The sequence below is a fragment of the Helianthus annuus genome, chromosome 10 (genome assembly GCF_002127325.2).
Source record: "Helianthus annuus cultivar XRQ/B chromosome 10, HanXRQr2.0-SUNRISE, whole genome shotgun sequence".
NCBI classification, from domain to species: Eukaryota; Viridiplantae; Streptophyta; class Magnoliopsida; order Asterales; family Asteraceae; genus Helianthus; species Helianthus annuus.
In genome coordinates this window covers 147,462,771-147,606,949 of record NC_035442.2, presented here as the reverse complement: position 1 = coordinate 147,606,949, position 144,179 = coordinate 147,462,771, and the positions used below count along the sequence as shown (strand labels likewise).

The following is a 144,179-nucleotide window of genomic DNA, read 5'->3' as shown; positions in this document are numbered from 1 at the left end:
GTGCTAGAAATGCGTCAGAAAGGAGAGTGTCAGAAATCCGTCAAAAAGGAGAGTGTTGGAAATGCGTCGGAAAATTGTGTGGGAATTGTGTAACAAAACTAAAAATAGTAATTATATTATCATTAGTGATATTAGTAATAGTGTGTAGAAAATGCGTAGGAATTTCCAACACTAAATTTTGGTCGGAAATGCGTCGTAAGTTGCGTAGGAAATGCGTAACAAACCAGTTTCCTACGAGGGGTTTTCCTACATATACGTTTTGTCAGAAATTCGTAAGAAATTGCAATTTGTGACGCATTTCCTATGAAAAACGGTGTAGAAAATTTTAGATTTTCTAGTAGTGTCATATACGTATGTATCTTGTTTGTGTGTGCGCATGTATTTGAATGCATATACATATTAGATAACCCTTTAGATATACACGTCCAAATTCATCTAATAGAAATAAATTTTGGATTGTCCCCGTTTTGGGACTGTTTTTTTAATATTTTATCTCAATAGGACGTGTATACATTTTAACGTGTTGACTATCTAAGAAAAAATCGACAGCTATTTCTCTTACTCTTTGGGGTTTGCGTTTTTATACGCATACTTGGGGAGTTAAGGGGAAATGCTGCTGATTTTTTTTTCTTAGATAGTCAACCGGTTAAGATGTATATATATGAGATAGAATATTCAAAAGTGGGTTAGGATCCACCATCTTAAAGCGTTGGTTTACATAAGTTTAAATCATTTGTTTGTTTATTTTAATTTTCAGATGGCACGTTCTTATTGGATGTACGAAATTTCGCATGCTTCATCAATATATACGGAGGGTGTTCAAAGTTTTCTTAAGGCTGCCAAAGCTAATCGGGTGAATAAAAGAAGCAGGATGATTTGTTGTCCTTGTCAAGTTTGTAATAATTTTATGAGCTTTAATGATATCACAATCATAGAGTTTCTTTTGGTGAAAAATGGTTTTATGCCTAAATACACTTGTTGGTCAATGCATGGAGAGTCACTACTTGATCATAGCACTTCTTCGATCAACTCACACATTAATGATAACAAAGAGAATAAAGACACATACCTTGATGCTGATAATGACCATTGAAATTCAAATGAACCCAACGACAATTTAAATGGAATGTTACATGATATGGAGACTAATATTAGTGATGATGAGCAAGAAAATTTACAACACCTATTTGAAGAAGCAGAAAAACTATTATATACCAGTTGTAAAAAATTTAAAAAGTTTGATGCTGTGTTAAAGTTGTTTCACATAAAGTCGAAAAATGGATGGAGTGATAAAATTTCACAAATCTATTAGTGCTTTTGCATGACATGCTTCCGAAAGGCAATGAGTTACCAATTTCGACATACCAAGCGAAAAAATTAATGCGTCCAATGGGATTGGAAGTTGAAAGAATACATACTTGTCCAAATGATTGTATGTTGTATAGAAAGGAATTTGAGGATCTACATGAATGTGTAATCTGCCATGCATCAAGTTGTAAACGTAAAAAAGAATCAAATGAAGATGAATATGACAATGATGTGAATATGACAATGATGTGGCAAAAAATGGACCACCGCCTTAAATGTTGTGGTATCTCCTCATTATACCAAGACTCAAGATTATTTTCAAACAAAAAAGAAGCAAAATTATTACGTTGGCATTGAGATGAGCGTGTAACTGATGGAAAACAAAGACATGTGGCAGATTCCCCACAGTGGACAAACATTTATGACATGTATCCAGAATTTGGAAAAAAGATTAGTAATATATGGTTTGGGCTTAGTTCAGATCTGATGGAGTTCTTTGTTGACAGGATAATTCTTTTAACTGTTTATCCGTTTTCTAAAAAAAAATGAAGAATTAAACATAAGTTTTCTTCTTATTACACAAGAAACATAGAAAAAAAACAATAATTCTCTTTTATACCAGGATATAGTTAGGGTGGAGGGAGTGGTTGTGTCACACCCCGAATTCCACGTGTATCACCGGTGGGCCCGGTGGGGGATTTCCGTGACGATGTTAGCAACAATATAGTCAAACCACACAATTATATAAATGCACAGCGGAAGCTTTAAAGATAAATATATACTTCAACCTCTGGTTGTAATATCAAATGTATTACAGAAGTCGAATGTATCCACAGCGGATCAAAATAATAAAATATTGTTCATTCAGATTCGGCATCGAGTTTGCGAGACTATTCGTGATGCTTAGGAAGCTACTACCAGCCAATTTCGTATAGTACCTGCACTTAATCTTTTGGGGAAAAATACGTCAGTTTACACTGGTAAATACGTTCAACTGACACATTTGAAAATGTTTATTAAAATTGATTTGAATGCACAAGGCACAAACTCTTTTATAACTTGGGAAAATTATTAAAATCTTGTGAACGTTTTACATGTTCTTTTATGCGTTCAGTAGCCCGGGTCGTGCCGGGTTAAAGATTTATAGACACACCACATTGCGTAAAACCGTAGTATAAAAACCAACGGCTACGTCTTTTAATTTAATGTCGACAATATATACCGGGTGTACGCCTACACCGGGATGCCGATGGTCGTGGCCATTTCGTAAAATGATGCCAAGGATATCCGGGACAACGGTCATTAAACCCCCCAAAGGCTTTTAAGAGACAAAACTTTTTAAATGAGCCGATCATATTATTTAATTAACCACCTAAGTGATGGAAAAATATAATGCTCAATCAAGCGGTATTAACATACCGTAACCCAAGCCCATATAGGGGAAATAAGTTAAAGTATTTACCTTTGCAAGTATTATTCCTTAATTTGATTAAATCGCCGATAGCTTTTACTGGGCTCCTAATCTAGAAAGAAGGTTTTAATTAACCTCTTAGAATCCTAACGGGTCTTTATATTGGCTGTAGCCTAGACCGGTTGGTTCCGGAATATAAGTATGGTTTAATCGCGCGAAAAGGCGAAAACCGAGAATGGAAATGTGATTCTGCCCCAAACAAGTTCAGAGACTTGTTTTTTTTTATGGGTTCAAGGTTCACACTCTGGATTTTGGGGTTCAAATAATATAATTTGACCCGTATCGGCTAATTTATGAAAACTAGTTCCATAAGCCGAACCGTGCGCGCAATAGGCGAAACGGTTAACCATGAGAGTCTTACGCTTATTTCCTGAGTCAATATGCCTTAAAGAGGTTGTGGTATCAGTAGGATACCTTCCGTGATGCCCGTAACGAGTTTAAGTTAATATTACGCCCCGTAGGGGCTTTTCGGTCATTTTAAAGACTTTAAAAGGGCTTTTCGAGTTCTACAGGAAATCTGAGTTTCCCGAACAGTTTATAAAGTCTAAAATACTTTATTTATTATTTAAAATCAGTAGCAACTGGAATCGGGTCAAAAGACCTTGTAGAACTCATGTTTTGGCCAAAAAGGGCATATTCGGTATTTACCGAACCGTAGCCATAACCGCAGGTTATGAGCAAGGTAAAAATTATTAAAAATCTTTAAAATTCCCAAAATATTATTTTAATACAGTGGGTAAAAGTTTTGGTGACGAAATCTTGGTTTAGATAGGTGTTATGCTAATTGCGCTGTTTATTACAAAAGTTTACTTTAATTGCGCTATTTAGCATAACTCTCATTCTAGACCTCGGATTGACGTGAAATTTAAGGACATGCTTATAATTTAATAAGCAAGGTTCTGGTCCGTTCATGTGTCCGAAATACTCGTTTTATTTTCAAAATGGCGTTACGGTCAACTTTTAGGCGATTAACGGAAATGCGCAAAAGACTCGGATAACTCATGAACCGATCACAGAGGTTTATACCATCATGTAACCTGGTCCTAAGAGAGTCCTAAGGTATATCTATACCTCACTAAAACGGGTCAGAACTGAAGTCAAAGCAAAAGTCAAACTTTTGCGACATTCGGCTCCGAACCGAGTCAATATAGCAAACGGTCGATTCAAACGAGCGCAAACAAGTTTATATACTTATTATCATGTTTTATGATTGTCAAAACAGGTTTCATAGCATATACATTACAGATTATGTACAAAATGGCAAAACGACTTTCTGTTTACTTTTTAAGTGCGCGTTTGACTCGATATTTGACATAGTTAGAGTGATGATCAGAGGGAACCCTTTTAGGGGTTTATTACCCACATAAATACCAACTCATAACTATCTTTGATTCATCATAAGACTGAACCATCTGTGAGTTATCGCAAAGTCAACCGATAGTTACGACGGATTGACTTTCAAGCTATAACTATGGAAATATGAAACCACAAAGGGTTAGACCCCTTACAGAAGTTTAAGGCAAGACTTAAGAACACAGAGGAACACTTTAGAGCTCTTGGAATGATCAGATAGAAGTGTTTGAGGTGTGGTGAACATATGCTCACAATGTGGCTATTTATAGTGTTCAAGAGGCCTTTAGATCATCACAACTCATTCTACAACTGAGTATGGTTGATGGGCAGGTGTCCCTAAGTGTTATGGGTCGAGTAGGGGGCGCCCATGCTTCATTAATTGAAGATTTGATCGTTCACAAGCTCAAAAGGCAAGTCTGTCCAAACATTCTGCATCTGGGCGTCCCACGCGGCCCGCATGGGAGTTCCATGCATGTTTAATGCGGGTCGCCTGAGATTCAAATTTCAGGCGCGTATCTTAGGTGGCTCGCGGCCCGCCTCAACTTAGGCCAAAACATCACTCGGGCCGTGAGAGGTTAAAATTTCAGAATTTTTGAATCTTTTGTAATGATGACAAAATCTGGTAATTAATAACGAAATCTTTCGTAATGATTTACCTGACCTTTCGGGTTTGAAGGGGTAACTTTGCGGTTTGGCCCTCGGTTAATTACAACTAAGGACCTCGTGTTATTTACCCGCGTTGTTAAGTCCCTATTTAGTTTATTAATTATTCAGAAAGCCTTAACTTTCATTATTGACGCTTTTAACCCTTCTCCTACGAATTCGATCGTAACTTTCTCGTTTCATAACGAAACTTCGCGAAATTTATATATTATATTTTAGTGAGTGTACAATACCGTTACAAAGCCTTGGGAACGTCAAAGGGTCACTCAGAGGTATAATTAAACATGTTGACACGGTTAACCCCTGTAGCTTGTAATCTCTCACTTTCTTTCGCGTTTCGCTTCTGTACGATCTATGATTTATTCGTTTGAAGGTTCAAGCATTATTTAGGGTTACTATACAGTATATTTACCCTTGTTGACATTTATAACCCTCGAATTTATATACTTTCAAGGTTTGTCAAAATTTGTCCTTTATTTAATATAAATGCCACGTGTAATCAAATGACACGTGTTAACACATTATTGGACGCAAAAATTCGAGGTGTTACAGGTTGCGGGGAAAGCTTTGGGGAGTGGCAGTCACCGCGTGATGCGTGTCAGTGTGTATATGTTTTTAATATATAATTAAGCCCTTTTTACACTTTTAGCCAAGTTTTAAATTTATAAAACACGATATTTGCTAACACTAAACACACATATGGGCAAGTGCACCCATCGTGGACGTAGTATAGTGTTGGTAAGATACCGAGGTCGTCCAAGGACACAAGAGCTTTTAATACCGGTTTATCCTCAACGTCTAATCAAATCAAAAAGTTAGAAAAATGTTTTAAACTAAGAAAAGTAAAAACTAACTAAATGCTGAAAATAAAAAAATAAAATAAAAACAGATAGACAAGATGAATCACTTGGATCCGACACGTGTATTAGTATAACCTTTGATTATTTTCGCACTTTTGCACTTGTTTAAGAGATTATCTTAGTTATTGTAGTAGGCCCCTCTTTTGAAGGCGACGTTACCCTCAACCCAGTAGTTTGAGTCAGCAAGGATACAATCCTAAAGGGTCGGATTATTGAAAGATAATGAATTAAGTTATTAATGCAAATTGTGGTAGGCCCCGCTTTTGGCGGTGACGTTACCCTCGGCTAAGTAGTCTGAGTCAGCAGGGATACAGTCCTAAATAGCCGGGTTATAGTATTAATAGTAGTTATCTTATGAGGGGGTCAAAGAGTTTGGATCCCCGCCATCCAATACCTATGGGCATTGAAGGAGATCCTACTAAATTTGACCCAGGTCCCAAGCAGGACCTCTAAACGCTGAACAAGGGCAAGACCTTTACCAAACCGTTCCCTTAACCCCCGACCAGGTAGCCAACATACCTCCATATAGACCGTGGAGATATGAATGGTGAAAATCTTTTATTTTATATAGACAGTAAAATAATGCCAAGACACCACGGACAAACGATAAGGAAAGATCACCTTCAACATAAGTAACTAGTTATTAAAGTCATTAATACAAAACCAAATAAAAAGTGCAAAAGATTAAAAATAAAAAGTATTATACTAAACACTTGTCTTCACCAAGTGATGTAAGAGACTTAGGCAAACATGGCCTTGATTGTCAAGAACTCTTACGATCAATCTTGGATCCCGAGACGACTCACACACTCTACGATGGACAATGGATGATGGTGGTGGATGATGGTGTTATGGTGGTGGTGGGTGGTGGATGAGGTGTGAGAGAGGTGGTGTGCCAAGGGATGAGAGAGAATGAAACCAAGCTCCTCTATTTATAGGCTGGACAGAACGCTGGACACGGCCCCGTGTCCGCTGGACACGGCCCCGTGCCCGTCTGACACTCTCTCTCTTCATTAATTGTAATTGCGAATTACAATTAATGCGCCTGCTGTACTTTCAACACGCCCCCGTGCCCGCTGGGCACGGCCCCGTGGTGAGCAATGGAAGCTTCTACTGGTTTGTCTTTTCTGCTGCTTCCTGGGCACGCCCCCGTGTTCGCTGGACACGGGGCGTGTTCAGACTCTGTTTTCTTCTCTTTGTTTTGGGAGGTGCCGTTGAGGGTCCGGGCAGTCCACTTTTGTTCCTTTTCTTGTATTTATGGTAGAATTAGTGGTCTTTTTGCTTCTTTTGTGATTTTGAGCTCATTTCATCCTGAAAATACAAAAGGAAGACAAAAATACTCTTTTTCCAACATTAGTACTTAAAAAGGGTTAGTTTTATGCCTTAATTGATGTGTTTTATATGTTGCATTTTACACACATCAAATACCCCCACACTTGAACTTTTGCTTGTCCTCAAGCAAAACTCTTTTAATGTGGCTTACACTCCCAAATGGAATAGGTAGAAGAGAAGTTTTTAGCTTGTCCTAGAGTGTCGGGAATCCAAGGTTTTTATAGGTTTTATTTTTATTTTATTTACAATCCTATTCGTTATGATTTATTTTGAACTTTTCATAAGATAAACTACTTATTTTGGTATAACATGCCTTATTAAAATTCCATTTATATACAAGTTCACATACCTCACGGGAGATCACTCAACACTCGGCCGAAGGTGTATATTTAAGTGAATCGCTCGAGAGCGGCACGGACTTACGTTTTCCATAGGCTTGCCAAGCGATCAATCCTCCTCCTTTTTAACTTTTTACCTTTGTAAATATCAAGAGGACTTTTGGGGTGAAGGCTTGGGTTTAAAGGTGGGTGGTTGGTTAGTGGTTAGTAAAAAGGGCGAAAATCGTAACAAGTGTCGGTTTTCATAAAATACCTTATTTTTAGTGACATTTATTTTTGAAGTATTTCTCCAAACAAGCTTTTGTAGCTTTTGTTTGTTTTTGGCTTCATTATTCATATATATATATATATATATATATATATATATATATATTTTTTTTTTTCGTCACATAGAGGGTATGTTTATGAAAAACCGAGCTTGTTACTAAAATAAAGGTGAAAAAATGAAAAAGGTTTTTTGGTGGGTAAAAAAAATTAGTTTTGGGGGTAATGAAATGAAAGGTTTAGGCTCAAAGGGGTTTTTCTAGGGGGATTTTGGGTAGGTAAAAAAAATGAAAAATAATGGTTTTGAAAGAAAAATAGTTAGTCCTAATGCCTCCATCATTTACTTACTTGGGTTTAAGTTGGTAAGGACCGGGAATGTATCGTCGTGGCAAGTTCTAGATTTGTAAAGACCGAGCGGCTATTCACACAAGAAACGAAAAATGAGCATTTAATCTAAATATGTGTATTTTTATGCTCAATAAAGGCTCAAAACTCACTTTTGTGGGAATGGGTTTTTAATGTGACCAAGCATATATAATCGAATTTTTAACTAGACTTGTTATACCGTTTCATAATTTTCTTATGTTAGTTCTTTTTATCACGACGCTATCGGTTGTAAATTTGTAAAAATATAACCTTTTTAGAACTTGTTATTCCCAACTTAAACTAAGACAAGTAAATAAAAAAAAATGAAAAAGTTTTTGAAAAAAATTTGGGGTGTTTAGCGGTTCCAATAGAGTTTTGTGTAAGGCTTGTTTTAGGATTTTGCAAAATTTCAAGGTTTTAGCATCCCCCCCCACACTTAAATTACACATTGTCCTCAATGTGTCCAAAAATAAAGTTTTTGGTTAATTAGAATATGTAAAAGTGTGTTTAAAAACAAAGATTTGTGTTACTGGCGCTCTGGACACGGCCCCGTGTTGACCGGGCACGGCCCCGTGGTCAAGTGCCAGTAACAAAAATTATAGAAGTGAAACAGAAGCCTGGACACGGGGGCGTGTCCGCTGAACACGGCCCGTGTCCAGTTACCTGAACTGGGTGATTTCCTGCAGAGGGCTCAGCACGGGGCCGTGTTGGTTGAGCACGGCCCGTGTGGAGCCTTCTGTTATGGAGATTTTTGTCGGTTTGTTCTGTTCTTCTGCATGGTTCCATTTTTTTCTTGTTCCCTTTTTCATCCATTACCACCATGAGTCCATAAATCATAAAAACCATCATAACATTGCTAATAGAGAGACATTACATAAAGATAAAAAAAAAAAAAATTACATAGATATTAAGCTTATGGAGTTCTAGCCCTATGTTTTATTTTAATTTAGCAAAATTTCCAAGAATCTACTGATCTTGGTTAGATAAGGCTTTGTAGAGCTCCGCCTTTCGGGTGCGGTTCTCCTCATATGTCGGCAAGCCACTCCTCCACCTCCCTTGGAAGGAGGAAGGAGGGCTCGTTTGCATCTGTTTGAGGAGTTTCAACTTCCGCCGGAACTTCTTGTGGGATTTCCATAGGAGGTTCTGCGGGGAGGTCTCCCCACCCGGTAGGGTTGTTAATACCGAGCGCCAAGTTCCAGTCTTGTTGTGGAAGAACTGGTTCCATGGGGGGTGCTACCAAAATGTTTAACCTTTGGTGCAAAAGGTTAATCTCTTGGAAACTGCTTTCCAATCCCATTGTAAGATCGTTAATACGGTCAATGAGGACCTCCTCCACGGACGTCATTTCGTCGAGAGCTTCCCTTAGTGCTATCACGTAGTGCACAAGTGTGGCTTCAACGGAGGGCCTCCTTCCCCTTCGGCTGTTTGAGGAATGAACGGATGATGTTTCGCTGTTTTCACTCGCCATTCTACGAAAAATAAACCAAAAATAGTTTATAAGACGAAACAGCTTCTGGACACGGCCCCGTGCTTACTGAGCACGGCCCCGTGTTCATCTTTCTGCAGAATTTTGGAGCAAGGAACTTTGGTTTTTTAAGTTATTTTCTGAGTTTATGCAAGCTTTTTGACAGTAAATAACTCTAAACAGTGTTATATAACATGTTTTTACCAAGATTCCATGACCAAAACTCCTTGTTTCCTACCATAAAGATTGAAAATTCAAATTTTTCATGGTGGCTCTTGAAGAAAGATGAAGAAGAAGGAAATGTCTAGAAGAGGAAAGGACAAGATGAGTTGTTGGAAACTTCTTTTAGACTTACCTAGGATTGTTTGAGAGAAGATTCCTTCAAATCTCTGTCCCCAAGTTGGTCCAAATGTGCAGGAATTTTGGCTGCATTTATAGAAAATGACAGCCTGCTGAACACGGCCCCGTGTCCGCTGGACACGGCCCCGTGTGCAGAGAAAATTCTGACACAGTTTGTCCGTATTCTGACGTCATGATCAGAGGGGAATCTTTTGATGGACACGGGGGCGTGTTGGCCGAGCACGGCCCCGTGTCGGAAAGCTGACTTATGAAGTTTTGTCTTTTCTAAGGAGCTAACTTTTATCGGGTGGCTCCTGACTTGTTGGAACAACCCCAAAGTGCCTAAGATACCTTAATTGTCCTATACTAAGGCGGGAACGCAAGAGGTTGTCGGTGAGGGTAATTCCTATTTTTATTCTAGGTGGACAAGTCCAACCCTTTCCCGGGCTCTCGTTAAAGAAGGTGTATGCCGAATCGCTCAGGTCTATGTATGCACCGAACGAGGTCGATGGGGAGTCCTTCACGGCACAATCGGCACAGGGACGACTATCGTCCATGTCTTGTTTAGGAAGAAAGGTATTTTCGGGAGCAACGGGGTTGTCGGAATGCGGTTCCAACATTTCCTCATGGTCATCATCTTGGGATGGATCTAAGAAATCCTTCCTAAGTTCTTTTGACCAATTTAGAAGTAGTTCTTCTAGTTGAAATAGCTCGTCAAGGAGCATTTCTCCTAGAATGTCTGGCTGGGCGCATTCAAGGGAGAAATAATGTTTATTTTTACTTTCGCCCCTCTTAAGGTTACAAGGAATTGGTGGGTCTATATAGTGTGGACTATAAGTGAGGAAGAAACATTTTAATTCCTCATGTTCGCCTCCACATATTCGACACCACAAACCATAAGAGTGCCGAAAGTAAAAAGAATCATTATCACTCATGTTTGTATCAGAAATTACCAACCGCCTGGATCAAACGGTTCTGTTTTCAGCAACTGAATCTTGGGCACGGGGGCGTGTTGAGTGGACACGGCCCCGTGTTCAGCCTACTGTCTGATATAAAACAGGATTGCCAGTTCCAATGATTGGGCACGGGGCGTGTTCAGCGGGCACGGCCCCGTGCTGAGCTCTGCAGAAGCTGAAAAATCTAAAAAAAAAAATCCTAAAAATTAAAGAAAAATAAAAAGATGATTAGGCCGTTGATTCCTAACTTTCTTAAAATCCTTGTGTCCCCGGCAACGGCGCCAAAAACTTGATGCGTGTCAGTGTGTATATGTTTTTAATATATAATTAAGCCCTTTTTACACTTTTAGCCAAGTTTTAAATTTATAAAACACGATATTTGCTAACACTAAACACACATATGGGCAAGTGCACCCATCGTGGACGTAGTATAGTGTTGGTAAGATACCGAGGTCGTCCAAGGACACAAGAGCTTTTAATACCGGTTTATCCTCAACGTCTAATCAAATCAAAAAGTTAGAAAAATGTTTTAAACTAAGAAAAGTAAAAACTAACTAAATGCTGAAAATAAAAAAATAAAATAAAAACAGATAGACAAGATGAATCACTTGGATCCGACACGTGTATTAGTATAACCTTTGATTATTTTCGCACTTTTGCACTTGTTTAAGAGATTATCTTAGTTATTGTAGTAGGCCCCTCTTTTGAAGGCGACGTTACCCTCAACCCAGTAGTTTGAGTCAGCAAGGATACAATCCTAAAGGGTCGGATTATTGAAAGATAATGAATTAAGTTATTAATGCAAATTGTGGTAGGCCCCGCTTTTGGCGGTGACGTTACCCTCGGCTAAGTAGTCTGAGTCAGCAGGGATACAGTCCTAAATAGCCGGGTTATAGTATTAATAGTAGTTATCTTATGAGGGGGTCAAAGAGTTTGGATCCCCGCCATCCAATACCTATGGGCATTGAAGGAGATCCTACTAAATTTGACCCAGATCCCAAGCAGGACCTCTAAACGCTGAACAAGGGCAAGACCTTTACCAAACCGTTCCCTTAACCCCCGACCAGGTAGCCAACATACCTCCATATAGACCGTGGAGATATGAATGGTGAAAATCTTTTATTTTATATAGACAGTAAAATAATGCCAAGACACCACGGACAAACGATAAGGAAAGATCACCTTCAACATAAGTAACTAGTTATTAAAGTCATTAATACAAAACCAAATAAAAAGTGCAAAAGATTAAAAATAAAAAGTATTATACTAAACACTTGTCTTCACCAAGTGATGTAAGAGACTTAGGCAAACATGGCCTTGATTGTCAAGAACTCTTACGATCAATCTTGGATCCCGAGACGACTCACACACTCTACGATGGACAATGGATGATGGTGGTGGATGATGGTGTTATGGTGGTGGTGGGTGGTGGATGAGGTGTGAGAGAGGTGGTGTGCCAAGGGATGAGAGAGAATGAAACCAAGCTCCTCTATTTATAGGCTGGACAGAACGCTGGACACGGCCCCGTGTCCGCTGGACACGGCCCCGTGCCCGTCTGACACTCTCTCTCTTCATTAATTGTAATTGCGAATTACAATTAATGCGCCTGCTGTACTTTCAACACGCCCCCGTGCCCGCTGGGCACGGCCCCGTGGTGAGCAATGGAAGCTTCTACTGGTTTGTCTTTTCTGCTGCTTCCTGGGCACGCCCCCGTGTTCGCTGGACACGGGGCGTGTTCAGACTCTGTTTTCTTCTCTTTGTTTTGGGAGGTGCCGTTGAGGGTCCGGGCAGTCCACTTTTGTTCCTTTTCTTGTATTTATGGTAGAATTAGTGGTCTTTTTGCTTCTTTTGTGATTTTGAGCTCATTTCATCCTGAAAATACAAAAGGAAGACAAAAATACTCTTTTTCCAACATTAGTACTTAAAAAGGGTTAGTTTTATGCCTTAATTGATGTGTTTTATATGTTGCATTTTACACACATCACCGCGCGACAAGGTGATGCCACCCCATCTTCGGTGAGTGGTGATTGTCCAAGTCGGTGAATACTCACCGAGTGAGAAACTGAAAGAGAAGAAAATATAAAGAGGAGAGAGAGGGTTACTGGTGGGCCCTAACCCCTTTCAACTAATCACATTTCTTTAAAATTGTTTACCACTCTCCATGTGTTTGCTCATTGCTAGTGATTGAGTACAAAATGAGGAGTGAAGTGTGGACTTGACATGGCATGACATTATTGGTTAGAAAATAAGTTAAACACTCACCATTTGGTGACCACTCCCTCCAACCTTAGAATTACAAACTCCACTTTTTTACAGTCCCAAATTCAAAAAGCATGTTTACTTCAAGAGAAGCGCTGATCAACTGAATGAGCAAAATACATATATTGGTCTGTTGTGACAGCAACTATGATCATTAGACGTTTCGATATTACATAACAATCTCATGTGTTTTCATTATTCGACATTACATAACAATCTCATGTGTTTTCATTATGATGGTTTTACTTTGTTAATAGCTTAAAATTTAATATATTTGATTCCATTGTATTTTTTTTCTGAAAATATATCTCAGGGCGACTCAATCCGATTTGAAACTCGAGCAAATGTCGTTTTTCTTATCAAGCTTTGTCTTGTTGGATAAGAAATAATCAAATTCGCCCCATCGTTCTTGGGTGCGGTTATGGTCTACACTGCAAAGTACAACCTTTATAGGTTCAAACAATGGTCCAAGACTTGTAAATGACATACAATCTACTCTGAATATCAGCTTCTATGGACCATTTTGTTGACCCTTAAGATATTTTTTTTTGTCTTTCTTAAAAATAATGTTCAAGGATGATTGTGAGATACCACCAAAAGGCAGGAATATGGAGATTAACCGGTATTTATAGGAAGTACAACACTTCAAAGTTTGGGTATACAACAAAGTATGAGCCAACCAAATTTTTTGTGGATAAGGTCCAACAATGATGAATGTATTTTCTACTAACATAAATTTTGGGGGTTGGAATTAAAAACTAAGGCATTTGGTAGGGAATGGTCTAGAAAAAAAGGAAAAGTGGTGGTTCAATTTGTTTGAACAACCGATGGACAAAACTGATGGAGGGTAATAGTTCTTAGCTATAATTGGTGAATATGGTCGGTTGACAAATCAGCTTCTATCTTTTTGTTTTGTCTTTTCGACGCACTTTTATTTTAAAAAGCCCATGGCTTTATACCTTAGTGGTATCTTGGGGGTGGGATAAGGCTTTGGGATCAATAGGTCCTGGGTTCGATTCCCACAAGAGGGGTTTTTCCCATATTTATTGGGTTTCCTCTTGAATTGGTGTGTGTATATATATATATATATATATATATATATATATATATATATATATATATATATAGGCCAGTTAACATACAATACCACTTATCCTACATTACGTACGCGATATTCTCAGCCGTAGGATCTTCAATCCATCAAACTAATTTAAAACATTAAATTAATCATATTAATGTATTCAAATCTTATAAAAAAGGTTAAAATCGTCATTACGATATCTTAATCTCTGTAACTGACGGAGATTGGAATCTTATATTCAAAAATCGTATTCAAATAAATCCAACCATGAATCAAAAATCGAACCCTAAATCAAATACAACAACGTAAGATTCTTATTCTCAAACCTCCTTCTCCCTTCTGCGATTTCATATCTGCTGATTTTGGAAGTTCTAAACTGTAACAACATTGATCGACCGTCTATCAAAGAAGATGATCTAGGATGAATATTATAATATGCGAAATACATATTGAACATGCGAAAACAATTAAAAAACAAAAAGAAAGGTTGTGTTTTGTTATAGTGTGCGAATTCTTGTTTTAGACACATGCGATCTTTAAAAAAGGTGATATTGTTTGAGGTTTGTTATAGTGTGCGATTTCTTGTTTTAGACACATGCGATTTTAAAAAATGATCTTGTTTTTGGTTTCTTAAAGTGTGCGAATTCTTTTTCGAATCGCATGCGATTTAAAAAAAATGATGCTGATGATTTCTTGTAACTTTGTCCACGTTGATTGAAATGCACAAATAAGAAATTATGAATTAATAATTAAAATAAATATAAATTTACTATTTTATATAAAAAATGAACTTAATACCGATGTGACTGTAATGTGACTTGTAATGATCAATTTTAACATAAATAGTACTGAACTTACCACCCTACCTACATAATAAATTTACTATTTTAATATAAAATACCCAGGGATAACAACCTTCCATATTAAGACACCGAACACAAACACAAACACACATACACACACACAAAAATGTCATCTGAAGATTCAGAACAAATAAAGAACATTGCAATAAAAGAACTATTGTCAACTCGCACGTTGACAGAAATAAGCACCGATGTCACCTCTTCTCATTTGATTCTTGATGTGCAGGGGAAGATTCTTGCAGAAATCAAGAAAAATCAAGGGATGTGGGAGAGACTACTTGAAGAACCACCATCAAGCTTCAGAGACGCAGCATTGGATCATATAAAGGAATAGTCTCGAGCTGATGACTTAGCCTTCTCTTTCCTGAAAGATGCTCTAAACACAGTGAAAGAGAAGATGGAGTTCAGCTCGGCTGAACGTGATAAAATCTTTGCTTCAAGTAACTAGATTTCTATTTATCATTTGATGGATTTAGTTGTGTTAAACAATAACAAATACTTTATACTTACGTTTTGTGTACATGTTTTGAAAACATCTTATGCTTAATTGTTATATAAATCGCATGAATGAATCACACATGTTTGTAACAAAATACAAGATAACTCAAAATCGGCATGTCATAAAATGAAAAACACAATAAAATCGCATGTTAAACTACTTATAAACTGATGCATATGAAATCGCATGTTTACATACTAAATCGCATGTTTTGTATAATAAAAATTCATGTGTATTAAATCGCATGTTTCTCGTGTAAAATCGCATGTACAATTAAAAAATTTAATCTTCCTCAACTGAAACCTCTTCCCAATCATCTTCTTCACTGCCATCATCACTCCCTCCACTGTAATCTTCAAACTCATCTTCCTCTTCATCGTCTTCGACCTCTTTGACTCTGTGCCTGGGATCTTTTTTAATCTAGACTCTCTTCATCTTCTTTTGTTGTTTGCCTTTCAATATCTCGCAAGTCCGAATATCATGACCTTTTTCATTGCATACACTACATGTCCTTGACCTTTTTCCTTTGCGGTTGATCATTTATTCCTTCTTAGATTTTATCCTTTTATGCGAGCCATGACCTTTGTTTCTTATACCAGCTGGCACATGGACAGTAGGAGGTGCATTAGTTACTAGTTGTTGATAACCAATCAATTTTGAAAACCGGTCAAACTTTGGATCAAGCTGCTTGGTTATACGACTCTGATAAACTTTTTCTTTAATCTGCTTCATTTGATCCCTGACTAAAACAAGTTGATCAAGGTCGGAAATCAAATGGCTAACCAAATACTCCCATGTGTACATGATTTCGCGAGCAATCTGTTTTGCCTTGTATTGCTCATCCTTAGCATCCACCTTTACATCAAACGTGGCATTTAATTCATTCGGAACCACATCCTTTGTCCATATCTTTATAACATATTTGTTTGGTATTTCTTTAACACCAAACATCTTGAAAAAGAAAATAGATGTGTTTACATAGCAGCCCATACTGTTTAAAACGCAAACAGCTACATTGTGCAGTTACATCATCTTTAAGATTCTTGAAACACACCTACAGAAAACAAAATAAAAAATTAAAATCGCATGTGTATATGAACAAAATCACATGTCTAAAAAAGTCATTTTTTTAAAGTAATTTAAAATCGCATGTGTTCCTCCAAATCGCATATTGTAAATCATGTTCTGTATTAAATTCGCATGTAGGGTTTCAAAAATCGCATGTTCTAAAATATATTCTGTATTACCTCTAAAAACCCATCTCTATGAGCTTTAAAGTCTTTCAACGATATCCTTATCTAGGGACCTTCGATTTTGGTGTCCATTGGCAAACATTTGGTAATAGTTCCATATATCTCTGTTTGCTGATCGAAGAATATAGACCTGGTGTATATCTTAGCAGCATCTTTTTCCAAAGTAATTTTGCTCCAATCATCAGGTTCAGTATATCTTGAAATATGATCATTCTTTCTGTGATTGAACCTTTGGACATTCATTGAGCCGTCAAAATGATTCATAAACTCTACAAGAGTGAGTTGTGAATTAGCCACCTGGCAAAAAAAATGGTTCTCACTCTCTGATCTCGAAGTTGTTCTCATAAGACCAGACATTGGCTCGTGCCGGTAAAAAGCCGGAATCCACATGGATCTCATCACAAACATATCATCAATCCATTTATTTTGTGTAAGACCGTACTCAATCATTACCAACTTCCACTGTCTCTCAAATTCTTCTGGCTCAATGGAATCAGTCCATACAATATCGCACATCTTCCTTTTAAAGTCATCATTGTTGCACAACTCGTGTCCAACCTATACCGATAAATGGTTTTCATATCAGCCTGTAACGAATCTATAGTATAAAAAATGCTAACGAAAGACAATATAGCATAGTATACCTTATCTGCTACTTTTTTCATTATGTGTCACATGCACAATCTGTGTCTGCTGGTAGTAAAAACACCCTCGATAGCCTGTTTCATCGCAGGGTCTTGGTCCATCACTACAACCTTTGGCTGTCGTTCAAATGACTTTATGAATGAATTGAGAAGCCATTTATAAGAGTCAATGCTCTCCGACCCAGCTCCAAGGGTTACATTTCGACAGTGGTTGTCAATCACAGTGAACGGAACAAACATCATCTTGTACCTGAAATTCAATAAAATTAACAATTTAGTAAAACGTGCAAAATAGACAGTCTAACATGCGAAATAGACAAAATATGACATGCGAAATAGACATTAAAACATGCGATATACTCAACACCTAAAATTCAATGTATATTAGCATGCGATATTACAAGTTTACAAAATCATATAACATGTGAAAAATATTAAAAACCATTTATGTAACACTTGTTTGTTTTGAAAGTTGCATCAAACGATATCACATCCCCGAACTCTATAAAGTTACACTTGCATAACCCATCGGCCCAGAACAAACCAGTTAATCGTTTGTCCTCATTAAAAGAATATTCAAACGAAAAATCAACTAAATATTGCTTTTTGTCGGTCAACCTATTGATCACCATGTCAGCGTCATATTCTCCTATATAGCTGTTAATTCGAGTCTTAAAGTTTTTGCAATCATCGACCATGGCGCCAACATTCTCGAACCCACCGTAACGTTTCCTCATTATATGAAAAGCTTTGACAGGGCAAAGGTTTAGAGTGCCTAGTTCCCATACCATCTCCTCCTGGACATCTGACAATTGCCTATACGCTGGCAGCATATGAATATCGCGTGGACATACAAACTTATGATTATGGCCATCAACGAATTTCTTGACTGTATATGATTTACCATCCACCGAGCAAATCATAGTTGAGCTTTGCACCCAGTCCTAATGCCCCCCCTGTTCCTTGATTTGAATGGCTTTTTTAACTTCGAATAAACATTGTCAATAAACAATGGCTTATGCCCTTCTTTAGAACAAACAAAATACTTAGTTTTGGTTATACCACCACTGTGTACTTCACTACCTTTCCGAGTAGAAAAACCAGCTAACTTAGCATATGTTTGGTAAAACACGTATGCTTGTTCGATAGAGGTAAATTGCATTCCAACCACAGGTGTAGCTGATGGTTCAACCTCCGGAATATAAAGCCTTTCATCTACATAAATCAAAATAAAAAAAAGAAACACATGCGATTTATAGGACTCGTAACATGCGATATATTAAAAACACCATAATTTCATCATAAGAACAACAAAACATGCGAATTGTTGGACTCATAACATGCGAAAATGACCATTTTGATAAATATGTTTTACACATGCGATTTATGATATCATAACATGCGAAATCAGCATTTAGAAATAAACATCACATGTGAATTGCCAGACCCAAAACATGCGAACTTATACAATTTGCTTTCATATCAATTATCCTCTAATGAACATTCAAAACCTTTAAATCAGTTATAATAATGCAAAATCATTACTACGATTAAACAAAACACATCTACGAATAATTTAAAGATCTGAATTAACATAAATTACCATTTGAACACTCATTTACACCACTTGTATTTGCATTTGGATTTGGATTTGCAGATTCAGGATTTACAACATCGTCAATCGTAACTCTCTGATACGCAGATAATTGAACCTGATCACCTACCGATCGAGCGTCTTCAAACTCAACATCTGTGTTTCGTCCGGTGCTGCTCTGTGGATCCATTGAACAAAACAATTGAATCAAACCCTAACGCAGAACATCGAAAACAGCAATGTATTGTTTGAGAATTATGAAAAGTTTGAAACTGATACGAATCATAATTACCGGGATAGTAGTGTAACGAACTTCTCGCTGATTGAATAAATAGATTAATTTGCCCTCAGATGATTGAATGATTTGTATGATTTAACATTATGAAAGAAAAACGAATCAGGACACGTGTACGACCAATGAAGTCGCGTATGTAATGTAGGATAAGGGCATTTGTATCCTACACTTCCTCTATACACACACACACAAGATGATAAACACATGTAAAGTCCACCCGAAAAGTAGAAAATATTAACCCCTAACCCAAAAATCTCAGACACCTCACTACTCTCTCTTAAAAATCCTTAACCTTAATCCTACGTCTCTACGAACTCCTATATCCTGGACCATGTCCTCAGAAAGGTGCAACTCTAGCAAATCTTGCCTAACCCGCTCCTCCGAAGTCAGTTTGGGCCTTCCTCTACCCCTCCTACCCTCTACACAAAGGCCGTCCACTACTCTAACCGTTGCCGTCAACGGCCTCCTCTTCACGTGCTCAAACCATCTCAATCTACCCTCCTTGGTCTTACCCGATATACTAGCCACCCCTAGCATTTCCCTAAAAACCTCATTTCTCATATGCACCAGCCTTGTGTGCCCACATATCCACCGTAACATCCTCATTTCTGCCACCTCCATCTTGCGTGTCTGCGTCTTTTTGATAGCCCAACAATCTGTTCCATATAACATAGCATGTCTAACTACAACTTTATAAAATTTTCCCTTTAATTTAGTTGGGAACCTCCTGTCACATAATACCCTAGCGGCTGCTCTCCACCTACACCAGCCAGCTTGGATACGATAGGCAACGTCACTATCTATCTCCCCATCCTTTTGTACAAATAATCCTAGTGCATGCTTTTTGCAGATGATATTGTGTTAGTCGCGGAGACTAAACAACGATGTAAGGAGTATCTTCACATCTTACATAGTATTATTACTTATATAATACTCATAGATAAACGATATTATACAAATATGAAAATCAGCAAACACACTATACAATATATCACGAGAGATTTATAAATTAACCGAAAATGAACAGAGTTGTAAATTGTCGTCGCTGCGAATCACACGGGTTCTAATAATAAATTTAAATAAAAAATAAATAAAAGGTTCTAATAATAAATTTAATAAGAATTAAATAAATAAAAAAAATTTAGATACGTCATATGATTAAGGGGCTGTTTGACAACTTCTGAATGGTTAAGTACTGAACAAATAAGAGGTCTGAACCATTAAGTGCTGAACCAGTAAGAGGTTTGAACCATTAAGAGCAAATATAATGCTTAACCGTTCAGAGGCAAATGTCTGACCAATTCAGATTAGAGGTCTTAACCATTCAGACTCAGTATAATGCTTAACCATTTAGAGACAAATGTTTAAATCATTCAGACATCAGCTTGCGAAACAAACAAACAAACAGTTTAAACCATTAAATGATGAAATACTAAGAAGTTTGAATTATTAATAGACTCAAGGTAAAAAAAACCCTGGAGTTTACAAGTAAAATTATATACTAATAAAATTAGAAGTGAATGAACAGTACCATTTATTTACGATATTGCCATTTGATATATGAATTAAATAAATAGTGATTTCAACATATATTAATTAAAACAAACTAAATCAATAGTGATCTAGGAAATATAAGAATATGGGGTATGGGGCGGGGGTTGTGACGTGGGTTGGGTATAAACGCCCAAGTCACCACCTCGGGTGGGCTTGGGTTTCGGCGTGGCCCCTTAGGCGGGGGTTTCAGCCCGTGCGTTGGGCGGGGCTATCAAGATGACATGGCGTGATCTCATTGGCCAAGACAAGTAGCCGTTTGGGCTAGCCGTTTGCCAACGGCTATGTGTTTAAAAAAATCTAGGAAATATTAGAATATGTGGTATGGGGCGGGGGTTGTGTCGTGGGTTGGGTACAAACGCCCAAGTCACCACCCCGGGTGAGCTTGGGTTTCGGCGTGGCCCCTTGGGCGGGGGTTTCAGCCCGGGCGTTGGGCGGGGCTATCAAAATGACATGGTTGGATCTCATTGGTCAAGACAAGTAGCCGTTTGGGCTAGCCGTTTGCCAACAGCTATGTGTTTAAAAAAAAGATTTAGGAAATATTAGAATATGGGGTATGGGGTATGGGGCGGGGGTTGTGGCGTGGGTTGGGTACAAATGCCCAATTCACCACCCCGGGTGGGTTGGGTTTCGGCGTTGCCCCTTGGGCGGGGGTTTCAGCCCGGGCGTTGAGCGGGGCTATCAAGATGACATTGCGGGATCTCATTGGCCAAGACAAGTAGCCGTTTAGGCTAGCTGTTGGCCAACGGCTATGTGTTTAAAAAAAAGATCTAGGAAATATTAGAATATGGGGTATGGGGCGGGGGTTGTGGCGTGGGTTGGGTACAAACGCCCAAGTCACCACCCCAGGTGGGCTTGGGTTTCGGCGTGGCCCCTTAGGCGGGGGGTTTCAGCCCGAGCGTTGGGCGGGGCTATCAAGATGACATGGCGGGATCTCATTGGCCAAGACAAGTAGCCGTTTGTGCTAGCCGTTTGCCAACGGCTATGTGTTTAAAAAAAATCTAGGAAATATTAGGATATGGGGTATGGGGCTGGGGTTGTGTCGTGGGTTGGGTACAAACGCCCAAGTCACCACCCCGGGTGGGCTTGAGTTTCGGCGTGGCCCCTTGGGCAGGGGTTGTATTTGAGGGTAAAAATCGGTGAATACCGGTGCCGAACCGGTACCGAAAATACGTGACATTTTAGTTTGAGTTACTTTTTGTTATTTGACATGTTTTGTCATTCTTATAGAACGATTTAGTTTAGCGCGCCGCAACGCGCGCGCATGGTAAACAACCAGTTACAATAGTCGAATACCCATTGACCTGAAGACCCTTTCTCACGAAGATTCCAGAAAAAAAAAAAAAAAGAAAAATAAAAAACAGCTCACAGACACAAACCAATGAGGATACAACACTCACGTGGCCATCACGTGCTAGAAAATTCGGTCACGGCAACCCTCATCTCTTTCTTTCTCTTTCTCATCCACTCTTCACCGGCACCTTTCAAATAACGCCGATCGGAACTCATTTCGCCGTCGTACCACACACCTAAATGGAGAACGAATCGGCCGGTGATTTAGTTCCGGCAGTAAAACCGGAACTGCAAATAGCCTCTTCCGATCTCTTCCCACACGACTCCGGCGCCGAGAAAACGGTTGAAGCACCACAATCGGAGACGACTGATAAGGATATGTTGTGTCCGATATGTATGCAGATTATTAAGGATGCGTTCCTGACGTCATGTGGACATAGCTTCTGTTACATGTGTATCATCACTCACCTTGATAACAGGAGTGATTGCCCTTGTTGTGCTTCTTCTCTCACAACGAACCAGATTTACCCTAATTTTCTACTGGATAAGGTATTTGCTAAGGTTTGTTGTTCGTTGAATTGCTAGGTTTATATGAAGTACATGAATTAGGTATCATAACATGTTAATAGCTTGTTTGTTAGAAATTGTTATTGCTAATTGAGACTTTTGAGTGGATTTGATGATGAGTTAAATATAGGTTAATTGCAGTAATTCAATGATTACCTAATGGAAGCCTGGAACATGTTTTTGCATGGTTTGTGTTCAATCTGTCATGTGGATAGAGTAGAGGACCCTGCAGCTTGTCAAATGCCTAACATTGTTGTGACTTATACTTTTAAACTTTTATGATTTTGGATACAAGGTTGCTGGAGTATGTTATGTTCTCATGAGTCATGACTCTGTATATGTGGTTTGTGATCATAATAAGCAGCTATGTCAATGAAGTGAAACGATGAAACATAATAAGTTTGGTTAGGTGGTGAACCTCTTAGGCATTAATCAATGATGTTGCACAATATGGATACATATGATATGGCAAAATGACACGTCATAGCTTCATAAATGATGTAATTGGTGTATAACTGTTTTGGTTATGTTTAAATCAATCTTACATACTTGGTGTCTTTGTGGTTGGCTGCTTGCTAAAATTTGGTAATGTGAGTCTTTCCAAACGTACATGTTACTTTCTAGCATTTTAACTTAATTGCATTATCTTTTATCATGTGATAATATAAGACAATGCAACTAGTTTAAAATGCTAGAAAGTAGCAAGTATGTTTGAAAAAACGCACGTTTCCAGATATGTAAGATTGATTCAAACATAACCAAAAGAGCTATACACCAATTAAGGGTTGGACATTACTGGGTATGTTTGTATGTTCATCTTTTATTGTGTGATACTTTATTCTGTTTCAACATTGTTTGTTTGTACCTTGAAAAATATTTGATTCGCAATGCAGCTTATTGTTAAAGGTTTATCTGTACCAAATGTAGCTATTAAAGAAGACTTCCGCTTCCCAAGTATCAAAAAGTGCCTCCCCGTTAGAGCAATTTCGTCTGGCATTACTCCAGGTTAGTGCTTATTAAGGAATACTATCACCGTCTCATATGTTTCCCCTTGTTTGTAGTATATTTATTTTATAGATTTCTCTTATAGTAAAAGTGTTTGGAAAAACCCAAAAAGTAGTTGTAGCTGTAGCTGAATAGTGTAAAATGACATAAAAGGAAAAACAAGATAAAAAACCCAAAACATAAACACCCTTAATTAGAGGTAAAAATTTAAATTTGCATCATTAGAAATACCAACTTGTGTATCCTAAAATGTCAACACAATAGTACTTATCTTTTGGGTTATTTTTATTTTCTTTTATGGCATTTTACACTTTTCAGCCACAACTACTTTTTGATTCACTAGTTTGTTAAGTTATTGCGAACTTTTGTGCAAGTGTTATTGTGACACCTGTTGTGATCCTTAGACAGGGTTACCAAGTCTCAGTGAAGGAAGTGGATACATTATTATCACTGCTTTCTGAGAAGAAACGGAAGTTGGAGCAGGAAGAAGCTGAGAGAAATATGCAAAATCTTATTGATTTTTTGCATTTCTTAAGGAAAAAGAAAATCGATGAACTCAATGAGGTTTGTTTTATGAAATTCAGCGTTTTTCATTTTTAATATTTTTTAAAACTTTTTACTTTTGCAGGTGCAAACTGATATCCAGTATATCAAAGAGGATGCTAGCTTGGTAGAGAGACGTAGGATGGAGCTGTATAGAGCAAGGGATAAATATTTAACGAAAATGCAAAAGCAAGCTGGTGATTTACAGGAACCGAAATCTTGGTTTTCTTCATCAATAAACAAAGACAATAATGACCTTAAGTATGCATCCGCGAAAACACATGGTGGAGTTCCTACTGGTAACTTCCACCACAAGGATGTAGATGGAAAATCTCAAGCTTCCTCAATTGTAGCACAAGCGAGAGAAGCTTCCAGTGTATTGACTTCACAACATACAAGCCAATCAAGTCTTGCTGTTATACGTAAAAAACGTGTTCAATCTCAGGTCAATTCATATTTAATAAGTGTTTCTTTTTTTTTTTCTTAACCATGATTAGTACTGTATATTTATTTGTAGTCATCCGTTTTATGCAGTTTAATGACCTGCAACAATGTTACTTACAAAAACGCCGTCAACTAGTGAATCCATCACAGAACAATGATAAAAAGGATGCTGATGACATGCAACGGGAAGGCTATAGTTCAGCGTTGTCTGATTTTCAATCTGTGCTGTCTACATTTACACAATACAGGTACCTATGAGGCTATGATCGTTTCTATGTTTGTGTGGCAAAATTGTAATAATTGCTAATGTTTATAATTTTTGTATTTTTATTTCTCAATTAGTCGACTAAGGGTGATTGCGGAACTTAGGCATGGGGAGCTCTATCATTCAGCCAACATTGTATCTAGGTATGAAATATGATTGCACGTGTATGGCATTTGTTTATATTTTAAGTTTATCAAAAAAAATTGAAGTTTATACCAAAAATTGCATCATGTGTTTTACTACCAGCATTGAGTTTGATCGTGATGATGAACTTTTTGCTACTGCTGACGTTTCGAGGCGTATAAAGGTTTTTAACTTCTCAACGGTGAGCCTTTTTCTTTCTTCAAAATTTTTGGAAAAATTGTAGTACTGAAAAGACCATGATTGTTGCTAATCATGTATTTGAAGGGTTTTTTTTTTTCCAGATTGTTAATGAACCCCCTGAAGCACACTGTCCTGTAGTTGAGATTCCGACACGATCTAAGCTTAGTTGCTTGAGCTGGAACAAACATACAAAAAACCATATAGCTAGTAGTGATTATGAAGGGACAGTATTTGTCTGGGATGTGAATACTCAACAGGTAATTGGATTTTGGTTGCAAGTGATTTCCAGTTTTTAATATTAGTTTTAAGGTTTAGAAAACAATCTATATCGACTATTTTGTTAATTCGATCGCGTTTAGAGTGTGATGGAGTATGAAGAGCATGAAAAACGGGTATGGAGTGTTGATTTTTCACGTATAGAACCGTCAATGCTTGTATCTGGTAGTGACGATTGTAAGGTACTATTACTACTTATCTTTTCTTTTTGTAAGCTTTCATTTGTTAGTTATTAGAACATAGTGGATTATTTATTTTGATTCGTCAATAGTTGTAGTTTAGTTGTCTTTATATAACATGCCATTCTAGGAGTATTTGGTTTACCGTTTTGTTGCTTCGTATCGCGTCTTATTCTTTATCTTTTAGCTGTTATGTTTCTTATGTTATCATCTTTTTACTAATAACATATATTTTATCTTCATTTGTGTTCAACAGGTGAAAATTTGGTGCACAAGGCAAGAATCAAGTGCTATCAACATCGATATGAAGGCAAACATATGTTGTGTTAAGTACAATCCTGGATCCAGCAATCACATTGCGGTAATTTTGCTTTTATATTATAGAAGCGGAAAAATTTAAGCAATATTTAAAACAATCATCGGAATTTGCAGGTTGGCTCAGTGGACCATCATATACATTATTATGATTTAAGGAACACCAGCCATCCTCTTCATGTCTTTAGTGGCCACCAAAAAACTGTTTCATATGTTAAGTTTCTGTCCAATGATGAGCTGGCATCTGCATCTACAGACAGCACTTTACGCTTATGGGACGTGAAACATCATCTTCCTGTGAGCTACTAGTTCTCACTTGATTGCTTATCGTATTTTTTTGACTTAACTACAATTTTTTTATGACATCCATGCCAATTTTTCAGGTTCGTACCTTCAGAGGTCACACAAATGAGAAGAACTTTGTTGGTCTCTCAGTAAACAATGATTTTCTTGCTTGTGGCAGTGAAACAAATGAAGTATACAGTTATCATAAGGTAAGTAACACACCAAGTTTGTTAAATTTTTAGGGCTATTTGGCAATTGCATAAAAGGTCTCCGGCAAATGAAGTATACAGTTATCATAAGGTAAGTAACACACCAAGTTTGTTAAATTTTTAGGGCTATTTGGCAATTGCATAAAAGGTCTCCGGCTTACTTAAGACAAAAAAGAACCATTAAAATTTGTAATATTTAGATTTCTGGTAATTACTTAAAGAGTAAAATGCCATTTTTGTCCCTGAGGTTTGGCCAGTTTTGCGACTTTCATCCAAAGGTTTGTTTTTCCTCATCTGGATCCAAAAGGTTTCATATCTTGCCATTTTCATCTGGCTCGTTAACTCCTTCCATTTCGCCTTTAAGTCGGGGGTATTTCTGTCTTTTTTGTTAACTTAAAGGGCAATTCGGTCATTTTCACATTATGTACAAGCATTTTGCATAATGTATAAGTATTCAAAATACCCTTAACGGAGAAAAAAGACGAAAATACCCCTGACTTAACGGAGAAAAATGGATGGAGTTAAGGAGCCGGATGAAAATGGCAAGATTTCAAACTTTTTGGATCCAGATACGGAAGAACAAACCTTTGGACGAAAGTCGCAAAACTGGTCAAAACTCAGGGACGAAAATGGCATTTTACTCTTACTTAAAATAACTTATGTCAGAAATAAAAAAAGTCAACTTGGCCAAAAGTTTTTCACCATGTAAGCTGTCATGTCATCATTTTGACTTTTTATCATCTACATGCCTTAAAATCTTATTCAAGTTATTGGTATGTTTGATCATGACTCTATAGAATGAAAAATGGTAATGAAAGTTTTATGAATTTTCAGGCAATATCAAAGCCTCTGACATGGCATAGATTTGGTACACCTAACGTGGACGATAGTGATGAGGAACCAGGATCTTACTTCATTAGTGCTGTATGCTGGAAGAACGACAGTCCCACATTGTTAGCTGCTAACAGTCTGGGCACCATCAAAGTTTTAGTTCTTGCAACATAGATCTTGACCCTATCAGCCCGAGGCTGTGACCTGATCATTATATAGGATACGGGACATTGAAAAGCAGTTAGAAATACTTCTGGGCTGGTGCTTTTTGTTTGTACATACTCAGTTTATCGATAGGAAGAGAAACATGGTGTTTTGTCAGCTTTAGTTTGTTGGAACTCGAGAAAAAAAAACGTTTTGATTGTAATTTAATAAATATGAAAGTATTATTGAAACCGAAACAAGTAAAATAATGCTCCAACACACTTCCACACACCACTTATTTGAGATGAGAAAAGGGAAAACATATGGTTATTCTGTGTGATTCAACACTTGACATTTAAGCTTTTGCTGCCTTCATGGCTTCAAACCTTGGTTCTTTCCCCTGGAACTTCAAGCCGGCATATAATTTCATATAATCATCAAATACAAATTTTGGGTAAATTCGTTCATCCTTTGATTCTTCTTTCACTAATTTCTCAGCCGGATAGATCACCGCATCATTCCCTGGGTTATAAAAGGATGCAATCGACATTCTCGTTCCATTTGTTTGAGCAATTACTCTATGCATCACACTTTTGTACCTTCCGTTCGTGATCACCTGTGATTCAACCATAAGACATCAAAACCACTAATAGTTTTCATTATTAATGTTATTTCACAATCTTGTTTTATTCTTTTTCTTACCTCAATCTGGTCACCAAGGTTGATGACAATGGAATGGCGCATAGGTGGCACATCGATCCATTCACCATCCTTAAGAAGCTGGAGTCCACTGACTTTGTCATCTTGAAAGAGCAAAATGATGCCACCAGCATCGGTATGTGCTCTTAGCCCCTTGATCAAATCCGGGGTGGGGCATGGTGGGTAGTTGCTAACCTTGGTCCCGAAATTTGGACCCTTTGACCCATATAATGCTTTCTTCAAGTAACCTTTCTCCAATCCAAGATTCTCACATAGCAAATCCAAAAGTTCCTCTGCTAATTTCTCTAGTTTACTAGCAAAATCCCTCATTACTTCCCTGCATAATCATAATCGTAATCATAATCATCCTGCAAAATACATTGATTAAATCTACAAAATATTGTTTACCTGTATTCATCATCAAGATCAGGGATTTCAGAGATGTTTGAACTAGGGAGATGGCGCAAGAAGAAAGTGCTCTCCCAGTCGACGTTGTTAACTTCTGTCTTAACATCATCCAATGCTTTGGCTGTCACCATTTCTTTGAATCTTTGCTCCATACACTTCTTGTAATGTTCTTTTGTCATTCTTTCCACAGTATCCAGCAGCTCATGTGAAATTCCATGGTTCACCAACTACACGTACGATACATAATTAAACATTTAAAGCCGTACTTAAAATAACTGTCTGTGATAGTGTGCGATAATAGTTTTCAGGTAAATGTGCATGCTTGATGGTGACCGTGTTTTTATTCTAGTAACCATGAGAACCCCTTACAAGAAAACTCACGGAACCTCATCAATAACCAATGGGGTTGGATAAAACACAACTTGCGTTGCGTAAGTGCCTTTCAAGAGGGTTAACGGCAGAAAAACAGTGGAAGCTGGATTCAAAACCGAAACCTCTGCCAGAGGTCTCAACGCTTACCCTCTTGAAGGTTGTTTGATGATAAATATACCTCAAAGAATCCCCAGCTTTCACAAGCATCCTTAATCTTGTCCATGGTGGCTCTTCTCTCATCACCATTCAGCTTCTCCATGTTGATCAAAGGGAAGTTCTCCATCTCTATGCTTTTGAATAAAGTATTTCTTATATCTTGTGTGATCTGTGAAGAATGTGGTATGTTTGGCTTCCCATTTATAGGGTAAATTAATTAGTCATGATTGTTTAAGGTGGTAATGGTTGACCTATTCATGGCAGGATTAAGCTTGTTTATCTTTATTTTAAACTATGTTTAACATTATTTTATATATTAAAAATTATTATTTTATCATGTGATGCATGAATAGAGTATGCATTGCACATAGACATACATTGATTATTAAAACTTATTTCTCTGCCTTGTTAATCACATTGTTAACGTTAAGATTTGGATATAAATAGTTAGGATTGAGGACCCACTTATGGCTGCTCAAACATTTAGTTATATATACATATATATTCTCCTTCCATCTTTGTGTTAAATGGGTCATTTTTAACTCAAATTTGGGTTTTTTTTATTCTTCAAACAAATACAACTATTACAATACATAACTAAATGTTTAAGCAGCCATAACTTGCTATTTGGATGTGGATAAAGAATCTTTCACTGGAAATCAAGATGATGATGAATTGTATTTCCTTTGGAAGTTTGGTTTAGACCTCAAATTTGAATTTTTTTTGAGACCAAGTGAAGCACATTCGGAAGTTTGAACAACCAATAATTTAGTGGTATAATTATTTTCCATGACGAGGTACGACCAAATATGGTAAACATTATTTTCCATGACGAGGAGTCGAGGAATACTATTATCATAAGACACATGGGGTGGATTAGACCATGAGTACGACGTTTAACACTACCATTTTGTCCATGAGTGCGCGGAAGGTGGCATGATGAATGATGCCAACTTTTCAAGATAGAGGAGAGATGCCTTGCTCTTTATATTTATGAAATAACATACTAGTGTACATTAATACTTCTTACAGCCAAAATAAACAAAATACATGACCTCAAATAATTCATTACATACTATAGTGGAAGAATAATTCACACCAAAATGAATTCAACACAATAAACACAAAGGCCATATGACCTTTTATGCATATAAATACATACCTGTTTACTAAGGGTTTATTATAGAACCATAAATAATGTGAAATGAATCTGAAACATTCAGTTATTTCTTTATTTATCTAAGATTCTAACATGATTATTAAAATATAGGCAAAAGATCAAATACAAAGAGCCTTATCATACAAAACGTACAGAAGACATCAAAGGTAAAAAAAAACGTGGCGGCGTTTTCGTAACTATTTACTCGTAGAGTAATTATCAAAATTACCCTAAAATTATCTTGTAGTTAATTTTGATCTTGTAGAGTATTATAATTACTCTACAAATGATCTTGTATGGTAATTTTATCTTGTAGGGTAGTTTTGACCTTGTAGGGTAATTTTGTAGAGACCCATAATTAGTCTACGAATGATCTTGTAGGGTAATTTTGATCCTGTAGGGTACATACGAGTAAAATAATTACGAAAATACTACCACGTTTATTTTTTCCTTTTCATGCCGTAAGATAAGACTATTTGTACAAGATCTTTACCCTTAAAATCTATTATTGTTATCCTAATCTACTTGAATTAATGTATGCATAATTTATATCTAATCTAAACATTAATAAAAGACTACAATTAATGCCAGGTGACAATTTCTCCTTCAACTTCACAATTATATTTTTATTTTTATTTAAAAATATTTTGTTATCCTTATTATTATTATTATTATTATTATTATTATTATTATTATTATCTATAAATCTCTTAATTTCAATTTTAATATTATATATTAAAAATAGTTTGTTATCTTTATTCTTATTCTTATTATTATTATTATTATTATTATTATTATTATTATTATTATTATTATTATTATTATTAAATCTCTCAATTTTAATTTTAATAATATATGAAGGAATATTATATTTTTTTGTTTTCTTGTCTTCTTTTTTTGTCTTTGTTTTTTTTTTTTGAGGGGAGGGGGGATTATGATTTTTCATTTTGTAACAAAACTTTAGTTTTTATAATTTGTGTCACAAAGGTTAAATAATTTTAGTTTTTTTATTAGTTTTTGTTTTACCTTTTTCTCAGATTTGTTCGTCGTTCGTTGCTATTTAGCACAATGTTTGATAGTCACATCTGGCCCCTCAGGGTTTTTTTCATTCGTATTTGGTGGTCACATTTGGTCTTTTAAGTTTGTTTTACCCCCTCCACTTTCTAATACGCATCGTTATAAATTCGACTCCTTCTATGTTTTACGTCACGTAAGTCACTTTGTGTTGGAAATTCGTGTTTTTTTACGCTTTACCCGGTTTTGGTCTTCGTTCGATGCTACTTAGCATGGTTTTACGTCCCCATTTCCTCAACGTTGGTAGTACGTTTTTATGCCCACTGGCCCGCAACGCGGGTGTATTCATATATTATACACATGACATCTATACGTGCAAATTGATTAATTAGAAATAAATCATTTATTTGTTTTTATTTACAATTATAGTCATTTATTTTTTATTTTTCATAATAAATTCGAGTTAGTTCTCCCATTTTGTGGTTCTACATTGGAACTTTTTCTATTAAAAGGTTCAAAACAAACACATATATAAACCATCTTGAGAGATGGTTTAACATTTTTATCAACTCTTACCACACAATGTGCATGGTGGTGATATTTCAAGATTCATATAAAAAAAGTAAACTTCCATTTTGCTCCTTGTGGTTTGGTTGTTTTAACGGTTTTGGCCCAATAATTTAAAAAACGGTCATTTTCATCCAAAAGTTTACTATGTTTTTCCTATTTTGCTCCCCGCCTCTAACTCCATCCAAATTAATTGTTAACTAAAAGAGTATTTTGGTAACTTCAAGTATAAAACTAAGGGTATTAAAATAAAAATATATTTATTTATGTATATAAAATAAACAACTCATCTCTCCCTCGTTCACCCTTCCCCTCCCTCTCTATACTTTCTCTGCAACCAGTCACCACCACCACCACCCAACCAACCAACCACCACCACCTGCCGACCACTCCATCAGCACCTCCTCCCATTCGCCGGTATGAAATTTGAGTTCTCCCAAAACAACCAGATCTGAAAAGGGGATTTCTCCCCAAACAACTAGATCTGAAAATCGATTTCTTCTACAGATCAGGGTGGTCTGATATTGTCGCTGGTTCACCTTCTTTGTCGCCACTGCAACAAGATCTGAAAATCGTGCTAATGGAGGCAAATCACAAATATCGGAATCCAGTGGTACTGCCGGAACAAAGGCGGTAATGTCGCACATGAGAAGAAACGATGACAGACAACCATATCCCATAGACTGAAACACAAATTTCAAAGTTGAAAATTGTTAATGGGTTTTGGTTTGATTTGATTATGGTTTGGAAGTAGATTGAAATTGATTGAAATTTTGATGAATTTGAGGGAGAAACATTATAGGGGACTAATAAAAGGAAGTGGGAGTTATGTGCAAATTTTATGGTTTTAATGTCTAAAGCATGGGGTTTGAATGGTGGCTGATAGTGATGATGTCGATTGGTGGTGGTGACGGCTGATGATGGTGATGGAAATCCATTGGTGGTTTAAATGTTTGATAATGACAAGGATGATGCAAGTATTCTTAGACCAGCTAAGGTTTGTTGTGGGTTTTATAGGGTATTCCAGTGGTGGTACGTGGTGGTTGATGGTGGTAGCTGCTGGTGGAGAGAGGGGTGGTGGCTCCCGGGTGGTGGGTGACAGCGGTGTGAGGTGGTGGGTGGTGATGTAGGAGAGAGAGTGGTCTCTCTCTCTCTCTCTCTCTCTCTCTATATATATATATATATATATATATATATATGGGAGGGTTTAAATGAGAACGCTAAATATCGCGAGAACCGTGAGAACAAATGAAAAAACCACAAGAACTTGGTAAAAAACAATTCAAATTTAAAATTTCTTTTTACAATTATCATTATTGTTCAAATACAATGTTAGAAATTAAATTTACACATTTAAATTTACGTGAATTCGTAAATAAAGAAAATTTACACATGTGTAAGTTTGTCATTTACACATGTGTAAATTTGTTATATTTACACATGCGTAAAAAATCTAGTAACAATGATTTTGAGGGGAGAAATGAATTATTTGATGTTGTAAATTCTTTTTTGATGTTGTATTTTAATTACAATGAGGGTTGTATTAAAAAAATTCGGTTTTGATTGGTTTTTTCATTCGTTCTCATGGTTCTCGCCATATTTAGCGTTCTCAAGATAACCCTCCCATATATATATATATATATATATATATATATATATATATATATATATATATACTATATTATAAAGCATATCCGAAGGACTACTTAATGTAATTTGCCACTTCCCTTAAAACACCTTTAAAGCATGATGTATAAGTGTTTAAAGCACATTAAAATCAAAATTGAATTCACTTTCCCATTATACCCTCACTCACATAAAAAACACGGGTACAACAAATTAGGGTTTCTAGGTCAATCTCATCTCACATTTCAAAATTTTTATCTCGCCCCTTCTGCCTTTTCTCGCTCTCTATATGGCGATTCAGATCTATGAAGGTTTCCCTAGATCTTTCTCCAGATCGATGAAGATTCTAACAACCTAAAACACAATCACATCTCCACCGTCGTACGTCTCCAGATCGATGAAGATTCCAACAAACACACATGTTCTTACGGAAATCTGAAGCATGAAGCTTCGTGTGGTTGCAATCAGTTGGAAAAGGATCCAGGTATTTTTACTTTTTTATTTTCTATTGAATATTTTCTCCTATTTAGGGTCGATTTTTTATGTTTTTTGTTGTTTTGTTGTAGATGAAGATGGAGTGGTGGTGGTACACGAACCAGGGAGAAAAACAAAACTTTGCAGATCTGAGTTTTTAGCTACATTCAGAAGTTTTACATTCATATCTGAGTTTTTTTTTTCTTTTTTTTAAGACTTTGATATGCAAGGGCTATTTAAAAGTTTTGTTAGAGAAGATGACAGGCTAAGGAAACAAGCAAAACATGGTTAAGGCATGCGATGATTTAAAAGTGTTCCCAGGTTGAATATTGTCATTGTTGTTTATTTGTTAGTTAGGGTTTATGACAATATTACAGCAACGTGATCTATGTTTTAAGTGTTTGATGACGTCATGTTAGTTTGTAGAACTTGGAAAAGTTTTTTTTTAAATCATTATTCTTATTTTTTAAATGTTTTATTTTATGTGAAATTCAGATTGAGGAAAGTAACAAGTTGCAGTTCTTAACAAAGGATGAGTGTGGTCGGGTTTGATCTCGGGAACGGAAGTTGTGTTGTGGCGGTTGCGAGACAAAGGGGGATTGACGTTGTTCTTAATGACGAGTCGAAGCATGAGACGCCTGCTATTGTGTGTTTCGGTGAGAAACAATGGTTTCTTGGAATAGTCGGTGCTGCATCGAGCATGATGAACTCGAAGAATACTATTTCTCAGATTAAGCGGTTGATAGGCGTCCCTTTTCTGATCTTGAGTTGCAACAAGATCTTAAGGCATTTCCATTTGCTGTTACTGAGTGACCTAATGGGTTCCCGTTGATTCATGCTCAGTATCTTGGGGAAACAAAGACGTTTACTCCGACTCAGGTTATGGGTATGGTTTTTTCAAACATGAAGAAGATAGCTAAAAATAATTTAAATGCAGCAGTTGTGGATTGTTGCATTAGGATTCCTATTTATTTCCCTGATCTTCAAAGACGGGCTGTTATGGATGCGGCTTAAAGAGTTGGGTTGCATCCTTTACGGTTGATGCATGAGACAAGTGCAACTGCTTTAGCGTATGGAATATACAAGACCGACTTGCCTGAGAATGAGCAGCTATATGTAGGTAACGCCCTACTTCTTCGTACTTTCCATAATTAGAAAGCGTTGTTTGTATTTCTATTTTTAGAAGTCTTGTATTCTTGTAATCATCCTTTCGTTGTAATCGTTGTAAAATCCGAGATTTGGATCATAAATAAAATTCGTATTTCTTTAAATTTGTGTTATACATACTTCATACATGTTCATACATTTGGATTAATTAGGCAATTGATACATTATTCGTAAATTCTTGAAAATATGTGTTATACTTGCAAATTTGTGATATACGTGAATCATACGTCATTTGGATGCACATGATACCTATTTACGACATACATATACTAAATCATGCTTCCTCATACTTGTTTTTATGTCACTAACACTTAACCACCCTTATACTATGTTTATATTTCATAATATACCCTTAAAATACCTTAAACCTTCAATAATAAACATCAAGGACCAAACTTGCCAACATTTAAACTTGGTTTCCCCAGCCATACTCGCTCGTCGGCTGTGACCCCCCTCCCCTACCTGAGTCGCGCCCCGTGAGGACACCAGATCCGCAGAACCCATTTTTAGCTCAACTATTGGGCGATTTTGGTTTTGTTTATGTGTGTTTCTTCATTTATTAGCCAACTAACCAACCCTAATCATTCCCTATAAAACCCAACCCTTCTCCACACATTTTCCACTTTGCAAACTCATCTCTTTCACTCTCAAACACTCAAAAATCAGTTGGAAATTAGTAGCAAATCAGATTGGTTACAAGTTGCAAAAGTGAGCATAACTTCACTTATACTTCATCTTTTTCATTTATTCCTTCTTCTTAGCACTTGGAACAACCTTAGGTATGTTTTCACAGGTTTTCCATGGAAAACCAAGGCTGGAACATCAACCAAATAGGGTTAAAAGTGCAAGAAAGTTTCTATTTTGTATAAACACTTTGTTAAAATTACTTAAGCTTGTGATTTCTTCCAACATTCCTATGTCCTTATGCCACTAATCAAGACCATGATTATGTGTGCTTAAAAACAAGGTTGTAACATGTAAATCCAGAGGTTTAATCCTCAAAAACTTTCTGTTTTAAAAGGGTTTTAGTCCACAAGTGATGAACAAGTCCTAAACATGAATATGTGTGATTATTTGGATAGCTTGGGCTATTCTACCTACAAATCCACACATCACTTGATGTTTTCCTTGTTAGCTAGTGTTTATTTCATTTCTTCATTATACATTCATGACCATCCTTGTTGTCTATGACAACTTGTGCATTGGTGAATACAAAAGAGGTTCCAAAATGGAAGATTTATCTTCCTACCTCATGCATGACTTCTATGATAATACTTGTGACATTATTGGACTAATCTTATGATATATATATATATATACTATATGAAATAGATAATACTTATAGTAACCGAACCTTTGATGATAATCTTATGGTTATTTGTCAAAATATTAAGTTACATCATCTAAGAACTTGGTACTCGTTACGATTCTAATGGGTACTTTAACCCATGAAAACATTCAAACCCCTATGGGTTTCATAGTGTCAAAAATGAGTATTATGTGATTAGATGGTTATTTTCTCATACGTTTACTTTCCATGTACTTTTAATTCCGAATCCCTAATCTTCCGTTACCATCCAATACTCATACACCTACGTTTCTTCGTGCAGAAGGACTTGGTGTTCCATCCTCCAACAACCAACAACACCTCACGGATTAACAAGTGGAAGCTTGCAAAACCGTGAGTATACTTGAAACCCCCTTTTCGTTTACCACCTTTTGGGGTGTAACATGTTAAACTGTGAATACTACACTTATACTTATTTCGAAAATGCACAAACATTCCTTATACATGCACGCATACTTGTTACTTGATACTTTAAACTTGGGGTTATACGTTTTGTGTTAGACTTATCATTAACTTCGTACGAGCCTATCCTTGACATATGTAGTGCTATAGGATTAACGCACCGCCTGTGAACGTTGGGTTATGTTAAGATCTTATTGCGTTTCATCTTGGTTTGATTAGTTAGACACATGCCAGTTTATTGTTTATCTTGTTTCGATTAGCTTGCCATGTGGAATTGTTTAAACTTATTTTTATGCTATGTATGAAAACCTGTATATTCGCCTTTGCTTTTGCATTGAACTTTATTTTAAACATGTTATAGGTTGATGGTGACAATCGTATGGAATCTAGTAGGGATGACTAGAAACACGCTCGAGAAATTACTAGATTTGAATAATTAAGTTATGTTGAACTCTTGTATTTGTCTTTTATTTGTCGTAATTTGAATTCCATGTATTGTAATGACAATTTAAGCTATGAAATGAAAACGGTATTAATTTAATTATTGTCACAAATAGCGTTATGTGTGATGAGCAATCTTCCTTCGTCCCACTCCGATGATTCCGCCATTGGTTGGGGTGTGATAGTTGACATTGGGCATGATAGCATGCAGGTCTGCATAGCAGGCTTTAAGAAAGACCAATCGAAGATATTGGCTCATTCGTTTGATCGTTGTCTTGGTGGGAGGGATTTCGACGAGGTTTCGTTCCAACAATTTGCCAAAAAATTCAAAACAGAGTATAAAATTGACGTGTTTACGAACACAAGAGCTTGCCTTGGGCTTCGTGCTGCATGTGAAAAGTTGAAGAAGGTACTTAGTGCAAATCCAGAGGCACAGATGAACATAGAATGCTTATTCGATGACAAATATGTCAGAGGTTTTATTAAACGAGACGAGTTTGAACAGATTAGCACCTCGATATTGGAACGTGTAAAGAAGCCTCTAGAGAAGGCACTTACAGAGGCTCAACTCACGGTCGATAATATATATGTTGTGGAGGTTGTTGGTTTGGTTCTAGGGTTCCCGCTGTAATAAAGATTCTGACAAAATTCTTCGGGAAAGAGCCAAGGTGTACCATGAATGCAAGCGAGTGTGTCTCTATAGGCTGTGCTCTGGAATGCGCTTTTCTTAGTCCCACCTTTAAAGTTAGAGAGTTTCAGGTATAATCCTCTTTTCTTTCTATGTATATCAGTTCTATGTGTATATATAAAGGACCTAATATGGATCGTATTTTGTTTTGAAGGTCCAAGAAAGCTTTCCGTTCTCAATTGCTTTAACATGGAAAGGATCTGCACAAGAATCCCAGAACAGAAATGCGGAGAATCAACAAAGCAGTATTATATTCCCAAAGGGAAATCAAATTCCCAGTGTGAAAGCTTTGACTTTCTACAGAACTGGCACGTTTACAGTTGACTTACAATATGCAGATGTCAGTGAATTGCAGGCACCGCCGAAAACAGTACTTACACGGTATACGCCGTTCAAAGACTCAGAATTCAGGAAATTTTCTAATAATTTTCATCTTCTAAGTTTATATGTGCGTGATGATTTCCAAAGATTGGTCCATTCCAAGCAACACAAGGTGACCGTGCGAAGGTCAAAGTAAAAGCCCGTTTAAATCTGCATGGAGTTGTCTCTGTGGAATCCGCGCAGGTGGGTTTTTAACTTTTTATGTAGTTTTGGTGTTTAGTTTGTAGTAAGACGTTTTTATTGTTTTTTTTTCATTTTTTTATTTTAGCTTATTGAAGAAGAGGAAGTTGAAGTTCCAGTGTCGAAAGAACCATCAAAGAGGGATATTGATAAGGCTTCCGCTGATGTGGCATCTACCAATGAAACTGATGTAAATATGCAGGATGCTCCTGAGAAAGAGAACGATGCTCAAGAGGCAGGAGACAATCCTATTCAGATGGAGGCCGAAACCAAGGTTAGTAGCAACATATATGCTATATTATTACTATTGCTTTTTTTTCTAATTTGTTTTGTTGTGTAGGTGGAAGCTCCAAAGAAAAAGGTCAAAAAAGTCAACATACCCATTTCTGATTTGGTCTACGGGGCAATGTTAGCTGCTGATGTGGAGAAAGCAACAGAAAAGGAGTTTGAAATGGCGTTGTAGGACCGAGTTATGGAAGAAACAAAGGACAAAAGAATGTTGTGGAAGCCTATGTCTATGATATGAGGAACAAGGTAAGTTATTAGCTTCACAATATTATTTAAAGTATATACTTGGAAATACCGACTTACACAACCTCCATTGTTTTTTCAAGTTGCATGATAAATTGCACGAGTTTGTTACGGAACCATAGAGAGAAGCATTTATAGCTAAACTTCAAGAAACCGATTGTATAAAGACGGTGAAGATGAAACTAAAGGTGTATACATTGCCAAACTTGATGAGCTCAAAAAGGTTTGTCTTTTACACTTAATTTTTTTACTTATATTAGTTATATACATTTGACATTGTTCAAACAATTGCAGCAAGGCAATCCTGTCACACCCCCAAAATCCACAAGTTGAGTAATACCGCGAGGCGTGTGACTGACCAGGATCATACCACCAATCATACTGAACAATTAGTAAAATAAAGTAAAACGAAGTAAAACAACCAATCAAACATTTAGTGTTTACGAAAACAAAATCCCAAACCAAGTTTAAATGTTAGCGGAAGCATAAAGTTTAAAACCCATTAAGTAAAGTAAAAGTCATAATGTTTAATAGTAGAAATCTAACAGTTGATTCCTAGCCACAACGTCCACTCCTCGTGCAAGCTCCAGCCATGTACCTAATGTCACAACCCCCGCCCCCTATCTGTCCCGGGAACGGGCGGCCGTGAACATTCGTTTGTGGTGGTATCAGTTATTAATTTGGCAACGGAAATTTCATCAGGACCATAGTTAGGAAATATTTATCAGAGTAAAACCACCATATTTTATTTTAATAATCACATGGGTAAAACACAAGTTTCTTATTACAACATGTTTGTTGGTGCAGTTGTCTGTCGACTTCATCTTCGTTCGAGTCTTAGATTAGAACTGATTGTATAGTGCACGGAAAACGAGAAAATGGAAATTAGAGGTGATTCCGCTTGAAATGACACTAGGTCATGTTCAAGCGAAATCACATAAGCTTCTGATTCCGCTCCAAATGTTCATGTCTGATTCCGCTTGAAGTGTTGATGGTGATTCCGCTTGAACTGTGTTCAAGCGAAATCAGCCTGCCTATATATAGGCTATTCAAGCAAAATCTCAAGTTAGTCAGTTCAGTTGTGATTTCCGACGGCGAAGCTCCGTCGAAGTGTCTCTATGTCTGTAATTGCATTCTGATAAATACAAGAGATAATTAAAAGTGATTCCAGTGTTATACAAGCTAAACAAGACCGATTCAATGAATTCCGCCTCTGATTTAGTCTGAGTACTCTTCTGATCGACTCGTTAGGTCGTTTCACGATCCTACAAGTGGTATCAGAGCTCAGGAGGAAGAGTTCTTACCGTTTAGATCGTTTTCGCTGAAAAACTCTGATTTCTACACTTTCTTTTAACAATTAATCAAGTTTTCACGTTTAAAATCGGCCAAATTTTTCACAGATTATGTAAAATTGCATTTTAACAAATCCTTGAAAGTTTGAGATCAAAATTCGGCCTTAAACTAATAGAAATCAACAGAAAAACTGATTCCGCTTGAGCGAGTATTATCTGATTCTGCTTCAAAATACGTTATTCCGCTTGAGATTTTCAAGCGAAATCAGAGATTTCGCTCCAAATTACATATTCCGCTTGAAAAGTTGATCTGATTCCGCTTGAAAAAGTGATCTCGCTTGAAATTACAACTGGTTCTGCTCCAAGTTGTGATTTCGCTTGAGTTGTCTTGTTTGAAACCTTATTTCACTTGAAACATTTCAAGCGAAATCAGGTGTTCTGCTTTTTGTGTGATTCCGCTTCAATACGTTATCTCGCTTGAAAACTAATCTCACTTGAAACATTTCAAGCAAAATCAGTTTATTCAGTTTCAAGTTGTTATTTCGCTTGAAGTGTGTTTGTGATCTTTTGTGTAAAAAATTTGTTGAGATTGGTGTGAAAAATGGCAATCATGTTTGATGAGAAAGAAAATGATTATCTTGAAAATTTCAATGGTTGGTATATGAGAACTGTGGATAGTAGTTATAGAAATGTAGATGTAGATATCTGGATCAAAAGTTATGAAAATTTCATGTGCCAAAAGGATGAAACATTGGATGAGTTGGAAAAACGGTTTGAAATATTAATAGACAATTTGAAGAAAAATAATATTAGATTATCAAGTAATGAACAGATATCGAAATTGGCAGGTGCATTACCTGCTAAATGGGATGAATTCTTGATAGAACTAAAAAAGAGAGATTTTTTTCAAGAACTTTATCCAAAACAGTTCTTTAATGAGGTTAATGCAGAAGTTCGTAAGGAATATAAGAAAAGGAAGGAATTGATGAATGAAATGGAGAAGAATTTACAAAAATTGGAATTGAATGTACTTGCTGAAATAGATAGAAGAATTCATGTGTGTTTTGCTACAAAGAGTATTTTGAAATATGATATTAAAAGGAAATGTTATATTGATGAAAGCATGAATCCTTTTGATTTCCTTAAACTCTTTTGTGCAGGAACATACAAGGTGGAAACAAAGGAAATCACAAAGAAAGAAGAATCTGTGAAGATTGGATCTTCAAATTCTGAATCAGTATGCTATAAACATGATAAACTTGAAGCTGACAATATCAAACTCTTGAAGGATGCGGAAAGTTTGACATTGGAAGTCAAGAAGTTGAAAGATGAAAAAGCAAACTGATGATAAACAGATTCTTATTTTGCAGGGAAATTGTGAGAAACTGAAATATGAAAATGTTAAACTGTTAAGTGACTTGAACAGTTTAACATTAGAAAACAAGGTTTTGAAAGAGAAAGAAAAAGAGTTTGAAAGCAAAAAGAAATGTTCAGAAAATGAAGATTTCTGGATAAAGCTGGAAAACAAAAATTTGAAAGCAAATGAAACAAAATTTCAAGAACAGACAAAAGTTTTGGACAATGAAAAGTCTGTTCTTGAAAACATTAATATTGAAAATGAAAAGTCAATCAAGTCTCATTTTGAAAGAATATCTCAGCTTGAAAATGAAGCTGAGAATTCAAGAGCTAAAATTGATGAGCTTGAAAAGAAATTGAAAGGTTTTGTGACTTCATCCGAGTTTTTGAGTCATCCTTGTCCAAAACCGATCAATTCTGTTCCAATAAGTGACAATGTTACAAATTTTGACAAAGTCAAAATTGAAGATTGCGATGAGAAATCTGATGATGAAAATGAAAAAATTGAGAAAAAGAAATTGTTTTTGAAATTAAAAGAAAAGTTTCAGAAAACTAATTTGCATTCTACAGAAAAAGGTGAATGTTCAAAGCAGAAACCTTTGGAAAAGAATGCAAATTCAAAAAAAAAAAATGAAAAATAAGAAATTTGTTCAAAAAGAAAATAAAAGTTCATCAGATCAATCATCCAATTGCAATCAAAAATCAAAAAAATTGAAAAATGAAAACTCAAAAATAGTTGGTAATGAGTGGTGCAGGTTTGACCACAGTGCTTCAAAGCCAAATCCAGCTTTCAGGAGGAGTGATGATTACCACAGAGCCAAACAATGCTATGATCTGAGTATCTGGTGTGAAAGTGGTAACTGGTATGATAACAGAGTGTGTTACACTTGTTGAGTGAAAGGACACATTGCTATTAACTGCCAGAGTTGGAGTTATAAGATGAGAAGATGCTATAACTGCCAAATTAAAGACCACATTGCCAGAGATTCCCGATGAGATCAAAGAGAAGATCGAGGGCTGAATCTCAGAAAATGGCAAAGAAATCAGTCAGTGTCAAGCCCAAAGAACATAAAGTTCAAGAACCAAAAGTTCAAGAACAGAAAGTTCAAGAAAAAAAAGTTAAGCTTTCTCAAGGGCAAAAAGACAGACTGAGGAAGAAGAGAAAGAAAGCGAAAGAGTATCTCGAAAGAATTTTGTCCTCGGATACATCAGGAAAACCAAATAGCAGTTCTGATAAATCGTCTTGCTTTTCAAAGAATGACAAGTTTTGCAAAACGAATTCATCAGATACAAATCTGAGGACAGAAGAGAAAGGGATTCTGAAGAAAGATAAAGTTGTTAATCAAAAGATTAACAAAACAAAGAAAGTGAAGTTTTCACTTCCTGGTGATGAATTTGTTTCCCCAGAAACAAAGGAGCCAGTTGTTGGCAATGATCTTGACTCATCAAAGTCAAAGGAGCCATGTTCAGGCGATGAATCTGGTATGGTAAAACCAGAAGAGCCATGTGTTGAGGTAAAAAATGAGAATTCTGGTTTAACAATAGATGATGCAAATTTTCCACCATTGATGAACAAGAGTTCAAAAACACCCAAGAACCGTCAGGCTTGGGTGAATTTGTTCAAATGAAAAACCTGACATGCCGGAGTTCCCAGGTTGGTAAGCGTGGAACATGAATCGGCACATTTCTTGAGAAATTCATTTCGATGATATTTCGATCGACAAAGTGGTTAATCAAGGACATCAATTTCTACTTGATTTTCTAGAAGTGGTGATGAGGTTTAAAAAACCAGAAATGATAAATCTTTCATGTGTTTGAAGAGAACAAAGTAATGAAGTGACCCCGAACCTACAAGTGGTGGTTGGTAAACAAACTAATTTTTCAGAAAAACCATTTTGATTAAAACAAACTTAAGTGTTTTGAAATCACAATGGGAGAATAGTTTGTTGTGAGGGGGTGTTCTGATTGTTTACGCCAAGTGAATGGAGAATTAAAGCGATTCTCATCATGTTGTCAAGTTTGTACAGTTTGTTTCAAATTTTCCCAGAAAATCGAAATTGAAATATATTTTGATTTTAGGGGGAGTAAAAAAAATTGAAAATTTGAAAATTTCAAAAACATTGAAAAATGAAAAAATGAGTTTTGTTGATACAAGAGGAAATGATAGTGAATCAGTGGACTATCACAGCATGCTAGAGAAATGTAATGACAAAAGTGATAAACGATCTCACTAAGGATGTGACGATAGGCTCAGCTAGACTAGTAGATTTGCGATAACGACAAAAACATAAATGAAAAAGCCTAGTTCTAGTGGGAAACATGATTGAAAGCATAGTACTTAGTTTTGTCCTTCTTGATTGTGTGTCTGCTCAGTAATCGCTGAATGCCAAAAACATAAAAACTGGTTAAGTTTGTGAGCTTTCACAACTTTGCTGAAAATGACACTGTGATTGTGTATTTCTTTTGCAAAGACTTCAACTTGTTTTATTTTCTTATTTTGTTTAAACATTGGACTTTCTCTGCGTATATGGAAGTATCGACCTGATTGTTAATGTTTAAACATTCTGCTTTGTTTTCGCACAAATCACAGTTGATCAAAGTTTAAAGGCATTACTTGAGTTAGTGTATTGCATGATGAGGGGATATGCTGAGATCGTGGGGTCCATAAGAATGTAGTGCAAAATTAATATATCTTAACATATCGGTAAGCATTTCGAAAGTTTTTAGATTGAGTTTAAGTGGACAACAATATCGTCAATCTATGTGAATCGTTTAAAACTTAAAATGATCAAAAGATTAACGGTGCTAGTGATATGTCTCAAAACTGATATGATCCTCTTTCACAAATTCACAAAAATAATGTTTGTACATATTTCATTTCAGCATTTAAATTTCTGTTCAGTTTACATATTTTGGAAAATTTCAAAAAGATTTTCGACAACTGATGATGAAGAGCTGATTTTCAAAATTCAAAGGTTAAACATGACGAACTAATCGTTTGGATAAGAGTGTTTGAGTTAAAAATTTTGAAATGTTTAAAATGATTCTTTAATTTGAATCAGAATTTTGAAGGTTTCAAATTTTTGATAAGCTTTTAAATGAGAAAATTTGTTTATGAGTGTTTTGAGATTTGTGTAGGTGAAAGAAAGGTTTCTGATCCTGTTGCTACGGAAAGCCAGGATGAAATTCAGAACATGTGGAGAGCTTAATCAGAGACAAAGCCTGGAATTGATCTCAAGGTGATAGCTAATTCCAGACAGCGATCCCAGCTTGATGAGAGGGGGAGTCTGACGAGGTTAGAGCCAAATAGATAAAACCAAGAACATCATTCAAGCAAGACCGATCAATATTGAAGAGTTGTCATGTTGAAGACTCTCACTGAAGATTCCGTCAACATTCAAGGGGGAGTCTGTTGGTGCAGTTGTCTGTCGACTTCATCTTCGTTCGAGTCTTAGATTAGAACTGATTGTATAGTGCACAGAAAACGAGAAAATGGAAATTAGAGGTGATTCCGCTTGAAATGACACTAGGTCATGTTCAAGCGAAATCACATAAGCTTCTGATTCCGCTCCAAATGTTCATGTCTGATTCCGCTTGAAGTGTTGATGGTGATTCCGCTTGAACTGTGTTCAAGCGAAATCAGCCTGCCTATATATAGGCTATTGAAGCGAAATCTCAAGTTAGTCAGTTCAGTTGTGATTTCCGACGGCGAAGCTCCGTTGAAGTGTCTCCGTGTCTGTAATTGCATTCTGATCAATACAAGAGACAATTAAAAGTGATTCCAGTGTTATACAAGCTAAACAAAGACTGAATCAATGAATTCCGCATCTGATTCAGTCTGAGTACTCTTCTGATCGACTCGTTAGGTCGTTTCATGATCCTACAATGTTTATAGGGATAAACCCTACTTTATTGAATTTAAAACATCGTATTTTAGATAACTTTTATAGCCACTGTTTTCCAAGCCGTCAGTGCTCTCGAGCTGGCTTTTTACTACTTGGCTTTCACATTGTGTTACCTGAAACACGTGTTTAAAAACATTTGTCAGTGGGAAATACTGGTGAGTAAATCCCAGTTTAAACAAAAACATTTTATTAATTAAAACAGTATTGAGAGCGATTACATTTTTTATTTCTACACAATTACTCATTCAGTACTGTCAATCCTGACTGGTGGGTCATATTATATATTGGCTAACTCGTTATCCAATGGTAACGTACTGTCATCCCCGACTTACTACACGCAGTAGTAAATTTTGTATACAAAACCCCAACATACCGGCAGTAATTGAAGAACTACAAAGACTCAATCACCGCTTAATCACATTGTAAAACAATTAAGGTTTTGTAAAATATTACAAAAAGGTTAACAAAAAGAAGATAAACTCACATTGCTATCTTAGATTTCACGTAAGGGTTTCCTGGGAATAATTTATAATTTATACAAATGTACGTAGGTTAGTATTATAACCCTTTGAAAATATTAATGATACCCTCCCCGAGACAGTATTCCAACAACTACGTCGGGCTGAACTGTCACACCCCGATTTCCACGTGTCACCGGTGGGCCCGGTGTGGGGTACAGTGACGTAGTTGGCATCGTCATAGACAATCAACACAATATAATAATGCACAGCGGAAACAGAATAGATTCATTTCAACTTTTAAATAAAGTGCAATAATAATATCACAGTAGTTGAAACGGATCCACAGGCGGATCAAATAAAAATAAGAATAAATAGTTCAACAGATATTTGTCGTCCGAGCTTGCGAGACTATAGTGGACGCTCTTAGGAAACAGCCAGCCTATTTTCGTATAGTACCTGCACTTAACCTTTTGGGAAAAATACGTCAGTTTACACTGGTAAATACAAATCAACCGACTCATTTTGAAAATGATTGAAAATTGATTTAAATGCACAAGGCATAAATATTTTTATTAACTTGGGATAATTATACAATATAAACTTGTGAACGATTTACATGCACTCGTATCTTTGGTGGCCCGGGATCTGCTGTCCGGGCTAAGAATTAAATGACACACCACATTAAAGAGTTATACACGCCGAGTGTACGCCTACACCCCGTGCTCTGGTCGTGGCCATCTCGTAAGATAATGCCAAGGATATCCGGGACACGGTCAATAACCCCCCAAAGCCTAAAGTAAGACAAGACTGTTTAAACGAGTCGCACAAGCTATTCAAGACTGTACACCCATAAGGTGCAGGACTTGTGCGCCCGATCAAGCGGTATTTTAAATACCGTACCCCAAGCCCGTATAGGGAAAATAAGTCAAAATGTATTTACCTGAGCAAGTATGTAACACAAACGGTAAGTGTGATAGCTTTTACTGGGCCTCCTAATCTGGAACAAAGGTTTATAATAACCTATTAGATTTCTAACGGGTCTTTTATTTAAGCCTAAGCTTTGACCGGTTAGTTTTAAGAATGATACGGTTTACGCACGATTAAGCGAAAGACCGGATAGAATGTGATTTAGACCCGACAAGTTTGAATACTTGTATAATATGGGTATACTAAATACATTCTGGATTTTGAGTTAAAAATGATATCGTTTGACCCGTTTCGGTCAATTTACGCAAACTAGTTACGTAAACCGAACCGAACGTAAAAAGGGCGTTACGGGTAGCCAAAAGAGTCAAATGCAAGTTCCCTGATATAATATGTTTTAAATATGATATGACATCAGTAAGTTATGTTCTATATTGCCCGGAATCATTTTAAACTCAATTTATGCCTTAGAAGGGCATTTTGGTCATTTAAAAGGTTATAAAAGAGTAAAGTTAGAAATCTGAGGTTCGGGTCTGGTTCATAGAGAAAATATACTTAATTTAACATGTTATAACAGTAGGGTATGACCCATATATCAAATTTATTATTTAAAACCAAACTATGCACCGTAGGGGTATTTTAGTAATTTTACAAGGGCTAAAACTGTCAAAACTGGAAACCTGAGTTCAAAATATTATACTTACTGTTATTATATGAAAATATGCAATTTACATCAGTAGGTATAAGTCTTATATGTTAAAAACGGGTATAACGCTTACTATGCGCTTAAAACGCTAAAAATGCGATTTAGAGCCGTTTCCGGGTTTATATATGAAAGCTGAGATTTTTATATTTCCAGAAGGCTCAAAATAATTTATTTAACATATAAAATCAGTAGGAAAAGGTTTCGGGTCAAAAGAATGTGTAAAACTCATTTTATGGCTAAAACGGTCAAAACCGACATAAGCCGAAATAATTAAGCGATCTAAGATACGATCAGCCAAAAATTAAATAAAAATCATCTAAAATCCCAAAATATTATATTACATCTGTTGGTAAAAAGTTTCGTATCAAAACGTGGCCAGAAACGGGTTCTACGCGAAAAGGGCCGTTTATGTAAATTTATAATATAGTTTTACGCTAATGGCCATAACTCACAATCTGGACCACCAACTGATCCGAAATTTTCGGTGCAAGTTTATATATTAGAAATAAAGATTTCTATCCTTTCACTTTTCCAAAAATCACGTTTTATATCAAAAAGGGCAAAATAGTCAACTTTTAAGCATAATCGGAAACATGCATTTGAATCGGCTAAGTATAGACTTAATCAACAACAATTCCAGAAAGTTTTACCAAAATAAAAATAGTCAAGAATACTTTCCAATACAGATCTCAAACATGCATGTACGAATCCGAATCGATAGTCTACGAAATAGTCGTTTTACAAGACTTTCGGTTCCGATTCGTGTCTATACTAAAGATTGTCGAGTTGATCGTGGTAAAACACATTCTTATATTCATTATAAAGCTATTTATGATAATCAAACAGGTTGCATGTAATTTATATTACCATCTAAGCTATTTTTCTCAAAAATCACTTCTGTTGACTTTTTAGAATCACGTTTGACTCGACAATTAGCATGCATATAGTGGGATTCAGATAATACCCTTTAGAGGGTTTGTTTCCCACATAATTACCAAGATATAACTGGTTTCAATTCGAGAAATGACTGAGTAATTCTCGTTTAATCAGAAAGTCAAAGTTTATGAACAAACAGTTTGACTTTTAGCAAATATCAAGGCAAGAACGGATTAGAGATCGAATTAGAAGCTTACCAAGGTCCTATTGATGTTAATCTAACACAAGAAATCGGCCTTGATGTCCAGAGATGCTCCAGAAGTCCTTGAGAGCTTTTGCAAATTTGGAAGTTCTTGTTCACAACACAAGTGTTTAGTAAAATGAGCTTTGGATCAGATTTAAAGCTGAATTTGGATGTTTGCAAGGAGGTTACTGTGGCCTAGGCATGCATGGACGTCTATTGGAGCTCAAGGGAGGTGAAAACAGCTGGAATGCACACAAAATCGGACCCAAATCAGCCCAGTTCGCGAATTCTGTCGCTGGGTGCTGGGTCGCGGCCCGCGTAGGACCTCAGGCGGGCGCCTGGGGTCAGCAGATCCAAACTTCGCCCAATTGTTGCATGTTTGGTCCCTGTACTTTGGTTGCGATGATTTGGCTACTTATCTTGACCCGTAGACCCCCAAACTTGGATTTTAGGAACCTTAGGACTTTTACCAACATGGTAATGTCCTCAGATAATTTTGCGCTCAACCGAAAAGCCATGAAATTCGACGTTGACGCTTTTAGTCCTTCAAGTACGGTTTTGGCCATAACTTTCTCATACGTTGACGAAACTTCACGAAATTTTTACCACATATTCTAGTGAGTATAATTTAGCTTCTCAAAGCTTCGGGTCTGCCAAAAGTTCACTCAGAGGTATAAATTCAACATGTTGACACTTTTGGCCCCTATAGCTTGTAATTCCTCACTTTTGTGCAATTTCCGCGTCGTATGATCCATGAACCACCCGTTTAAGGTTATGAACATTATGTAGGGTTATCATAGAGTCTATTTATCCATTGTTGACACTTTGGACCCTTACGTTCCATAGTTTTCACTGTTTGTCACTTTTAGTCCCTCTAAAGTTCATTTTCACATACCGGAACCTTATGACACGTGTCAAGACATTATTGGACGAAATTTTTTGAGGTGTTACATCCTCACCCCCTTAAAAGAAATCTCGACCTCGAGATTTACTGAAACAAATGGGGATATTTCTCTTGCATCGTGGATTCCACTTCCCACGTGTATTCGGGACCTCTACGGGCATCCCATTTGACCTTTACAATAGGTACGTGCTTCCTTCGAAGCTTCTTTACCTGTCGATCCTCAATCGACAAAGGTTTTTCTACAAACTTCAAACTTTCGTCTATGTGTATATCTGTATGCGGTATAACCAGTGAATCGTCAGCGAAACACTTCTTCAAATTACAGATGTGAAACACATTATGAATGGCGCTAAGCTCTTCAGGCAAGTTTAACTTGTAAGCGACTGATCCGATACGTTCGATAATCTCGAAAGGTCCTATGTATCTCGGGCTCAGCTTGCCTTTCTTTCCAAACCGCATCACACCCTTCCAGGGTGATACTTTAAGCAATACTTTTTCACCTACCTCGAAGTGAAAGTCTTTGCGTTTAGGATCCGCATAACTTTTCTGCCTATCCCTGGCAGCTTTCAAACGATCGCGAATCTGAACGATCTTGTCTGTCGTCTCAAAAACGATATCTGGTCCAGACAACTGGACATCTCCAACTTCTGCCCAACAAATGGGCGATCTACACTTTCTACCGTATAGGGCCTCAAAAGGCGCAGCCTTGATGCTGGAATGGTAGCTATTATTGTAGGAAAATTCAATTAGTGGTAGGTTCTTATCCCAACTACCACCCAAGTCGATCGCACATGCACGAAGCATGTCTTCCAAAGTTTGAATAGTACGCTCACTCTGACCATCAGTCTGAGGATGATAAGCCGTACTAAAATTCAAACGAGTGCCCAACGATTGTTGGAAACTCTTCCAAAAATGCGACGTATATCTAGTATCTCTATCAGAGATAATAGATATAGGTATACCATGTAGCGCTACGATCTTATCGACGTATAATTGGGCTAACATATCTAAGCTATACGTCTCCTTGATGGGTAGAAAATGAGCTGACTTAGTCAGTCTATCTACAATGACCCATATGGTATCATTTCCCTTTTTCGTCTTCGGCAACTTGGTGATAAAATCCATTGTCACCATTTCCCATTTCCATTTGGGAATTTCAGGTTGTTGCAGCAAACCTGACGGCTTCTGATGCTCAGCCTTGACTTGCGCACAAGTCAAGCATTTTGCTACATGTTCAGCTACCGACTTTTTCAAACCAATCCACCAGTAGTTTGCTTTCAAATCCTGGTACATCTTATCAGCTCCAGGATGAACGGAATATTTAGAGCTGTGGGCTCCCTGGAGGATAACATCCCGAAGTCCTCCATAAACTGGAACCCATATTCATCCGTTTAGTCGTAGCATCCCATCTTTGTCGTAGGATAACTGCTCCTCAGTTACTCCTAACTTTTCCGCAGGATAGTTAGCTTCCAGCACAGCTTCCTTCTGTGCAGCTAACACCCTTTCATTCAAATTATTTCTTATTTTAATGCGCTTGGCATTGATTCTGATCGGTTTCACCCTTTCCTTTCTGCTTAAGGCGTCGGCAACTACATTTGCCTTGCCTGGATGGTATCTTATCTCGCAGTCATAATCATTGAGAGTTTCCATCCATCGCCTTTGGCGCATGTTCAATTCCTTCTGATTGAACAAGTGCTGAAGACTCTTGTGATCCGAATAAATAATACACTTGGTTCCATACAAGTAATGTCTCCATAGCTTTAAAGCAAATACAACTGCACCCAATTCCAAATCGTGGGTGGTGTAGTTCTTCTCGTGCACCTTTAGCTGGCGAGAAGCGTAGGCAATGACTTTGCCTTTCTGCATGAGTACGCAACCCATGCCCGTATGTGATGCGTCACAATACACCACGAATTCCTCTATTCCATCGGGCAATGTCAACACTGGAGCATTGCTCAACTTCTTCTTCAGAATATCGAAGGATTCCTGCTGCTTAGGGCCCCAATCAAATTTAATCTTCTTACGAGTCAGCGATGTTAGGGGCGCGGCAATCCTAGAAAAGTTCTCGATAAATCGCCTATAGTATCCTGCCAATCCGAGGAAACTGCGAATCTCAGTAGGAGTCTTCGGCTCCTGCCAGTTCATGACTGCTTCTACTTTAGCGGGATCTACTTGGATACCACGCTCGCTTACTACATGTCCAAGAAACTGGACTTCTCGAAGCCAAAATTCACACTTCGAAAATTTGGCATAAAGCTTCTCCTGATGCAGAAGTTTGAGAATACGACGAAGGTGTTTCTCATGGTCAGCTTGGCTCTTCGAGTAGATGAGGATGTCATCAATAAAGTCTATGACGAATTTATCTAGATAAGGCTTGCAGACGCGATTCATGAGATCCATGAACGCGGCTGGTGCGTTAGTGAGCCCAAAAGGCATCACTAGGAACTCGTAATGTCCATAACGAGTCCTAAACGCTGTCTTGTGTACATCTTCGTCTTTGACCTTCAACTGATGATAACCTGACCTCAGGTCGATCTTGGAGAAATAGCTTGCTCCCTGCAACTGATCGAACAGATCGTCGATCCTGGGTAATGGATATCTATTCTTAATAGTGACTTTATTAAGCTCACGGTAATCGATGCACAGACGCATCGATCCATCCTTCTTTTTAACGAACAAGATTGGCGCTCCCCAAGGAGACGAGCTAGGTCTAATAAAACCTTTGGCTAAAAGCTCATCCAACTGCGTCCTCAACTCCTTCATCTCCGTTGGTGCCAATCTGTATGGTGCTCTTGCTACAGGTGCAGCGCCTGGAATGATGTCTATCCGAAACTCTACTTGCCGATCCGGTGGCAAACCAGGTAGCTCTTCAGGGAAAACCTCAGGATATTCCGAAATAACAGGAATATCTTCAATCTTCGGCTTCGGCTCATCAATGGTAACTTGTGCCATATAAATGACACATCCTTTCTGCATGCATCTGGATGCCTTGAGCATGGATACTTGCTCAGGCAATCCATGCTGGGTATCTCCTTGAATAGTAAGTGACTCACCAGATGGAGTTTTCACTACTACTTGCTTTCTGTTGCACAGAATCTGGGCTTGGTTGCTCGACAACCAATCCATGCCTATCACTATGTCGAATCCAGCTAGCTTAAAGGGAAGCAAGGATAACGGGAAGGAATGATTCCTAATGGATATAACACATCCATCTAGAACAGTCGAGGCGGTTTCTATGGTTCCATCGGCTAATTCCACCTCATATTTCACACTTAGGGTTTTAACAGGGAGGTTCAACAATTTACAAAACTTATCATCTACAAACGACTTATCAGCTCCTGAATCAAACAAGACTCTAGCAAAAACATCATTTACAAGAAACGTACCTATAATGACGTTGTCGTCAAGAACTGCTTCCTTAGCGTCCATTCTGAAGACTCTCGCATTAGTCTTCTTCCCATCATCAACCTTCTTTGCATTCTTTGGGCAGTTGGGCCGAATGTGCCCTTTCTCGTTGCAACCAAAACAGGTTGCATCCTTCATTTTCTTGCAATCCACAGCTTTATGATCTGTGGACTTGCAGATCCCACAACGTTTCTCGAAAGACTGGGACTTAGACTCCTGCCTGCATCTCCCAAAATGATGCCTCTTACAAACCTTGCATTTGGGTTTCTCACCCGACTGATCCCCTTTCTTGAACCCCGACCCTTTCCTATGGTCGTTGTTTCCCCTGTGTCGTTTCTCAGATCTTCGTGAGGTGTCATCCTCACGTTTCCTTTTGTTCTCCTCCGAGCTCTTCATAGCTCTAAGTCTGACGACATCTTGAGTGAGGGAGAGGGATAGATCAGCTACTGATCTAAATGTAGTAGGCCTTGAAGCCTTGACGCTTGCCTTTATCTCCGGTGCCAGACCCCCAATAAATCGAGCAATCCTACGAGGCTCCGGGGTCACCAGATAAGGCACTAACCGGGATAAGGTGTTGAACGTAGTAAGATACGCTTGACAATCGAGATTCTTCATAACTAGAGACACAAAATCCGATTCAATTCTTTCAACCTCATGCTGCGGACAGAAGTTCTCCTTGATCAGTGCTACAAACTGATCCCATGTCATGCCATACAGAGCGGTCTTTCCAGTAGCTTGTAGAAGCGACTTCCACCATGCTAACGCGTCTCCCTTGAACGACTGGGACGCGTACTTCACAACATCTCTATCAGCACACCCGCTGATATCAACCACAGTATCCATTTCATCAATCCACGTCATACAATCGATGGCTCCCTTTTCCCCAGTGAAATCTCTGGGCTTGCAAGATACGAAATACTTGTACGTACAGGAGTTGCTGTACGTATCATGCTTCGGCTTAATCTCTTGCTTTGGGACGCTGCTGTGGTTGGAGGAGTGATTATCATCCTCAGCTTTCTTCGGCTCACTCTTTTTAGAAGGTGGCTTACTATGAGCCTCAGAATGAGTCTTGGGCTTTGCGTGCGTTTCTGTTCGGGTCCTACTCCGAGTACCACTAGATTCCCTGAATTGCCTATCCATAGCTTTGGCAACAGCGTTATCTATCAGTGCTTGCAACTCTGCACCGATGACGTGAATCTTTGCATTATCTGAGTGTTCCCCAGAATGACTGTTGGTCTCCTCCGATTTGGCCATTGTAGCTTTAAGCTACAATAAAGGACAAGGTCTATTTAGAAACCTAACAGTATCATCGTTCTAGACGACTTATTAACCATGGTATCAAGAACCTTAGCAGTTAATTTAATAAATTTCATTCAGGCTCTTAGTAGCAATCAAGGAATGAAAATACATATATTGGCACCATAGGCCTAGTCACATGGACAATTACTAAATTATAAATTTAGATTTTTACAGGATTATAAATTGTATAATTAAACAAATAATCCTTTACTAGACAGAGAGTCATAAACCACAACTGTCACTATATGACATAGTCATAACCCGTAGGTATCAAGTCATAAATAGACTTGTGTACAGATACAATCTGTAATTTATTTATTAAAAAGGGTGGCTTGTGTGATTTTTCAGATCACGCTTAGCCAGGAATGTTAACATGTTTTCAGATGTTAACAGGGAGTTGAATCCTTTCAACCAGGTTTTACCATCATGGCCAGGCCTGTTAATAAGGCATTCAAGCTAGGTTATACCTTACTAAGATTCTTATTAGATGGCAAATCAAATAAAGTTGATATTTTCCATTATTTAAATATTATATTCATGCATATAAATAAAATGAGAAACTCAAATTAACCATTTCAAATTTCTAATAAAGTACTAGTACATCTCTGCCCTAAACGGGACTTTAATTCAATAACACGAATAACATGCCCGCGCAGGGGCTAAACAACTAATAACAACAACAAATAAAATAAAACAAACCCACGCAGGGGTTAACAGAACAACATACCCTCGCAGCGGTAGAATAGGGGAAATAGATGTCCACGCAGGGACATGAGTAATGAGATAACAATCAAAGGATTCAATGATCCTTCTTACTCTTACCCTTGAGTAAGTCAAACACCTTCTTGAACATGCCACTGTTGCGTCGGCGATCAGCTCGCATCTCGTGTTGCAACTCACGTTGCATGCTGTTAATCCCATGCAGGATTTCTTGAACCTGCGGCGGCGACATCATAGGCGCCGGTGGCGGTGGCTGGTACTGCTGCGGCTGCGGTGGCTGTGGCTGCTGGTAACCCGGAGGGTAACCAAAAGTAGACTGCCCAGCAGTCCAAGTGTCTCCAAATGGACCACTAGGTGGGAGCGAGCTGTAGTTTACAGCTTGCCAATAAGGGTCTCCTGTGTAATCGTAACCCTGGGGGAAGATCTGCTCGAATGGGTTAAACTGAGCTGCGCTGGCATAAGCCGGAATCGGCTCTCTGTAGTTCTGCGGCGGCAGAGGCGGGATCGGTACTGAAGTGACCTCCGATACGGGATGCGGAGACTCTCCCGTCTCGGACTCCTCGTGAAGAGGCGTGTAGCGGCTGCTACCAACATGGGGAGGGGTGCCTATGCGAATCCCTCCGCGCGTAGACATGCGCGCGTTCCTCCTTGGCCTCTGAGGCGGAGGAGGTAAAACTGGTGGCGGCGGTGGCGACGGAGTGATCACGTCGCGCCATAGGGCCTCAGATAGGTCCTGCTGCAGAGGCGGCTGCTGCTGAAGCTGCTGCTGCTGAGAGTGGTGCTGCGAGTGCACCGGCGAACCATGGCGAGACTGGAGCATCGGAGAGTTGTGGCGGCTGGGGGTGTAATACCAATCGTACTGCTTAAATCTCTCCTGAAAGCTGTCCACACCATTGTAGGGTGATCCCCTAAATGGCGACCCATCCGATATCTCGATGGGATGGTTGGGCGTACCTGACGGTGGCAGTGAAGGGTCCGTGTCCTCGTCAACTTCCATCTCGTGTCCACCAGGAAAGTGGTCCTCCGGTCCTAGTGGGTTATGACCCACTGGCTCATCCACAAAAGCATCAGGGTTATACAGACCCTGGTAAACTGGGGCTGGGTATTGGTGAGGCGACTGATGGAGCGGTATATAGGATCCATGAGAACCATGGGGCCCATTCTCCGAGTGGGGCCCAAATGATTGGGGTAGTGATGGCGAAGTGCTCATAGACACCGAGTGTCTAGTCGGCTCGGCGAATGATCCCCAAAGATCATTGGCTGCAGTGTGGTGCGTAGCTGACGGAGCTCGTCTGTGTGAGGGTCCTGCCTCATGGTCGTGAGATGTAGCGAATCCTCCTCGACCTCTCATCCGTGGCGGCATAATGATCCTGTCAAAATTCAAACAAGTTGCACAACAGAATATATAAGACAAGGATAATGATAAAAATAAAATAAAATAAACGAAATGTTGAACATTTCCTAAGTTCTTTGTCTAGACTCGAAAATCGAGGAATGTGCATTTGTGTAACTGAGATTAAACACATTAGGATAGTGTTTAATTCACTCAGCGTTGGCTCTGATACCAACCTGTCACACCCCGATTTCCACGTGTCACCGGTGGGCCCGGTGTGGGGTACAGTGACGTAGTTGGCATCGTCATAGACAATCAACACAATATAATAATGCACAGCGGAAGCAGAATAGATTCATTTCAACTTTTAAATAAAGTGCAATAATAATATCACAGTAGTTGAAACGGATCCACAGGCGGATCAAATAAAAATAAGAATAAATAGTTCAACAGATATTTGTCGTCCGAGCTTGTGAGACTATAGTGGACGCTCTTAGGAAACAGCCAGCCTATTTTCGTATAGTACCTGCACTTAACCTTTTGGGAAAAATACGTCAGTTTACACTGGTAAATACAAATCAACCGACTCATTTTGAAAATGATTGAAAATTGATTTAAATGCACAAGGCATAAATATTTTTATTAACTTGGGATAATTATACAATATAAACTTGTGAACGATTTACATGCACTCGTATCTTTGGTGGCCCGGGATCTGCTGTCCGGGCTAAGAATTAAATGACACACCACATTAAAGAGTTATACACGCCGAGTGTACGCCTACACCCCGTGCTCTGGTCGTGGCCATCTCGTAAGATAATGCCAAGGATATCCGGGACACGGTCAATAACCCCCCAAAGCCTAAAGTAAGACAAGACTGTTTAAACGAGTCGCACAAGCTATTCAAGACTGTACACCCATAAGGTGCAGGACTTGTGCGCCCGATCAAGCGGTATTTTAAATACCGTACCCCAAGCCCGTATAGGGAAAATAAGTCAAAATGTATTTACCTGAGCAAGTATGTAACACAAACGGTAAGTGTGATAGCTTTTACTGGGCCTCCTAATCTGGAACAAAGGTTTATAATAACCTATTAGATTTCTAACGAGTCTTTTATTTAAGCCTAAGCTTTGACCGGTTAGTTTTAAGAATGATACGGTTTACGCACGATTAAGCGAAAGACCGGATAGAATGTGATTTAGACCCGACAAGTTTGAATACTTGTATAATATGGGTATACTAAATACATTCTGGATTTTGAGTTAAAAATGATATCGTTTGACCCGTTTCGGTCAATTTACGCAAACTAGTTACGTAAACCGAACCGAACGCAAAAAGGGCGTTACGGGTAGCCAAAAGAGTCAAATGCAAGTTCCCTGATATAATATGTTTTAAATATGATATGACATCAGTAAGTTATGTTCTATATTGCCCGGAATCATTTTAAACTCAATTTATGCCTTAGAAGGGCATTTTGGTCATTTAAAAGGTTATAAAAGAGTAAAGTTAGAAATCTGAGGTTCGGGTCTGGTTCATACAGAAAATATACTTAATTTAACATGTTATAACAGTAGGGTATGACCCATATATCAAATTTATCATTTAAAACCAAACTATGCACCGTAGGGGTATTTTAGTAATTTTACAAGGGCTAAAACTGTCAAAACTGGAAACCTGAGTTCAAAATATTATACTTACTGTTATTATATGAAAATATGCAATTTACATCAGTAGGTATAAGTCTTATATGTTAAAAACGGGTATAACGCTTACTATGCGCTTAAAACGCTAAAAATGCGATTTAGAGCCGTTTCCGGGTTTATATATGAAAGCTGAGATTTTTATATTTCCAGAAGGCTCAAAATAATTTATTTAACATATAAAATCAGTAGGAAAAGGTTTCGGGTCAAAAGAATGTGTAAAACTCATTTTATGGCTAAAACGGTCAAAACCGACATAAGCCGAAATAATTAAGCGATCTAAGATACGATCAGCCAAAAATTAAATAAAAATCATCTAAAATCCCAAAATATTATATTACATCTGTTGGTAAAAAGTTTCGTATCAAAACGTGGCCAGAAACGGGTTCTACGCGAAAAGGGCCGTTTATGTAAATTTATAATATAGTTTTACGCTAATGGCCATAACTCACAATCTGGACCACCAACTGATCCGAAATTTTCGGTGCAAGTTTATATATTAGAAATAAAGATTTCTATCCTTTCACTTTTCCAAAAATCACGTTTTATATCAAAAAGGGCAAAATAGTCAACTTTTAAGCATAATCGGAAACATGCATTTGAATCGGCTAAGTATAGACTTAATCAACAACAATTCCAGAAAGTTTTACCAAAATAAAAATAGTCAAGAATACTTTCCAATACAGATCTCAAACATGCATGTACGAATCCGAATCGATAGTCTACGAAATAGTCGTTTTACAAGACTTTCGGTTCCGATTCGTGTCTATACTAAAGATTGTCGAGTTGATCGTGGTAAAACACATTCTTATATTCATTATAAAGCTATTTATGATAATCAAACAGGTTGCATGTAATTTATATTACCATCTAAGCTATTTTTCTCAAAAATCACTTCTGTTGACTTTTTAGAATCACGTTTGACTCGACAATTAGCATGCATATAGTGGGATTCAGATAATACCCTTTAGAGGGTTTGTTTCCCACATAATTACCAAGATATAACTGGTTTCAATTCGAGAAATGACTGAGTAATTCTCGTTTAATCAGAAAGTCAAAGTTTATGAACAAACAGTTTGACTTTTAGCAAATATCAAGGCAAGAACGGATTAGAGATCGAATTAGAAGCTTACCAAGGTCCTATTGATGTTAATCTAACACAAGAAATCGGCCTTGATGTCCAGAGATGCTCCAGAAGTCCTTGAGAGCTTTTGCAAATTTGGAAGTTCTTGTTCACAACACAAGTGTTTAGTAAAATGAGCTTTGGATCAGATTTAAAGCTGAATTTGGATGTTTGCAAGGAGGTTACTGTGGCCTAGGCATGCATGGACGTCTATTGGAGCTCAAGGGAGGTGAAAACAGCTGGAATGCACACAAAATCGGACCCAAATCAGCCCAGTTCGCGAATTCTGTCGCTGGGTGCTGGGTCGCGGCCCGCGTAGGACCTCAGGCGGGCGCCTGGGGTCAGCAGATCCAAACTTCGCCCAATTGTTGCATGTTTGGTCCCTGTACTTTGGTTGCGATGATTTGGCTACTTATCTTGACCCGTAGACCCCCAAACTTGGTTTTTAGGAACCTTAGGACTTTTACCAACATGGTAATGTCCTCGGATAATTTTGCGCTCAACCGAAAAGCCATGAAATTCGACGTTGACGCTTTTAGTCCTTCAAGTACGATTTTGGCCATAACTTTCTCATACGTTGACGAAACTTCACGAAATTTTTACCACATATTCTAGTGAGTATAATTTAGCTTCTCAAAGCTTTGGGTCTGCCAAAAGTTCACTCAGAGGTATAAATTCAACATGTTGACACTTTTGGCCCCTATAGCTTGTAATTCCTCACTTTTGTGCAATTTCCGCGTCGTATGATCCATGAACCACCCGTTTAAGGTTATGAACATTATGTAGGGTTATCATAGAGTCTATTTATCCATTGTTGACACTTTGGACCCTTACGTTCCATAGTTTTCACTGTTTGTCACTTTTAGTCCCTCTAAAGTTCATTTTCACATACCGGAACCTTATGACACGTGTCAAGACATTATTGGACGAAATTTTTCGAGGTGTTACATGAACCACGATAGCTGTTACGGAACCCTAAATCAATCGGGCAGCGTATCTAATATGAAACTGGGGTTATAATACTTACAACGGAGCAGAACCTTGCTAATTAGGGGTATAATACCTGAGTATAATAACTCTAATTCAGAATTTTGAGATTGAGAATGAATTGTGAACGAAATTTGGTTGAACCCGATGGCCTTCTTATATAGTTGCTGAACCTGGGTCTCTCGCGGCCCGCGTAATATAAGCACAAAGCTTACGCGGCCCACGTCAAAGCTGGGCCAACGCGTAGCTTGTCCTGGTCATCGCCTAGACCCGCCACGATGATGACACGTGTCATCACCGGGCTGCGCCACTATCCTGATCTCTCGCGACCCGTGTAAACTAATCAAGGGTCTTACGCTGCCCGCCTGAACTAAAGAAATCAACGAGATCATGTTTCAACCCTCATACCGCCCGCGTAAGGTTGGGGTGGGTCCTACGCGGCCCGCCTTAACTTAATATTTCTTGTTTTTAATTATTTTTAATACTATATGGTATTTCGTGATTGGCTTTCACGTATGAGGTGTATTTAGGGACATATTGGGATATTTTTAAAATATATTAGGGGTGTCAGAAATATTTTGGAGGGTTGATATATCTTGGTACAACTCCTGGATTATTTAATAAAATATATAGTGTACTCACATTAAGTATAGTGACCCAATTCTACTTTATCCCTATGTCACGAGACAGAACCCCAACGAATTTAGGCAGAGCCTTGACATACGTTACGGGGCCCTACGTCAGGCGGACATGGTATCAGTGATCAGGGGCTACAACACTTAAAACGGGACAGGGCTTTATTATTATAGGGGTGAATTACTAGGAAAATAAGGTATACATAACAGAATAAAGGGGGACGAGACAGACTGAACACATAAAATGTTGATTTAGAAATCTATATATACTCTTCAAAACATAGTGTGCACGTCTGTTAATGTCCACGCATCCATCTATCATAATTTCAATCACACGTCATTTTTATATTCAATGAATTTTGATTATTTTTATTTTATTTTATTATTTTATTCTCATTCTTTAGTATACTTATACGTATACTTTTTAAAATATAAATTCAATCTCATAAGTTTAACTATTATTATTATTATTATTATTATTATTATTATATTATTATTATTATTTTATTTAATATATATTTTATAATTAATTTAACTGCTTCTAAAATATGACGTTTTATAAAATAATAAATATGCCTTTAGAACGAGAATAATTTTATCTACATTTTGAACCAAGTTTCATTAAAAATAGAATAGGTTCAAATATAATGTATTTTTATAATTATTAAATGGTTCACACGTTTGCCCAAAATACCTCATATTTCCATTGGTTAACTTACCCATGATACATCCTTTTAATAACATAAGTTTTTATATATTTATATAAATAAAAATTTTAGAAATGTTACATCCTCCCCACCTTATTTTAAATATCGTCCTCGAGATTTCCTGAAATATGGATTAATATTTAGTTATTTTAGTTTCTAGGTATATTCTGGTCTTTATTTTGAATTTTACTTTACTTTGACCAGAACTATTCTTTATGAGATTCTTATCCTTGACTAAAATATGTTTTGTAATTTAACAAAGCTTTTAGTTATAGGTTTCCTAATGCGTTAATAATTGTAAAGGAGATTCTTATACTTTCGATGGCGTTCCAACTTATAGAGTTCCTGTGGTTGATCTTGTCGCACGAACTACGAGACGGATGATCAAACGAAATAGTGTTTAATACTGGAATTATAGACGTATATGAGAGATTTCTAATAAGTAAATCTAAAATTATCAGTGACACACCAGTTCGTAATTTATCCCTAATTGTCAATTATGGTCTTTGGATTTCCTTATAGATATACATATATCTATATAATCATATATTTCACACACGACAATATACACATTATTCAGAAGATCAATGTATTTAACAGATTCATATTTCCAAAAATAGGTCCGACATCAGGTCATAGCACTATTTAGGGAATTCCATTATCATAACATATACCCCATCTCACCCGGTCTTGTCGGAGAGGTAACCCATCTCACCCGGACAAGCTGGAGAGTCTACCTCACCATACCTAGTTTTGCCGGAGAGGTAACCACATCTTACCCGGACAAGCTGGAGAGTCTACCGCACCATGCCTAGTTTTACCGGAGAGGTAATTATCATGGTATTTCCCATAAATAGACTTCTCTCAAATTAAGATTTTGAAGGTACATCGTTTATTATAGTTTGCATCAAGAAACAAGGAAATCAGTATTCTCATGAGGGATCATATTCTAGAACCGAGTAGTACTAATAAACAAGAAATAACAGTGGCCAAGTGTTATTGCTTATTTATCATACTTGCACTTTTCTAGTCATTATCCTCACGGAATACCAATAACCATCACACTTTATCTATGCAAGTAATTGGCTTATCGCAAAGCTTTATACTAAGGCATTTTCCTTAGGTTCACGTCTAAATACTCTCCTGGGGGTTTACCAGTAATTATCAAAATTCTAACTCTTTTATTTATGCATATATATATATATATGTATATATATATATATATATATATATATATATATATATATATATATATAACCTTGGATTCCGTTGCAATGAATATTTTATTGAGACATATGGTATTAAAACATAGTAGGTTTCATGGTTTATACTTATAATAACTTCATGTTTTCATATGCATTACCAATGTTATTTTCTCTTATGTTTATCTTACAAAAAATATTATATTAGGTATACCATTAAGAAATTCTATCAGGTATATGCATATATGTGTATAGAATTTTCAAATCTCTAGTTAATATTAAACTTACGTAATATTTACATACATATATATAATACTAAATTAGTTTATAAAAATAATACTATACATCCGATGGTACCCATCATCAAGCTTATTTCCATGACTTTATTTTATCCTTTGATAAAAGTAGTATATTGAAATAAACTTCTGTTTAAATTTATTGAACATAATAATTTGGAATTTAAGGATGGATAATAAAAGTTTAAAGAAATAAATTAATCAAAATATAAACTTTTTGGACTCATAGAAATAAATTTATTTTTAATTAGTGGGTTAAACCATATGGGTTTAAAATATCAAAATTTAACTCTCAATGTATATATTTATTCAAAGAAGTACTTATGGTAAGCGATACAAAGTTTCACGTTTAAAAAAATTGATTCTAAATATATTTGAGTAATATACATGTATTGGAATATGTATGTGTATCCCATACAATATTAATAGTAATTTATTTAAATATATTACAAGATTATGATTGTAATCTGAATTTTAAATAAAGTTATATAAAGGACAAAAGTACTTAAACACACATTTGAGTTAACTATTTTTATGTGGTGCATCCATTTTAATTCTGGTTTGAAAAATGAATGTTTTAGGAACATTTTAACGTGCCAGGTAAAATAAATAAATAGATACTAAATTATTGATTTAAGTAGGATAAGTAAAGATGTTTTCACTGTTGCAATATCCTTACTTCTAAAAATTTAATTATCTAATCTCTTTTATATGTATCGATTGTTCAAACCATCAAACCCATCTTTTCTCTTCTTTTAGTATACATCATAAAAAAAATTTATTACTTCTTTTTAAATATAATATCCTAAATGATAGAGAATGAAAACCTGATTATTTATATATGATTATCATAATATATATATATAATGATTCTATTTATCATACCTTCTCTTTATAGTTTTAAATGTATAAATTTTACAGGTATCCTAATATATATATATATATATATATATATATATATATATATATATATAATTATATATATTTTTATATTATATACACATATATAGTATTTGAATGTATTATAGTGTATATATATACATTTCAAATATAATAGAATTATATTATTTAACTATTATACATTAGCCAGCTGACTTGAATACTTTTCTTTATAATTTAGGATACACAATCCTATAACTAATATGACTGGTTATCTTATAATCTTATATTAACTATTTCCATGCATAAGACCTATTCTGCACATACCTTAATATTAAAGATTTGTAGAAATGCTTTCAACGTTTAGTTAGGCCTTTCTACGTAGTCCAACCAACCCAAATCTCTAAAAAAAATTTAAATGATTTTATTTAATCATGAATACCCATCATATTTATTTAACCATCTATTTTATCGCTATGTGATTTAATAGAAACTTTTACAAGTAATCCCAACATCAGTTAATTCATAAAATTATGAAAGTATGAAGTCTTATAGCCAACTGGTCATAAACCAGAAGGGATAAAATGGAGTGGGAAATTGGTACACATGGGTTTCAAAACTTTCTTTGGCTAGATCCACTAAAGCAATCTTTTAAATTTTTATTAATTCTTAGAATTCTTTTGGTCAATTTAATAGCTTCGGTTTTATTTATTTAAATATAAATTATTTTGAAACAAAATTATTAAAATCATAAAGTTTTAAAGCTGTATACCATATATTTTAATATGTATTTTAAACCAAAGTAAATGATTGGTTTCAAAAGAGAATCATAAACATGACTGCTTTGTTAATAACTAACTTAGTTTGATGTATATTATGATATTATTTGAGTAGGTGGTATTAATTATCACAGACAAATTTCTAGTACAAACATTTGGGTACAATCATAAAAATATATTGATTAAAAACGACGAACATTGTGATTTATATATGCAAACTATAACTAGAATTCAAAATATACTAGTGATTATGCATCCGTAACTTATTTTAGTCAATCTAGGTTATAGGAGTATTAGGCTCAACATGCCTTTATATAAGGTTTATTCTATCTCCTTTCTCTACTAAGTTGTTATCTAATGGGCGAAGTTCCTTTAAAGTTTCTAGCTCATAGGTGGCATGGGTGCTGGTACTGGTTTGGCCGTTCGACTATTTAATATAAGTTAGCATTTACTGCTATAGTGGCTAACATATGGAGATTTACCCATTGTCCATCTAATTCATCTTCCCCTAGTAAGTTCTTGCCTGTTTCCTGAGTTTGTGCATTTATTTCCTTATTAATTTTCGCTCCCTTTGGTTGTGACTTCTTTATTTTCTCTCGACTTTTGCTAATAATCCTACTTCTCCTCTTGGTGGTAAATGGTTTTTTTTTTCAGACTGTGCCTTACGAATAAATATTCCTACCTCAGTATCTGCTGCGTATCCTGAGGGGTTTGGTTGAAATGAGGTTCCCTTATCTTTTGGTGAACTATTTAGTTGACGATAGATGTCCAAAATTCTTTGCTTACCCACACTGTAGACTAACAAATAGTCAAATAATATAAAACACATAATCACATAAGTTTTTTCCTAACACAGAATTTAAAATTTAAGTGTCAGCAGAACACTTCTTTGGCTTGAACCAGTGGCTAGGCTCTGATACCACCTTCAGTCACAACCCCCGCCCCTATCTGTCCCGGGAACGGGCGGCCGTGAACATTCGTTTGTGGTGGTATCAGTTATTAATTTGGCAGTGGAAATTTCATCAGGACCGTAGTTAGGAAATATTTATTAGAGTAAAACCACCATATTTTATTTTTATAATCACATGGGTAAAACCCAAGTTTCTTATTACAACATGTTTATAGGGATAAACCCTACTTTATTGAATTTAAAACATTGTATTTTAGATAACTTTTATAGCCACAGTTTTCCAAGCCGTCAGTGCTCTCGAGCTGGCTTTTTACTACTTGGCTTTCACATTGTGTTACCTTAACACAAGAAACACGTGTTTAAAAACATTTGTCAGTGGGAAATACTGGTGAGTGAATCCTAGTTTAAACAAGAAACATTTTATTAATTAAAACAGTATTGAGAGCGATCACATTGTTTATTTCTACACAATTACTCATTCAGTACTGTCAATCCTGACTGGTGGGTCATATTACACATTGGCTAACTCGTTGTCCAATGGTAACGTACTGTCATCCCCGACTTACTACATGCAGTAGTAAATTTTGTATACAAAACCCCAACATACCGGCAATAATCAAAGAACTACAAAGACTCAGTCATCGCTTAATCACATTGTAAAACAATTAAGATTTTGTAAAATATTACAAAAAGGTTAACAAAAAGAGGATAAACTCACATTGCTATCTTAGACTTCGCGTAAGGGTTTTCTGGGAATAATCTATAATTTATACAAATGTACATAGGTTAGTATTATAACCCTTTGAAAATATTAATGATACCCTCCCCGAGACGGTATTCCAATAACTACGTCGGGCAGAACCACGACAGTTGTTACAGAACCCTAAATCAATCGGGCAGAACCCTAAATCAATCGGGCAGCGTATCTAATATGAAACTGGGGCTATAATACTTACAACGGAGCAGAACCTTGCTAATTAGGGTTATAATACCCAAGTATAATAACTCTAATTCAAAATTTTGAGATTGAGAATGAATTGTGAACGAAATTTGGTTGAACCCGATGGCCTTCTTATATAGTTGCTGAACCTGGGTCTCTTGCGGCCCGCGTAATATATGCAAAAAGCTTATGCGGCCCGCGTTAAAGCTGGGTCAATGCGTAGCTTGTCCTGGTCATCGCCTAGACCCGCCACGATGATGACACGTGTCATCACCGGGCTGCGCCACTATCCTGATCTCTCGCGGCCCGTGTAAACTAATCAAGGGTCTTACGCGGCCCGCCTGAACTAAAGAAATCAACGACCTGTTTACAGCCAACGAAAGTTGGCTGTAAATGTTAATCAGCTTTAGAGTTTTCGTCTTTATAATACTAGAACGAGTTTAAACGACCATGAAACTTAGTTATATCGACTAACAGCAGGTTAACTCATCAAATATCATCTAGCACATCAAGATTCACACAAACCCTAGGTGAATAACATCCTAAATATCGCAGAAAACGCAGCTTTAAACACATAACGAATATCACTAACCTTGAAGCGGAATAAGAGAACTATGGAGGAGGAGAGATGCGATCAAGAGAGGGGGGGGGGGGGGGGGGGGGCTCCTGTCGCACACACCAGGAAAGGGACTAGGGTTTTTTTGTTTTGTTTTTCCATACAAACAGCGTACGCACATAATAAACAGGGGGGGTGGGCTGATTTGGGCTAGGTGGGCCGCAACGCAAGGAAGGGGGTGGCGGGTTGGGTTGGTTTGCCTGGGCCGAAATTGAGTGTGGGGTAAAGGGGCGGGTTTGGTTTTTCGTAAGTTTCGCAAAATAACATAATATAATGTTTTGGTTTCGGGTTTTGGTTTCTCATAAACATAATAATGTTTAGGTTTTGAGAGTCGAGTATTATGCTAATAAAATATAAACGAGTATCACGCCACTAAATTATCCGCGACACACGTATTTTATAACGACCACCTAAACTAAAGTATAATCGTAACGAGAACACGTATAAATTTTATTTTATACGACCACCAAAACTAAAGTATAATCGTAACGAGAACTAAACTAGAAAGATACCTGATTTTCCGGGATGTCACATAATCCCCAAGTTGAAAGAATTTTCGTCCCAGAAATTGAATATACGCGAGTAAACATGCATAAGCATAAGAGTTGTGTTGTTAGAATTGTGCGAGAAATTCCCAGGCTGTTACAGAGCCCATTGAACAAGGTAGAAGGAGCACTCTGAAAGAGGATCTTTTGTTGACCAACTGGTCAATGTTATTAACGGGTACAGTTGCATGATAAATCATGCCTGGGAACTTACCATGTGTTGTGTACATACGACATCCCTGATTGCAGATGGGATTGTGTAAGTAAATATTTATGCACACGTGCCGATTTTAGTGTTAATAAACTTATAATCATGTTCATTGTTTTCTAAATTGTTTGTTTTTCATAGATTGACTTCTTGTTGCGTATGGTCATGCAAAGAAATGACTCAAGTGGTCCTAGCCTCAACCCTATCTCGTCTAGATATATGTTGTATAGAGAGCAAGAACCCTTCTTCACTAAACTACAATGCTTATATTTTCTCACTTATTCTATGTTTTGATTTTCTCACTTGACAAGTATAAGATGTAACCTCAAGAGAACCAAGACAAACCTCCTTTATTCTATGTTTTGATTTTCTCACTTGACAAATTTAAAAAAGAACTGCCCTCCCATATAGAGAGGTGAACACCCAAGGAGATTGATAGATAAGGGAACCAAATGGATAAGAAATTATTCAAAATAATGAAGCGATACCATTTGATATTTCCCATGATACTTTTAAATAAACTAATTTTTTTGATATACTTAACACGAAATTATGAATCAAGACATGCCCATCCTTTGTTCTTAGTCTTAAGTCATGTATGCAAATATTCCCGAATAATTTATTCTAAAGTATTAAAGTTTCCACCCATGTATTATTTGATCGTGTTTGTTTTACATTTGGTTTTTGTTAAAATATCAAGAGTATGACAGGGGGAAGCTCCATGATTCACTCCGGCAGATAGCTTCTTAATCAGAATCTACACACAAAGAACACCGCTAGCCTTAACGCCAGGGGGCCTCCCGCAATTGGACTCCGGCGTGAGAATTAGTAAAGAGATCTCTAGGAGTTAAGCATACGTGAGAGAGAATAGTTTTAGAGAGAGAGAGAGAGAGAGAGAGAGAGAGAGAGTGAAGTGATCATACTATAGGAGTTGGAGGAGACTCGTTGGAGGAGAGTCCCTTTTATAGGTAGAGATCTTTACCCTGGGAAGCCTCCTTGATAGCTCATGCCTTCTACTTGTGGTAAATCTTATCCTTTGATGATGTTGCTTGCATGAGTGGCCTTACCTCTTGGGTAAATGTCAGATTGTGTGTCTCGATGTTACTTTATTCACTTTTGGGCAAAGTCCCATCACTTTAACCTTTCGGATTCGGGACTCGATGTGTGTACAGTAACATGAGCTTCCAGCTGCTGGTCATCAGTGTGACTGCTTCTAGCTTCTAGCCACTAATATAATTGTGTCCAACTTGTTGCTTCTAGTTTTGCTGAGTGGGTGCTTAGGAGCATCCACGTCATCCGCCCCCCGTCATAAGTGTCTATTTCCAAATATAGGTAGTTGTAACTCAAAAGGTTGTTACTTCTGGGACTTAGCTGAGTTGGAGTATGTGCCTCAGCCTTATGTTTGTTTGAATATTAGAGTGTGGCTCATACGAGGGAGTTATACGTCCCCTTTTCTTTGCTTCTTGATGAGGCGTATTTTATGTTATCAAATTTTTATGCCATATGGGTAGCTGTTAAGTAATATACGGGGAAGCTTGAAGTTATGAGCTCACGGCTAAGAGCTTGTAGTTGGAAGCTACCAGCTATAAGTAGCATAGGTGTGTCAAACGTTTCATATTTTCTTTTTCTTTTTCGCCTGCTCCTTGCCCACTTGCACATGCAAGTTGTACCAGACGACCAAGATTTGACTGATCAGACAACGTCGCAGGGAAGGGTGTATTACCCTAGCATTCCAGCCAACGACAATTTTGATCTCAACCTTTCATCTGTCCGATAGTTGTGGGGATTCAAAATTTGAATTTACGACACTACTTTATAACCGTGTAACTTCCCTCATTCTTCTTCATCTTCTCCATCTTCTCCTATTTTTGGTTTCTTATTCATCCTTTGATTCTTCCTTCACTAATTTCTCAGCTGGATAGATCACAACATCATTCCCTGGGTTGTAAAAGGATGCAATCGACATGTGTAACACCCCGTGTTTTGAAAGTCAAAGTCAAAGTCAAAGTCAATATTGAAGTCGAAGGAAGAAAAGATTGCTAATTGCAAACTGTCTCTCCTTGCTCAATTCTTGTTTTGACTTCTTTGACTTGTAGATAGTCTATTTTATGTTTTACGTTAGTTGTATTATGTGCAGTAATTGTTAAGAATCGCAGTAATCGATGTATATTTATCGCTACGAATCGCTTTACGACTGTGAACTATAGGGAGTAACAATGCGATAGAGTCAATTAAACGCTAATCAAACTAAACTAATCAACATCGCGCTCGCAACTCGAATTACACATTTTGGTGATTGTTATACGTGTGTGTGTGCGTTATGTGTTACTTGTGCATGTTTATTTATGTTATGTGTGGTAATCAATCGAATCGCAATCGAACTCAATCATAATCGAATCATGTAGGTCCCCTTGATGTATGGATCTTTCACAGAATTGTCTATCTAACCTAGAGTGCGGAATCCTCTAGATCAGATTGTAGCAGAAAACGTGTAGGAAACAGAAACAGCAATTCAATCAAACCGGGTTTTCTATTGATTATCAATCACAAGGAATTACAATCAATCCAAAACCCTAACACTCTCTCAAATTCGTCCAAACCCTAGTGTTCTCACGAATTTGCTCTCTAATAACTGTTTTGGCTGATTAACCTAAACCCTAATGTTTAACCTTGTTTATATAACACAAGGTTCACAACTGGGCTAGGTTAAAGACTCCTGGGCTGCGAATTGGACAGGCCCAATTCGCCCCCATCACCCAATTCCTTGGGTTTAGTTAGCCCAAACATAACAACTAACTATTACAAAGCTAAACCCGCTAACTGTTTATCATTTAACTAATTACAAGATATCCAAAGACCAAATCTAAGCTGTTGTCACAAACATGCACCAACAAACTCCCCCTTGACAATAGCTTCATAAAAACTTTGTCTTGAGTCAAAACTTTGTCTTCAGTCTTCTTGCAATCTTCAAGTAATCTTGCACTGTCTTTGGTCTTTGGATAGCTTCAGCTTCAATAGCTTCTGTCAGCAACAGACTCCCCCTAAGCTGATGTATCCAATCACCAAATCTTCAACACGTTAGCGTTTGAGTAAACTCCAGTTCAGCATTTGCAAAGCAATCTTCAACTCTTCAACATTGTCTGCAATATAGAAAGGAGGTTCTACCATGCAGCCAATCATAACTCTCATCTTCACACGTCACAGCAACTTCTCAGCAACAAACCGCTTCAATCTGAACACTATAAAACCAACATCTCGAGAAACCATAAGAATTTTTCAACATAAGTTAAATAAATTATTATTTTTCAAGAGATTAGTTAAACTGTGTAACAGATTAAGCTTTTTCAAAATCATCAACACGCAAAACATTTTGCTCAACACACAAGAACCTGCCTGATTGAAAATTTTGAGCTCACTTACTAACACCGTCTCCCCCTATCAGTAACAATTCCTCCAAGAATAACAGTTTTCCGTACGTTAAGAATTTTAAACAGAAAAAGACACTATTTTTTTTTTGATTTTTATATTTTTCTGAAAGCAAGTAAATACAAAAGCAATAAACACTCTATTTTTGTGAGACTCACCGGTAAGAAGATCATATCAGCACTATCAAACTGTTTCACACAATCATAGAATTCTCTATTTAATTTTTCGTGAAAAGCAGTTCAAGACGATTACCAGTATGTTTGTCCACTTAAACAAAATGCATGAACATTTCAAGTACCATTACCATATGATACATTAAAGTAATTTTATTTCTGATATATGAGTGTGTCCCACAACAGGATATACCCCCGCGATCAAGGTATGCACAAAGATTCATCGTAGTAGGTGAGTATACTGAATTCATCCTTTAAGATATCCTGTCTGTGTCTAGTTCTGCATTTAACCTGTTTTATCATGTTTTGATTTCATAACCATGAACACCCAAATAAATACAAATCAAATCCTGGAAATATAAACAACACACTCTATCATGCAAGTATCTTCCCTACCACATATTTCACAAGTCCAATCCAGAGTTCTGAAATCTTAACTGGGAATAGGTTGAGAAGAGAAAAGAATAGATCTTAGTAGAGATGGTATAATATACAAATCAAATGAGATTTTCTCAGTTTGATATAGGTTTATTGGGTTTCTTTTGGGCACTTGAGGGCCTCTTTCGGGTGTAGTAGATCTATAGCGCGACAACGTACAGCTAGGTCAGCATGTATCTGGATGCAGCAGAAGCTGTCGTTGCCTAGCACCTCCACGACTTTTTCCAGAGAAGATTTCAGAATCAGATCAAAATTGTGTGTATCGGGAAATATACAGACATTCAAATAGAAATGAGCTAATTCCAAGTGACTATCTTTCCTAGGGTCATGTACAATTTTAGTTCTAACAAACAGACAGTCAAGATATCCCTAGTTGAAACAACAGTATAAAGACCCAAAACTTCAGATTTTGGCAATCTATCAACGCAAGAATTAAGGTCATTAAACCATACATCACTGATGTGTTCCCCACTCATATTCAGTTCATTTAAGTTTATATCACATTGATAAGTTGATTATTTCATGCTTTTGCCTACTGGTACATCATATGATGAAGCTGCTATCACACTTAAGCAATTTAATTTCAAGTTTAGTGTGACAGTCTAACTTGCTGATGTACTATCATTTCTCCTTTTCACACAGTGATATCTCATTTTTGATTTTCTATTTTTTTTTTATGTTTTTGATTTTTTCAATTTTTTTTTGTGTTTTTGATTTTTTAAGAAAAGCAGTAAACTATTTACAAAAAATTCTTATGAAAAACCAGTTATTCAGGATTCCTCATCCCGTTGAGTTCGACTAAATGTTCAAAGCAAGCCCTGTCAAATGCTTTAGTATAAAGATCTGCCAGGTTATCCTCTGTGTCGACTCAACACTTTGAACTACAAATTAAATCATTTCATATATATAAATCATCAATCTCACACCCCCCTTCATGTGCCTAGAGCAGCCACTATCAACATAAGTTGATAATCCTCCTTAGCAGCTCCTGCACACACTAACTTAAAAATTAGTTAGATTGGGGGACCCAAGCCTTAATGGTCTTGGGTCGTCCAAATTCACCAACCACCGGAACATCCATCCAATATCCATTACTCCTAGCTGGAGTCTTGGATTTTAGACCTGTTGATGGAATTTGATTTTGATTTCCACTAGGTCTTTGGTCCTGAGGGTTCCTATATACATTTGGACAATTTGACCTTTGAAAATTTTGATTTTGAAACCTACTTCTACCATTATCATACCATGAATTCTTGAAAAATTTTGGATGTTGTTGAACATTTGAGTTACAAAAACTCCTATATTCATTTCTTCTTTGAAAATTTTGATTACAAGAAGTCTGGTATCGATTTTGATATCCGAAATTTTTATCTTGACTTTGAAATCGATTTGATTTACCATTATAATGACTAAATTGTGGAGAAATACTTCTTGGTCTATCAAATCTTTTCGAAGTTGAAGGTTTAGATTGAAATTCAGGTTTCTTTGTCTGACAACTTGATTTTACATTATTGCTTGACCCAACCTGATTCCCTTCTTTCACCACATCAACTTTTTGCTTACCTTTCTTCAAAGGACAACAACTCGCCACGTGCCCTTTGTTGTGACATTTAAAACAGGATCTTTTCTTGTAATTTTTCTTTTTGTTTGATCCCTTTTTAAATGTGTTGGCCTTTTTGTCTTTAGTATCCTCATCCACTTTATGAGGTGTACTGTTAGACCCAACAGATTCTTTCAAAGAAACTGGACTACTTGGCAAGTCCACAGCTATCGGATCCACTACATGTGCAGTGGTTACAAAATCAGTTAGCTCATCTTCAGTTGGCAAAAATGAGTATTCTTCATTTTCAGACGGTGAAGCTTTAGTAAACCCCACCCCTGTTTTATCATTACTCCTTTTTAAACCTTTTTGAATTTGAGTTCTGACTAACGAAGAATTCCCAAAATTATGTAACTTCCCCTGAGGTTCTACAATTTTGGCTTGTGCATCAGCCAATTCTGTGCACTTTTCTGAAAGCTCGTTAGTCTTTTCTTTCACAGTTTCACGAGCCAAATCAATGACCTGTAACAGTTCATTGACTTTGCTTGTTAAACTGCTAATTTCCTGTTCATTTGATTTTAGTTTTTCTAAACAGTTTGACTCTCTTTTAATCAAAAGAACATTTAACTCTTTTCGGTTTTCCAAATCAGCTAACAGAATGTTGTTTTGCTCCGATAGTCTGTCAACTTCACCCTGTAGTTCAGTGCAATTATGACACGTATGACCTACAGGTTCTGGTGTTACCTTCACCTCTGTTGTAAGTTCATTCACACCATTCATGCACTTTGAAACCTCTGCAGCCTTCTTCTCAACCTTCTGTTCAAGAGCTTTCTTCTTCTCTTCTTTCACAACAACTGCTTCTTCATCTAACGCACGATCTCCTACACTCTGTCTTGATGAATTCTGATAGCGTTTTCGTAAAGCTTCCCACAGATCATAAGAATTCCCATAGTGCTTGATGGTATGTTTAATTCCCTCAGGCAGGGACATCTTTATCACTGCTAAAGCTTTCTTCTCAGCATCAACCATCAGTTTCTCAGATTCATCCATCTTGTCATAAGAAATCACTTTTGTCCTTCCTTCAACACGACGTGTAGGAGCCATGTATCCATCTATAATACAATACCACATTCTGGTATCTTCGCTCTTCACAACCAATTCAAACTCCTCCTTCCAGACAGCATATTCGTTAACATTTGTAAGCTTTGGCCACTTCTCGACATTGTCCACTTTAATCATCTTTAAACACGTTTTACCGTAACCGTACTGATAAAACCGTACAAAATTCTCCGAAAATTGTTTTTACCAAATTACACCGTTAGAATCGTCTCGAAAAGACGAATCCAATGATATATAATGTCAAAAACCGAATTCGGGATTTTCCAGAGTCTTTTTTTTTGTCCTAAAAATCCAAGGAATCTAACGGCGCAAACGGTTCTGTCAAACGAGCTACGGATCAAATTCTATATGCGAAACACTGAAAATTTTCCGACGCTTGCCAAATTAAATTCCACACTTAAATTTGCTACTAAATTCGCTGGTTATGGCTTAAATTCGCTGGCCAGTGGTTAAATTCGCTGATCAGTTTAAATTTGCTGGTTAATTCGCTGAACTGTTAAATTTGCTGGTCAAATTCGCTGCCAATTTCGCTCAGATTAATTTCGCCGGTTAACCAGTTCACTATTATAACGACTGGTAGAATCGCTGAAACCGTGATAATTTCGCTGTGGAAACTAACACGATTACCAAAGTCGCCTTTGGATTTTAAATTCGCCGATCACCGTGAAATTATGTCCCAAATTCGCTGATAAATATGCTGGATCAGTTAATTCGCAGGTCCAGCGAATTTACTAATTTCGCCAAGCAGCTTATGGAAATTCAATCTTTTTCAGTTTTCGGAGATTTTCCAAGATTTTGTAACAGTTCCTGCAAAATCGAAACAAGCAGATTATCAGTGATTTTCGAAAATCAACAAGAAACAGAATGAAGAACGCGAAGAACACGAAGAACAATCTTCGAATCTTCAAGTGTTTCCAGCCAAAATCCTTCAAACAATCAACCAAAAACAGTCCTGCAAACCCTAAAACCTGCAAAACAGCAATCAAACAGACCAAACTATCAAAACAGCCAACAAATTTTCGAAAATTTTATCAAACACCTAAAAATTTTCGAAAATTTTAAAACCCTAATTTTCAGGTTTCACCAAAATTCGAAAATTTCTTCTGCCAAGCACAATTCTGAACCGAGCAATCAAGAGCCTTACGCTCTGATACCAATTGTAGGTCCCCTTGATGTATGGATCTTTCACAGAATTGTCTATCTAACCTAGAGTGCGGAATCCTCTAGATCAGATTGTAGCAGAAAACGTGTAGGAAACAGAAACAGCAATTCAATCAAACCGGGTTTTCTATTGATTATCAATCACAAGGAATTACAATCAATCCAAAACCCTAACACTCTCTCAAATTCGTCCAAACCCTAGTGTTCTCACGAATTTGCTCTCTAATAACTGTTTTGGCTGATTAACCTAAACCCTAATGTTTAACCTTGTTTATATAACACAAGGTTCACAACTGGGCTAGGTTAAAGACTCCTGGGCTGCGAATTGGACAGGCCCAATTCGCCCCCATCACCCAATTCCTTGGGTTTAGTTAGCCCAAACATAACAACTAACTATTACAAAGCTAAACCCGCTAACTGTTTATCATTTAACTAATTACAAGATATCCAAAGACCAAATCTAAGCTGTTGTCACAAACATGCACCAACAAATCACAAACGCAAAACGAATACGAAATAAGGATGATTGTATGTTGATATAGTATGATAATTAGTGGAGAAGAGATAGCGCGAGATATGAGTAGTTGGGATTAAAAGTAATTTGACTAGGAAACTCTATCGCATCGCAACGCTCGCAATCGAAATCGAACAGCAAAGCTCGTCGCACCGAACACACGAATCAGGCGACCGATCGATCAGGCAACCAGCCGATCGACCAGCCGTCCGCTCGGACTGCCGTCCAATCGGACAGACTGTCCGATCGACCAACCCCTTTCCTCTTTTGGAACTCTATAAATACCTCCTGTCACTTTCATTCTTTCTACTTTTGGCAACTCTCTGACCGAACAGCACGCTCTCCTCGCTTTTCTTCAGATTTCTCTCGATTTCGGTAAGATCTCGTCCTAAATCTTGTACTTCCTTAATCTATACGCACTCCTACACCTTTCTATCTTTTAAATCTTAACTTAACCGTGAAATCACCAAGATTCAAGGTGTTCTAGGATGACGTCATCATGTGTTCTTGAAGAACTTCATGTTTTGGCTTCAATCCACCCAGAACAACTTGGATCTAACCGATTTCCACATGAACTAACAAAGATCTTTCATAGATCTAAACATATTCACAAAGAAAAGGATTGAAAGATGGTCCTTCTAACTTTCTTTCAACTCTTTTACACTCAACGCACTCAAAACCGATGGAATCGGACCTTGCTCTAGTCTTCTACTCATTCTTAGTGTTGTGCTAGCTCAAGATCTGGATTCTACTCACGAGACCACCGATTTCGGGTTAACCAAGAACAACCGTCTTGAACCGGTTAACTGGTCAAACTAGGGTGATTCCTGTTTGACCGGACCACTTGGGTCAAGACGGGGTTTTGTTGGTTAACACGTTGTCAAAACATCTCGATAAAACTACAAACAATCAAAACGGCCAAGAGAAAGACGAACGGAATGACCAGGACGGGGTGCTATCCGACCGGACTACTGTCTGAACGGACAGCCATCCGAGCGACCGGCCATCCGAACGACTTACACCTTGGGTCCCACACTTAACCAACTTTATCTAAAGTCTGAGTGTTGAACGAATTGCTGTCAGATCGGACTACCATCCGACCGAACTACCATTCGGATCATGAGATATTTGGACTTTAACACTTAAACAATTTTCAACATGTTCAATGCACTAGGAATGCCACCCGATCGAACTGCTGTCCGATCGAGTGACATCCTGCTGTGAACTTGTTCTCACTAAAGTGCCCAACCGAATGGGTTGTTGGTCGATCGAACGACCGTCCGATCGACCGACCTGAAAGGTAGAGATACTTCAATGTTTTATAATGCTACAACAAAAACTTCAAAAGTCAAACCATCATACACAAACACATCTTTCCTAAAGAAAGAAATAATCCACTCGAACGACCATCCGACCGGACAGTCGTCCGAACGGATTGTCACTCTCACGCTCAGCTGTCCGATCAGACTACCATCCGATCGGACTGCCATCCGATCGACCAGCTGTCCGAACCACCAACGCTTGTTTTTGTTTTACGCGTCACTTATCATTATGCTATCGAACTATTCAGGCTAACCTTACTCTGAAGCGCTCCCTTCAATCCATCAACCGCTGTGAGTATACTCGATCCCTTTCTGCTTTCGCACTTTTGGGTGTTACATACGTTACTTATACGAAATCACAATAGAACACACTACGCAATACTTTTAAACGCTAACCGTTACCACATGTTATACGTGACTTAATGAATGCTTGTTTGTTATGTTTACACATGTAATGCTGTCTACCTGCCTTAGCAACGATAGTACTATAGTTTGGACTCAGCACCCGTTCACATGGGGGTTGTTAAGGACAATTATTTGCATGGATTACAGTGGTGATCATGTATTACGAACTGCCTTGGGCAGTCAACCCGCAGTCATTGGTATCGATAGGTTCTTGTCGATAACTAACATGCTTCGTTTTACTTAGTGTACGTGCTGGTTATGCGTAAACTATTTCGATCTCTATATGCTATTATCAAACTTGTACACTCGCCTTTACACTATGTGTATTGACTTTTATTTTAACGTATGTGACAGGTGCCTAAGGCATCTATTTGCTTGGAAATCAAGGCTAGGAAAAAGTCTTAGTAACCAACAAATTGTTGTTTGTACTTATGAAACCTGAGTTGTCGAAACAGAACAATTTGCCTAGATTTGTCTGTAATAATTTGTTTGCCTTTTGAGACATGGTATGGGACATGTTACTTTAAATTGATTGGTAATGATAATTGTCATGGAACTTCTGGACAATCTGTTTCGCTCATTGCCGCGCCCTGATGTTTCCGCCATCGGTTGGGGTGTGACAGATTGGTATCAGAGCCATAACTATAGGGAATTAGGCAAGATTCGACCTAGTCCGGGTCGGTGTCTTAGAGACCTAGTCTATAGTTAGGAACCAATAGACCGACTCATGCATGTCCAGTAGGGATTATGTATGAGCTTACTTGCTATTCCTCGCTATTCTCGTCTATGCTACACTATCACTGCACTCGAACTTTCAATTATGAATAAGCAAATCAAGTCGAGATTAGGTGTAAAAACCGCAAACTCTCGATTTAATTGCGTGTTTGATCTGTATTTATCTATAAAGCGCGAGAATTCGTGTGGAACCAGGAGTGAAATCCATACTTTAGCGCGAATTTTTGCCTCCATTTTTATTAAAATAAGAAAGAAGTTGTTAAGCCAGGGGTGAAACCCTAACCTTGACGACTTGTTCTTGGTTTTACAAACTCCCACCAACGTCTCGACGGACTCCAACGACCTGAAGTCACTCAATGACCGAAGGAATGCATCCCGAACGCCCAAGACTCGAGGCAAAGGCACAGTCCTGAAAGTCAAAATATGTACAACAAGTCCTTGAGAATAGTCGAACCACTTTGGATAGTCAATGTCTAATAGCCGCAGACAATTTATTTCTCGATTTTATGTGTTTCGATTCTGAGCCCGCAACTGCTGACTCTGATAATTCGTCGATTTTATGTGTTTATAAGTATTTATCTGTTTATGTGTTTAAATTTTGGAGACTTATTCGATTTTTGCTACCACTTCGATCGACACGCACGACTCGCACTGCATTTCTATCCCAAAACGCTGACAAGTCGCTACGGTATGGACGACCTTATGTTATGCTATACGCTTATACTATACTACTCGCAATGTTAAACGCGATCGCTACATTCGAACGCTCGCGAACATTGAATGATAGGTTTCTGTATTCTGACTGCTTCTGATGATTATGTGCTTACGTGCTTCTGTGATTCTGTGCCCTACGTGCTTATGTGCTTCTGTGCTTATGTGAATCTGTGATTATGTGTCTATGTGACTATGTGATTGAATGTGTTCCTGAGCTTTAGTATTAGACGTGTGAGGTGAGATTCAATTATGATGTGTCTGAGACCTATGATGATGTCTGTTGCAGACAATATCAACCGGACCATCATCAGGACCACGACACCCACGACTCACTTGCCAAGAACAGAGGGACAAGCGCCTTGCTGCCATCCTCGCTAAACAAGTGGCCAAGGTTGTGCCCCAGATCGTGAGTGAAATTTATGAGAATGTTAGCAAATCGTCTGAGGAGTCTAGAACCGAAGCTTCTAAAGTTGCTACCAAGACTGCTTTCAGCTTCAAGCAGTTCAAGGCTTGCGGTCCAAAGGAATTCACTGGAGAAGATGGCCCAACGGCTATGTTTCAATGGTTCGATTCCATTGAAGTCACTCTGCGCCAAAGCGGTTGTCCTGAAAATCTCCGTACCCTAAACTGTGACAACTGTGTTCTGTAATCGATGTTCAATGTAAAACAATGTTAATTATTAATAAAACAATGTACTTTGGTTTTATTATATGTGTTTTGGTGTTATTATGTGTATATTTATGTTTGAGGATTTTTCAAATAGATTCAATTCCGATTTCAAGCTTTAAATCGCTTTCTGGAAGGTATACGCGATCTGATGCGTAAATATAACCAGTTTAACGCAACGAACACTCTGAAATAGTGAAATAGGCTTAACATACCTTAAATAACCTCCACATAACTTAGAAATAAGTTTTGGATGGTTTGGTGTGTTGAAATAAAGCTTGTTCGATCGCAGGGACTATTTGTGTCAAACTGCGAAACTATACCGATTTGTATAGTAACGAACATTCCGGAACTTGATCATAAGTTAAACATACCCTAAATATCCTTTACATAGCTTATAAATAGGCTTTGAGGGGTTCGGTATGCTAAAATAAACTTTATTGATCAATAGGGACTAAAACCGTCAAAAAGTGCACAAGTTTGCATTTTCGCGCATATCTTACGTTCCGAATACATCCGGACCTCCAAAAATTTATGTAAGCATTAGAATATTTTATTTTAGTGTTTGGCATAATAAAATCCATTCATCGCGCAATTTGGATCGTTTTTGCGTTCATTACGACTCCCATCGTAATTAACCGAACAACGCAACCGTACGACCAAATGAGCCGACATCTGAGATATTTTTGAGCACATTTTAAGTTCCCTATACTTTAACTTCATTATGGAGCTTTGAAATGGGGTTAACGGGGCTTAAACGTGTCAAAAAATGCATCAAAAACCAAGTTTTGGTGCTGCAGGGGCCTGTTTTGCCAAATTTCAAACTTGCTGACCTGCAGGGTCCTTATGGACCGTATGCACTTCTCCTTATGGTCCGTAAGCAGGTGCCAGATAGCAGAAACTTGTTTCCAGCTTGTTCCAGCTGTTACACACCTTTGCACCTAGTTTCTTTGATTCTATGTGCTTGTTTTGGATGCCCATGGTTTCTCAAATCAGTGGGTATGATGTGTATAGCTTGGATCGAAGCTCGGGTTTCAAGAAACGATCATAACGGTTCTAGCTTTCCTATAAATACCCACCCCCATTCACTTGCAAAACCCACATTGATTTGATTTTGGCCCTCTAAGTTGGAGTTCTCTTCATACCTGAGGGTAAATTGGATCAAAGCTTGCGGGGACCTTTTGTAAGTATTCTTTCGTTCTTTTTATTCGTTTTTATCGTAAAAGTCAAACTGCGTTTAACTTTCTATATTGGCCAGTTTATGGTCAATACGAAGTTCGTTTGAACTTCATAACATGAGCGTAATCACGACGGTTATAGTCCCTAGTGACTATACCTACTGATTACCACGTTATCTAGGCTCAGTGACGAGTCGTAGCTTCGGCCAAAATGCGTATTCTCGCGTATTTTGTAACCAAGCTACTTTTTGGGTATCAAAACTGTTTGTTTTGATACCAAAACTGTTTTCTAACTTAACTAAACATGTTTTAGCATGTGTAGCTCGTCACTTTCAGATTAGTGCTTGTGTAGAGTCGTAAGTCAAGCGGACTAAACACCCGGTTAGACTTTCAAACACGACCCATTTGGTCGATCATTAGGATCCGACCAAAAATGTTTAGTGACCATAGTAGCATAGGGAATAACCTTCCGAGGTTATACCATATGGTCACCTAGTTTAAGTAGTTGTATGATAAGTAGTTTATATGCCTTAGGTAAATTACCAAAATACCCTTTTCATGCATAATTGGTAATTAAGCATATGTAACCTAAACTTTTGTTACGTAACTGATTATGCAACATATTTAAATACGTTTTGGCATATAATACTTGTCATAGGACTAGTTAGACGTCTCGAACACGCATTTGCGCGCACGACGCGTTAAAGTAGCGTAGGCTACCATAATGAGTCGCGATGGGTCGAAAGCACTTAGGTTAAGTTTCATTTTAGGATGTAGGCTTTTTTAAACCATATCATATGAGTTCCAACACTCATTTGGTTTACAAGACCTCATTCTATCCGATCTTCCGATTTAGGCATCTATTGTTTGACTAGTGATTCGATTACATAGGTGCTGCTTGATTTTTCTGGTTTACTTGAGTTTGTTGAAGTTCTATTGATTGAGGATACTTTGCACTTCATGTGAGTACATAGTTCCCCTATTTTACTGTTTTCAATTGTTTTGGGGGTGATTCATATGTACAAAAATGATTTCAAGATTTAAACGATGATTTCTAAAACGTTTAAAACGATTTATACTAAACTAATAACGATTTCAATAATGTGAACAAACTTGTTGGTTGTAGTTACATAACGAATGACATTCATTAATTTTGGCCGAACCGACCAGTATTAGGTTATGGTACCATAGGATCTGACAAATCCCTTTATCTTACTGCACCCATGGTTATGTGTGGGGGTTATGGGTAACGACTGAATTTGTAATAGTTAACTTACCCTTTGGTGGTTTGTTAATGTGAGAAGCGAGAAACGAGGTAGTCGAGTCACGAAGGTTTGAATGTTATTAGCGAGACGACCATAAATAAGTTCTCACAATTAAAACGAGGATGATTTAAACGAGTAAACGATTTGGAAACGATTTTAACCAGTTAAACGATTTAGGTAAACGATAGGCTTTTGGTTAGTGTTTAGATAACGGGACGGGTGTAATGTGATGAAAGCATGGTGGATACGCCACTGGTACTTCCTATATATAAGTGTTTTCAACATATTGCATACCGTGGCGTTATTTAGTTCACTTGGGTAAAGGATTTTGAAACGATGTGACACAACGATGTTTTCTAAAAGATATAAACCATACGAGTTTTCTTAACGAGTTTTTACGAGATGTTTTACAAATTGGTTTTCTAAAAAAATGTTTTTGGGTTAAGAATCATGGCTACGAGATTTTATAAACTATAACCAACTTGAATTGAGTTGGTTAGTTATGTTTTAATACACTTTTCAAGACGAGGTTTGTATTTTGACTCTTGTAGTCTAATAAAGTACCGCAACATATAAACGTGTCATGATTCCGACACTCTTATAAAACCTATGTACTCGCCAGCATTTCTTTGCTGACTTTGTTTTTACATATGTTTCAGGTGTTGTTGAATGATGTGATTTCTAGGATGCATGCGTCACATAGGATCTGGACAAGGCCTTAGTGACATAATAACTATGATAGACGATATGAAACTTGTTTGTTCTATGTTAAGACAATGTTAATGTTTAATATTATCAATAAAATGAAACTCTTTTTGTATCCATGGTTATGAAACGATAATTCTGTTACAACACTCCCCGACGTTTCCGCCACGTTTTGTTGTTTTATGTGGTCGGGGTGTGACAGAAGAGTTGGTATCAGAGCCAATGGTTATAGGGAATTAGGTTATTAGTAATGCTTTCACCTAGACTATAACTTTTAGGACCACAACGCAAGTTTACTTGCGTTTAGATTTTAAAAACATAACCATCACCTATCCTTAGGTGATAACCACAATGAGAACACTAAGTTCGAATCCGCTTTGAAAACTAATCATCTGTTCTAGGATGATTGATTACTAGGTTTTGAACCCTCTGTTATAAGGTTTTGAACCCTCTAAGTTTTCAAAATCTCGTCAAAGTTTGGGCCAAAATAGTGTGAACACGTGCAAACTGGAAGAGTGAGTGCCTGTACTCTGAGTTTTCTGTCTAAGGCTAGAGTGTTCGTACAAATCCACATAATCGGACCAGTCACTCTTACCTGGGAACTCTTGGGGTGAGTGTTCACTTATAGGCGAGCATGTCTTCGCGATACATTAGTTTGACCCATTTACTTTGATTAGTCACTGCGTGTCGTTTGTTTGTTCGAGGTAACAAACGAATGATCGCCTCCCTTGTGTTTTGTCGATGTTTTCAATGCCTCTATTGTTTTTCAATTGTCGATCTTGCTCGTGGATGAGCATTCAATCTGAATGCAAACGAGGCTCGAGCTGACAACCTCGTTGTCAATAGTACCTTTCTTGTCAATGGTACGTTTCTTGTTAACAATCGACCTGCATCTATTCTTTTTTATTCTGGTGCCGATAGAAGTTTTGTTTCGTTATCTTTTGAACCTTTGCTTGCGATACCTAGAACTAAATTGAGGAAATCCTTTTCTGTTGAAGTTGCTACTGGTAAACCTCTTGTTCTCGATTCTGTTATTCGTGATTGTCAGTTGAACCTTGATAACCATCTTTTTCCTATTGACCTCACACCGATGCAACTTGGGAGTTTCGATATTATCGTTGGAATGGATTGGTTAACCAAACACCATGCTGAGGTGGTTTGTTTCGATAAGATTGTTCGTATTCCCTTGTCTTCTGGCGATGTTCTGGAAGTTCGTGGCGAGAAACCTTCAGGTGGATTGAAGCTTATGTCATGTATGGAAGCCCAAAGGTATTTACGAAAAGGATATGTTGCTTTTCTAGCACATGTCACCGAGGAGAAAAGCGAGAGCAAGAGTATTCAGGATATTCCGATTGTTCAGGATTATCCAGAGGTGTTTCCTGATGAACTGCCTGGTTTGCCTCCAGTTCGTCAAGTCGAGTTTCATATTAACCTTGTACCTAATGCCAACCCGATTGTGAAAGCACCTTATCGTCTTGCACCGTCGGAGATGCAAGAGTTATCGAAAAAACTTCAAGAGTTATCTGATAAAGGATCCATCCGTCCGAGCTTTTCACCTTGGGGAGCTCCAATCCTCTTCGTGAAAAAGATAAATGGTTCTTTTCGAATGTGTATCGTTTATCGTGAGCTTAATAAGCTTACCATCAAGAATCGATATCCCCTACCTCGAATCGATGATCTCTTCGACCAGCTGCAAGGTGCTTCATGCTTTTCCAAGATTGATCTGCGTTCTGGGTATCATAAACTTCGTGTTCTCAAAGAAGATATTCCCAAAACTGCTTTCCGCACAAGATATGTGCATTACGAGTTCACTGTCATGCCTTTTGGTTTGACAAATGCCCCAACTATCTTTATGGACTTAATGAATAGGGTCTGTAAGCCTTATTTAGACAAGTTCATTATTGTGTTCATCGACGATATTCTCATTTCTTCGAAGTCTTGAGCCGATCACGAGCAACACCTTCGTTTGACTTTGGAACTCCTGAAGAAGGAACAACTTTTTGCTAAATTCTCCAAGTGTGAATTTTGGCTTAAATAAGTTCAGTTTTTGGGTCATATACTCAACGAGCAGGGTATTCATGTGGATCCATCTAAGATTGCTGCTATTAAAGACTGGAGTACATCGACGACACCTACAGAGATTCGATCTTTCCTTGGTCTTGCTGGATATTATCGTCAATTCATTTCAAATTTCTCGAAGATTGCGGTTCCACTCACTGCTTTGACTTAGAATAATAAGCCTTTTGAGTGGGGACCCAAGCAAGAAGAAGCGTTCCAAACGCTTTGTGATGCTCCTGTTCTATCTCTGCCCGAGGGAAGCGATGATTTCATTGTCTATTGCGACGCGTCGAATCTAGGCCTTGGTTGCATTCTCATGCAACGAGGTAAAGTTATTGCTTATGCGTCAAGACAGCTGAAAATTAATGAGAAGAACTACACCACTCATGATCTTGAGTTGGGAGCTGTGGTTTTCGCGCTTAAAATCTGGAGACACTACCTCTATGGAACGAAGTGTGTGGCTTTTACAGACCACAAAAGTCTCCAGCATAATCTTAATCAGAAGGAGTTGAACATGAGGCAACGACGTTGGGTTGAACTCTTGAGCGATTACGATTGCAAGATTCGCTACCATCCTGGTAAGGCGAATGTCGTGGCCGATGCGCTTAGTCGGAAGGAGCGAGTCAAGCTTCATTCTGTTCAAACTCTATCTGATCTTCAAACTCGTGTCCTTCAAGCTCAACAATTTTGTGTTTCAAAAAATTTGACAAGTAAGGAATTACCATGTCAACTTGAGCTTAAGCTCGAAGCAAAAGGCGATGGTTTGCTCTATTTCAAGGATCGTTTGTGGATTCCGAAACAAGACGATCTTCGCACCTTGGTGATGGACAAATCTCATAAGTCTCGATATTCTATCCATCCTGGTGCTGATAAAATGTACAAGGATCTTCGTACTCAGTGTTGGTGGCCTGGTATGAAAAGGGATGTTGCCTTGTATGTATCAAAATGCCTGACTTGTCTTAATGTCAAGGCTGAACATCAACGACCTTCTGGTTTGCTTGTACAACCAGAGATACCGGTTTGGAAGTGGGAGAACATTGCGATGGATCTCATCACTAAGTTACCACGTACGTCTAAAGGTCATGATGCTATTTGGGTTGTTATCGATCGATTAACGAAATCAGCTCATTTTATTCCAATTCGCGAGGACCTATCTGCCGATAAACTTGCAAAGATTTATGTTGATGAGATTGTATCACGACATGGTGTTCCCTTGGATATCATCTCTGATCGTGATGCTCGATTTTCATCTCATTTCTGGAAAACCATGCAATCTGCTATGGGAACCCAACTGAATCTAAGCACTGCTTATCATCCCCAAACAGATGGACAATCTGAGAGAACGATTCAAACTTTGGAGGATATGCTTAGAGCATGCGTGATAGACTTTGGGGGTAATTGGGATTCTCATCTGCCATTGATCGAGTTTTCTTACAACAATAGCTATCATGATAGTAATAATATGGCACCACTCGAAGCTCTCTACGGTCAAAAATTTCATTCACCTGTCTGTTGGAATGAGACCGGTGAAGCCCAGCTTACTGGACATGAGCTCATTCTGGAAACAACAGACAAAATCAAGAAAATCCGCGATAATCTTGTGACAGCTCGAAGCCGTCAAAAGAGTTATGCGGATATGCGACGCAAGCCCTTAGAATTTCAAGTCGGAGACCATGTCCTACTCAAGGTTTCACCTTGTAAGGGAGTGGTAAGATTTGGAAAGAAAGGAAAACTTGCACCTCGATATGTGGGACCATTCAAGATTGTGGAAAGAATTGGGAAGGTTGCCTATCGACTAGAGCTACCTCCAGAGCTTGGTAATATTCAACCAACTTTTCACGTGTCCAATTTTCGAAAGTGTTTAACTGACGCTGATCTTCACATTCCTCTCGATGAGATCCGAATCGACAAAACGATGCACTTTGTCGAGAAACCCGTGGAGATTGTGAACCGTACTTTCAAACAGTTGAAGAACAAACGGATTCGATTGGTAAAAGTTTGCTGGGAATCCAAATGTGGCCCAGAGATTACTTGGGAACGTGAGGACCAGATGAAGACGAAATATCCACATTTTTTTCACAAGTTTCCTCTAAATAAAATTTCGGGACGAAATTTCCTGAGGTAGGGGAGACTGTGACAAATGTGTTCTGTAATCGATGTTCAATGTAAAACAATGTTAATTATTAATAAAACAATGTGCTTTGGTGTTATTATATGTGTTTTGGTCTTATTATGTGTGTATTTATGTTTGAGGATTTTTCAAATAGATTCAATTCCGATTTCAAGCTTTAAATCGCTTTCTGGAAGGTTATACGCGATCTGATGCGTAAATTTAACCAGTTTAATGCAACGAACACTCTGGAATAGTGAAATAGGCTTAACATACCTTAAATAACCTCCACATAACCTAGAAATAAGTTTTAGATGGTTTGGTGTGTTGAAATCAAGCTTGTTCGTTCGCAGGGACTATTTGTGTCAAACTGCGAAACTATACCGATTTGTATAGTAACTAACATTCCGGAACTTGATCATAAGTTAAACATACCCTAAATATCCTATACATAGCTTAGAAATAGGCTTTGAGGGGTTCCGTATGCTAAAATAAACTATATTGATCAATAGGGACTAAAAGCGTTAAAAAGTGCACAAGTTTGCATTTTCGCGCATATCTTACGTTCTGAATACATCCGGACCTCCAAAAATTTATGTAAGCATTAAAATATTTTATTTTAGTGTTTGGCATAATAAAATCCATTCGTCGCGCAATTTTGATCGTTTTTGCGTTCCTTACGACTCCCGTCGTAATTAACTGAACATCGCAACCGTACGACCAAATGAGCCGACTTCCGAGATATTTTTGAGCACATTTTATGTTCCCTATACTTTAACTTCATTTTAGAGCTTTGTAATGGGGTTAACGGGGCTTAAACGTGTCAAAAATGCATCAAAACCAAGTTTTGGGGCTGCAGGGGCTTGTTTTGCCAAATTTCAAACTTGCTGACCTGCAGGGTCCTTACGGACCGTATGCACTTCTCCTTACGGTCCGTAGGCAGGTGCCAAATAGCAGAAACTTGTTTCCAGCTTGTTCCAGCTGTTACACACCTTTGCACCTGGTTTCTTTGATTCTATGTGCTTGTTTTGGATGCCCATGGTTTCTCAAATCAGTGGGTATGATGTGTATGGCTTGGATCGAAGCTCGTGTTTCGAGAAACGATCCCAACGGTTCTAGCTTTCCTATAAATACCCACCCCCATTCACTTGCAAAACCCACATTGATCTGATTTTAGCCCTCTAAGTTGGTGTTCATACTTCATACCTGAGGGTAAATCGGATCAAAGCTTGCGGGGACCTTTTGTAAGTATTCTTTCGTTCTTTTTATTCGTTTTTATCGTAATAGTCAAACTGCGTTTGACTTTCTGCATTGACCAGTTTATGGTCAATACAAAGTTCGTTAGAACTTAATAACGTGAGCGTAATCATGATGGTTATAGTCCCTAGTGACTATACACACTGATTACCACGTTATCTAGGCTCAGTAACGAGTCGTAGCTTCGGCCAAAATGCGTATTCTCGCGTATTTTGTAACCAAGCTACTTTTTGGGTATCAAAACCATTTGTTTTGATACCAAACCTGTTTTCTAACATAACTAAACATGTTTTAGCATGTTTAGCTCGTCACTTTTAAATTAGTGCTTGTGTAGAGTCGTAAGTCAAGCAGACTAAACACCCGCTTAGACTTTCGAACATGACCCGTTTGGTCGATCATTAGGATCCGACCAAACATGTTTAGTGACCATAGTAGCATAGGGAATAACCTTCCGAGGTTATACCTTATGGTCACCTAGTTTAAGTAGTTGTATGATAAGTAGTTTATATGCCATAGGTAAATTACCAAAATACCCTTTTCATGCATAATTGGTAATTAAGCATATGTAACCTAAACTTTTGTCACGTAACTGATTATGCAACATATTTAAATACGGACATATAATACTTGTCATAGGACTAGTTAGACGTCTCGAACGCGCATTTGCGCGCACGACGCGTTAAAGTAGCGTAGGCTACCTTAATTAGTCGCGATGGGTCGAAAGCACTTAGGTTAAGTTTCATTTTAGGATGTAGGCTTTGTTAAACCATATCATATGAGTTCCAACACTCATTTGGTTTACAAGACCTCATTCTATCCGATCTTCCGATTTAGGCGTCTATTGTTTGACTAGTGATTCGATTACTAGGTGCTGCATGATTTTTCTGGTTTACTTGAGTTTGTTGAAGTTCTATTGATTGAGGATACTTTGCACTTCATGTGAGTAAATAGTTCCCCTATTTTACTCTTTTCAATTGTTTTGGGGTGATTCATATGTACAAAAATGATTTCAAGATTTAAACGATGATTTCTAAAACGATTAAAACGATTTATACTAAACTAATAACGATTTCAATAATGTGAACAAACTTGTTGGTTGTAGTTAGATAACGAATGACATTCATTAATTTTGGCCGAACCGACCAGTATTAGGTTATGGTACCATAGGATCTGACAAATCCCGTTATCTTACTGCACCCATGGTTATGTGTGGGGGTTGTGGGTAACGACTGAATCTGTAATAGTTAACTTACCCTTTGGTGGTTTGTTAATGCGAGAAGCGAGAAACGAGGTAGTCGAGTCACGAAGGTTTAAATGTTATTAGCGAGACGACCATAAATAAGTTCTCACAATTAAAACGAGGATGATTTAAATGAGTAAACGATTTGGGAACGATTTGGAACGAGTTAAACGATTTGGGTAAACGATTAGTTTTTGGTTAGTGTTTAGATAACGGGACAGATGTAATGTGATGAAAGCATGGTGGATACGCCGCTGGTACTTCCTATATATACGTGTTTTCAACATATTGCATACCGTGGCGTTATTTAGTTCACTTGGGTAAACGATTTTGAAATGATGTCACACAACGATGTTTTCTAAAATATATAAACCATACGAGTTTTCTTAACGAGTTTTTACGAGATGTTTTACAAATTGGTTTTCTAAAACAAATGTTTTTGGGTTAAGAATCATGGCTACGAGATTTTATAAACTATAACCAACTTGAATTGCGTCGGTTAGTTATGTTGCAATACACTTTTCAAAACGAGGTTTGTATTTTGACTCTTGTAGTCTAATAAAGTACTGCAACATATAAACGAGCCATGATTCCGACACTCTTATAAAACTTATGTAATCGCCAGCATTTCTTTGCTGACTTTGTTTTTACATATGCTTCAGGTGTTGTTGAATGATGTGATTTCTAGGATGCATGCGTCACATAGGATCTGGACAAGGCCTTAGTGACATAATAACTATGATAGACGATATGAAACTTGTTTGTTCTATGTTAAGACAATGTTAATGTTTAATATTATCAATAAAACGAAACTCTTTTTGTATCCATGGTTATGAAACGATAATTCTGTTACAACACTCCCTGACGTTTCCGCCATGTTTTGTTGTTTTACGTGGTCGGGGTGTGACATAAACGCTACCGGCGTCTTCCAGTCCCGCGCACTAGACTGGTGGACGGCCGAACGGAACAAACGCGGGAATGATGCAGCTTACGAGCTCACATGGGAAGAGTTGAAAACCATCATGATGGACGAATTCTGCCCTCCCCATGAACGCCAAAAGCTGGAGGACGAGTTCTGAAATATCAAGCAGAAGAAAGGTGAGAACGCTGCCCTGACTGCTCGCTTTAAGCAGCTCAGCATCATCTGCCCCAATCAAGTGAAGACGTTTGATATGGCAATCAAGAAGTACATTCGAGCTCTACCCGACTGTGTTGCTGATTTTGTGCATGCCATAAAGACAGCAACGATCAAAGAAACTTACTTGCTTGCCGCTGAAATCAACGACAAGCGGGTAAAAGCTGGTTTTTGGGAAAAAGCTTCAAAGTCTCTGCATCAAGCTACCACCGCACCAACCGCTGAAACCGCCGCCGCTCAATCGTCAAAGTCCTCACGCCGCGGGAAGAAAAACAACAACAACAGCTCCAGCAACAAGAACTGTGCTGTCACCACCACTGCGGCTCCCCTTCAAGCCGTACCGGCTTAGCAGCAGTCCCACCACCATCCAGCACCAGTTACTTATGCACCGCCTGCAAAGCGTGCATACACAGGCCCCCACCCGGCTTGCCCAACATGTTCTTATCATCATCCGGTGGGTCTTGCTTGTCGTTTCTGCACTCACTGCCACATGTACGGCCACTTTACTGCCAACTGCCGTACTGGTCCCCGCAACACCGCAGCTCCTGCCACTGCTCATCAAGCTCTGCTCCCAGCCCCGCAAGGCCATTAAGCAGCTCAGGCACCCGCGATCAACGCCTGAGTCTGCTTCGCATATGGTGATCCCAACCACTTTGCAAACATGTGCCCGAACAGGGTTGTGAAACAAGAGCCCCAGCAGCAGCAGCCTCATCAACAGCAGCAGCCTCAGCAGCAGCAACAAGCCGCATGCGCCAGAACGTTCAACATCAATGTGCGCCAAGCCCAGGCTGACAACAGCGTGGTCAATGGTATGTTCCTTGTCAATGGTATTTATGCATCGTGTTTCTTTGATACTGGAGCCGATAATTGCTTTGTGTCGTTAGAATTCGAGAAGCTCCTTAGTCGTAAGCGCTCCTATCTCTCCTCGACATTTGATGTTGAAGTCGCCACCGGAAGAACTGTCGCCGTTAATTCTGTTCTCCGTGATTGAACTCTTGAGCTCAACAATCACATTTTCCCAATCGACCTTATTCCGATGCAACTCGGAAGTTTCGACGTCATAGTAGGCATGGACTTTCTTCGCGAAAACCATGCTGAAGTTGTGTGCTTCGACAAGATGATTCGATTCTCGCTCGCGAATGGTGATTTATTGTGTGTTTATGGCGAAACTGCTTCAAAAGATCTCAAGCTCATGTCGTGTGTCCAAGCTAGTAAGTATCTCCGCAAGGAATACAGAGCTTTCTTGGCCAACATTGTAGTAGCGGAGAAGGAAAAGAAAGGAAAGACAGAAGTGAAAGACGTTCCTGTGGTTCGTGAATTTCCTAATGTGTTTCCTGACGATCTTCCTGGTCTACCGCCCAGTCGTGATATCGACTTCCGTATCAACCTCATTCCTGGAGCCAACCCTGTTGCCAAAGCTCATTACCGACTCGCCCCGTTCGAAATGCATGAACTCTCAAACCAACTCCAGGAACTACTTGAAAAAGGCTTCATTCGCCCGAGCACCTCTCCTTGGGGCGCGCCAGTCCTCTTCGTTAAAAAGAAAGATGGATCGTTCAGGATGTGCATCGACTATCGGGAGTTGAATAAGTTAACTATCAAGAACCACTATCCCCTGCCCCGAATTGATGATTTGTTTGATCAGTTGCAAGGTGCTACGTGTTTCTCGAAGATCGATCTACGCTCAGGCTATCACCAGCTACGTATTCAAGAGGAGGATATACCCAAAACCGCTTTTCACACTCGCTACGGCCACTATGAGTTCGTTGTTATGCCTTTTGGTTTGACCAACGCACCCGCGGTTTTCATGGATCTAATGAATCGCGTGTGCAAGCGATTTCTAGACCGTTTCGTCATCATTTTCGTCGGCGATGTCTTGATCTATTCCAAGTCGAAAGCCGAACACGCGCAATATCTACGTTTGGTTCTCGAACTACTCCAGGGGAATCAACTCTATGCCAAGTTCTCCAAGTGTGAATTCTGGCTAGAGGAGGTTCAATTTCTGAGTCACATTGTCAATAGTCAAGGTATTCATGTCGATCCCACGAAGATTGAAGCAGTTAAGAGTTGGATTACGCCTAAGAACCCGTCTGCAGTCCGTTCTTTTCTCGGGTTAGCGGGCTATTATCGAGTATTTATCGAAGGATTCTCTAAAATCGTTGTGCCGCTTACCGCTCTAACGCATAAAGACAAGTCTTTTGTTTGGGGAACTGAACAAGAGTCTGCTTTCCAAAACCTCAAGCACATGCTCTGCAATGCTCCTGTTCTCACATTGCCCGACGGAAACGACGATTTCATTGTCTATTGTGATGCCTCCAACCTTGGTCCGGGTTGTGTTCTTATGCAACGGGACAAGGTTATAGCTTACGCCTCTCGTCAGCTCAAAATCCACGAGAAGAACTATACAACCCATGATCTCGAGCTAGGCGCGGTTGTTTTTGCGTTAAAGATTTGGCGACACTATCTATATGGTACCAAGTGTACGATCTTCACCGATCATAGGAGACTACAACATATCTTTGACCAGAAAGAACTTAATATGAGTCAACGCCGATGGGTAGAACTTCTCAACGATTACGACTATGAGATTCGTTATCACCCAGGCAAAGCAAATGTCGTTGCCGACGCTCTCAGCAGACGGAGTTATTTGCTCAGCATTCGCGATACCAAGCCTGACACGATCTCGAAACTCTCATCCGTGAAGCCCAACATGCCTGTTTTAATGAATGCACTCTGAAGAAGGAAAGAATCTATCATGATGGAGCTCAGCTTGTAAGTAAATCGAATGGGATTTTCCATTTTCTGGACCGAATTTGGATCCCTAAACGGACTGATCTGCGACAGATTTTAATGGACGAAGCCCACAAATCCCGATATTCTATTAATCCCGGTGCCGATAAAAGGTACCAGGATCTTCGCTACAAGTACTGGTGGCCGGGTATGAAAAGGGATATTGCCCTCTACGTTGGGAAATGCCTGACTTGTGCAAGGGTCAAGGCCGAACACCAAAGACCCTTTGGCTTACTCGAACAACCACCAATCCCTATGTGGAAGTGGGAGAGTATAGCTATGGACTTCATAACAAAGCTTCCGCACACGTCATTAGGTCACGACAGCATTTGGGTTGTTGTTGACCGTTTGACCAAATCTGCCCACTTTTTGCCAATACGGGAAGACTACAAGGTAGAACGATTAGCCCGAATCTACACCGACGAGATCATTTGTAACCATGGGATGCCTCGCGACATCATCTCTAACCGTGATGTTCGGTTTACCTCGCGACTGTGGGAAAGTCAAAGTCAAGATTGAAGTCAAAGGAAGAAAAGATTGCTAATTGCAAACTGTCTCTCCTTGCTCAATTCCTGTTTTGACTTCTTTGACTTGTAGATAGTCTATTTTATGTTTTACGTTAGTTGTATTATGTGGAGTAATAGTTAAGAATCGCAGTAATCGATGTATATTTATCGCTACGAATCGCTTTACGACTGTGAACTATAGGGAGTAACAATGCGATAAAGTCAATTAAACGCTAATCAAACTAAACTAATCAACATCGCGCTCGCAACTCGAATTACGCATTTTGGTGATTGTTATACGTGTGTGTGTGCGTTATGTGTTACTTGTGCATGTTTATTTATGTTATGTGTGGTAATCAATCGAATCGAAATCGAACTCAATCACAATCGAATCACAAACGCAAAACGAATACGAAATAAGGATGATTGTATGTTGATATAGTATGATAATTAGTGGAGAAGAGATAGCGCGAGATATGAGTAGTTGGGATTAAAAGTAATTTGACTAGGAAACTCTATCGCATCGCAACGCTTGCAATCAAAATCGAACAGCAAAACTCGTCGCACCGAACACTCGAATTAGGCGACCGATCGATCAGGCAACCAGCCGATCGACCAGTCGTCCGCTCGGACTGCCGTCCGATCGGACAGACTGTCCGATCGACCAGCCCCTTTCCTCTTTTGGAACTCTATAAATACCTCTGTCACTTTCATTCTTTCTACTTTTGGCAACTCTCTGACCGAACAGCACGCTCTCCTCGCTTTTCATCATATTTCTCTCGATTTCGGTAAGATCTCGTCCTAAATCTTGTACTTCCATAATCTACACGCACTCCTACACCTTTCTATCTTTTAAATCTTAACTTTTAACCGTGAAATCACCAAGATTCAAGGTGTTCTAGGATGACGTTGTAACGCCCGGCTCTTTTGTACTTTCCATTTATAGAAAGTTTTGTTCGTATTTCTATTTTTGGAAACTTTGTATTCTTGTAATCGTTCCTTTCTTTGTAATCATTATCAAACCGAGACTTGGATCATTAATGAAGCTTGTATTTGTTACATTTATGTTATACACACTCTATGTATGCTCGTATGTTCGATTTGGTGAATCAATCAATGTTTAATCGTTATTCTTGGAAACTATGTGCGAAACTTGTAATTAATCTAAACTTATGCATTGAACGTGTTTTGAACGAGAACGATACTTGGTTATGACATTTATACGCTTAAACATACTTTGGTTATGATCATCATGCTTAACTACACCTTATACTATGCTTTTATATCAAAACAAGTCCCTAAACTCTCAACTTTGCACCTAAAGGAACCAAATATAAACTTCAGGGGCCAAAGTGTAAAAAAATAAAAGTTTCGGAGACAAGGCCGCCGCGTGACGCGAGGGTCCTAGACGTCACGCGAGGGTCCCTTTTCGGCAGACTTGTGTTTCCTTTCAAATTTTGCACGAAATCCAACTCTCCAACCTCACCCAATCACCTTTAATCCACCTCTAATCACCTCCAATCAACTTCTAACTCATTCATTATAAATACCCACCTTCTCCAACCCATTTGACACTTTCACAACTCTCTAATCTTCACAAATTCACTCTCAATCTGCAGTAAATCTGAGTTTTGGACAGATTCTTGTAACTTCACTAAAGTGAGTGTAACTTGCTTATTTCTTAGCCAAATCACTTGGTTCTTCTTCCTATTGCTTTGTTATGTCCTTGGGTTTGAATCCTTGGTTTTTCCTTGGAAGAATCATGCTTGGATTTGCCCTAAAATGGACTAAAACTTTCTGTTTTGTTTACTATTAATCAACAACATGTTATTTCTTATCCAACTTGTGTCTAACACATCTCACACCAATGTCCTAATGCTTACAACCTCTCTTATGGTTGGTTAAGCTTAAAAACATGGTTGAGACACTTAAATCAGAGGTTAAAACCTCACAAACTTTCTGTTTTAATTAGGGTTTTACCCACAAGTAGTGTTCAAGTATGAAACTTGATGTATGTGTGATGGTTGGTTTAGCCTAGGCTATCCTTCATAAGAATCCACTCATTACTTGATGTTTTACTATAGATTAGTTGTTGCTATTACCTTAATACTTGTATGTTCATGACCCTCCTTGTTGTTTATAACAACAAGTGTAGTGGTGAACAATAGAGGTGCCTAAATGGAAGCTTGTTCTTCCTACCTCATGTATGAACTCTATGTCACAAAGACGTACCTAAATGGAGACATTAATCTCCTACCTCATGCTTGAATCTTAAGACTTGTAATCTATACTATCTAAGTTAACCTATATGTATATGCCTAAGTAACTAAACTTGATGATAACTTAATAGTTACTTGTTAAGAATATGTTACATCATCTATGACCATGCCCTTGTTACGACTCTAATGGATCCTTGAATCCATGAAATCATACCAACTCTTTTGAGTTTAATAGTGTCAAGAACAAGAGTTATGTGTACAAGATGATTATTTTTACTTATGTTATTTTTATACCTATTAAACTCCGAATCTATAATCTTCCGATTTCCCCCAAACTCACACACCTTTGCTTTCCCGTGTAGAAGGACAAGGTACTCCAAACTAATCCATCCACCAACTTGCTCTCGGAACTTCAAGTCACGACTTGTAAACCGTGAGTATACTCGCATTTTTCCCCTTTTTACTTTTACCACTTTTGGGGTGTAACATGTTTACCTATTGAAACTTACACATGAACTTTTGTCTAAACACATGAACATTCCTATAACATGCTTGTATATGTGATGGCTTGATACTTTAAATTTGGGTGATTCTTATGTGTTGAACTTATCATTAACTTCGTACGAGCCAAACCGTGACATATGTAGCGCTATAGGATTAACGACCCGCCTCTACTGAAACTTTGGTTATGTCATGAGCAAGTTGCGTTTTCTTGGTTTGATATGTTAGACACATGCCATATTTAATGTTTATCTTGAATCGCATGCTTGCTATGAGGGATTGTTCACACTTTTATCTTATGCTATGTATGTACCAAACTTGTATACTCGCCTTTGCTTTTGCATTGAATTGTATTTTAAACATGTTACAGGTTGATGATGATGAAATGAAAGAGGTAGCACGATGCCTAGAATACACACTTTAGACGTTAGGTTTAATATGTTGTATCGAATTTTGGTTATGTTAGTTTGTTATTTTGATTAAACTTGTTGTTATTTGGGATCTTGTATTGATGACTACTTGAAGTTTGGGAAATGAAATTTGGATTATTAAATTATTGTCACAAATAGTGTTATGATGTCTCGAGCAATCTTCACACTTCGTCTCATCCCGATGTTTCCGCCATTGGTTGGGGTGTGACAGATTGGTATCAGAGCCATAACTATAGGGAATTAGGAAAATTGCCATGCTTTTGCCCTAGTCTATAGTTTTAGGAACTTTGTCTCTTATTTGTTGTTTAAAACATTTGTACTCTACCTTACATGCTTCCTAGCTACACTTCTTGTTATTAAACTTATGCGCCTTTCCTAAGGCTAACACGAATACACTTATGCTATTTTATACTCTTGTGGCACCAACGAGACAACTTTACCAAAATAGGCATGAAACCCACAATTTGGTAAACGACTCTCACTCTACCTTTAATCTATTTTTGCACGAAATTTCACCATTAAGCTAGGAGTGACATCCACAACTTAATGGTAATTTCCATTTCAACTCTAGTGGACCCTTGTCAAAGTGTCAAAATTTTATTTTGGCCGACAAGTACCAACCACATTTAGGGTACGAAAATCGTCAAGTTAGGGGTGAAACCCGCATCTTGTCGATTAAGTCCCATTCCTTGATTTTTATTCTCGCCAAAGTCCCGAATGTTCCAATCATTTAGAGATGTGTAGTAACCGGAAGGGTAAGATACCGTTAATCGCTTCTCGACGAGAGTATCTTACTTATAGGCCAAAGCACAATATCTCTAAATCGAAAGGACTTTCGACCCACTTTGGAATTGTCGACGTTTCTCTACCCGAAACAATCCTATGTTTTATTGAGCCTCTCTTTTATGTAACTCAATTTATATGTGATTTTATACTTGAACGTTCTTTCATTTCGAAATGTCGTTTTAATCATTTCGCACGTTACCGCAATCACAAACAATAATAATTCTCGTGAACAAACTAAATTTATACCTCTTTACGCAACTTATGTGTTATACTTGTTGAATGTATGTTGGAAACTTATGCTCTATGTGAACTTTACTTGGTACATGAACATTTACTTGCTTTTACATACACAAACCTTGTTTTCGATTAATGACCAAAGTCTCATCCTTTCCTTCTCCTTTTCAATCTTTTAGATGTCGTCTAGTTCCTCCAAGAGACGCAAGTCAAAGAAGGGTTCGACTTCTACCGCCATGTCTCAAAAAGTTTGCATGAAATTTATGGCCAAACAATTTGCTAAAGTCCTACCCGACATCGTTAGCAAGATTCAAACCGATTCACCGCATGGCTCTGTTGACTCAAAGGCAGACAAACCCAAATCGACCTTCCAATTTAAGCACTTCATGGCTTGTAAACCCTTAGAATTTACTGGCAAGAATGGCGCTACCGCCATGATGAACTGGTTTGATGCCATCGAGCTTACCTTCTTGCAAAGTGGTTGCCCTGACGAACTAAGAACCTTGAATGCAACTGGGGTGTTTCGTGAAAAGGCACTCGAGTGGTGGACGACTGAACGCAACAAAAAGGGAAACGAGGTTGCACATGCTATGCCTTGGGACGATCTCAAACAGCTTATGAAAGACCACTTCTGTCCTCCTCATGAACTCCAAAAATTGGAGAACGAATTTTGGAACCTTATTCAGAAGGGGAGCGACATGGATGGCCTGATTACGCGCTTTAAACAACTCAGTGTTCTTTGCCCTGGACAAGTTGAGACCGTTCCTAAGACCATAGCCAAATTTGTTCGTCGTGTTGCACCTTCCCTGACAAACCACCTTGCCTCTGCTAATCCCCAAACCATTGAAGATGCTTTTCGTATAGCCACCAAACTTAACAACAACTGCGTTCTTCATGGAACCTTTGACAAGGTTTCAACAAAGAGTGCACGCCAAGCTACAATTGACACTTCTGATGAGCCCAAACCCTCCCAGCCGTCTAAGAAAAACCAAGGCAAGAAGCGGAAGGCTTCGAGCCAAAATTGTGCGGTCGTCACTCCGCCAAACCCACAACCTCTACAAACTGTGTCTGCTTTTACCAACAATGAAACTCCACGCAAGGTGTATACTGGAACGCACCCAAAGTGCGACAAGTGCCGATATCATCACCCTCTAAACACTTAATGTCGGAAGTGCGACAGGTGTGGCCGAGGTGGGCATACCGCCCCATTCTGCCGCTACACCACTCATGTCAACCAAAACCAAGCTCTATTAGCTCCAACCCAAGTCGCTCCTGTGCGAGCATGTTTCACGTGTGGTGATACCAACCATATGGCCAATGTGTGTCCTCAACGATATCAACCACAACAGCCTCGACAGCAACTACCACAGCCACAACCCCAGCAACAACAACAACAGGTTCAAGAACCCGCTAGGGGTCGAGCTTTCCTCCTCACCACAGCTCAGGCTCAAAACGCAAACGACGTCATTACTGGTACGTTTCTCATTAACCATGTCTATGCTTCATGCTTATTTGATACTGGCGCCGATAAAAGTTTTGTGTCGTTAGAATTCGAGTCCTTGCTCAAGTGTAAACGCTCTAAGTTGCCAAAATCTTTCGCTGTCGAAGTCGCTAATGGTAAAACCGTCTCTGTCAATTCCGTCCTCTCCAATTGTTCCTTGATTCTCAACGATCATACGTTTTCGATCAACCTTATTCCTATGCAAATGGGTAGCTTTGACATCATAGTAGGCATGTACTGGCTTAGGCGAGTTCGTGCTGAAGTTGTTTGTTCTGAAAAGTTTATCCGCCTTCCTCTTCCAAACGGTGATTCTTTACACGTCTATGGCGAAAAGCCTTCTCAAGGCCTTAAGCTTATGTCGTGTATCAAAGCAAACAAATGCTTACGCAAGGGTACCTTCGCCTTTCTCGCCCACATTGTGGAAAAGAATGACAAAGGCCCAAGCATAAGCGACGTTCCTGTTGTACGCGACTTTCCGGATGTATTCCCCGACGATCTTCCTGGTCCGCCTCCTGCTCGTTCTGTCGATTTTCGCATCGATTTAGTGCCTGGTGCTACACCTGTCGCTAAGTCCCCCTATCGTTTAGCACCCTCTGAGATGCAAGAGCTCTCGTACTTCTCCTTGTGGCGCTCCCGTTTTGTTTGTCAAAAAGAAAGATGGATCATTTCGTATGTGTATTGACTATCGTGAGCTCAACAAGCTTACTATCAAAAACCGATACCCTCTTCCTCGCATTGATGACCTCTTCGACCAATTGCAAGGCGCGACCTGCTTTTCAAAGATCGATCTTCGTTCTGGGTATCATCAACTTCGAGTACTCGAAGAAGATGTACCTAAAACCGCTTTCCGTACACGTTATGGTCATTACGAGTTCGTGGTCATGCCCTTTGGGTTGACCAACGCACCTGCGGTCTTCATGGATTTAATGAACCGCGTGTGCAAAGCATACTTGGACCGTTTTGTGATCGTCTTCATCGATGATATTCTCATCTATTCTAAGACGCAAGAAGAGCATAAGCGACACTTGCACCTTATCCTTGAACTCCTTCGTGCTGAACGTCTATACGCCAAATTCTCCAAGTGTGAATTTTGGCTAAAAGAAGTTCAATTCCTTGGTCATACTGTCAACGAACTTGGAATTCACGTTGACCCCGCAAAAATCGAAGCTGTGAAAAATTGGATCGCACCTAAATCTCCGTCTGAAGTTCGCTCGTTTCTTGGTCTTGCTGGTTACTATCGTCGTTTCATCTCCAACTTTTCAAAAATCGCTGTTCCTTTGACCTCCTTGACTCAAAAAGAGAGACCTTTTGTTTGGGTTCCCGAACAAGAGGAATCTTTTCAAACGCTCAAGGACATGCTTTGCAATGCTCCTATCCTAACGCTTCCTGATGGTAACGATGATTTCGTCGTGTATTGCGACGCTTCAAACCTTGGCCTTGGTTGCGTCCTTATGCAACGTGACAAGGTTATCACTTACGCATCAAGACAACTCAAAATTCATGAGAAAAACTATACTACCCACGACCTTGAACTTGGTGCAGTCGTTTTTGCATTAAAGATTTGGCGACACTACCTCTATGGTACTAAATGTGTGGTCTTCACCGACCATAAGAGCCTTCAACACATCTTCAACCAAAAAGAACTGAATATGCGTCAACGTCGTTGGGTGGAATTGTTAAACGACTACGATTGCGAAATCAAATACCACCCAGGTAAAGCGAATGTAGTAGCCGACGCTCTTAGTCGTAAAACTCACGTCAAGAGTATCCGTTGTTTCCAACTCGTCCACGACCTTCAAAATCGCATACGTAACGCTCAGTACACATCCGTTAATGAGAGTAACCTCTACAACGAGATGCAATGTGGTGCTGAAAATAGTCTCGTGTCCAAATCTGATGGCATTTTATACTATCTCAATCGTATCTGGATTCCCGACCGTGATGATCTTCGCAAATTCCTGATGAAGGAGGCCCATAACACGAAGTATTCTATTCACCCTGGTGCCGACAAGATGTACCATGATATGCGTACATCCTATTGGTGGCCTGGAATGAAGAAGGATATAGCCACTTTCGTCTCAAAATGTCTCACATGTTCCAAAGTAAAAGCTGAACATCAACGTCCCTCTGGCTTACTCAAACAACCAAGGATTCCTATCTGGAAATGGGAGAGCATTGCCATGGATTTTATCACTAAGCTTCCTCGCACTACGGCTGGTCATGACAGCATTTGGGTAATCGTTGATCGATTGACCAAGTCAGCCCACTTTCTCCCTATTCGTAAAGATTTCAAAGTCGAGAAATTGGCTAAGGTCTACATGAAGGAGATAATCTGTCGTCATGGTATTCCCATCGACATCATTTCTGATCGTGATGCTCGCTTTACGTCTCGTCTCTGGCAAACTTTTCAATCTGCTATGGGTACTAAACTCAACCTTAGCACTGCCTTCCATCCTCAGACTGACGGTCAAACCGAGCGTACTATCCAAACCTTAGAGGATATGCTTCGTTCATGCGTAATAGATTTTGGTGGCAACTGGGATTCACACTTGCCCTTGGTCGAATTCTCGTACAATAACAGTTATCACGCGAGTATTCAAATGGCACCTTTCGAAGCATTGTATGGTCGTAAGTGCCGTTCGCCTATTTGTTGGCACGAGATTGGTCAAGCCCAACTCACCGGTCCCGAGCTTATACAAGAGACGACGGACAAGATTTTACAGGTTCGAGACAACTTATTGAAAGCCAGGAGCCGACAAAAGAGTTACGCTGACAAAGGACGCAAACCTATGGAATTCGAGATAGGTGACTTCGTGCTTCTCAAGGTATCCCCTTGGAAGGGCGTGGTTCGATTTGGCAAGAAAGGGAAACTCGCACCTCGCTACGTCGGTCCTTTCAAAATCCTCGAGAGGATTGGCGAGGTTGCGTATAGACTAGACCTGCCCGAAGAACTCAGCAATGTACACCCTGTCTTCCACGTATCCAACTTAAAGAAGTGTCTAGCTGACGAAGGACTTCACGTTCCCCTCGAAGACTTGCAAGTCAACGAAACGCTTCACTTTGTGGAAAAACCGGTCGAAATCATGGACCAAGGAACCAAGCAATTGAGGCGCAGTCGAATTCCTATTGTCAAGGTTCGATGGGAAGGAAAACGTGGCGCTGAATTTACTTGGGAACTTGAAAGTGAAATGAAGTCGAAGTATCCTCATCTTTTCCCCGAGTCTTCCTAAATTTCGGGACGAAATTTCCTAAAGGAGGGGAGACTGTAACGCCCGGCTCTTTTGTACTTTCCATTTATAGAAAGTTTTGTTCGTATTTCTATTTTTGGAAACTTTGTATTCTTGTAATCGTTCCTTTCTTTGTAATCATTATCAAACCGAGACTTGGATCATTAATGAAGCTTGTATTTTGTTACATTTATGTTATACACACTCTATGTATGCTCGTATGTTCGATTTGGTGAATCAATCAATGTTTAATCGTTATTCTTGGAAACTATATGCGAAACTTGTAATTAATCTAAACTTATGCATTGAACGTGTTTTGAACGAGAACGATACTTGGTTATGACATTTATACGCTTAAACATACTTTGGTTATGATCATCATGCTTAACTACACCTTATACTATGCTTTTATATCAAAACAAGTCCCTAAACTCTCAACTTTGCACATAAAGGAACCAAATATAAACTTCAGGGGCCAAAGTGTAAAAAAATAAAAGTTTCGGAGACAAGGCCGCCGCGTGACGCGAGGGTCCTAGATGTCACGCGAGGGTCCCTTTTCGGCAGACTTGTGTTTCCTTTCAAATTTTGCACGAAATCCAACTCTCCAACTTCACCCAATCACCTTTAATCCACCTCTAATCACCTCCAATCACCTTCTAACTCATTCATTATAAATACCCACCTTCTCCAACCCATTTGACACTTTCACAACTCTCTAATCTTCACAAATTCACTCTCAATCTGCAGTAAATCTGAGTTTTGGACAGATTCTTGTAACTTCACTAAAGTGAGTGTAACTTGCTTATTTTTTAGCCAAATCACTTGGTTCTTCTTCCTATTGCTTTGTTATGTCCTTGGGTTTGAATCCTTGGTTTTTCCTTGGAATAATCATGCTTGGATTTGCCCTAAAATGGACTAAAACTTTCTGTTTTGTTTACTATTAATCAACAACATGTTATTTCTTATCCAACTTGTGTCTAACACATCTCACACCAATGTCCTAATGCTTACAACCTCTCTTATGGTTGGTTAAGCTTAAAAACATGGTTGAGACACTTAAATCAGAGGTTAAAACCTCACAAACTTTCTGTTTTAATTAGGGTTTTACCCACAAGTAGTGTTCAAGTATGAAACTTGATGTATGTGTGATGGTTGGTTTAGCCTAGGCTATCCTTCATAAGAATCCACTCATTACTTGATGTTTTATTATAGATTAGTTGTTGCTATTATCTTAATACTTGTATGTTCATGACCCTCCTTGTTGTTTATAACAACAAGTGTAGTGGTGAACAATAGAGGTGCCTAAATGGAAGCTTGTTCTTCCTACCTCATGTATGAACTCTATGTCACAAAGACGTACCTAAATGGAGACATTAATCTCCTACCTCATGCTTGAATCTTAAGACTTGTAATCTATACTATCTAAGTTAACCTATATGTATATGCCTAAGTAACTAAACTTGATGATAACTTAATAGTTACTTGTTAAGAATATGTTACATCATCTATGACCATGCCCTTGTTACGACTCTAATGGATCCTTGAATCCATGAAATCATACCAACTCTTTTGAGTTTAATAGTGTCAAGAACAAGAGTTATGTGTATAAGATGATTATTTTCACTTATGTTATTTTTATACCTATTAAACTCCGAATCTATAATCTTCCGATTTCCCCCAAACTCACACACCTTTGCTTTCCCGTGTAGAAGGACAAGGTACTCCAAACTAATCCATCCACCAACTTGCTCTCGGAACTTCAAGTCACGACTTGTAAACCGTGAGTATACTCGCATTTTTCCCCTTTTTACTTTTACCACTTTTGGGGTGTAACATGTTTACCTATTGAAACTTACACATGAACTTTTGTCTAAACACATGAACATTCCTATAACATGCTTGTATATGTGATGGCTTGATACTTTAAATTTGGGTGATTCTTATGTGTTGAACTTATCATTAACTTCGTACGAGCCAAACCGTGACATATGTAGCGCTATAGGATTAACGACCCGCCTCTACTGAAACTTTGGTTATGTCATGAGCAAGTTGCGTTTTCTTGGTTTGATATGTTAGACACATGCCATATTTAATGTTTATCTTGAATCGCATGCTTGCTATGAGGGATTGTTCACACTTTTATCTTATGCTATGTATGTACCAAACTTGTATACTCGCCTTTGCTTTTGCATTGAATTGTATTTTAAACATGTTACAGGTTGATGATGATGAAATGAAAGAGGTAGCACGATGCCTAGAATACACACTTTAGACGTTAGGTTTAATATGTTGTATTGAATTTTGGTTATGTTAGTTTGTTATTTTGATTAAACTTGTTGTTATTTGGGATCTTGTATTGATGACTACTTGAAGTTTGGGAAATGAAATTTGGATTATTAAATTATTGTCACAAATAGTGTTATGATGTCTCGAGCAATCTTCACACTTCGTCTCATCCCGATGTTTCCGCCATTGGTTGGGGTGTGACAGACGTCATCATTTGTTCTTGAAGAACTTCATGTTTTGGCCTCAATCCACCCAGAACAACTTGGATCTAACCGATTTCCACATGAACTAACAAAGATCTTTCATAGATCTAAACATATTCACAAAGAAAAGGATTGAAAGATGGTTTTTCTAACTTTCTTTCAACTCTTTTACACTCAATGCACTCAAAACCGATGGAATCGGACCTTGCTATAGTCTTCTACTCATTCTTAGTGTTGTGCTAGTTCAAGATCTGGATTCTACTCACGAGACCACCGATTTCGGGTTAACCAAGCACAACCGGCTTGAACCGGTTAACTGGTCGAACTAGGGTGATTCCTGTTTGACCGGACCACTTGGGTCAATATGGGGTTCTGTTGGTTAACACGTTGTCAAAACATCTCGATAAAACTACAAACAATCAAAACGGCCAAGAGAAAGACGAACGGAATGACTAGGACGAGGTGCTATCCGACCGGACTACTGTCCGAACGGACAGCCATCCGAGCGACCGGCCATCCGAACGGCTTACACCTTGGGTCCCACACTTAACCAACTTTATCTAAAGTCTGAGTGTTGAACGAATTGCTGTCCGATCGTACTACCATCCGACCGAACTACCAGTCGGATCATGAGATACTTGGACTTTAACACTTAAACAATTTTCAACATGTTCAATGCACTAGGAATGCCACCCAATCGAACTGTTGTCCGATTGAGTGACATCCTGCTGTGAAGTTGTTCTCACTGAAGTGCCCAACCGAACGGGTTGCCGGCCGATCGAACGACCTTTCGATCGACCAACCGTCCGATCGACCGACCTGAAAGATAGAGATACTTCAATGTTTTATAATGCTACAACAAAAACTTCCAAAGTCAAACCATCATACACAAACACATCTTTCCTAAAGAAAGAAACAATCCACTCGAACGGCCATCCGACCGGACAGTCGTCCGAACGGATTGTCACTCTCACGCTCAGCTGTTCGATCGGACTACCATCCGATCGACCAGCTGTCCGAACCACCAACACTTGTTTCCGTTTTACGCGTCACTTATCGTTATGCTATCAAACTATTCAGGCTAACCTTACTCTCAAATGCTCCCTTCAATCCATCAACCGCTGTGAGTATACTCGATCTCTTTCTGCTTTCGCACTTTTGGGTGCTACATACGTTACTCATACGAAATAACAATCGAACACACTACGCAATACTTTTAAACGCTAACCGTTACCGCATACGTGACTTAATGAATGTTTGTTTGTTATGTTTACACATGGAATGCTGTCTACCTGCCTTAGCAACGATAGTACTATAGTTTGGACTCAGCACCCGTTCACACGGGGGTTGTTAAGGACAATTATTTGCAAGGATTACAGTGGTGATCATGTATTACGAACTGCCTTGGGCAGTCAACCCGCAGTCATTGGTATCGATATGTTCATGTCGATAACTAAAATGCTTCGTTTTACTTAGTGTACGTGCTGGTTATGCGTAAACTATTTCGAACTCTATATGCTATTATCAAACTTGTATACTTGCCTTTACACTATGTGTATTGACTTTTATTTTAACGTATGTGACAGGTGCCTAAGGTGTCTATTTGGTTGGAAATCAAGGCTAGGAAAGAGTCTTAGTAACCAACAAATAGTTGTCTGTACTTATGAAACCTGAGTTGTCGAAACAGAACAATTTGCCTAGATTTGTCTGTAATAATTTGTTTGCCTTTTGAGACATGGTATGGGACATGTTACTTTAAATTGATTGGTAATGATAATTGTTATGGAACTTCTGGACAATCTGTTTCGCTCAGTACCGCGCCCCGATGTTTCCACCATCAGTTGAGGTGTAACAACATGCATGTTCCACTTATTTGAGCAATTACTCTATGCATCACACTTTTGTACCTTCTGTTGGTGATCGCCTGTGATTAAACCATAAGGCATCAAAACCACTAATAGTTTTCATTCTTAATTTTATTTCACAATCTTGTTTTATTCTTTTTCTTACCTCAATCTGGTCACTAAGGCTGATGACGATGGAATGGCACAAAGGTGACACATCGATCCATTCACCATCCTTAAGAAGCTGGAGTCCGCTGACTTTGTCATCTTGAAAGAGCAAAATGATACCACCAGCATCAGTATGTGCTCTTAACTCCTTGATCAAATCGGGGGTTGTATTGTGCAGTACATATTTTTAGTATTAAGCCCTTGTAATGCTTGCTTATATGGTATTTCAATGTTACTAATTAATATAGGCCGATTTTTATGATATATTTAAGTTAGTTGTATATACAGTCATAGTGTGAGTTTCATTGGGGAACACTAAAAAAGTGGGGAACAGTGGGGAACCGATTCAAACGAACTCCGATTGGACTCATTCCAGCGGCGTTGGAACCGGCTCGTCGAAACCTAACTACGATCTCTTAACCCTAAACCCAAAATCATAACCCCTAAACCCTAAATATATTAGGGTTTAGCTTTATGGTTTAGCTCTAGGGTTTAGCTTTAGGGTTTAGGGTTTAGCTTTAGGGTTTAGGTTTTAGCTTTAGCCTTTAGGGTTTAGCTTTTAGGGTTTATAGTTTAGATTATACGGTTTAGCTTAGGTTTTAACCTTATTTTTTAGCTTTAGGGTTTAGAGTTTAGGAGTTAGGATTTAGGGTTTAGGGTTAAAAGATCATAGTTAGGGTTCGACGAGCCGGTTTCAACGCCGTTGGAATGAGTACAATCAGAGTTCGTTTGAGCCGGTTCCCCGCTATTCCCCACTTTTTTAGTGTTTCCCAATGAACCTTCCCCTAGTGTCATATGATAATAAAAAGAAAGTTTTTTTACAGATTCTATAATTATATCGTTTTTACTATATAACACCGTGTAATACATGGTATTTCATAATATAAAAAACAACATACACACATGTGTATAACTAAAATTAGCAATAAACATATCTATATATCCAAGTATGAGAGTATTATTGAAATTGAAATAAGTAAAATAATGTAACACACTTCCACACACCGCTTATTTGAGATGAGAAAAGGAAAACATATGGTTATTCTGTGTGATTCAACACTTGACATTTAAGCTTTTGCTTCTTTCATGGCTTCAAACCTTGGTTCTTTCCCCTGGAACTTCAAGCCAGCATATAATTTCATATAATCATCAAATACAAATTTTGGGTAAATTTGTTCATCCTTCGATTCTTCTTTCACTAATTTCTCAGCTGGATAGATAACGGCATCATTCCCTGGGTTGTAAAAGGATGCAATCGACATTCTCGTTCCATTTGTTTGAGCAATTACTCTATGCATCACACTTTTGTACCTTCCGTTCGTGATCACCTGTGATTCAACCATAAGACGTCAAAACCACTAAGAGGGGACGGGGCGGTCCCGTTAAGTTTTGTATAACGCGTGATCAAAGCATTGCCACCCACCGCCACCATATAACATAACGAGTGATGGGTTGTTTGAAAGTGTAACGCGTGGAAAAATTAACGCCGTGATGGTTTGGGTTTGTGAGTGGAATTGTTGGTTGGGGGGGAAATTGTTGGGTGTGGTGATGAGTGATGACCACCCCCACTAAAAATGGTTGTGAGTGATGGAAAAATGGTCAATGACATGGCGAAACTTCATTGGATAGTGGGAGTGATAGATTCTATCACTAGTGAACCACCCCTAGTCCCCTAATAGTTTTCATTCTTAATGTTATTTCACAATCGTGTTTTATTCTTTTTCTTACCTCAATCTGGTCACCAAGGTTGATGACAATGGAATGGCGCATAGGTGGCACATCAATCCATCCACCATCCTTAAGAAGCTGAAGTCCACTGACTTTGTCATCTTGAAAGAGCAAAATGATGCCGCCAGCATCGGTATGGGCTCTTAGCCCCTTGATCAAATCCGGAATGGGGCATGGTGGGTAGTTGCTAACCTTGGTCCCGAAATTTGGACCCTTTGACCCATATAATGCTTTCTTCAAGTAACCTTTCTCCAATCCAAGATTCTCACATAGCAAATCCAAAAGTTCCTCTGCTAATTTCTCTAGTTTACTAGCAAAATCCCTCATTACTTCCCTGCATAATCATAATCGTAATCATAATCATCCTGCAAAATACATTGATTAAATCTACAAAATATTGTTTACCTGTATTCATCATCAAGATCAGGGATTTCAGAGATGTTTGAACTAGGGAGATGGCGCAAGAAGAAAGTGCTCTCCCAGTCGACGTTGTTAACTTCTGTCTTAACATCATCCAATGCTTTGGCTGTCACCATTTCTTTGAATCTTTGCTCCATACACTTCTTGTAATGTTCTTTTGTCATTCTTTCCACAGTATCCAGCAGCTCATGTGAAATTCCATGGTTCACCAACTACACACGTACGATACATAATTAAACATTTAAACCCATACTTAAAATAACTGTCTGTTATGGTGTGCAATAATAGTTTTCAGGTAAATGTGCATGCTTGATGGTGACCGTTCTTTTTATTCTAGTAACCATGAGAATCCCTTACAAGAAAACTCACGGAACCTCACCAATAACCAATGGGGTTGGGTAAGTGCCCTTCAAGAGGGTTAACGGCAGAAAAACAGTGGAAGCTAACCGAAACCTCTGCCAGAGGTCTCAACGCTTACCCCCTTGAAGGTTGTTTGATGATAAATATACCTCAAAGAATCCCCAGTTTTCACAAGCATCCTTAATCTTGTTCATGGTGGCTCTTCTCTCATCACCATTCAGCCTCTCCATGTTGATCAAAGGGAAGTTCTCCATCTCTATGTTTTTGAATAAAGTATTCTTCTACCTTGTGTTGTGTGATTTGTGAAGAATGTGGAATGTTTGGCTTCCAATTTATAGGATAAATTAATTAGGCACGTTTGTTTAAGGTGGTAATGGTTGACCTATTCATCGCAAGATTAAGCTTGTTTATCTTTATTTTGAACTTTGTTGAACATTATTTTATATATTAAAAATTATTATTTTATCATGATGCATGAATAGAGTATGCATTGCACATAGACATACATTGATTATTAAAACTTATTTCTCTGCCTTATTAATCACATTGTTAACGTTAAGATTTGGATAGAAAAAAATAAGGATTGAGGACCCACTTACGCGGCTAAATACCAAGTTATGGATACTTAAAACATTTAGTTATATATCTCCTTTCGTCTCTATGTCAAATGGGTCATTTTTAACTCAAATTTGTTTTTTTTTTCTTCAAACAATACAACTATTACAATACAAAACTAAATGTTTAAGCAGCCATAACTTGCTATTTGGATGTGGATAAAAGAGTTTTTAAATGGAAATCAAGATGATAATGAGTTGTATTCCCTTTGGAAATTTGGTTTAGACCTCAAATTTTGAAAAATATGAGAACAAACTGAAGTTTGATTTAGGTAGGAACTATGAACAACCAATAATTTTAGAGGTATACAAGGTACGGCAAAATCCATGACTATTATTCTTAAGGAATATTGGAGTGCCTAAGAAATGAAAGACGGTTTTAGCGAGTGCGTTTCCGACCTTCAACACTACCATTTTGTCCATGAGCAAGGGAAGGAGGCACGATGAATGATGCCAACTTTTCAAGATAGGATAGATTTACCTTGCTCTCTAATTATACTCTTATAGAATTACTAGTAAATTGGGGTACCATCTTAGGTTACATCCCTTGCATAAATGAACATACCGTTTCAAAAAAAAAAAATGACGTTTTGAAAAACCCCTTGGCCAAAACATCACGTCGTTTAGATCCCATATTCAATTGACATTTTAACGTACTACTACAGCAGTTGACGAAGTACCGTTTCTTAAAAAAAAACAAAAACAAAAAACAAAAAAGAAGTGGTGTTACACAGAACTAAATATTCCAAACCATACCCTAATAATAAATTACATTCTACCACATCCTCTAACAATAACTGAATCCACGGAACCCTTCCTCAATCCCTCTCTTACTCATTCAAACTCCAGTCTCAAATCGTCATCATCAATTGGATATGTTCAACATCAAAGGTAACACTTTTCAAATATTATTCAATCAAAGCATATCCGTTTCCAACTTTGTCGTTTTTATTTTCCATTCCAGTGATATTGGGTTTTCCATGTTTGGTGTGATCTTTTCCTCTTCTTGAATCGCAAGAAGTCGATACCAATAAGATTACTTCACATCTGCTTATCAAAAAGTTTACTCAATAATATTTTGAGAGGAGTTACCATGCGATGGTTATGGCGTATACACGGGGATATTGGCTAAAAGTTTTCAAACCGTTAATTTATACCTTTGTTCTATCGAATATGCGTCTTTTATGTTTGTGCTTTGTAGTTATTTTTCCTTCTTGAATCGCGACATCAAGAAATACTTTCTCCCTTCTTCGGCCGAATATGCATAGAGAACAGTTTATATACTGCATTTGTAATCAATCACTAAATTGCATATGATAAACATGGTTTGTCTAATGTAAACAACACAATCGAGTTGTGGTTGATGGACATAATTAGAATGTTGGTAATATAGTGGGAGGTATGTTTTAGAATGCAAAATACCTCATAACGGATCGGTTGGTAAATTAACTACAAAACGAAAGAGTAGTTTGAAAAGAAAACACATTTTCAACTGACCCGGCCGGGTAAGGAGGCCGACATAAAAAAAATTGTGCTTAATGTCTTCGTTTAAATGTTTCGATTACTAATTGTTTGACCGTATAACTTAAACACTAATTGTTTTTAGTGTTTATGACAGGGTTTCACTAAGGCGGGGACAGGACAGACAGATGACCAAGCACACGAAGAACCGAACACTCCCAAACCGCTTTTTTTTTTCTCGGGATCATCCTTTTGGAAAGTTTAAGCATGATCATACATGGCAAAGCTTTCGGGTTTTAAAGCTTCAATATAGTATAATGCAGATCAAGTGTAATAATTCGTTTTGTCGGTTCGTCTGAGTGATTGGTTAACCTAGACAAATAAGTTATTTATTTATAAAAAAAAAATTGGGACCAAATCATCCTTTTATTAAAAATATTCTATAAAACGAGTTAGAGTGTTACATATTTGTATATGCAAATATGTTTGTATGCAAACTACTCAAAAAGGCGATATACAAATATGTTTATATGCAAACTACTATAAAATTCAATATGCAAATATGTTTGTATGCAAACTACTATAAAAGTCAATGTTTGATTAGAATGGGTCTTACATAATATCACTTCACGATGTTACCATTGCAGATCAGCTAGTAGATGTATTCACAAAAGCTTTGGATACTTCTACTTTTGAAAATTTGATGATAAACATGGAGTAAAATAAATGTATCTCAAAACCTAAATAAAAACATTACAATGTCGCTTTGAAAATCCCAAAATATCTTTCTAAATAAGATTGTTCAAAAATCATCAAACACAAAGCTCTGTTCAAAAGAGTGAAAAAACTGTTTCAGCGGTTCAAAACTCCGATTAGTTCAGAACTCTGATTGGTAATACTCAACCACTGTCTGAAACAAAGAATCACTGATTCATCGTCCACAGTTTGACTAAAAATGTCAAAGTACACCACTGTTTTTCTCTTTAAAACTCTGTTTTTAACCCAACAGTGGTTTCAACACATGTACCGAACAGAGTTTTCAAAACAGAACTTTGCTAAACAAACATTCATTTCCTTCATCAAAGGGTTTTCTCAGTGGGTTATACCTTTAGAACAGACCTTTGCATCAAAACAGAGATTTGTTTTTACACAAATAGAGGCGTGCCACGTCACTCAAAAAGTAACCGTTGGCCACGTCATCACCATTGTTACTTAAACCCTATAAAACCCCCAAATTACAGAGGTTTTCCCTTTACCATAACAAAGACCTGATAGGATCGGTTTGATCGACTTTATAGCCCCTGGTGATATCTAATCTTCACTACAATGTGCGGAATCCATGATAAAGAAGTAGAAACACAAGAATTCTTCAATTTTCTCTATTCTCATTTACTTTTAACAATATAATAGTACATGGTTGAGTTTTGACAAAGCTTCACCTCTAGAGTGAATCACGAGTTATGAGCTCATGCGCCCCAAAATCCTATTTATAGACATTTGGTTTGGGGCGGATGAGACTCTCGTGCGGACCAGCTTATCCGTACAGATGAGACTCTCATCCGTGCGGACTAGCTTATCCATATGAATGAGTACATTACAAAACAAATCTCAAACTAACATTCAACCTATTACATGTTATACAATTCTATAAATCATGACACGACACAAAGACGTAGGCAATAGACATATGCACCAACCAGTTCATCAAAGAAAAGCATTTCACAAAGAGTTAAACTCCGAAATTGCAATCACCAGTCGTCGCTTTCAATCTAAAAGGATCATTTGTTCAAAGGATTTTTCAAAAAGATTTCACTTTCAAAATGGCTCCCAACACGAAATGTCGCAACCCCCGACCCCTACCCTGGGAGCGGGAGCCGCGAACCAGTCAAGTGGTATCAGTGTTTTATTAATTTTGCAGCGGAAATGAGACATCAGGATCATAGTTAGGAAATAAAATTCAGAGTTTCAAAACACCAAACTTTTATAATAAACAAATGGGATAAAACTCGTGTTTTATTCATAATACATTTATAAGGATAAACCCTAATTATTGAAAACATAATCTCCTTTTATTTAGGTAACTTTTATAGCCACTTTCTTTAAGCCTTCAGTGCTCCATAGCTGGCTTCTTATAGCTTCACATTAAGTTACCTGAAATGCGTTTTAAAAGATTTTATCAGCAAGAAATACTGGCGAGTGCATCCCAGTTTAATCAAAATAAGCTTTTATAACTTTACAGTATTGAGAGCGATTACAATGTTTATATCTACCAAATTACTCATTCAGTATTTGTCATATTGGCAGTTCCATGACCATTGTCATATTACTATTGGCTAACTCTTTGTCCAATAGTAACGCTTGACTAGTAGTGTATACAAAACCCCACATACCGGCATCAATTGTAGAATACAAAGACTCAATCACTGTTAAGTATAACTGAAAACATTTGAGATTTTGTAACACAGTTTGGTAGAAAAAGAGAATAACTCACATTGTAGACTTAGGTGTTTTTATGGCTTCCTGTTGATTTTTCCTGATTATTTTCTATTAAAAACATACAATGCATACGTGTTAGTAAGATAACCCAAATCACATTAGCCATACAACACGAGACAGAACCCCAACGAACTTAGTCAGGCAGAGCCTCGACATGCGTTACGGGGCCCTAGATCAATCGGGTAGGGTAATGAATTAGTGATCGGGGTTAAAATACTTACAACGGGGCAGAGCTTCGTGAATCATGGGTATTTTAACTATAATTTTCGCCTACAGAAGTTGAGAGTGAAAGGGATTGATGAACGATTTGAAATGTGCCGCCTCCGCTCAATTTATAGGTGAATTCGAAGGTCCTCGCGCCCCGCGACCCCCTCCCCCTGATCTTGTCGCGCCCCGTGAGAGACCCCTAGCTACGGCTAGGGTGGCCAGGTGGCATGTAGCTTCACTAAACGTCGGGACACGTGGCACAAGGGGTGTCCGGCACACAATGGGCTATCGCGCCCCGCGAGCCATCCCCCTTGACCATGTCACGACCCGCGAGTGGCAATAAATCATTATTTTATTTGTTTTTAAGTAAAATTAAGGTTATACGGGTCCGGTTCTCGTATACGAGGTGTATTTTAGGGCATTTTTCTAGGGTTGTTATATCCTCCCCACCTTGTTTTAAATCTCGTCCTCGAGATTTATTGGAATAGGTGTGGATATTTCTTTTGCATTTCTGACTCGAGTTCCCATGTGTATTCTGGTCCTCTCTTTGAATCCCATTTCACTTTGACCAAAATTAATCTCTTATGTTTGAGATTCTTGATGTTTCTATCTTCAATCTAAAGTGGTTTCTCTACAAACTTAAGTTTCTCATTTACATCTATGTCTTGAAGAGGTATTACCAGTAATTCGTCTGCTAAGCATTTCTTGAGGTTACATACATGAAATACATCATGTATTCCTGCCATCTCTTCTGGCAATCATAGTTGATAAGCTACCGGTCCTATTCGTTTGATATTCTCAAAAGGTCCAACATACCTTGGGCTTAGCTTTCCTCTTTTAATGATTCTAACAACTCCTTTCCATGGAGAAACTCTTTTGACGATCTCGTGCTGCTTTTAGTCTTTCCTTGACTTGAATAATTTTGTCAGTTGTTTCCTATACTATCTCTGGTCCAGATAGTTGCTTTTCTCCAATCTCTGCCCAAAAGACCGGAGTTCGGTATTTTCGTCCATAAAGTGCTTCAAACGATGCAACATTAATGCTTGTATGATAATTGTTGTTGTAGGAAAATTCTATGAGAGGTAAGTGATAGTCCCAATTTCCTCCAAAATCAATTACACAGGCTCTAAGCATATCTTCAATTGTCTGTATTGTCCTTTCGCTTTGTCCGTCCGTTTGAGGATAATAAGTTGTGCTTAGATTCAACCTGGTTCCCATTGCTTTTTGGAAACTTGTCCAAAAATGAGAAGTAAAACGGCTATCTCTGTCAGACACAATAGATAAAGGAATTCCATGTAATGAAACTATTTCATTTACATATAGCTTGGCTAAGTGTTCCATACTGAAAGTTTCCTTCATTGGTAAGAAATGAGCAAATTTGGTCAATCTATCTACAATCACCCAGATTATATCATTACCTTTTCGTGTCTTGGGTAATTTGGTAACAAAGTCCATTGTTATTAATTCCCATTTCCAGATTGGCATCTCTAATTGTTGCAATAACCCTGAAGGTTTTTGATGTTCAGCTTTAACCTGTGAGCAGGTTAGACATTTTGCAACATAATTTGCTATATCCTTTTTCATTCCTATCCACCAGAAATTCTTTCTTAAATCTTGATACATTTTATCACTTCCAGAATGCATTGTATACTTAGATTTATGGGTTCTTCTAAAATTTGGTCTTGTAGGTTTCCTTTAACAGGTATCCAGATTCTTTTTTTTTAATGAAATCTCCAAATTCTATCTGTTCCTTTCTCTAATTCCTTAATCATTCCTTTTAGACCTTCCGCATCATCCTTGACTGCTGTTTCCTATATTATTCTAATTTGCTCATTTAAATCTATCTACAGATTTAACCTGAGAGAGCGTACTCGTTTTGGCTTTTCTTGATATTTTCGACTTAAAGCATCAGCTACTATGTTACCCTTCCCTGCATGATACTGGATATGACATTCATAATCACTAAGAATTTCCATCCAACGTCTTTGCCTCATGTTTAACTCTTTCTGTCGAAAGATATATCTTAAACTCTTATGATTTGTGAAGACAACGAACTTACTACCGTAAAGATAGTGTCTCCAAATCTTAAGGGCAAAAATTATGGCTCCTAACTCTAGTTCATGGGTTGTATAATTTTTCATGTTTCTTAAGCTGTCTAGAGGTATAAGCTATAACCTTTTGACATTGCATCATCACACATCCGTATCCTAACTTAGATGCGTCACAATAGACTACAAAGTCTTCAGTTCCTTCAGGCAACGCGAGTATTGGTGCATTGGTTAACGTTTGTTTTAAAATCCTAAATGTTTTCTCTTGTTTTGGTCCCCATTCAAACTTAACTGATTTGCAAATCAGTTTGGTCAATGGAATGATTATTCTAGAGAAATCTTGAATAAAACGTCTATAATATCCTGCCAGTCTAAGAAAACTTCTTACTTCCGTTGGTGACTCGGGGATTTTCCATTTGGTAATTGCCTCGATCTTTGTGGGATCCACATGAATTCCTTCATGATTAACCAAGTGTCCAAGGAATTGCACTTCTTGCAAACAGAATTCGCATTTGGAGAATTTAGCATAAAGCTTTTCTTTTCTCAACAATGTTAGAAGTATATGTAAATTTTCTGCATGTTCCTCTTTACTCTTAGAGTAAATCAGATTATCGTCTATAAAGACGATTATGAATTTATCCAGGTATGGTTTACATATCCTGTTCATCATGTCCATAAATGCGGCTGGGGAATTGGTTAAACCAAATGGCATGACTGTAAATTCATAATGACCGTACCTTGTTCTGAAAGCAGTTTTAGGCATGTCCTCTTCCGGTACTTTCAATTGATGATATCCGGAGCGTAAATCGATCCTAGAAAAGAATCGAGCTCCTTGAAGTTGATCGAACAGGTCATTGATTCTTGGTAATGGGTACCTGTTTTTAATCGTAACCTTATTCAATTTCCGGTAATCAATGCACATACGCATCGATCCGTCTTTCTTCTTGACAAACAATACCGGTGCTCTCCATGGCGATGAGCTAGGCTGTATGAAACCTTTTTTCAAGTAGTTCGTCAAGCTGTTTCTTCAATTCCTGCATCTCCATTGGTGCTAGTCGATATGGTGCTTTGGCGATCGGTGCCGTTCCTGGTATCAGGTGAATTCTAAGTTCAACCTCTCGATCTGGCGGTAATCCAGGTAACTCTTCTGTAAAGACATCTGCGAATTTAGATACTACAGGAATATCTTTTAATTCTGTTCCTTTGGTGTTAATGATGTGCACAAAATGCAACATATAAATTACATCAATTGTGGTATAAAACTAACCCTTTTTAGTACTAATGTTGGAAAAAGTGTGCTTTTGTCTTCCTTTTGTATTTTCAGGATTAAATGAGCTCAAATAAACAAAAGAAACAAAAAGGCAGCTAAATCTAACATAAATACAAGAAAAGGAGCAAACGTGGTATGCCCGACCTCTCGACAGCATCTTCCCAAGCAAAACAAGAAGACAGAAGACTGAAAACGCCCTGTGCTCGGTGAGCACGGGGGCGTGCCCAAGTGTCAGTAGAAAAGACAAAGTTGTAGAAGCTTCCATCGCCCACCACGGGGCCGTGCTCAGTGGACACGGGGCCGTGGTCAACTATAAGATTCGCGGAATCCTGGCAAATCTTGATAGTACAGATATGCTTCTGCACACTGGGTCGTGCTCAGCGGACACGGGGGTGTGGTCAACTAATGCAGACAAACTGTATTTAATGAAGAAAGAAAGGAGGATGGACACGAGGCCGTGCCCAGTGGACACGGGGCCGTGCCCGAGCTTCTGTTCAGCCTATAAATAGGAGTGCTTGGAGCTCTTGCAACTCATCCCTTGGCACACCACCTCTCCCACACTTCACCCACCACCCACTACCATCACAACACCATCATCCACCACCATTATCCATTGTCCATCATAGAGTGTGTGAGTCATCTCGGGATCCAAGATTGATCGTAAGAGTTCTTGACAATCAAAGGCCATGTTTGCCTAGTGTAATACTTTTTATTTTTAATATTTTGCACTTTTTAATTGGTTTTGTATTAATGACTTTAATTACTAGTTTCTTATGTTGAAGGTGATTCTTCCTTAACGTTTGTTCGTGGTGTCTTGGCATTATTTTACTGTCTATATAAAATAAAATATTTTCACCATTCATATCTCCACGGTCTATATGGAGGTATGTTGGCTACCTGGTCGGGGGTTAAGGGAACGGTTTGGTAAGAGTCTTGCCATTGTTCAGTGTATAGATCCTGCAAAGGACCTGGGTCAAATTTAGTAGGACCTCCTTCAATACCCACCAGTATTGGATGGCGGGGGTCCAAACTCTTTGATCCCCTCATAAGTCAAACTACTATTAAAACTTTAACCCGGCTACTTAGGACTGTATCCCTGCTGACTTAGACTACTTAGCCGAGGGTAACGTTGCCTTCAAAAGAGGGGCCTACCACATTATGCATTAATAACTTAATTAATTATCTTTCAATAATCCGACCCTTTCAAAAGAGGGGCCTACCACATTGTGTCCTTGGACGACCTCGGTATTTTACCAACACTATACTACGTCCACGATGGGTGCACTTGCTCATATATGTGTTTAGTGTTAGTGAATATCGTGTTTATAAATTTAAAACTTGGCTAAAAAGTGTAAAAAGGGCTTAAAATGTACGCCTAAATTATATACACACTTCACGCACATCAAGTTTTTGGCGCCGCTGCCGGGGACACAAGGATTTTAAGAAAGTTAGGAATCAGCGGCCTAATCATTTTATTTTATTTTATTTTTTTAGGATTTTCTTAAATTTTTCAGCTTCTGCAGAACTCAGCACGGGCCGTGCCCGCTGAACACGCCTCGTGCCCAATCATTGGAACTGGCAATCCTGTTTTAAGTCAGACAGTACGCTAAACACGGGGCCGTGCCCACTCAACACGCCCACGTGCCCAAGATTCAGTTACTGAAAACAGAACCGTAAGATCCCGACGGTTGGTAATTTCTGACACAAAAATGAGTGATAATGATAATTTTTACTTTCGGCACTCTTATGGTACGTGGTGTCAGTTATATGGTGGCCGTCATAAAGTGTTAGAATGCTATTTTCTAAACTATAAGCCCCACTATATAGACCCATCGTTTTCCTGTAACTTTAAGAGGGGCGAAAGTAAAAATAATCCTTATCTCTCCCTCGAATGCGCCCAACCGGACATTTTAGGAGAAATGCTTCTTGATGAATTATTTCAACTAGAAGATCTAGTTCTTAATTGGTTAAAAGAACTTAAGATGGATTTCCTTAATTCATCTCAAGACGACAACCAAGAAGAATTGTTGGGGTCGCATTTAAATGAAAACAACTTCGTTGTTCCTGACATTAACTTTAACTATAGCGAAGACTTGGACGATAGTTGTCCCTGTGCCGATTGTGCCGTGAAGGACTCTCCATCGACTTCGTTCGATGCATACATAGACCTGAGCGATTCGGCATACACCTTCTTTATTGTGAGCCCGGGAAAGGGTTGGACTTGTCCACCTATATTTAGCATAGTAATCACCCTCACCGACAACCTCTTGTGTTCTCGTCTTAATCTAGAGCAATTAAGGTATCTTAGGCACTTTGGGGTTGTTCCATCCAGTAAGGAACCGCCCGATCCGGATAAGTTCCTTGAAAATAGGTAAACTCCACAGGTCAACACGCCCCCGTGTCCGCCGAAAGATTCTCTTCTGATTTCATCAGAATACGGAAAAAATGTGTCAGGATTCTGTCTGCACAAGGGGCCGTGTCCAGCCAACACGGGGCCGTGTCCAGCGTGCTGTCGTTTTCTATAAATGCAGCAAGATTCCTGCTCATTTGGACCACTCCAAAAGACAGAGATTTCTAGGATCTTCACTCATACCATCCTAGGTATGTTCTAAAAGAAGGTTCTTGACGGGTGGTCCATAGGACAACCCTTAAGTGCCTTAAAAAGATTAAAATCCCATGCTTTACACGTTTAATTGTTTGAACTTGGTAACTACTAGTTGTTTGGACGTGCAGGTGCAAATAGAGCTTAAAAGGGAAGTGATTTGGAGCATCAATGAAAAAAATCAATTTTTGGAATTGAAGAATTAAGAGGATAGCATGATAGAGGGCGAAATTACGAGAACGTAGGCGAAAACGGTGAAGAAAACGGAGTTGAAACGAAAAAGTTATGCTGAAAACAAGTTTTCATGCTGAAGCCTGCCGTAAGCTACGGCAAGGGCCGTAGCTTACGGCGCCGACTGGCACTTTTTGTCACCGTATGACAGTTTAAAGCCACCGTAAGCCATTCCAAGCCACCGTAAGCTACGGTGGCCACCGTAGCTTACGGCGCTGACCTACGTAAATGTGTAACTTCCACCTTTTAATGCGGATTTATGATGCCCTTTCACCTCTAATCAATCCCATTCGGTTACACAACAATTAGAGACGATTTTTGGTTGTTCTTGGGAGCTTGAAGACATCTTTAATCATTGTTCTTATGTTTCTAACTTACTTGGAAGATCAAGACTTTGTTATGATGTTTGTTAAAGCCATGAGTGGCTAAACTTGTTATGATTGTCTTTAGTTGAAGGTTTGTAAGACTTTATGCTTTGATTTCCTAATTTCTAGAATAACAATCTTTATCTTTATGATTTGTTTGTTATGGTGTGTGATTGCTTTGTTGTAAATTGTTGATTCTTATGTTAATCTAGTTTGAAATCATACGTTCTTGGTGCCGTTGGCAATCGAGATATCATGGGTAAAACTAGACTTGGGTAAGGGTTAATTGATCATCGGGTAACAACCTCACGTTCTAGGAATCTGAGTACTTAGTTCCCTTTCATCACTACAAGTAATCACACATGAGCTATGTCTATGTAGTTCTTTCTAGTGGAATGATAGCATAAATGTCAAAGCAAACCGGAAACTAAAGATGATCATTTGTCTCTAAATTGTTTACAACCAACACTTTCATTTTGAAATTAGAATAGTAATTTAGTTTTTTAAAACTCAATCAATCAAACCAACTCTTGAACTTTATTTTATTGCAATTAGCTTAATTTAGTTAACTTAGATAAACAATTGAAATAGCACATATTCCACAAACTCCCTGTGTTCGATACCCACTTGCCACTATCTATTTAGTAGTAATTGGATTAAATTTGATTGTGACCACGACATCACGTCAAATTTTGGCGCCGTTGCCGGGGAGTAGTGCGCAACGTGTGTTATTTTTGATCCTTTTTAGTTTGTTATTTTTCTGGTTTATGCTGGGTGTGTTAGTGTGCAGGTATTGACAGGTGCATGCGTACTAGAAGCTCTCACAAGCTATCACCTTTGGCATTTGATCCGGAAATGAGTTACCAAGAGGAGTACGATTACGGTGATTATTATGATGAATATTCCCAACTTTCATATGAAGGCCCTCAGATGTACGATCAAGATTATTATCATGCTCAGTATACATTTGATCAGTATGGTTATGAATATGTAACCCAACAACCTACTTTGCACTATCAGTCACATAAATCTGAAAGTCTTGACGAGATGATGAGAAAGAGACACATGGTTCATGTTGAAAAAGAATTAATAAAACCTCATTTGTCAATGGAAGAACGAGTAGAACTTTTGGAATGGAAATATGATTTGTTACCAAAAGAGGTGAAAGAGATGAGGCCAGGGACGTCGATATTGGAAAAACGTCAAGCAAAACAACACTGGATATATGTGCAGATTGAACAAATGACACCTATGGGTGATGTAGAAGAAAAGGTTGTGAGTCCTCCCGAACTTGAAACTGAGTTATTAGGGCCAAATGAGGAATATACAATTGAAATTATTGTGGAGGAACCACCTATGGAGAGCAAAGTTGAGGGCCTTTTACTTGATGAACCAATCAAAGTTGATTACAACTCTCCGGCTGTGGTGGTTATGGAAACCAAGAGTGTTAAGGATGCATGTTTAGAAACTAGGAAGGTGGCACTTCATGATGTGGGAGATTTCATTCATAAGTTATGTTTATGGGAGAGTTTGGATTTGTTGGGCACAGAAAACGAAGTAGTGAAGTGTAGAGTAAACTACCGAGCATTTGTTGGAAATTCGGTAGGAAAATGTGGATTTAAAGAATTTTGCAAAGAAAGATGGGACGTGACAAAGCACACACACAATAGAAGAATCAAACACCGTGCTTACATCAGCAACGAAAAAGGTAAATGTGCATTGAGACCACCTTGAGACATATCAGGTACGGTCGGGCTGAAGACCTAAACTTTAGCGCTGCTTGGGAGGCAACCCAAGGTGTTTTTAGATAAGCGTGGGGAAGATGTGCGAAGAGTTGTGTGAAGGTGATGATAGGAAGTCGGATTATCTACAACATCTGTTGTGTCAAACTTCACCAGGTCAATGTACTCTTTCCTTAGTCTTGTTATGTTCTTTAGTATTAAAATATTGGTATTAGTTGATAAAATAAAAAATAAAAAAAAAAGAAATTTGGGGTTCGAGATGTAAAGCAAATGTTGGTGTTTTTGTTGAAAGCGATCTTTCCCTCAAAACCATACATTGGGACAATGTATCCCAAGTGTGGGGATGGGGGGAAATTTTTGAGAAGTTAATATTTTTTGTGAAACCAAGTAAAAGTGTCAAAAATTTGAAAACTTGATATTGTTCCATTTGACACACCGACACCCCTTTCTAGTCATTTCTTGGTGAGTGTTTGAGCCACATATGATTATTAGAGAATATTTCTTTGTTTTAAGTGGCGGTGTTTGTATTGTGTTAGTAGAACTTGTGTACGAATTCTTGTTGAAGCCTAGGATTAGCATGCTTGTGAAAATGATAGGGATTTTTAGGTAGCCTCGTCCGAATGTGTGAGAGTGTGGGAATTGGGGGTTGGACCTCATACGTTACATATATGAGTTTGGTATTGTGAGGGGTGGGGGTTTGGTCTTTAGAAAGCCATGTTTGAGCCTTATACTATTCGGTTGTGACCCAAACCTACTTCTTACAAAAAAAAAAAAAAAAAAAAAAAAAACTTTACCTATTGAAACGACCCGGTTTAGGAATTTAGTTTGTGATTGTTGATGTTCTTGTATATATTGTTGAGTTTTATGTGTTATGAAGAAAATGAAGAAAAAAGAAGAAAGAAAAGAAAAAAAAAAGAAAGAGAAAAATATGAGAAAAATACAAAAAAAAAAGAAGTATTTAGTTGCAATAGTAGTTGAGAATGTTGAAGAAGTTGTGTATATAGTTGATGTTTGCTTTGTTTAGTAGTAGAAATAAAAACCGGGTCAAATCAATTAGCTCTTGCATATATATCCCACCATTTTCCTACCTTTACACATAGCCCCGTTATAACCCGTAAGTCCTTTAGATTCATAAGCATGCTAGGTATTTGATAGGAGGAAACTTGATTTGTATACAAGCTTATTGTCGCACAATCACACATTTGCATTGAGCGTGTTAGCATAATGTTGCTAATATTACTTGTCACCGAGAGTTGTTGTGAGGGGTGTGTCTTGTGGTATGATAAAAAGTTTGTAAAAGGACGGTACATTTTAGCTTGGTTTGCATGTTGATCGCTTGTGGTTTTGAGTTGGTTAGTGAATGAGTTGCTTGGGACAAGCAACGGGTAAGTGTGGGGATGTGACGGGTGGTCCGTAGGACAACCCTTAAGTGCCTTAAAAAGATTAAAATCCCATGCTTTACACGTTTAATTGTTTGAACTTGGTAACTACTAGTTGTTTGGACGTGCAGGTGCAAATAGAGCTTAAAAGGGAAGTGATTTGGAGCATCAATGAAAAAAATCAATTTTTGGAATTGAAGAATTAAGAGGATAGCATGATAGAGGGCGAAATTACGAGAACGTAGGCGAAAACGGTGAAGAAAACGGAGTTGAAACGAAAAAGTTATGCTGAAAACAAGTTTTCATGCTGAAGCCTGCCGTAAGCTACGGCAAGGGCCGTAGCTTACGGCGCCGACTGGCACTTTTTGTCACCGTATGACAGTTTAAAGCCACCGTAAGCCATTCCAAGCCACCGTAAGCTACGGTGGCCACCGTAGCTTACGGCGCTGACCTACGTAAATGTGTAACTTCCACCTTTTAATGCGGATTTATGATGCCCTTTCACCTCTAATCAATCCCATTCGGTTACACAACAATTAGAGACGATTTTTGGTTGTTCTTGGGAGCTTGAAGACATCTTTAATCATTGTTCTTATGTTTCTAACTTACTTGGAAGATCAAGACTTTGTTATGATGTTTGTTAAAGCCATGAGTGGCTAAACTTGTTATGATTGTCTTTAGTTGAAGGTTTGTAAGACTTTATACTTTGATTTCCTAATTTCTAGAATAACAATCTTTATCTTTATGATTTGTTTGTTATGGTGTGTGATTGCTTTGTTGTAAATTGTTGATTCTTATGTTAATCTAGTTTGAAATCATACGTTCTTGGTGCCGTTGGCAATCGAGATATCATGGGTAAAATTAGACTTGGGTAAGGGTTAATTGATCATCGGGTAACAACCTCACGTTCTAGGAATCTGAGTACTTAGTTCCCTTTCATCACTACAAGTAATCACACATGAGCTATGTCTATGTAGTTCTTTCTAGTGGAATGATAGCATAAATGTCAAAGCAAACCGGAAACTAAAGATGATCATTTGTCTCTAAATTGTTTACAACCAACACTTTCATTTTGAAATTAGAATAGTAATTTAGTTTTTTAAAACTCAATCAATCAAACCAACTCTTGAACTTTATTTTATTGCAATTAGCTTAATTTAGTTAACTTAGATAAACAATTGAAATAGCACATATTCCACAAACTCCCTGTGTTCGATACCCACTTGCCACTATCTATTTAGTAGTAATTGGATTAAATTTGATTGTGACCACGACATCACGTCAAATTTTGGCGCCGTTGCCGGGGAGTAGTGCGCAACGTGTGTTATTTTTGATCCTTTTTAGTTTGTTATTTTTCTGGTTTATGCTGGGTGTGTTAGTGTGCAGGTATTGACAGGTGCATGCGTACTAGAAGCTCTCACAAGCTATCACCTTTGGCATTTGATCCGGAAATGAGTTACCAAGAGGAGTACGATTACGGTGATTATTATGATGAATATTCCCAACTTTCATATGAAGGCCCTCAGATGTACGATCAAGATTGTTTACAAAAACTCCACTTGATACCACTCCTTATCGGATGGTTTATGGGAAAGGATGCCATTTGCCTATGGAGTTGGCACACCGGGCATATTGGGCAATTAAAACGGTAAACGCAAACTATGATGAAGCGGGTCGGGCGAGAAAGCTTCAATTGAATGAGATAGAGGAAATAAGAGATCAAGCCTATGAGTGTGCATCCGCGTACAAAGACAAACTTAAAAAAGTTCATGATGCTAAGATAAAGAAAAAGAACTTTGAAGTGGGTCAGAAGGTGTGGTTGTATAATTCAAGGTTGAAATTGTTTGCGGGGAAACTAAAAAGCAAGTGGATGGGTCCTTACGTTGTCCGAAGAGTGGGGAGGTTCGGAGATGTTGATATTCAAGACGAACGAACAAACAAGCAACAAACGGTTAACGGGCATCGCCTCAAACCGTACTTGGAAGGGAATGATATCAACAATCTTGAGCTAGATAAAGTGGGCTACATTTTGCGGCCAGTGGATGATGAGGAAACGTGAAAGAGGCCCAGGTTTGGTATTTGTAAATATTTAGTGTAATTTATTTTGTTTCAAATAAGTCTCGTTCAAATCAGTGTTCGAAACAAGTGTGGGGAAATTTTTACGAATTTCCCGAACATAGTGTTGAGGACAACACGGGTTTTTAACGGGGGGTAGGGTAATATTTTATGTTTCTCCTTAAAATTATAAAAGCCCATAAAAAGTTAAAAAAAAAAAAACAAAAAAAACAAAGTTTTCAAGAAAAAATCAGCCCCCCTAAGCCCAGTGATCGCCGTAAGCTACGGTGGGGGGCGTAGCTTACGGCGGCAATCTAATGAATAAAGTCATACGGCAGATGGCTCCTGACCTACGGCGCTTCATTTTTGCCAGTGCTCACCGTAAGCTACGGCCAGGAGCCGTAGCGTACGGCGCCGAGCGGAAGTGGGGGTGTTGTTCCGTGTCGTCGTTTCGTATATAAAAAAAAAAAAAAAAAAAAAACCGAAAATTCAATAATAATAATAAAACAATTATCTAAAAACCCCAACCACACACTTCTCCCATTAATCCCCAACCACACCTTTTCTTCTTCTTCTTCACTTCTAACCTCTAAGAACCCTAAGAACCCTAACCTTCACACTTTCATATCTTACTCAAATCTAGTCCGATTTTGGTGATTCTTGGGTCCATTTTGGGTGAAATTTCACAAGGAATTCAGATTTAGTCTTGAATCTTGAAGTTTCTTTTGTTTTGGGGTCGGATTTGGACCTAAGGGGTGCCGAAATTTTGGGTTTTTTGTGGGTTTTTGTGTGAACTTCAAGCTTTAGTGATTCTCATCTTCTACAACACCAAGGTATGCAATTTTTGTTCATTCTTTGAATTACATTGAGGTTTGTAAGTTTCCATTATGTTTTTACTTACACACTTGCTTGTATGAGATAGATGATAGAACTTTGTAAACCATTGATTGTTGTTGGTATAAATGTGTTGATGTGTCATGAAACTTTGTTGGAAAAATTCTGATTTTAGGGGACATCATGCCAAAATTTTGTTTGAAAAAATAAAAATTTTGGGTTTTTGCACATTTATACCTATAACATGAAGCAAGTGTGGGGAAGATGGGATAAAAATAACTAACTTGAATTGTTTGCTTTGTTTTTGAATGTGTGTAGGTATGGCTTCTAGGAAAGGAAAGGGAGTTGCAAGTTCTTCCCAAGGGGATGCGGTACAACAAAAAAGGAGAAGATTGGCTCGGATTGGTGACCCGGACTCGGAGGAGGATGCACCGCCAAGGGGGCCAAAGCCGGATTGGACAACCGGCTCATTATTAGACCAACCCGCGGAATGGAGAGCGGATTTATTTCACGAACAAATGAACAAGCTTAAACAAAGGGGAGTTCTTGGAGACTTTTTGGTGTGAAGAACACATTGGAATCATAAGTTAATTGTCTTTGATCTTGATGAACAATATTACTTTTGTTATGATGTTGCTTCAAGCCATGTGTGGCTAAATCATACGTGGCCTCCTCCAGACAGATGGTTCAGTTAGGTTTTATTTCTTTCCAGTTTTATTCATGTTTGGAATTACTTTTGGATTGACAAACCTTTACAAGTAATTTGATGTGTTGATTTTGTTTGAACTATTTGCTTGTGTTTTTGAGTCCTTACTTTACAATTTGTTCGGTTGATGACAAAACCTTGTAGCGGATTGGGTGACATAGAGTAGGTTGATTCACGCTAGTGAATAGGGTTAATTGACTTATAAGAGATCTGATGACAAAGACCTGTTTTCAGTAACCAATCAAACTAATCAACTTTTCCACACTATGTCTATGTGGTGTCAATTATTGAATTAAACTGAGATTTTGTAAACCTAGAACCTGAAGTTTGGAGGAGGTTACCTTTACCACTATTGTTTTCTAAATCACATTAGTTTAGATTTTATTTTCTAAAGAACAAAACAACCAAACCAATCAATTACTTATTTTATTTAGTTAATTTAGATAGAAAACCAATTCTGACCACATACTCCTCGTGGACCGACACCCTACTTACCCTAACTAGTTAAGGTATTTAGGAACTTTTTATAAATATTTTTTTTGACCGACCAAACGACATCGATCAGTTCTCAAGAGCCATCTTGTCTTTTCCACTTTTGTTCATTGCCTTCTTCTTCAATTTCCAATCACTACCTCCATTAAAGCTTGGGAGCTTCATGATTCCAACCTTTATTGTGATGTTTGTAAGGTCATTATTCAAGGAATCTTGCTTAAAATAAGTTATACAACTTTGTTTTGAATTATTTATGCTTAAAATTAACCTATAAACCAAGAAAATAATTTAAAACTCCAAGATTCCTTGCTTTAAAAACCTGCAGACAACTGGACACGGGGCCGTGTCCGAGGTACTGTTTCATATAAATTGAGCTCTTTTCGGTCTGTTTTCCCAGAATGGCGAGCAGAACAAGCGGAATGTCTTCATCGCACTCAAGGAACAACCGACAGGGGAGGAGGTCATCAACGGCGGAAGACTCTCTTGTAAACTATGTTTACGCTTTAAGAGGGGCTATTGATGAAATGATGGGGGTGGAAGAAGCATTGGTCGACCGTATCAATCACCTAACGGTGGGACTGGAAGGGTGTCTCCGGGAGGTCAACCTCTTGCACCAGAGGTTGAACGTTCTCGCCTCTCCTCCTTTGGTGCCTATAGTAACCCAAAGGGCATGGAATGTGGTGCCTGAAGTCATCATACAAGCCGAGTGGTACACCATACACCCGGGGCCTCCTCGCGACATATTACAAGGGGTCCCGGTTGGTGTTTCTCCTCCCCCACAAGATGTTGAGGAAAACGAAGCCGCCTTCTTCCTCCCAAGAGAGATAGAAGAATGGCTTTAGTAACATCTAGGAAAATAACATTCGGCCGAGAGTCCTACCACACTTCTCAATACCGGAAAACTATTTCCGGGATTTTGGTTCCTAATGAAAAAAAGTAGAACTCCTTATGATAATTTTATGTACCACTTGACCTATCTAGTTTAGGACTTTTAACTTTTATTTTTCTTCTTTGCTTTTAATTTTCTAGGAACGTTATGTAATTCTCTCTATGACTTTAATGAAATGATGGTTTTAGTGTTTGAATGATGTTGTAATTAATAAAACCCACTTGGGATGGTGAAGGATAACAAGGGAAACGAGAAACATCACCCCATGCACGAAAACAGAGCTTCCCGACAAAATTTCTACATTACAGCAAGTTCGGCACGGCCCGTGTCCACCCGACACGGCCCCGTGCTGCACAATCTGCAGAAAATGCCCAGTTCAGGTAACTGGACACAAGCCTTGTTCACTGAACACGCCCCCATGTCCAGGCTTCTGTTTCTTTTTACAAACTTCTGTTACTGGCACTTGAACACGGGGCCGTGTCCAGGCGCCCAGTAACATAAAATTTTTATTTTAACACCCTTTTACACATTCAATCAACCTAAAAACTTATTTTTGAGACACATTGAGGACAATGTGTAATTTAAGTGTGGGGGGGGGGGATGCTAAAACTTTGAATCTTGCAAGTCCTAATTAACAAGCCTTACACAAAATTCTATTGGAACAGCTAATCACCCCAATTTTTTTCCAAAATTTTTCGTTTTCTTTTTACTTGTCTAGGTTTAAGTTAGGAATTTCAAGTTTTAACAAGGTATTTTTACAAATTTACAACCGATAGCGTCGTGATAAAAAGAACCAACATAAGAAAATTATGAAACGGCATGACAAGCTTAGTTAAAATTTGATTATATATACTTATCACATAAAAACTCATTCCCACAAAAGTGAGTTTTGAGCCTTTATTGAGCATACAAATACATATCTTTACACTAAATGCTCATTTTTCGTTTCTTGTGTGAATAGCCGCTTGGTTCTTACGACTCTAGAACTTGCCACGACAATGCATTCCGGGTCCTTACCAACTTAAACTCGAGTAAGTAAATGATGGAGGCATTAGGACTAACCCTTTTTCTTTCTACACCATTATTTTTCATTTTTTTTACCACCTACCCAAAATCCCCCTAGTTAACCCCTTTGAGCCTAAACCTTTTCATTTCTTAACCCAAAACAATCACTCTTTTTACCCACGTAAACTTTTTTTTTTTTTATTTTTACCCTTTCTTTTAGTAACAAAGCTCGGTTTTTCTTATGACTTCCTGAAAAAAAAATGATGATGATGAAACCAAAAAAACAAACAAGTCATCAAAAATAACTTTGTTTGAAAGAAATGGTTTATCAAAATAAAATAAATTGTGAAAAATAAAAAGTCTTTAAAAAACCGACGCTTTTTACGTTTTTCGCCCTTTTACTAACCACTAACCCAACCACCCACCTTTAGCCCAAACCTACCCCTTCACCCAAAAAGTCCTCTTGATATTTACAAAGGTATATAGTTAAAAAGGAGGAGGATTGATTGCTTGGAAAGCTTATGGTAGGAGTAAGTTTCATGCCGCTCTCGAGTGATTCGCTAAAAATAAAACCTTCGGCCAAGTGTTGAGTGATCCCCCGTGAGGTATGTGAACTTGTATATAAATGGAATTTTAAAAAGGCATGTTATGCCCTAATAAGTAATTTGTCTTATGAAGCGTTTTTAATAAATTATGACGAATAGGATTGTAAATAAATAAAAATAAAACTTAATAAAGAATCTTGGAAATCCCAACACTCTATGACAAGCCCAAAAACCTTCTCTTCTACCCATTCCATTTGGGAGTGAAAATGCCACATTATAAAGAGTTTTGCTTGAGGACAAGCAAAGATTCAAGTGTGGGGTATTTGATGTGCACAAAATGCAACATATAAATTACATCAATTGTGGCATAAAACTAACCCTTTTTTAGTACTAATGTTGGAAAAAGTGTGCTTTTGTCTTCCTTTTGTATTTTCAGGATTAAATGAGCTCAAATAAACAAAAGAACCAAAAAGGCAGCTAAATCTAACATAAATACAAGAAAAGGAGCAAACGTGGCATGCCCGACATCCCGGCAGCGTCTTCCCAAGCAAAACAAGAAGACAGAAGACCGAACACGCCCCGTGCTCGGTGAGCACGAGGGCGTGCCTAAGTGTCAGCAGAAAAGACAAAGTTGTAGAAGCTTCCATCGCCCACCACGGGGACGTGCTCAGTGGACACAAGGCCATGGTCAACTATAAGATTCGCGGAATCCAGGAAAATCTTGATAGTACAGATATGCTTCTGCACACGGGGTCGTGCTCAGCGGACACGGGGGCGTGGTCAACTAATGCAGACAAACTGCATTTAATGAAGAAAGAGAGGAGGATCGACACAGGGCCGTGCCCAGTGGACACGGGGCCGTGCCCGAGCTTCTGTTCAGCCTATAAATAGGAGCGCTTGTAGCTCTTGCAACACATCCCTTGGCACATCACCTCTCTCACACTTCACCCACCACCCACCACCATCATAACACCATCATCCACCACCATCATCCATTGTCCATCATAGAGTGTGTGAGTCGTCTCGGGATCCAAGATTGATCGTAAGAGTTCTTGACAATCAAAGGCCATGTTTGCCTAAGTCTCTTACATCACTTGGTGAAGACAAGTGTCTAGTGTAATACTTTTTATTTTTAATCTTTTGCACTTTTTAATTGGTTTTGTATTAATGACTTTAATTACTAGTTTCTTATGTTGAAGGTGATTCTTCCTTATCGTTTGTCCGTGGCATCTTGGCATTATTTTACTGTCTATATAAAATAAAAGATTTTCACCATTCATATCTCCATGGTCTATATGGAGGTATGTTGGCTACCTGGTCGGGGGTTAAGGGAACGGTTTGGTAAGAGTCTTGCCATTGTTCAGTGTATAGATCCTGCAAAGGACCTGGGTCAAATTTAGTAGGACCTCCTTCAATACCCACCGGTATTGGATGGCGGGGGTCCAAACTCTTTGATCCCCTCATAAGTCAAACTACTATTAAAACTTTAACCCGGCTACTTAGGACTGTATCCCTGCTGACTCAGACTACTTAGCCGAGGGTAACGTCGCCTTCAAAAGAGGGGCCTACCACATTATGCATTAATAACTTAATTAATTATCTTTCAATAATCCGACCCTTTAGGATTGTATCCTTGCTGACTCAAACTACTGGGTTGAGGGTAACGTCACCTTCAAAAGAGGGGCCTACTACAATAACTAAGATAATCTCTTAAACAAGTGCAAAAGTGCGAAAATAATCAAAGGTTACACTACACACGAGTCGGATCCAAGTGATTCATCTTGTCTATCTGTTTTTACTTTTATTTTTTATTTTCATCATTTTAGTTAGTTTTATTTTTCTAGTTTAAAAAACCTTTTTCTAACATTTTGATTTGATTAGACGTTGAGGATAAACTGGTACTAAAAGCTCTTGTGTCCTTGGACGAACTCGGTATCTTACCAACACTATACTACGTCCACAATGGGTGCATTTGCCCATATGTGTGTTTAGTGTTAGTGAATATCGTGTTTATAAATTTAAAACTTGGCTAAAAAGTGTAAAAAGGGGTTAAAATATACACCTAAATTATATACACACTTCACGCACATCAAGTTTTTGACACCGCTGCCGGGGACACAAGGATTTTAAGAAAGTTAGTCATCAGCGGCCCAATCATTTTGTTTTATTTTATTTTATTTTTTTAGGATTTTCTTAAATTTTTCAGCTTCTGCAGAACTCAGCACGGGCCGTGCCCGCTGAACACGCCCCGTGCCCAATCATTGGAACTGGCAATCCTGTTTTAAGTCAGATAGTATGCTGAACACGGGGCCGTGCTCACTCAACACGCCCTCGTGCCCAAGATTCAGTTACTGAAAACAGAACCGTAAGATCCCGACGGTTGGTAATTTCTGACACAAAAATGAGTGATAATGATAATTTTTACTTTCGGTACTCTTATGGTACGTGGTGTCAGTTATGTGGTGGCCGTCATAAAGAGTTAGAATGCTATTTTCTAAACTATAAGCCCCACTATATAGACCCATCGTTTTTCTGTAACCTTAAGAGGGGCGAAAGTAAAAATAATCCTTATCTCTCCCTCGAATGCGCCCAACCGGACATTTTAGGAGAAATGCTTCTTGGTGAACTATTTCAACTAGAAGATCTAGTTCTTAATTGGTTAAAAGAACTTAAGATGGATTTCCTTAATTCATCTCAAGACGATAACCAAGAAGAATTGTTGGGGTCGCATTTAAATGAAAACAACTTCGTTGTTCCTGACATTACCTTCAACTCTAGCGAAAACTTGGACGATAGTCGTCCCTGTGCCGATTGTGCCGTGAAGGACTCTCCATCGACTTTGTTCGATGCATACATAGACCTGAGCGATTCGGCATACACCTTCTTTAATGAGAGCCCGGGAAAGGGTTGGACTTGTCCACCTACATTTAGCATAGGAATCACCCTCACCGACAACCTCTTGCGTTCTCGTCTTAATCTAGAGCAATTAAGGTATCTTAGGCAATTTGGGGTTGTTCCATCTAGTAAGGAACCGCCCGATCCGGATAAGTTCCTTGAAAATAGGCAAACTCCATAAGACAGCTTCCAGACACGGGGCCGTGCCCAGGTCAACACGCCCCCGTGTCCGCCGAAAGATTCTCTTCTGATTTCATTAGAATACGGACAAAATGTGTCAGGATTCTGTCTGCACACGGGGCCGTGTCCAGCGTGCTGTCGTTTTCTATAAATGTAGCAAGATTCCTGCTCATTTGGACCACTCCAAAAGACAGAGATTTCTAGGATCTTCACTCATACCATCCTAGGTATGTTCTCAAGAGCCATCTTGTCTTTTCCACTTTTGTTCATTGCCTTCTTCTTCAATTTCCAATCACTACCTCCATTAAAGCTTGGGAGCTTCATGATTCCAACCTTTATTGTGATGTTTGTAAGGTCATTATTCAAGGAATCTTGCTTAAAATAAGTTATACAACTTTGTTTTGAATTATTTATGCTTAAAATTAACCTATAAACCAAGAAAATAATTTAAAACTCCAAGATTCGTTGCTTTAAAAACCTGCAGACAACTGGACACAGGGCCGTGTTCATTGAACACGGGGCCATGTCCGAGGTACTGTTTCATATAAATTGAGCTCTTTTCGGTCTGTTTTCCCAGAATGGCGAGCAGAACAAGCGGAACGTCTTCATCACACTCAAGGAACAATCGACAGGGGAGGAGGTCATCAACGGCGGAAGACTCTCTTGTAAACTATGTTTACGCTTTAAGAGAGGCTATTGATGAAATGATGGGGGTGGAAGAAGCATTGGTCGACCGTATCAATCACCTAACGGTGGGACTGGAAGGGTGTCTCCGGGAGGTCAACCTCTTGCACCAGAGGTTGAACGTTTTCGCCTCTCCTCCTTTGGTGCCTATAGTAACCCAAAGGGTATGGAACGTGGTGCCTGAAGTCATCATACCAGCCGAGTGGTACACCATACACCCGGGGCCTCCCCGCGACATATTACAAGGGGTCCTGGTTGGTGTTTCTCCTCCTCCACAAGATGTTGAGGAAAACAAAGCCGCCTTCTTCCTCCCAAGAGAGATAGAAGAATGGCTTTAGCAACATCTAGAAAAATAACCTTCGGCCGAGAGTCCTACTACACTTCTCAATACCGGAAAACTATTTCTGGGATTTTGGTTCCTAATGAAAAAAGTAGAACTCCTTATGAGAATTTTAAGTACCACTTGACCTATCTAGTTTAGGACTTTTAACTTTTATTTTTCTTCTTTGCTTTTAATTTTCTAGGAACGTTATGTAATTCTCTCTATGACTTTAATGAAATGATGGTTTTAGTGTTTGGATGATGTTGTAATAAATAAAACACACTCGGGATGGTGAAGGATAACAAGGGAAACGAGAAACATCACCCCATGCACGAAAACAGAGCTTCCCGATAAAATTTCTTCATTACGGCAAGTTCGGCACGGCCCGTGTCCACCAGACACGGCCCCGTGCTGCACAATCTGCAGAAAATGCCCAGTTCAGGTAACTGGACACGGGCCGTATTCACTGAACACGCCCCCGTGTCCAGGCTTCTGTTTCTTTTTACAAACTTCTGTTACTGGCACTTGAACACGGGGCCGTGCTCGGTCACCACGGGGCCGTGTCCAGGCGCCCAGTAAATTTTGCTTTTAACACCCTTTTACACATTCAATCAACCTAAAAACTTATTTTTGGGACACATTGAGGACAATGTGTAATTTAAGTGTGGGGGGGGGGGGGATGCTAAAACTTTGAATCTTGGAAGTCCTAATTAACAAGCCTTACACAAAACTCTATTGGAACCGCTAATCACCCCAAATTTTTTCCAAAATTTTTCATTTTCTTTTTACTTGTCTAGGTTTAAGTTGGGAATTTCAAGTTCTAACAAGGTATTTTTACAAATTTACCACCGATAGCGTCGTGATTAAAAGAACCAACATAAGAAAATTATGAAACGGCATGACAAGCTTAGTTAAAATTTGATTATATATACTTGATCACATAAAAACCCATTCCCACAAAAGTGAGTTTTGAGCCTTTATTGAGCATACAAATACATATCTTTACACTAAATGCTCATTTTTCGTTTCTTGTGTGAATAGCCGCTTGGTTCTTACGACTCTAGAACTTGCCACGACAATGCATTCCCGATCCTTACCAACTTAAACCCGAGTAAGTAAATGATGGAGGCATTAGGACTAACCCTTTTTCTTTCTACACCATTATTTTTCATTTTTTTTACCACCTAAACAAAATCCCCCTAGTTAACCCCTTTGAGCCTAAACCTTTTCATTTCTTAGCCCAAAACAATCACCCTTTTTACCCACCTAAACTTTTTTTTATTTTTACCCTTTCTTTTAGTAACAAAGCTCGGTTTTTCTTATGACTTCCTGAAAAAAAAATGATGATGATGAAACCAAATAAACAAAAAAGTTCATCAAAAATAACTTCGTTTGAAAGAAATGGTTCATCAAAATAAAATAAATTGTGAAAAATAAAAAGTCTTTCAAAAACCGACGCTTTTTACGCTTTTCGCCCTTTTACTAACCACTAACCCAACCACCCACCTTTAGCCCAAGCCTACCCCTTCACCCAAAAAGTCCTCTTGATATTTACAAAGGTATATAGTTAAAAAGGAGGAGGATTGATTGCTTGGCAAGCTTATGGTAGGAGTAAGTTCCATGCCGCTCTCGAGTGATTCACTAAAAATACACCTTCGGCCGAGTGATGAGCGATCCCCCGTGAGGTATGTGAACTTGTATATAAATGGAATTTTAAAAAGGCATGTTATGCCCTAATAAGTAATTTATCTTATGAAACGTTTTTAATAAATTATGACGAATAGGATTGTAAATAAATAAAAATAAAACTTAATAAAGAATCTTGGAAATCCCGACACTCTATGACAAGCCCAAAAACCTTCTCTTCTACCCATTCCATTTGGGAGTGAAAAAGGCACATTATAAAGAGTTTTGCTTGAGGACAAGCAAAGATTCAAGTGCGGTGGTATTTGATGTGCACAAAATGCAACATATAAATTACATAAATTGTGGCTCTAACCCTTTTTTAGTACTAATGTTGGAAAAAGTGTGCTTTTGTCTTCCTTTTGTATTTTCAGGATTAAATGAGCTCAAATAAACAAAAGAACCAAAAAGGCAGCTAAATCTAACATAAATACAAGAAAAGGAGCAAACGTGGCATGCCCGACCTCCCGACAGCATCTTCCCAAGCAAAACAAGAAGACAGAAGACTGAACACGCCCCGTGCTCGGTGAGCACGCGGGCGTGCCCAAGTGTCAGCAGAAAAGACAAAGTTGTAGAAGCTTCCATCGCCCACCACGGGGCCGTGCTCAGTGGACACGTGGCCGTGGTCAACTATAAGATTCGCGGAATCCAGGCAAATCTTGATAGTACAGATATGCTTCTGCACACGGGGTCGTGCTCAGCGGACACGGGGGCGTGGTCAACTAATGCAGACAAACTGCATTTAATGAAGAAAGAGAGGAGGATGGACACGGGGCCGTGCCCGAGCTTCTGTTCAGCCTATAAATAGGAGTGCTTGGAGCTCTTGCAACTCATCCCTTGGCACACCGCCTCTCTCACACTTCACCCACCACCCACCACCATCACAACACCATCATCCACCACCATCATCCATTGTCCATCATAGAGTGTGTGAGTCGTCTCAGGATCCAAGATTGATCGTAAGAGTTCTTGACAATCAAAGGCCATGTTTGCCTAAGTCTCTTACATCACTTGGTGAAGACGAGTGTCTAGTGTAATACTTTTTATTTTTAATCTTTTGCACTTTTTAATTGGTTTTGTATTAATGACTTTAATTACTAGTTTCTTATGTTGAAGGTGATTCTTCCTTATCTTTTGTCTGTGGTGTCTTGGCATTATTTTACTGTCTATATAAATAATAAAAGATTTTCACCATTCATATCTCCACGGTCTATATGGAGGTATGTTGGCTACCTGGTCGGGGGTTAAGGGAACGGTTTGGTAAGAGTCTTGCCATTGTTCAGTGTATAGATCCTGCAAAGGACCTGGTTCAAATTTAGTAGGACCTCCTTCAATACCCACCGGTATTGGATGGCGGGGGTCCAAACTCTTTGATCCCCTCATAAGTCAAACTACTATTAAAACTTTAACCCGGCTACTTAGGACTGTATCCCTGCTGACTCAGACTACTTAGCCGAGGGTAACGTCGCCTTCAAAAGAGGGGCCTACCACATTATGCATTAATAACTTAATTAATTATCTTTCAATAATCAGACCCTTTAGGATTGTATCCTTGCTGACTCAAACTACTGGGTTGAGGGTAACGTCACCTTTCAAAAGAGGGGCCTACTACAATAACTAAGATAATCTCTTAAACAAGTGCAAAAGTGCGAAAATAATCAAAGGTTACACTACACACGAGTCGGATCCAAGTGATTCATCTTGTCTATTTGTTTTTACTTTTATTTTTTATTTTCAGCATTTTAGTTAGTTTTATTTTTCTAGTTTAAAAAACCTTTTTCTAACATTTTGATTTGATTTGACGTTGAGGATAAACCGGTACTAAAAGCTCTTGTGTCCTTGGACGACCTCGGTATCTTACCAACACTATACTACGTCCACGATGGGTGCACTTGCCCATATGTGTGTTTAGTGTTAGTGAATATCGTGTTTATAAATTTAAAACTTGGCTAAAAAGTGTAAAAAGGGCTTAAAATATACACCTAAATTATATACACACTTCACGCACATTAGTTAACAATTACTGAAATCATATACACCATTCCTCCCTTCTTTGCATAACTTGCAGCTTTCATCACAGAGATGAATTTTATGGTTTTCGTGGGTTTGTCTCCTTTAATTGTAATCTTTTCACTGTTTGGTGTACTTACTTGTATAGACTTTTGATCACATAAAATACTGGCATGATTGGCTACCAACCAGTCCATTCCTAATACGACATCGAATCCGGCTAGATTCATTGGAAAAAGGTTAGCAATAAAATTATGATTTACAATTTCTATCCTTGCTCCTTGTAGGATTTCGCTTATCTTGATGGAATCTCCATTTGCCGTTTCCACCAGACAGTCTTGTTGAAGTTTAGTTATTGATTGATTGAGAAGTTTGCAGAAAGAAGTATTGATAAAACTTTGGTTTGAATCAGAGTCAAATAATACCTTAGCATAAACATCATTAACTAAAAACGTACCGACAATCACATCCGGGATCATCTTGGCTTCTTCAGCTGTCAAAACGAATGCTCTGGCTTTTTTCTTGGGTCCTTCGTTGCCTTTGCCTTGTTGTTTGCTACTAGAGCTAGTGTCGGACAGTTCGGTTTAATATGACCAGCTTCAGTGCTGTCCAGTTGGCTTCTATTTGGCTTTCACATTTTGTTACCTGAAACACGTTTAAAAACATTTTTTCAGTGGGAAATACTGGTGAGTGAATCCCAGTTTAATCAAGACAGGTAAAACCGTTTACAGCACTGAGGGCGGTTGCGCAATTACATTTGTTTATTTTTCTACTTTAATTACCACCCATGGTACTGTCAACCCGACTTGTGGTCATGTTAATACGCACAGTGTAGTAACAAATTTTGTATACAAAACCCCAACATACCGACGATAATTGTAAAATACAAATACCCAATCACTGTTTAATATAATGTAAAATAGTTGAGGTTTTGTAAAAACAGTTTGCAAAAAGGAGGATTACTCACATTGCTATCTTAGGGTTTTCCTTTATGATTTCCTGGTGATTATCTATTAATTACACAATGCACACGCGTTAGTATAATAACCCAATATTTACATTAGTAATACCCTCCCCGAGACAGAACTCCAACGACTACGTCGGGCAGAACCTCGACAGCCGTTATGGAGCACAAGATCAATCGGGCAGCGTATCTAATACGTAACTAGGGGTTATGATACTTACAACGAGGCAGAACTTCGTTATTTAGGGGGTATTATGCCCGGGTATAGCTTCTACACTATAGAAATTGAGAGAAAGATTTGGGATTTGAACGACGGAAAAGTGAAACTGATCGATCTCATTTATAGGCTAGAAATTGGTTTTGTCGCGCCCCGCATAAGCCGAAGGTTAATCCTTCGCGGCCCGCGACACAGGGGTAGTAGGGCCTAGCTTAGTCGACTCAGACCACTAGCCTTCACACGCGTTGGGCCACGTGGCACCTCAGGGTGCGGCCTGGTGGTTGATCTATCGCGGCCCGCGTAACACGAAGAGGAGGTCTTCGTGGCCTGCGAGCGACCCATAAAACTTGATTTTATTTAATTTTTAATTATGTAAAGTATTTTGGGCTCGGTTTTTGTATACGGGGTGTATTTTTAGGACGTCTAGGGACATTCTAAATATATTAGGGGTGTCAGAAATATTTTAGGAGGTTTGTTATATCCTCCCCACCTTATTTTAGAACTCGTCCTCGAGGTCTACTGAAATAGGTGCGGGTATTTTCTTTGCATTTCTGATTCAAGCTCCCAAGTGTATTCTGGTCCTCTCTTGGAATCCCATTTCACTTTGACCAGAACTAATCTCTTGTGTTTAAGATTCTTGACCTTTCTGTCTTCAATTTGTAGAGGCTTTTCTACAAACTTAAGCTTCTCATTTACCTCTATATCCTTATGAGGCACTACTAGTGATTCATCAGCTAAGCATTTCTTGAGATTAGATACATGAAATACATCATGTATTCCAGCCATCTCCTCTGGTAGTTATAGCTGATAAGCTACAGGTCCTATTCTTCGAATAATCTCAAAAGGTCCAACATACCTGGGGCTTAGCTTTCCCCTTTTGATGAATCTTACCACTCCTTTCCAAGGAGAAACTTTCAATAATACCTTGTCTCCTACTTGAAACTCCAATGGCTTTCGCCTTTTATCAACATAACTCTTCTATCGATCACGTGCTACTTTCAGTCGTTCCTTGACTTGAATAATCTTGTTGGTTGTTTCTTGCACTATCTCAGGTCCGGATAGTTGCTTTTCTCCAATTTCTGCCCAACAGACTGGAGTTCGGCACTTTCGTCCATAAATTTCTTCGAATGGTGCAACATTGATACTTGTGTGATAGCTGTTATTGTAAGAAAATTCTATTAATGGTTGACGATCATCCCAATTACCTCCGAAATCAATTACACAAGCTCTAAGCATATCTTCCATTGTCTGAATTGTCCTTTCGCTTTGTCCGTCCGTTTGAGGATGATAGGCGGTGCTTAGATTTAACTTGGTTCCCATTGCCTTTTGGAAACTTGTCCAAAAATGAGAGGTAAAACGGCTATCTCTATCAGCAACAATTGATAAAGGAATTCCATGTAAGGAAACTATTTCATTTACATATAACTTGGCTAGTTGTTCCATACTGAAAGTTTCCTTCATTGGTAGGAAATGAGCTGACTTAGTTAGCCTGTCTACAATCACCCAGATTGTATCTCCTTCAACTGATTTCATTCATTCATAAACTCTCTTGAACGTGCCATCAAGAGCTCCAGCTGCAAGAGGATAGGATCTTTTTAGGCTGGGCACGAAAGCTGCATTGATTTGACTTCTTTGCTTCTGCTATTGAAGCGAAAAGCCCCAAGAAAACTCTATCAATTCTCATTCTTCTTTGGCGACAAGGAAGGCTACCCCTGGGTAAAAGTACTAATCCGTCTATCTACTTACTACCTAACTAAGAGAATGGAATTTACTAAGAGAAGTAGTACGAGGAGCAAGATTGTTGCTGTCTTCTTTTTGGCAGTGGGATGGTGACGTGTTGTCGTAGTCACACGCAAATTTAATCCAAATTACAACTAATAGATAGCAGCAAATGGGTATCGAACACAGGGAGTTTGTGGAAAATGTGTTGATTCTATAGCCTTGTAAATTAACTACAATTAATCTAATGTGCAGAAATTAAAAGTCACGAGTTTGGGTTATTTGATTTAAGAACTAAATTATTAACTAATTGTAAATCAAAATTGGATTGTTAATCAGATTATGAGAGAATGACCATCTTAGGTTTTGGTTTCTTTTAACAATTGTGCAAAATTCCAACTAGAAAGAGTTACATAGACATAACTCATGTATAAACATTTGTTGTGATAAAAGGGAACAAAGTACTCGGATTATATAAACGCGAGGTTGTTACCCGATGATCAATTAATCAATATCCAACCCTAAACCTTCCCGTGATATCTCGATTGTCAACGACACCAAGAACGTACGATTTAGTCTAGAATTAAAACATCAATTAACAAGCTACAATCAAACATTCATACATCATGATAAGCATAGCAAACACACCAAGTTATCATTCTAGAAATAAAGGAAAACACACAAGAGTCATAATAGAAACCTTCACCTAAGATGATCACTGAAAGTTTAGCCGGACATGGCTTGGTGAATCATCTTTCCAACAAAAACAATGTTCATAAGCATCAAAATACAAACCGAATTGTTTAGAAATTTTTTCCAATCACTTGCGAAAGCTAATTTTCGCCCAAGAACACCAGAAAAACGTCTCCAATCATGAATGACATCAAAAGACACTTGAAACCGGTTTTAAAAGGGCAGTTACTTTTTTCCTCGCTGACTCTACCGTAATTTTTGGTACCTACCGTAAATTACGGTAGACTTCAAAGTGTTACGCTGATGCTCTACTGTCTTACGGTGGAACTGGAGGATTTCAGGGGCTACCGTAAATTACGGTAGCCACCGTAATTTACGATGGGCCCCTGAATTTCCTGTTCTGTTTCTTCTTTCCATCCTCTTGTGACCCGTTCTACGCCATTCCATCCGAAGCAGCATTTTCTCCACATTTTAAGCTTCAAACGCACCTGAAACATGAGCAACTGTAGTCATCTAATTCAAGACAACTACGCGATAAAATGAGGGATAAACTCGTCTTTTAACACCATTAAGGGTTGTCCTATGGACCACCCGTCACATCCCCACACTTAACCGTTGCTTGTCCCAAGCAACCCATTAAAAACCATTTTCAAATGCATAAGCGATCAACATAAATCAAGCATAAACATGTTATCCTTTTACTAACCCTTTCTTAACACCCAAACAACACACCCCTCACTATATCTCTCCTCTCGGCAACAAATGAGCACTAGCAAATATAAGCTAGACACACAAAGGGCAAACGGGTGATTGCACAACTATATGCTTGTACCTAAATCGGTCCTCCTCCTAACAAGTGCCAAACATGAATGCAAATAAAAGGGACTTTAAGGTTGTAACGTGGCTAGGCGTACAGGTAGGAAATGGAATATATATGTAGTAGCGAAGGACTTAACCCGGTCTTTTATTACACAATGAAACAAACAATAAACAAGACATAAACTTCTATATACAAGACAACTCACACTTCATTTTTTTTCATATTTTTTTTTCATTGCTTTTTCACTTTTTTTAGCATAGCAAAACATTCAACATAACATATCTAAACACAACTATAACAACTACTAACACTATAAGACCGGGTCAAGTCGGGTAAATTTTTGGGGAACTAGGTAAGGGGTAACAAATGATCGGCTTTAGGCACAAAATGGGCAACTAAATGTCCAAACCCCCCGCCCCTCTCACTACCAAACTCGTATATATAATTTATGAGGTCCAACCCCCCAAATCCCACACTCGCACACACTATGACGAGGCTACCTAAATGCCCTTATCCTTTCTACATTCATGTTCAACTAAGGCCTCGAACCGTATTCAAGCACAAGTTCTAATGCACCCCCACCCGTCGCCACTCTCATCAAAGATAAGCATTATTTATATACAAGTGTGGCTTCAACTCTCACCAAGAACAAAGGTAATTAAGGGTTGCCGGTGTGTCACTCGGGTG

The 144,179-nt window shown here is 38.3% G+C and overlaps 5 protein-coding genes and 1 pseudogene across 8 annotated transcripts; 3 read left to right on the top strand and 3 right to left on the bottom strand.

The window, feature by feature from the left end:
• The first annotated feature begins 22,140 nt into the window (after positions 1-22,140).
• On the top strand, positions 22,141-27,685 carry LOC110885988 (E3 ubiquitin-protein ligase COP1). 4 transcript variants are annotated; one of them, XM_022133732.2, is made up of 13 exons: positions 22,141-22,596; positions 23,542-23,619; positions 24,028-24,183; positions 24,248-24,607; positions 24,697-24,854; positions 24,949-25,014; positions 25,118-25,196; positions 25,297-25,452; positions 25,555-25,653; positions 25,907-26,011; positions 26,083-26,262; positions 26,349-26,459; positions 27,294-27,685. In XM_022133732.2, the coding sequence occupies exons 1-13, from the start codon at positions 22,288-22,290 to the stop codon at positions 27,462-27,464; spliced, it is 2,028 nt and encodes a 675-aa protein (XP_021989424.1). In that variant the 5' UTR covers positions 22,141-22,287; the 3' UTR covers positions 27,465-27,685. The 4 variants fall into 4 exon arrangements, with proteins under 4 accessions (XP_021989424.1, XP_021989427.1, XP_021989428.1 ...); XM_022133735.2 differs by having other exon boundaries at positions 22,163-22,596; positions 24,024-24,183; XM_022133736.2 differs by having other exon boundaries at positions 22,224-22,596; positions 23,508-23,619; positions 24,024-24,183.
• LOC110885989 (1-aminocyclopropane-1-carboxylate oxidase 3) lies at positions 27,636-29,227 on the bottom strand. The gene is made up of 4 exons (XM_022133737.2): positions 29,092-29,227; positions 28,542-28,768; positions 28,137-28,470; positions 27,636-28,050 (listed from the first exon to the last, which is right to left on the bottom strand). Exons 1-4 carry the CDS (start codon positions 29,194-29,196, stop codon positions 27,790-27,792), a joined length of 927 nt encoding a protein of 308 aa, XP_021989429.1. The 5' UTR covers positions 29,197-29,227; the 3' UTR covers positions 27,636-27,789.
• Positions 29,228-34,410: 5,183 nt separating this feature from the next.
• On the top strand, positions 34,411-45,113 carry LOC110882878 (annotated as a pseudogene).
• A 24,762-nt stretch (positions 45,114-69,875) lies between these two features.
• Positions 69,876-108,019, bottom strand: LOC110882839 (1-aminocyclopropane-1-carboxylate oxidase 3-like; the record flags this gene model as incomplete). The annotated part of the gene is made up of 3 exons (XM_022130757.1): positions 69,876-69,965; positions 107,703-107,768; positions 107,855-108,019. Coding segments are annotated over 3 exons (321 nt in total), but the record flags the coding sequence as incomplete, so codon positions are not given.
• Positions 108,020-108,719: 700 nt separating this feature from the next.
• LOC110885987 (1-aminocyclopropane-1-carboxylate oxidase 3) lies at positions 108,720-110,678 on the bottom strand. The gene is made up of 4 exons (XM_022133731.2): positions 110,514-110,678; positions 109,990-110,216; positions 109,585-109,918; positions 108,720-109,184 (listed from the first exon to the last, which is right to left on the bottom strand). The coding sequence occupies exons 1-4, from the start codon at positions 110,616-110,618 to the stop codon at positions 108,924-108,926; spliced, it is 927 nt and encodes a 308-aa protein (XP_021989423.1). The 5' UTR covers positions 110,619-110,678; the 3' UTR covers positions 108,720-108,923.
• A 15,680-nt stretch (positions 110,679-126,358) lies between these two features.
• Positions 126,359-126,838, top strand: LOC110882838. Its single transcript, XM_022130756.1, has one exon. The coding sequence runs from the start codon at positions 126,359-126,361 to the stop codon at positions 126,836-126,838; it is 480 nt and encodes a 159-aa protein (XP_021986448.1).
• The last annotated feature ends 17,341 nt before the right edge of the window (positions 126,839-144,179 follow it).

Coding starts and splice junctions, on each gene's coding strand:
- LOC110885988 (XM_022133732.2), top strand. CDS start 22,288: ATGGAGAACGAATCGGCCGGTGATTTAGTTCCGGCAGTAAAACCGGAA. Junction 24,184..24,247: donor AAATCGATGAACTCAATGAG/GTTTGTTTTATG, acceptor TTACTTTTGCAG/GTGCAAACTGATATCCAGTA. Junction 25,197..25,296: donor AGGTTTTTAACTTCTCAACG/GTGAGCCTTTTT, acceptor TTTTTTTTCCAG/ATTGTTAATGAACCCCCTGA.
- LOC110882838 (XM_022130756.1), top strand. CDS start 126,359: ATGGTTTATGGGAAAGGATGCCATTTGCCTATGGAGTTGGCACACCGG.
- LOC110885989 (XM_022133737.2), bottom strand. CDS start 29,196: ATGGAGAACTTCCCTTTGATCAACATGGAGAAGCTGAATGGTGATGAG. Junction 28,769..29,091: donor AAAGCTGGGGATTCTTTGAG/GTATATTTATCA, acceptor TCGTACGTGTAG/TTGGTGAACCATGGAATTTC. Junction 28,471..28,541: donor GATCTTGATGATGAATACAG/GTAAACAATATT, acceptor ATGATTATGCAG/GGAAGTAATGAGGGATTTTG.
- LOC110885987 (XM_022133731.2), bottom strand. CDS start 110,618: ATGGAGAACTTCCCTTTGATCAACATGGAGAGGCTGAATGGTGATGAG. Junction 110,217..110,513: donor AAAACTGGGGATTCTTTGAG/GTATATTTATCA, acceptor GTACGTGTGTAG/TTGGTGAACCATGGAATTTC. Junction 109,185..109,584: donor ACCTTGGTGACCAGATTGAG/GTAAGAAAAAGA, acceptor GTTGAATCACAG/GTGATCACGAACGGAAGGTA.